We start from the raw sequence: 144,179 nt of genomic DNA on the forward strand, positions 1-144,179 counted from the left end.
CCCTACACAGAGGTTACGTTCGTGAACAGGATTCCTGAACAGGGTCTGTGATGGTACACTTCTCTTTCTAAAGTAGTTCAAGCAAGAAGTTGCCTGGAGGAAGAGCAAGAATCTTCAGGTCACTTTGTAGATGCCTTGAGACATAAAAAGACTTTTGATGCTGTCAGTTTTTTGATGTTGGTGTTTGGACAAAAGTAGAGAATAGTTATTTGTGGAGTGAATGAATAAATGGACGAATGAAAGCAACGGGTGTGACAACAAGGGGTCACGCTTGGGCACACAGTAGTCACTCAAGCATTGTGTGGGGACCAAAGACGTTAAGAGGAGGGATTGTGGACCAAGTACGAGCGTGTATGTGTGCGCGGAGTAGGGGGCTGGGCTGGGAGTGGGGGCGGTGCTGCAGCTCTGCCTTCCAAAATAACTAATGATGCACTCGTATGAATGACAGTTTCTGCCCCAGCCAAGTCACCTTAGACTGGCTGCCAAAGTGAATCCATGCCCATGGAGGGAGAAGGACCTCTCCAGCTGTGATGGAAGGTGATAGCAATGCTGAGAGGGCAGAGCACGATGGGAACAGGGCTGAGCCAGCAACAACCACCCTGCCTTACAGAGTCTGACGCTGGTCCACGACTGAGACCCTGTGTTAGAAGAGAGGAGAGTTTGCAAGATTCCCAGGTGTCAAAAAAAAAAAAAAAAAAAAATGACCACACAATAACTCTTTCATGGTTCTAATTTCATGCTGTCTGCAAGTCCATATTTCAGTCCCCTTTCAACTTGTTTGGGATTCCCAGGTGGCTCAGTGGTAAAGAATCCACCTGTCAATGCAGGAGACATGGGTTCGATCCTCGGGTTGGGAAGATCCCCTGGAGAAGGAAATGGCAACTCCGCTCCAGTATTTTTGCCTGAGAAATCCCATGGACAGAGGAGCTTGGCAGGCTCCATGGGGTCGCAAAGAGTTGGACACAACCGAGCAACTGAGAACGCATGCACATGTTTACCAGAAAAGAAAAGCTAAGAATGGTGGTCAGATTTGACACTTGGCCAAACTTTTCTGGGAGGAAATTCAGGGAAAAATATGGGATAATGGGGAAGGAGAAAAGGGTGTCCAGAAGATGAGGTGGCTGGATGGTATCACCAATGCAATGAACATGAACTTGGGCAAACTCTGGGAGATGGTAAGGAACAGGGAGGCCTGGCGTGCTGCAGTCCATGGGGTCACAAAGAGTCAGACACGCTGAGTGACTCAACAACAACAATGGGAAAATGACTACGGGTACATAGAAATCTAGCCTTAAAAATACTTTTTTCCTAAAGTGAATGTGTCACAAAAGTTTAAAAAATAATACGTATTTGTTGTGAAAAATTCTAATGATATGAAAATGAATTAGAAAATTAGAGATCCTCTTACCAGTGTCAATTCTATTTTCTAAAGAGTTGACATTGTGAAGGTTTCAGCGCATACCCTTCCAGAGTTTCCATATTTTCAGATATATACAAATATGAACAAATATGCAAGAATGAGGTCTTACTATACTTGCTATTGTTGTTCTTGTCTCTGCTTTGTGATGTAGGCATCATTTTATTTCTTGATGTATATAGAAATTGCACATATATATCAATGCATATAGAAAATTTTAATTTCTGTGCTGTTTTCCATCGTGTACCTGGTCCACAGTTTGTGTAATAATGCTTGGTGATTATTTATGCTGTTTTCTATTTTGCAAAGTAATGAAAAAAATTTTTTAAACACATTAAAAATTTTTTTCTTTTTCTCTCTCCATATAACATATCACTATGGGAATAACCTATGGGGATGTTTTTATAGAACTTCGTAAAATCAGATTTATTTCACCAAAGATAATATATATTTAAACTTTTAAAAGACATTGCTACATTGTTCACTAGAAATATTATACCAATTTACACTCCTCCCAAGAATGTATGAAGATCCCTTCAATCCCCATACCTTCATTAATGATGATGAGCATCAATGTTTTCAATCTTTGCTAATCAAATATATAAATGATATCTGATTAGAACTAGTTATTAAATGTTCTATCTTCTAAAAATAATAGATGCTTATTTCAGAGGCAGTAAAAATCCTAGATAAGGATAAAAAATATAAAACATCTATAACTTTTACCTGCGTGCATCCTAAGTTGCTTCAATCATGTCCAACTCTTTGTGACCGTATGGACTCTAGCCCTCCAGGCTCCTCTGTCCATGGGATTCTCCAGGCAAGAATATTGGAGTGGGTTGCCAAGCCTACCTCTAGGGGATCTTCCCAACCTAGGGATCAAAACTGCATCTCTTCTGTCTCCAGCATTGGCACGCGGGTTCTTTACCACTAGCGCCACCTGGGGAAGCCTCATAGGTTTCACATATCACCACTATTAGCTTCTTGGCGTATGTTTCCCTGAAAAAGAGAAAAATAACACATTTTTCCTACTCCATTCTTGCTTCTAGTTTGGATAAACTTGTAGCAGCTAAATAGAAAAACAATCTAGTGAGTAAATTTGATTTGGATGTAAATGGCTAATAACAGCTTGGTGGTGGTACTCTTTCTGGGAGTACTTTCACAAATGTATTTCAGCTGATTTTGATAGACTATTTTAGGGTAGTGGGAGTCAAGGTGAGGTGTGGGTAGGGAGGGGAGAGAGTTCTAGGGCTCCTTCTAACATGCCTTGACTTACTGATTGTGAAAGTTCAATATTTAACTTGAATAACTCTAGAGATGGTCATACATTTTTAAAAAGAAGAATTCATAGTATTATCTTGGAATTCCAGAGAACTAGTGTGCTAGAAAAAGACAAGGAAGGGGAAGGCTAAAGAAATGATAAAGACACTTGGGAATGAGTTCAAACCAAGGCGACAGAGGGGGCATGGGAAGGCCCCTGACCCTGACCCAGGACAGAATTTAGGAACATAATTGAACCGTATGCAACTTTGAGGTGTTGGCTGGGTTGCAGCTGAAATACTTCTGAGGTTAATGAGACCTTTGAAATGGTTTGGAACTGTTTGGTTCTCACACAGTCCTGCATATAGAACAGGGTAACAGGATTTCCTTTTCAACCAAGAGTTGGAAGTTGGCTATTAGTTTTTACGAAAAACATGAACCTCTGAAGCATAATGCATGCAAGATGGAGCAGACTTCAGCGGTTTAAAGGGACGGCCTGACAGGAAACTGTCAGCATCCATCAGGACGGCCCTCGTGGCTTCCCCCTGCCTGCCTGCCCCCACCGCCAATCCCACCTCTGGGCAAAGTGTGCTCCTCTTGAGGGTTAGTCTCCATGACCACATGACTAGAAAAATATCATCAATTTGGCTAGTTAGTTAGTTAATTGAGGGGAAAATGTTATTTAATATAATCGCCAAGTCAAGAGCATTAAAGCAGGGACTTCCCTGGCAGTCCAAGTAATTAAGACTTCGCCTTCCAGTGCAGGGAGTGGTGGATCCCTGGTCAGGGAGCTAGGTTCCTGCATGCCTCACAGCAGCCCCCACCAAAAAAAAAAAAGGTCCAAAACATAAAACAGAAGCAATATTGTAGCAAATTCAATCAAGACTTTAAGAAAAGAAAGCATTATTCCAGGCAAATATGGGATATATAGATGACAGTTTGAACATACAGTTGCTGTTTTTTCCAGTTATGTGTACTAAAGAATTTTGAGAATATTGGGCTAATTGGGTCTAGAGATACTCAAATGGCATTTTAAGACTTTTTCTCTACAGCACCATGGTGTCTACACCACAACCCAGATTGCTATGGTTTCCTAAAATGTATAATTGCTAATGTTTTTCAAAGAAGAAAAATATTACTCCCACCTCTTCTTATTACAAACTATAGAGCTAATTAACGATCAGTGCCTGGTAATGACTTTCAGGATGGCCTGTGGAATTTTATCTGAAAATACTTGAATTTTTCATCTTAAAAGTTCTTCGGAATCTTAGTATATGCACACTGTGGTTTGTTTCAGAGAATTCTGTGGGGTTTGTTTCTAATGGAGACACAGCCTTTTAATTTACAGCAGCGTTCACTAATTGAAATTGTAAGCATAATTACTATCCATGATACTTATTATTAGCATGCATTCATAAAGCTCAAAATTCACTTCATCCTTTCAAGTACTGAGTAATTAGTTTCTTTGGATTTGTAGCTTTATCATCCTTTTATGTCCCGTTTGGAAGAAATAAACAATCAACCTCTCAGGAGATATCTTTAAAAAGCTGGAAATATATTGTCCAGCTAGTGCAATGAGTCTGATACAATGCAGAAAATATGACTTTTCTTTGGTTTTAGTAGCCAGTTTTTTCTTGCATTTGTTCAGCAAATAACTATTGAGCATGTAATGTGTGCTAGGAACCTTGGGGAGACAGAGGTTAATCGTTCAGAGATTTTTGTCCTCAAAGACCTTAAGGTTTTAGTGAAAGGGAAATAATATTGTATATATGGTATGTACATCAACTGTACCTCAATAAAATAATAAACTAAAATATAAGATTGTACACATGTATGTAAAATAAACTATGGTGGTGCATGTACTTACATACATGGTTTAAATGACCACCCACACTGTAACAACAGGGAACGACTCTATTCTCTGCTATATGATCAGCACCTAACATAGTATATTAAAATAGGAAATTTAATAATCAACTTTCTGGATGATTTAATAAGTGAATAATTGAATGTACTAATCTGTATTCTTTCCAAGATGCATCAGCGGGATGTTGACATTTTTTCCTCATCTGACTTGTTTTTATTGTTCCCAGGTATCAGCCAGCATGGCTGTCTCTCTGCCACCCACCCTGGGACTCAGTTCTGCCCCAGATGAAATCCAGCATCCACATATTAAATTTTCAGAATGGAAATTTAAACTGTTCAGGGTGAGATCCTTTGAAAAGGCCCCTGAAAATGCTCAAGCAGAAAAGCAAGATTCCTCCGAGGGGACGCCCTCTCTAGAGCAATCTCCAGCAGCCCTGGACAAGGCTGGTGGTCCGAAGCCAGCCCTGACTCAACCGGCATTAAAGCCCCACCCAAAGTTTCTGAAAAAATTCCATGATGATGGAAAAGCAAGAGACAAAGCAATCCACCAAGCCAACCTACGACATCTCTGCCGCATCTGTGGGAATTCGCTCAAAGCTGATCAGCACCACAGGAGATATCCAGTCCACGGGCCTGTGGATGGCAAAACCCAAGTCCTCTTACGAAAGAAGGAAAAGAGGGCCACGTCCTGGCCAGACCTCATTGCCAAGGTCTTCCGGATCGACGTGAAGGCAGATGTGGACTCGATCCACCCCACTGAGTTCTGCCATAACTGCTGGAGCTTCATGCACAGGAAGTTCAGCAGCGCCCCGTGTGAGGTTTACTCCCCGAGGAATGCAGTGATGGAGTGGCACCCCCACACACCATCCTGTGACATCTGCGATGCTGCCCGCCGGGGACTCAAGAGGAAGAGTCAGCCGCCAAACTCGCAGCTCAGCAAAAGACTCAGAACTGTGATGGACCGAGCGAGACAAGCCCGACGGTGCAAGAGAAGAACTCAGGACAGGATCAGCAGCAAGGAACTGATGAAGAAGATCGCCAACTGCAGTAAGATACACCTCAGTACCAGGCTCCTGGCAGTGGACTTCCCGGCGCACTTTGTGAAATCTATCTCCTGCCAGATTTGCGAACACATTCTGGCGGACCCCGTGGAGACCAACTGTAAGCACGTCTTTTGCAGGATCTGCATTCTCAGATGCCTCAAAGTCATGGGCAGCTATTGTCCTTCTTGCCGGTATCCCTGCTTCCCCACTGACCTGGAGAGTCCGGTGAAGTCTTTTCTGAGCATCTTGAATTCCCTGATGGTGAAATGTCCAGCAGAGGAGTGCGATGAGGAGGTCAGCTTGGAAAAATACAATCACCATGTCTCAAGCCACAAGGAATCGAAAGAGACTTTTGTGCACATCAATAAAGGGGGCCGGCCCCGCCAGCATCTCCTGTCCCTGACCCGCCGGGCTCAGAAGCACCGTCTGAGGGAGCTCAAGATGCAGGTCAAGGCTTTCGCCGACAAGGAAGAAGGTGGAGATGTGAAGTCTGTGTGCCTGACCTTGTTCCTGCTGGCGCTGAGAGCCAGAAATGAGCACAGACAAGCTGATGAGCTGGAGGCCATCATGAAGGGACGTGGCTCTGGCCTGCAGCCGGCTGTCTGCTTGGCCATCCGCGTCAACACCTTCCTCAGCTGCAGCCAGTACCACAAGATGTACAGGACTGTGAAGGCCATCACTGGGAGGCAGATTTTCCAGCCTCTGCACGCCCTTCGGAGTGCTGAGAAAGTCCTTCTGCCAGGCTACCACCCTTTTGAGTGGCAGCCACCTCTGAAGAACGTGTCTTCCAGCACTGATGTGGGCATTATTGATGGACTGTCCGGACTGGCCTCCTCTGTGGACGATTACCCGGTGGACACCATTGCCAAGCGCTTCCGCTATGATGCTGCTTTGGTGTCCGCTCTGAAGGACATGGAAGAAGACATCCTGGAGGGCATGAGAACCCAAGAGCTTGATGACTACCTGAATGGGCCCTTCACCGTGGTGGTGAAGGAGTCTTGTGATGGGATGGGAGACGTGAGCGAGAAGCACGGCAGCGGACCAGCAGTTCCGGAAAAGGCCGTTCGGTTTTCCTTCACGGTCATGAAAATCAGCATCGCTCATGGGTCACAGAACGTGAAGGTGTTCGAGGAAGCCAAGCCTAACTCCGAGCTGTGCTGCAAGCCGCTGTGCCTCATGCTAGCCGATGAGTCTGACCACGAGACCCTGACGGCCATCCTGAGCCCTCTGATTGCCGAGAGGGAGGCCATGAAGAGCAGCGAATTAATGCTGGAGATGGGAGGCATCCTCCGGACTTTTAAGTTCATCTTTAGGGGCACCGGCTACGATGAGAAACTGGTCCGGGAAGTGGAAGGCCTCGAGGCTTCCGGCTCAGTCTACATTTGCACCCTTTGTGATGCCACCCGCCTGGAGGCCTCTCAAAATCTGGTCTTCCACTCCATAACCAGAAGCCACGCTGAGAATCTGGAGCGCTACGAGGTCTGGCGTTCTAACCCCTACCACGAGACGGTGGAGGAACTGCGGGACCGGGTGAAGGGGGTCTCGGCCAAACCCTTCATTGAGACGGTCCCTTCCATAGACGCGCTCCACTGCGACATCGGCAATGCGGCTGAGTTCTACAAGATCTTCCAGCTGGAGATCGGAGAGGTGTATAAGAACCCCAACGCCTCCAAAGAGGAAAGGAAAAGATGGCAGGCTACCCTGGACAAGCACCTCCGGAAGAAGATGAACCTGAAGCCCATCATGAGGATGAACGGCAACTTTGCCCGGAAGCTCATGACCAAAGAGACGGTTGAGGCAGTTTGTGAATTAATTCCCTCCCAGGAGAGGCACGAAGCCCTGAAGGAACTGATGGACCTTTATTTGAAGATGAAACCCGTCTGGCGATCCTCATGCCCTGCTAAAGAGTGCCCGGAATCCCTCTGCCAGTATAGCTTCAATTCACAGCGCTTTGCTGAGCTCCTCTCCACCAAGTTCAAGTATAGATATGAGGGCAAGATCACCAATTATTTTCACAAAACCTTGGCTCATGTCCCTGAAATTATTGAGCGGGATGGCTCCATTGGGGCATGGGCAAGCGAGGGAAACGAATCTGGCAACAAACTGTTCAGGCGTTTCCGGAAAATGAATGCCAGGCAGTCCAAGTACTACGAAATGGAAGATGTCTTGAAACATCACTGGCTGTATACCTCCAAATACCTGCAGAAGTTTATGAATGCTCATAATGCCCTGAAAGACTCGGGGTTTACGCTAAACTCGCAGGGAGCCTTAGGGGACTCGTTAGACCTAGAGGACTCTCCAGAACCGCAAGATTCAATGGAATTTTGAGCAGGGCAGCCGCTTATGAGTTGGTTTTGCAAAATATGTTTTCCTCTGGGTGGCATGAGACCTTCTCCTGGTACCCTGCGCTCCATCCAGTGTGTGGGGCCTCACCACCCAGGCAGTGGTAGGTTGGAGAGGCTGCAGATGCTGAACCCATGTCAGGAATGGGTAACTGGTGAGCTGATTGCTTGAGCTGTTGAGGGAGTTCAGAAAAGCAACAGGGGAAATCAGTTATTTGAAAGCTCAATAGCTGAGGGGAGGAGTAACTGCAGGGGAGCAGAGATGAACAAAGATAGGTATGTGTGTGACTGAGTGACGTGAAAATCAAAGTCAAGGTTGCCAAAGTTTGACTTGTGGTCTCCATCCCCCAACCAAGTTACTCGTTTATATTGAGCTGTGTTTTTTATATCATTTTTGTAGAATTCTTTGTTTTATAAATTTCACATATTTTGGCTTATTCTACAAGATTCAAAAAAAGCTTTCCAGATATCTGTAGCAATAGTATCTTCCTTGCGTATGGTACAGTGTCCTTGACAAAGTGCTCCTGGTGCATCCTGTCATTTGGTACACTTATGCAAAAATATCCTACATCCAGAATGTTTTTGGAAAATTAGTCCTCTTCTGAATTTAAATGATGTCTCTTTTGTAACAGTTGGAGTTTAGGAGATCATCTGTACCATGAATTTTTCAATAACAAAGTTAGAAGAATAAAACTGTTAGCTGCAGCTAGTTATTAATCTTGTGGTAGTACATGTTTAGTTTGCTATCAGTAGCCAAGTATGATCTTTATTTTTACTTTTAACTAGTTTAGATTCCCCAAATGATTTTCCATACAATCTCAAAGCCACGGGGGCCTTTTTTGTTTTGTTTTTACTTTAAAAAAAATTATTTCTAATTGGAGGATAATCGCTTTGCAATGTTGTGTTGGCTTCTGCCATATATCAACATGAATCAGCCATAGGTATACACATGTCCCTTTTCTCTTGAACCTCCTTCCCACCTTCCACTCCACAGTGGTCTTTTAAATCTGGGTTTGTTTACTGTGTAAAAACAGATTTAATGTCTTGCTGAAAATTTCTGCCAGGTTTTCTCCATATGAAACCTGGATCAACTAAATGTAGTTTTCATGGAGTTTTTCCCTCTACATTATGTTATTTTTTTTCTATTATGATCAGTTTAATTTTAGTGTATTAAGGTTTTTGTAGCAGGAAATTGTTGTACTTTTCTTACCTGCTAAGTTTAGACGGAGGGCTTCCCAGGTGGTGTCAGTGGTTAAAAAATCTGCCTGCCAATGCAGGAGATGAAAGAGAGGTGGGTTCGATCCCTGGGTTGGAAAGATCCCCTGAAGTAGGAAATGGCAACCCACTCTAGTATTCTTGCCTGGAAAATTCCATGGACAGTGGAGCCTGGTGAGCTATAGTCTATGGGATTGCAAAGAGCAGACATGACTGAGCCACTGAGCATGCATGTGCAGGTTTAGATGGAACCTGCTCATAGTACAGTGGAAGAGTTAACATTTGTAGAGGTTTTTTTTTTTTTGCCACTTTTAGAATATTTCCACTTTCATCCTCACTACAACTCTGTGGGGTAGACATTGCTATGCTTCTCATTTGTGGAGGGTTAAATGACTTGCCCAAATTTGCGGGGTTAGTAAATACCTGATCTGGAATTTGAACTCAAATCTTTTGTCTTCAGATTCCATGTTGTTTCTGCCACAAAAATGAACCATTAATTTTCTTTTTAAAATAAAAGCAGTAACATTATTTGTTTAGAATCTACAACTCATCACTATAGTTCATAATCTTGAGATTGCATTTCTTGGGAGCAGGGACGGGTGGGTTTTAAGTCCTTGGTGTGCTTAGGGCCTTTTGCTAGGAGGAAGAATTGTCAAAGTTCTCAAGAGCCCCCCAAACCTCCGGTGGCTCGTTTTTGGAAACTCTTGTCTGCATCCTTAGGAATTTGGGGATTGCCAATTGCTGGCAGTTTAGAGCAGGCATGGGAGTTTATATGCTAGTGAGTCAACGATATGTTAGTGTTAATTAGTTTTTTTCTTCCTTTGATTTTTATTGGCCTTAATTGCCACTCTTCATACACAGTATATCAAAGAGCTTTGTAATTTAGTTGTCAAATGTGCATCAGTGATATTATCCTAAATGGTATGCACTTGATGCTTTTATAGGGATTGAACCTGGTATTTTCCATTTAAACAATACAGCAGTTTTTTCTTGCTTTTTTTGTATAGAATATATAAATTACAAAGATACTTGTAATTTAGTTGTCAAAAAGATATACATATTTTAATTTTATTTTTTTCTAGAAAACGTTTACGTTTTGCATTAGGTAAACTAATGGACTTTGAAGCCACCCCTTTCCTTCATCCCCTTTAATCCTTATAGCATGTCTCTGCACTAATAAACAACTAAATTCCTGTAATCTTCTTACTCCCTGAGGCATGCTTGCTCTGGTTTGTAGATTTTTTTCTCCCCACTTCCTCTCTGTTACTCGATTGGTGGCAATGTAAACACTTTCCAATGTTAAATTCAACTTTCTAGCATTATAGGAACTACTTTGAATGCATGTGACTAACAGCATGATTTATAGCACAACTCTCCCAATAATCCCTTAATCAGATCACATTTTAATAAACCCCTAGAACATCTGGCTGCAGGAACTTCTATATGCAGAAATGCTGCCTATGGTTGTTTTTGTCCTCCTCACTGTTGAGATTGTAATATCCTAGACCCTGGTTTTACATTCAGTTTTATTTTTGACGGTGTCCATTGTAAATGCAGTCACATTCTCTAGGGAAATTCACCACACTGAACGGAGCTTTCTTTTTTTTTTGAAGTATAGACTGAGACTTGAGAAGTGAAAAGCATCTTTCTCCCATGAAACCTGATTCTATAAGTTCTCTTGCCAACCCGCTGAGGTGCACTGCAGGGACCAGTGATAATGGCTGATGAAAATTGATGAATAGTCGGTATGAGGTCAAAAAGCTCTTTGGTATTAATAAATGTGTACCGAGAAGCAGGAACAGGAGGAAGAGATGTCTTTTCCTTCCAAGTGAATTAAAATTTAGTTTTGCCTCAATTTGTTTTCAAAATATGGATGAAGGTAAAGATTTTTTTTTTTTTTTGGTTGAGCTTGTGGATCTCACATTAGATCAAACAGAATTCAAATTACACACAGCTAGGAGGCAGAGTTTGTAAGCACTGGTGGTGGTTTCGAGAATGAATCACCATTTCGATGCAAATGATTTTTGATTGCAGATATGACTTTGTCTTCAGTTATTGTTTGAGAGGTGGTTTATTCTTTCGATGTTGAGAGATTTTTAAGTAACAGTAGATATTTTGTCACTATTTTATTTTTTCCATTTCGGAGAAGGCAATGGCACCCCACTCCAGTACTCTTGTCTGGAAAATCCCATGGATGGAGGAGCCTAGTAGGCTGCAGTCCATGGGGTCGCGAAGAGTCAGACATGACTGAGTGACTTCACTTTCACTTTTCACTTTTATGCATTGGAGAAGGAAATGGCAACCCACTCCAGTGTTCTTGCCTGGAGAATCCCAGGGATGGGGTCGCACAGAGTCGGACACAACTGAAGTGACTTAGCAGTAATTTTTCCATTTAACTACAGTGACCTACATAAATATACCTCATTCATTTTTGGTGAGATTTTTTCCTTTTGTGAAATTGCACTTCACTTTATTTTCATACACATAATTGTAAAGTTTGTTTAATGGCTTCTAAGACCTTTCTTCTTATTATTTTGTATTTGTTTTAGGAAAAGTTCAGGCACCAGGATGTAGTGATTTTATTTGATGATTTGTTGTGAAGGAATTTCCATGTCAAATGTTTTCAATTAAAATATATTTCAGCACTTAATTTTTATATTTTAATATTTCTATTCCTTATTAATATTATGGCTATAGTTAACAGTTGTATGTTTAAGTATTTGAAATAAAAGTTTAAAATTTGGAAACAGTGGGTATTGTGATTTATATTCAAATAATAATATTGAGTACAACATTAAATAAATGAAATGACATTTTTCCTTGAGTCAAATACAACATGAATTTGGTGCTTTTATAATAAAAAAGCAACAGAATAATGGATATAGTTTATGCTAAAATAAGAAAGACAATTTGGTGCCAGGCACTTAAGGTAAATGTAGGATTTGAAATGAAAATTTAAATTCCTTTGACAATCATAAAAATATGATACTGTGCCCCACAAAATTCACGCATTCATACACTCAGCATTTTGATCAGAGTGGTTGGCTTGCCAGGGTCACACAGAAGTGAGCTAGCCCCCAGGTTCTCTTGACTAGTCCTTTCCCTAGTAACAACAACAGTGGTGATCACAGCAACAGTGATAATAGCTACCACTGACCAAACAGTGTGGCAAACACTTTGCCCATGATTTTCTCATTGGATCCTTTTGGAGTCAGTACCAGTATTTTCTTCACGTTACACACGAGGTCACTGAAGCTTATCTCAGCCCGAAATTGACAGAACTGCACCTTCACAGTTTTCCCTCTAGCTCCGTCCATCTTACCTCATACTAGTCTGTCATCCCCACATCATCCGTGAAATTTCAAGCAACTTAGTGCTGCTTTTGCTGGAGACTTCCCAGCTTGCTCCTACTCAGAACAGAGATTTGGCCTGGCTACCACCATGTAAACATACCAATTTTTTAAATATTGAAATATGTTTGTACTTGTAGGTAAGGAGCATGTCTCCCAAAGACCCTGGTACCCTCCCTACTCCTGCAGCCCCAATCCATCTCCCGGGAACTCAGATCCAGCAAGTAACAGGTTGGCTGTTGGCTCAGCAGGGGGCCTTAAGGGCTGTTCCAGTGCCTTCTTCTTTGATTGACTTTTAAAAAATCCTACTCTCTTTACTTTGTACTATTCTCCCCCACCTTTACTGAGGTATTATTGACACATAAAATTATCTATATTTAAAGTGATGATTTGATATAAGTATACATTGTAAAATATCTACCACAATCAAGTTAATTAGCTCACCCAGTGCCTCACACAGTACCTTTTGTATATGTGTAGTTCAGCTCAGTTCAGTTCAGTCGCTCAGTCGTGTCTGACTCTTTGCCACCCCAAGGACTGCACCCCGCCAGGCCTCCCTGTCCATCACCAGCTCCTGGAGTTTACTCAAACTCATGCCCATTGAGTCAGTGATGCCATCCAACTATCTCATCCTCTGTCGTCCTCTTCTCCTCCCGCTTTCAATCCCTCCCAGCATCAGGGTCTTTTCAAAGGAGTCAGTTCTTCGAATCAGATGGCCAAAGTATTGGAGTTTCAGCTTCAACATCAGTCCTACCAATGAACACCCAGGACTGATCTCCTTCAGGATGGATTGGTTGGATCTCCTTGCAGTCCAAGGGATTCTCAAGAGTCTTCTCCAACACCACAGTTCAAAAGCATCAGTTCTTCAGTGCTCACCTTTCTTTACAGTCCAACTCTCACATCCATACATGACCACTGGAAAAACCATAGCCTTGGCTAGACGGACCTTTGTTGGCAAAGTAATGTCTCTGCTTTTTAATATGCTATCTAGGTTGGTCATAACTTTCCTTCCAAGGAGCAAGTGTCTTAATTTCATGGCTGCAGCCATCATCTGCAGAGATTTTGGAGCCCCCCCAAATAAAGTCTCTCACTCTTTCCACTGTTTCCCCAACTATTTGCCATGAAGAAATGGGACCAGATGCCATGATCTTAGTTTTCTGAATGTTGAGTTTTAAACCAACTTTTTCACTCTGCTCTTTCACTTTTATCAAGAGACTCTTTAGTTCTTCACTTTCTGCCATAAGGGTGGTGTCATCTGCATATCTGAGGTTATTGATATTTCTCCTGGCAATCTTGATTCCAGCTTGTGCTTCATCCAGTCCAGCACTTCTGATGATGTACTCTGCATGTAAGTTAGAACACTTAAGATCAAGTGTTTTAACAATTTTCAAGTGTATGAGACAGTACAATGTCAGTCATATAATCACCCAGCTGTAAATGAGATCCTCAGAACCTACTCATCTTATAACTGAAAGTTGGTACCCTTTGACCAAGGGTATCTGATATTACCCCTGCATTTGAAAATGAAGCAGCTTCTTATCCTTTAAGGCTTAGCTAAGTTCTAGATATTTCTTGATACCCTTTATAAATATTTCAGCCTATTTTATTGAAAATGAAAATTAAGGAGTAGTAGAGGAGTACTAGAGGACTTTAAAAGAAATAAGAGAAAAAGAAAAATAGAAAATAGAAGAGAAAAAGGAAAGAAAAAACAAGAAGAAAAAAGAAAGAAAAAGAAAAAAAAGAAAAAAAAAAGAAAGAGAAAAAAAAATTTTTTTTTCCCCTAATTAAAAAAATCATAAAAATCTATGAAAATGAAAGTTAAGGAGTAATGGGGGAGTAATAGGAAATTTTAAAGGAAAATAAAAGAGAAAAAAAAAAAGTAAAAATATATCTAGGAGTTTCCCTGGAGCTGTTGCGGTCAGTGTGGGTTCGGCTCAGTTTCAGATAGCTCCTCGTTCCAGCTTACGCTTCTCGATATCTACAGGCCCCTTCCGGTGTAGTCGGTGTTTTCTAGAGGGATTTTAATCTGTTGCACCAGTCCCTTCTGAAGCGGTTCCCTTTGTTTATTTGGCTTCTGTTTGCCGGTCTCTTCAGAGCCTCATTTCCGCCTTGACACAGGCGGGCGGAGGTGGACTCTTATTCAGGTAGCTAGTTCTGTCGCTCTGCGGGGAGGGGCTGGCGCTGCGGGGACGGGCTGGCGCTGCGGGGAGGGGCTGGCGTTGCGGGGAGGGGCTGGTGCTGGGCGGGGAGGGGCTGGCGCTGCTGGGGAGGGGCCGGTGCTGGGCGGGGAGGGGCTGGCGCTGTGGGGAGGGGCTGGTGTTGCGGGGAGGGGCTGGCGCTGCGGGGAGGGGCTGGTGCTGGGCGGGGAGGGGCTGGCGCTGTGGGGAGGGGCTGGCGCTGCGGGGAGGGGCTGGCGCTGCGGGGAGGGGCTGACACTGCGGGGAGGGGCTGACGCTGCGGGGAGGGGCTGGCGTTGCGGGGAGGGGCTGGCGTTGCGGGGAGGGGCTGACACTGCGGGGAGGGGCTGGCGCTGCGGGGAGGGGCTGGCGTTGCGGGGAGGGGCTGGCGTTGCGGGGAGGGGCTGGCGCTGCGGGGAGGGGCTGGTGCTGGGCGGGGAGGGGCTGGCGCTGTGGGGAGGGGCTGGCGTTGCGGGGAGGGGCTGGCGTTGCGGGGAGGGGCTGGTGCTGGGCGGGGAGGGGCTGGCGCTGTGGGGAGGGGCTGGCGCTGCGGGGAGGGGCTGACGCCGCGGGGACGGGCTGGTGCTGCCAGGAGGGGCTGACGCTGCCCTCTCCGTCTGCGCTGCTCAGGCTCCCGGCTGTTCTATATGGAGCGCGCCCCGCGCTGCGCGCGGTTCCAGCCCTCGGGTGTTCCACAAAAGCGCTGAAGGAAAAGCTGCGCCTGCTCTCTGTGCCTTCCCCGTCAGAGCGGTCCAGGCAGCCAGGGGCTTGGTGGGCGCACTCTCCCCAGGTGTGGCGCGCCCCCTCCCTTCCGCGGACCCAGTCTCAGTTTCCGCCGGCGCCAGTTGGGTGCGCGTGCCTTCTGCCCTCCGCGTCCCCAGCCCCAGTCCCCGCCCGCGCCGGTCGGGTGCCTGCGCCCTGTGTCTCGCCGCGACCTTCCCCTCCCCCCTGCCTCCTGCCTCCGGCGGGGCTGGGCCGGTCCGCAGCCTGCGAGCTCTTCTCTGGACTTTCTCTGTCTCTTTGTTCTGCGAACGGCCGGCAGTGTGTTCGGGCCGGTTAATTTACTCTCTTTTGGTCTCCCACAGTTCAAGTTGGCAACTCACAGACGCTCCCTCCGATTGTTCTCAGGGCACTCGGGCCCGGACCCTACCCCAAGCAATGCCGCCTAAGACTCCCTTCCTGGGACGGATCTCCGTCCTTAGCTCTTTTGTCTCACTTTTTATCTTTTATATTTTGTCCTACCTCCTTTCGAAGACAATGGGCTGCTTTTCTGGGCGCCTGATGACCTCAGCTAGCGATCAGAAGTTGTTTTGCGAAGTTTGCTCTGCGTTCAGTTATTCTTTTGATGAATTTGTAGGAGAGAAAGTGGTCTCCCCGTCCTACTCCTCCGCCATCTTGGCTCCTCCCCCCATTTCAGCCTATTTTAAAAGCTATTTATAGGATAACTTTTAAGAGCAGGCAATGTGTACTGGGCACTGGAGATAGAGGAGTGAATTCAGACAGTTTCTGCTCACAAAGAACTGGTTGGAGGTAGACACTGAATCAACAGTAATTATAATAAATGCATGACTCCACAGTCTAGTGAGTGTTATGAATGAGAAGTACTAGGTGCAATTCAAGTACAGTAAGACAAGGGAATTTAAATTGGGAAATCACAGAAACATCTAGGAAGAAGGAACCTTTAAGAGAAGACTGGTAGGATGAGTGGGGTGAGGGCAGGTGAGGAATGATAGACCAGGCCCAACATAACCTGTGGGAAGACAGGTGGGAGACCTGCCCACTTTTTGTCCTTTTATGATTGGCTTCAGAACAGTCATGGTGCTTGTGGGTGTGTCGTTTAACTTGCTAATGTATTACAATGGGTGTGTAATGGGGATCAAGGTCTACTGGAAGTGGAATCTTCTGCCATCTTGGAGCTGGTTGGTTCTAACCAGTTTTTGTCATGCCCCATGACCATGCCATTCTTTTAAAGGTTGTTCCCTGCCCCCTTCCCTTTTGCGTCAACTGGAGATGTTTCAGAACCGAAGGAAGGTTTGTGTAGCAGAAGCAGACCAAGGGAGGGGCTGCTGAGTTCAGATAATCAGGCAGAAGCCTCATCATGCAGGACCCTGTGGTTGGGTAAAGACTTTGGGTCCTGCCCCAAATGCAAATGGAAACCGTTGAAGAGTTTGAGGTATGCAACCCATGCCAAGCCAGGGGAGGGACAAGAGTGAAATGCTTTTGGAAGGTGTTAAATGTGAAGTGATTTGTCGAAGACTGAGAAGGACTATGCATATAATTTTTAAATGTTGGAGTAGCCACTTCAAACATCTTAGAGACACAGCCTGCTAATTCTTTTGTCTTATTCCCTGAAGTGACTGTGGCTGTTTCCAGTTTAACAGAACTGTGTTAGTGCCCTTTATTATTACTTCAAGGTATTTGGGACTATTTAATCTGCATGTTTAAATATATACTACAGCAGATATTGGGCTTCCCAGGTGGCTCAGTGGGTAGAGAATCAACCTGCAATGAAGGAGATGCAGGAGACACGGGTTCAATTCCTGGGTTGGGAAGATCTCTTGGAGGAGGGCATGGCAACCCACTTCAGTATTCTTGCCTGGAGAATCCCATGGACAGAGGGCCTGGGGGTTTGCAGTCCATAGTATTGCAAAGACTGAAGCAATTGAGCATGTATGACAGATACTGGCTTCATGCTTACCACATCCATTTCCCTTTTCAGGGCAGACAGTTAAACTGTATTTCCCAGCCCCTTTGCATCTAGGTAGGGCTGTACTACTTGAGTTTTTTTTTTTTTTTTTTAAAACAGTGGAATGTTGGAGGAAATGATCCTCCAATATCATTTGCAGGCAGAAACATTTACAGGAGAGTGTACCTTCTCAGTGTTCTTTGTTTTCTTTGTATCTGAAGTCTTGAGGATATAAGATAAAGATGGCAGAATTGCCAAATGTTTTGAAACAGCCTGATTCTCTGAGACCCATCTTGGAGGAAACCTACTCTGGTGAATAGCTTGATAAGTGAAAATGAAAGTGAAGTGAAGATCACTCAGTTGTGTTCGGCTCTTTGAGACCCCATAGACTATATAGTCCATAGAATTCTCCATGCCAGAATACTGGAGTGGGTAGCCTATCCCTTCTCCAGTGGATCTTCCCAACCCTGGAATCGAGCTGGGGTCTCCTGCATTGCAGGTGAACTCTTTACCAACTGAGCTATCAGGGAAGCCAACTTAATAAGGGAAACCTGCATTGAACTCTGCTTGAGTGGGAGAGAGACTTTGTGACAATTTACTGGTGTTTTGCAGTTTTTGTTACCACAGCCAGTGTCACTTATCCTAACACTCATTTTCTTCTCATCTATGTAGGCATTCACAGGTTTGTTGGTTCCATTTATTCTTACATCTCTTGCTTATTCAGTTGGTGTAACTGATTCTACTTTACTTTCAATATTTATATCAGTATTAAGCTAGACAATGAGTAAGTCATTTTGGCTGCCCATACTGGAATGCAGAGGCAACTCACGGAAGAATTTAATTCAATTCATTTCAATGAAACTGTAAGTGCCTACAGTATGCAAGGCGTTATGCTAAATACTAGATATATAGAGATGACAAAGTCTCCTATATCTCGGATTGAACTGTGGACTTGGGAGAACAACACAAACTCCAGATAAGCTTGGGGAAGTCAAAAACAGAGAGAAGAGGCAACTCACTTTCCTGATAGAACCGGAAGCGAATGACTTCAGAGGTGAAATGGTGGTGAAGTGGTCAGCCCGAGACAGTTGGGGAGAGGTTCTGTGACCCAGTAGAGGTGCAGGGTCAGGAAGAGGTACCCAGGAGTGGTACAGAGCATAGACAAATCCTCAATGGTCTCACTAAGACAACTGTCGCCATGCTGGGAGAGGAAGGGACAGAAAGATCGCCTCTTTATCATACGAGCCCAGATGGACCTGAAAACGGCAGAGAGAGAAAGTGGAACTGTAGATGTCCTAAGGCCTGTGGTTAAAGCTAAGGTGGCACCCATGAGTCATCCTCCCAACTAACCTCAGGCCGGGTGGGAATGTGAATGTTGTAGAAGCAGCTGGTGAGGAGGGATAATGATCCTAAATACCAAATGTTTCACCCTCACTCGCTCCCACTCCTGACACCTCAGCATTATATTTCTTCCTAGAACTTGGAGAAAAAGCTGGGTGAAGACAGAGAACTCTAAATTTATTAAACTAAATTTCCAACGCACAGTGAAAGGGATGCATAGTATAATGTGAGTTGATTTGCAGAAAAATACAGTTTTATTTCTTGGACTTTTGAGTCTATAAGCAGAGATTTGGGGTGATGGGGTCCAGAGGAGTTTTTTGGGAGGAGGAGCAGATATCTGAACTGGGATGTAAAGAGGGGAGAGGAACGAGCCGGATGGTTTTGGGTATTGGCAGGAGTTATCAAGTGCAAGAGGGAAAGTGTACCCTGCGGAAGGAACGGGTTCCCCCAAAGCCCTGAGTACCTGTGAAGTAACTAGGGGGGCTCACCACAAATGTTAGTTCAGCATTTTGGGAGATTGTGCATAAAGTGTGAAAGCATAAGCTCATTAGGTGAGGTGTCCCCACACGGATAGTAGTAACACAGAGAGGAAGCAGGAAGGAACAGGTCACATGATATGAATGAAGTTTTACGTGATGTTCTTGTGCTGATGAAAAGCTGGGGGTCCCTGCCCTGGCCACCTCTCCATGCCCATGGTATTCCACGCTCCTCTTGTTTACTGCATTCACCAGACCGATGCTGTTTCAATTCCACAAACATGAAAGCTTCCTACCCTTTAGACTGACTACTCCTTTTCCACTATTCTTTCTGCTTTCTTGACACATTGAACTTGTTTGTGTATTTTGCTCTTGTTTATATATATACATATATGTGTGTCTATCACTCTATAGGTCCATATGTAGATATCTGCATGGGGGTCTGAGTTGCAGCACGTGGGATCTTTGTTGAGTCATGCAAGATCTTTTCTAGTGGTGCTTGGGCTCCAAGGGCTTAGTTGCCCCACAGCATGTGGGATCTTGGTTCCCTGACCAGGGAATTGAATCCACGTCCCCTGCATTGCAAGGTGAGTTCTTAACCAATGGACCATCTTTGTGCTTGGAGAAGAGTAGAGTCCCTCAAAATAGTCACCCTGGAAAGCCATATACTTATTTGTTGACATTATTCTGTGTAAACCATTTGGGACTTACCTTTAAATCTGTTTGTGAGGCATATCAGAAAACCCACTTTGTTAGCTCAGGCTTCACGTTTGGCCTAAAGTGACAATAATGCTGAAAAATGACACCCTGCTTGGCTTTGGATAACATTTGTCTGTTTCCAAAAACCAAATTCATCTCTAACTGTTGAGTATCTTCAAAAGAATGAAACATAGACTCTGAAAGTGATTGGAAAGTGAGTCCTAGAACTGTGTTAAGCAAAAGCATTATATCCTTGGGATAAGTGAGTACTCTTCTAATGTGGTTCATTTGAAAGTTTGCATATGCTTAGTAGAAAAGAAACCTTATTGTCTTCAAATCACATCTGGTAGACTCATTAGTGAGATGACTTAAAAAGACCTATTTTTACTCAAACTTACAGTAAGTAAAACCAAAGTACTTGCCCTCGACTTACACACACCCCAAAAGCAACTATAATTGAATCTCTCAGATTACCATATGTAATCTGCTTTCACTATGAAACAAATATGTGTAATTACTTTTTAGCCGCTTGGTCACTGTAGACAAATAAAGATAAAAGAAGATTGTGGGAATAACTACAACTAAGGGAATAACATTTTGAACATTGTAGAGGCTATTTCAGCTCCCACTCAAGTCACTTTCTACTGACAGATAAAAAATAAATAAAAGTAGAGTGATCCTGAGAAAATTAAACAGTATAATTTTGCCAATAACTGGGTAACTACAAATGTTAATAATTGGAAGAAATCAATATAAACAAAAGACATTTTCATATTTTATTAGTTTTATATAGGTAATAGAAACAACAAAAAGCAAAACAATGGTACAGCAAATTATGCAAAAGGAATATTCATCAAGCAACATTAGTGAAACAAAGTGAACATGATTTAATTTTTTCAGATTTATTTCAGTATCTGAAGCATGAACTATTAGCAAAACTTTGTTGCAGGATTTTGTCTCCTGTATGGTTCATATTTCCCCTAAATTTGGCAATAATACCTTACACATTGTTTACTCAGTGAAAACAAATGAATGAGAGGCTATGGTTTAAGCTCTTAGGCTAAAATGAAATAGATTTCCAGAAAAATACTCTAGGAGAGAAGACATTTGTATCTAAGATCACCTAATTATCAGTTGATGTGAAGCCTCAAAATTAACAGTTCTTTTAATTTTAATTATAGCAACTATCTAACTGAACCTGAGCAAGCTCACTGATTTTACAACTTTCACTGGCAGCAAACTCCATGTACCAACTAGACTGGTAAACACACATATATTTCTTTTTCCCTCTTAAAAATTATCTACCTGTTAACTTTGTCAAATTCTCTAAACTTTTATTATTTGGGTAAGTAATAAATATTACTCGTGGATAAAACCTCTCATAAGATCTATTTAGAGATTCTTTCTTATTGTACTCTGACTCTTCTCCCTGTTTCAAAGGGCTAAGTATCAGTGGACTGAAGTTTTCATTAAATCTCTTGAAGAACTGGTTCAACTGACTAGCTTTACTTTATCATCTGTTAACCATATGAATGGGTGAGTCTATGAAGAAAGTGCATGTGGATAGCTTGATAAAATGTAACAAACGATGTAGATTCTTTTTGTCTTTCTTCATGTCAGTGGAGATTATCAATTTTTTTTTCTATCTAGCTTCCCTAGTGGCTCAGACAGTAAAGAATCCACCTGCAACACAGGAGACCTGGGTTCGATTTCTGGTTGGGAAGATCCCCTGGAGGAGGGCATGGCTACCCACTGCAGTATTCTTGTCTGGAGTATTCCCATGGACAGACAAGTCTAGTGGGCTACAGTCCACGGGGTCCAAAGAGTTGGGCACGACTGAGAGACTAAACACAACAACAATCTAACTATCTCTACCTATCTCCTTAAAGATTTTTCTGTATATGGGCATAGTCAGGTGGCCATCTTTGAGGTGTACAAAGAACATTCATGTGGGATACAGGTGATCTCAGTTGTAATTTCTGGTCAACCACCAAATTGTTACAGTCTACAAAATAATTCATTTGACTCCTTTGGGTGTTAGTTACTTTACTGGTTAAATTTGTGTTAACTGCTTGGTGGATTATTTGTTACCAAAAGCCCTGTAAAGGATGTACGTATACCTTGATTATTATTACTATTTCTGTGTTTAAGATTCCTTGAATAAAAATTCAGATAATAAATTCCCATTGAATATAACTTTGAGTAAAATATTTTCAAAATACAGGTTATAGGTCCTGTATAGGTCTAAATACAATGACTGTATTCAGTATGGCATTATAAGCACTTTCCCCTAGTACTTTACTCATATAACTAAATGAAAACATTAGATGTTTTCAATAAACAAAAACGGGAAGATAAATTTTATCATTGTTACAATTCTTTAAAATAAGTTTAAAATTTTGATGCCCCTGAATCTGAAAGGCTTTCATGGAACTAATCAAACAACCTTCTAAGAAAAGATTTCTTGGCAGGAGTAATAATTTTCCCAGAACCCTTTTTGTGGAGGGATCTCAGTGGAGGCTTTTTTAATGATTGAACTCTTTTGGGAGTTTGCAGTGCTCTTGCTATCTCCACATGCTCATTGCAGTAATATTTATTGCTTCCTTCTGACAGTTGGATGAGTGTGCGTTCTGCCAGATCCATACACTGGGCATGGACCCAATGTCCATCTCCATGAGAGCAATAGATCATGGCAGGCTTGTTGAGCTCAGTTGAATAAAATGGTACCCAAGTGTTGATATCCACGTCACAAGTAGAACAGCATGTAATCCAGTAGCCTGTCTCAGACTCATCTTCCTCATCATCTTCATTGTAGGTGTCGAATTCATCATCACCATCGAAACTGTTTGCTTCTGCACTGAAGCAAAATTCTTCTGAGTCTTCAAAGGGAGTGGAGTCTCCTGGGTCTTCTGTTGATGTCTGACTACTTGTGAAAGTTTTCTGATCTTCGTTCACATCGTCTTCAGCACATTTCAACGTATAGAAGTAAAATGCTTCTGAAACAGCCTGTTTATTGTCTCCTGGTATGCCGAGGAAAACAGTTCCATTTCCCATGTTGCTTCCAAACCATATCTTGCTATGCTTAATATCTGGGGTCCAATCTGGGGTTTCCATCTCATGAATGTCTATCTTGTTATCCTTGAAAGAGATGATGTTACAGACCATTCTTTTTTGATTTTCAAGCTGATAGCCACCAACAATAACGAATTCATCATTGTTTATTTGAGTCAGGATTGCACTGGAGACAGAGATTCCTCCTGGCAAGACTGTGCACTCCACAGCTGGGCTACCCAAGGGGAGATCAACCCTTATTCTGTACAGATTGGCAGGGCGGATGTTATTGGCAAGTGAATGGCCTCCTAAAATATAAACGGTATCATTTCTGGCAATGGAGACATGAAAAGATAGTCCATCTTGAAGTTCTGGAAGAATGTATGACGTGGAGCACCCAAATTCAAAATCCACCAAGAAGACATGGGGCAGGCAGTCAGCCACGCTGTTCCATTTCTCTGTGGTTCTTTGGGCAGAAGGTATATATGACCGTCCTCCAAAGAGAACACCCATACTTTTCCCTCGACTATACACCACATCAATGGAATGACCATATCTGCCTTCAGGAACGTCTCCTACCAAGTCCTTCTCTGTGCAGCGAAAAGTAACTTTTTTGTTGTTCTTGCAAACAACAGACATCACATAAATCTTATCTGAAAGCTCATTGTTTGGTGTTTTTCCTCCATGGATGATGTACTGATGCTTTTCAGACTCCAAGTTGCTGCTGAATGTGCAAGTGGCTGGGTATCGAAGAGGAGGAAGGTAGCAAGAATCCTTAGAGAAAACTGCAGGCTTCAGTTTGAGATGGCTATGCTTTACCTCAAAATGGAAAACTCCAGTGGGGCAAGACCTCTTGGGCCAGCCTTTTTGGCCAAAGAAGAAAACTTGCCCATCAAAATTCATTAATGAGAAGCCTGGTTGAATTAAGGCTATGCTATTACCGACTGTTACCATCTGTAGTGACATATTTTCTAACGGTGGATAGATCTTTTATCTGAAAGAATTACAAAAGAAAATTTTTTTACTTATTACGTCTATTCATATAAAATCACTATGTGTAAATTCCCTCACATGCATAAAGCATGTTAAAAATAAAAGAGTTGTCCCACAAGTTTGCAGTGAATAGCAAAAATTCAGGCCTCACAAGCAAAGAGACCCGGAACCTTTCTGCTTAAAGCAATCCTGGCAGCTGGGAGCTGTTTTAGACGTGGACTACCGTCCCTTAGATTTCTGGGAAGTGTAGTCCTTTTTCCTTAAAGATTCACCACTTGTCAGCAGAAAGAACTACATTTCCCAGGAATCCGTTCTCTATGGGACGTGTGGCTCCAATAGTTTGTTGCTTGAGGAGACAAGTCTCGCTGAGTAAAGACGCCAAAAATGCGAAGTGACTAGCTGGGAGCCAAGACAGAACACTAGGGAATGGGAGGTGAGAATGGCTGATGCAACCTAACATCCGGGTTATGGGAAAGTTGCGTACCAGGAGGGGCGTCAGGCTACCCCCGCCCGGGTGTTTTTGGAGCCTCTCCGGGGGACTCATTAACAGATGACCGGGTAGGAAGCACAACTGCTTCTGGCCAGAGTGGGGTTGCCTGGAAACCGCCGCCTGAAGAGACTCTTGGCCGAGGTGTCCTCACGGACTCCTGCCGGGGACGCTTTGGAGCTCGGACTCAAAATGGCACACTTGGGCATCCTTAGGTTGCTGGGGCGGGAGTTTGAAGGGGGCACCGAGGGTACAAAGCTGTGACTTTTTTGCAGAACCAAAAGATTAGTCTCTGAATACTTAGCGTGCTGGGGAGAATTTACTTGATAGTGATTTTTACCATTCCCTTGTGTAGCCTTGGAAATATGGTAATTTGACTTTAGCGAATACCTCGCCAAAGGCTGTTTGTTTTCTCAGCTGCTCTTGCTTCGGTTTTAGAGTTCTTTTAGGGAAGCAGAGAAGTTTTCCAACACCTCTTCTCTCCCCTGTCTCTTCCCCTCCTTCCCTTCCTCCCTCTTTTTGGATAAGAAAATAAGAGTTAGTGGCCGTTATTTCAGATCCCTTTCCAGTTCCAGAAGCTGGAAGTAATTCTTTAGTAATTCTGTTGTAAGCAAGCGTTAAGAAAAGAGGTACCAGAATTATACAGAATGTAATATTTTTATGATTTTTTAAAAGATATTTATCAGATGAAGTAAGCTTGATTAATTAAAAAAAATTATTACCTACCTTGAAGAGATATCAGGAGCCTTTGTGTGAAATACACTCCCTGTTTGCAGACTAAATTCCTAAATTAAAGGAAACAAAAAAAGCATAGATTCCTTGACTTCTAAGAATAAACTGTTAATGTTTCAAAAACAGTGGCTAAGAGGATGGACTTTGAAAGTTTACTCCCTGGATTCAAATCCTGGCTCTGTCACTTCCTATGTTACCTTGGGCAAATAATTTAATCTGTGTCTAGTTTCCTCATCTGTAAAACGAAATGATAATTTTACCTACCTCACAAGTTGATGTAAGTTGTGATTAGTAAGTTAATACATGGAAAGCGCTTAGAACAGGGCTTTGTACACTGAAGTCTTAGTTGTGATGATTATATTTGAACTTATAAAAAGTAAGGTTGTTAATGCATAGTTAGCTGATTAGAAGGGTTTTAAGGTCTGGGAATCTGGTTAGTGGGTGTAGCCTAATAATTTTTTAGATTGGTGAGAATTGAATAAACATATGCAACAGTCAGTCCTAAAATAAATCAGTCCTGAATGTTCACTGGAAGGAATGATGCTGAAGCTGAAGCTCCAGTGCTTTGGCCACCTGATGGGAAAAAACTGACTCATTGGAAAAGACTCTGATGCTGGGAAAGATTGTAAGCAGGAGGAGGAGGGGACGACAGAGGATGAGATGGTTGGATGGCATCACTGACTCGATGGACATGAGTTTGAGTAATCTCTGGGAGTTGGTGATGGACAGGGAAGCCTGGCGTGCTACAGTCCATGGGGTCACAAAGAGTTGGACACGACTGAGTGACTGAACTGAACTGATGCAGCAGAAGGGGCTTCCCAGGTGACTCAGTGGTAAAGAATCTGCCTGCAATGCCGGAGATGTGGGTTTGATCCTGGATTGGGTTGATCCCCTGGAGGAGGAAATGGAAACCCACTCCAGTATTCTTGCTTGGGCAGTCCCATAGAGGAGCCTGGTGTGCCTGTAGTCCATGGGGGCACAAAGAGTTGGACACAACTGTGCATGCATAGGACAGAGGTATTGGTGGTGAGCTCAATTTAAGTAACAGAATATTTCATTCTTCTTGTTACCCTTTCACTAACTCCTGATTAAATATGCAGACTCTCAAGTTAGATTGTCTGAGTCCAAATTTGGGCTGAAACACTTATTTGCTGTTTAATTCTCTTGACCAAGTTTATTTCCTCTCTTTTCTTATCTGTGAAGTAGAGATAGTATTAGTACCTATTCACTGAGTTACTTTTGAGAGTAAATGGGATGACACATGTAAATCATATAGCACATATGTGATTATATATGCTGGTACATAATAAGTATTGAATAAACATTAGCCTGCCAATGCAGGAGATGCAGGTTCAATCCCTGGGTCAGGAAGATCCCCTGGAGAAGGAAATGACAACCCGCTCTGGCATTCTTGCCTGGAAAATTCCATGTACTGGTCCAGGAGCTGGGGGGGCTACAGTCTATGGGGTTGCAAAGAGTTGGACAGGACTTAGTGACTGAGCATAGCACACCACACAGCAAACATTATTTGATGCTATAATTTATTTTATTCCCCCTGCCAAGTTTCCTTGGGCCATTCAATCTATGGTCAGTCTAATGCAGTTTTGGTGGGGCCTTGAAGATCAGATCTAATTAATTGCTAATTATTGTCTTTCTTCTAGTTATTTTTAATTTGGGAGAGTCAAAGTGTGATATTTTAATAATCATCTTGTGGGTTATTAAAGCAAATGAGGAACTGGTGAATGAGAAGGATTATGCCTAAGGTTATGAAGCAAGCCTGTTTCTTCCTCAGACATGGTGGTCTGTACATTCAGCAACTTGGCCTTGCTTATGAAATAACCTGGGCAAGTGTTTTATCTACTTGTGGCCTATCCAGGTATACACGAGAGAAGGCATCTCTGCAGCTGAGAAAATGCTCTCCATTGGAACGAGAAGGAAATGTTGTTGGCACTCAGTTTAGTAAAGGAAAACCAGCAGTGATTACACTCAGCAAGATGTGCAGATGATTTCAGAGTTGCCCACTCTGGGGTTGAGGAAGCACCAGCGCCAGTGCCTGCTAATTGTAAACAGTTGTGAAGACTGGGCTTCGCCCGGTAATGACTGGACTAGAAAGCCCACTGTGCAGAGGTAATGGATCCCAGATCCCAAGGCGTGACCGTACACCAAGAGTGCTTGCTTTTAAACAGAAAGCTTCATTGTCGCCTATTGGCTTCATTTTAAAGTTCATGGGGATTTTGCATTTAAATTAATTTTTACATTGTGTTAGTTTCTACCGTACAACAATGAAACAGCCACACATATACATACATCCCTTCCCTTTTGGACTTCCTTCTCAGTCAGGTCACCAGAGCGCCTTAAGTAGAGTTCTCTGTGTATACAGAGAAAAAAAAGGATTACTAATGAAAAATTGATTACAAATAAAGTTCACAGGGATTTTGACTTCTCATAAAGGAAAACATGGTTATTGTATATTAAACAGAAACATTTTCTTAGGCAAGACATGAGGAATGTTACCCCTTTGTGTAGCTTTTTTGGGTCCCCAAAGATTTCTGACCTGTTTTCCCTTTGATGTCCTGCTCTTGGCTCACCCCATAATTACAGGGCCCTAAAAATAGTGGTAAAGTTGATTACCATTAAGATGAATTACCTCTTCTTGCAACACAAAGTGTTTGTGTCTTTAATCTTTAGGTTACACATTTTAAACCATGACTGGATGACTTAGGTATTTAAAGAATGAACAAGAACATTGAAAGTGTTTTCACTTTATTTTGCCATGTAGTTTAGATTTTGCAATTTTGCTTTACTAACTTAAATATGTCTTCACAGGAGTAGACTATGGTATATTTTCCATGGTTTCAATGTGACTCTATTTGTCCCATCTCGGTTTTTAAATGAGTTTTTAAAAGGTGATACTATAACTAAAATAATCTACTGAAGTGGTTCTCTTTGAATAGGCCAGATAAAAACAGGCAGGGTTTGAAAAAGAAGACACTCTTCTTCGATTGAAGGAACTTTCAAAGTCAACACATTAAAGATTCTTTTTAAAAGACAGAAATATGGGACCAATAAATTTATACAAGTTTCCCAACCCCATGCTAACATCCCTCAGCAGGGAGCTTTTCACTTATTCACTGTGAAGCTAGGACATAGTTGAGAATCAAAAGAGGACTAATGGTGTGAGGTCTGGGTTTGTAGTTTCCTGTGTCTGAACTGACTTTTTTTCCCTTCCAAAGAAAGCTACTGTACTCAGAAGCATTAAATCTTACTGATCAGCGTGGCACACGTTTTCCTGATTGCTCCAAAATAGCAGGTAACTTCATGTAACTGCAGTCTTTTCAGGGTGTGAATTAACCCTATCTTGCACAGTTAATCAGGCTTAAGGCACACATTGTTTGATTTTTTTTTTGCTGACAGTAGAGCCAGGATTGGGTCTTCCTTCTGACCCTTGTACCAGAGAAGCATTTATGCACTAAGATGAATATGTCAATTCGGATGCCACAGGAATAAAATCCTTTTTGCAGCCTGAGACCAGAAAGCCACGTTCTCTCCAAATTCTACATCATCCCTTCCCCATCTGGACACCCAATCCAACTGGAACTAACCTACTGTCGAAAGGGGCCTCTTTCCCTGAAAGTTGACAAGTGTAAGCTCCCAGGTTTTAGCTCCAGCAGAAATGAAGTTATTGGACCTACCTGAAGGCCAGGGGTCTGCTTCAGCCCTCTCAATCTTTGCCGCTAAACCAGGTATTAAATGTCAGCACTTGGGGAAGATTCACTGCTGACTCTGACTGTGGCCTGCAGAAGGATGACGGTAAACAGAGCATGTATGTGTGCCTACAGATGTCCCAGTGAACGCAGATCTAACGGGAGTAACTGACTGTGACTTTTTTTTTTTCTTTAGATGGTTGAGGGAGATATCCACCAGGGTGTACCCTCCAGATTTAACTGTTTCCTTACTGGTGAGCAATGAAAACCTAATCTGCTATTCATCTGTAAAGACAGAAAAAAAGCCCTGGTAGAAACCTGATTTATTAGAAACATTTTAGAAAAATGAATATAATTAATATGATTTAAATAAATACTGGGGCTTACCAGGTGGCTCCGTGGTAAAGAACCCACCTGCCAAGCCAAACAGGAGACGTGGGTTTGATCCCCTAATTGGGAAGCTCCCCTGGAGAAGGAAATGGCAACCCACTCCAGGATTCTGGCCTGGGAAGTCCCATGGACGAAAGAGCCTGGCGGGCTAAAGTCCAAGGGTTAGCAAAGAGTGACTTAACAGTAACTTAGCTTAAAGTGACTTAACTTAGTGACTAAACAGCAACAACGGCAACAAATAAATACTATCATGATTCAAATGGGAAGTTATTTTTCCTAAAGCAGAAACTACTAGTACCAATGTCACTGATTTTGAGTGCTCTTGTTTTCTTTAATGCAAGGCTCAAAAGGAGTTCTGTTTTTTGGAGGCCTGCTACCAACTTTGTATCAGGCAACTGCTGTGTAGGATTGTACAATGGCATGATTAAGAAAATGGGCTTTGGAGTCAAGTGGCCCTGGTTTTCTCTGCCAACTTTGCTGTTTTCCAGGTGGAGTCATCTTAATCCTTAAGCCTCTGTTTCCCCATCTCTGAAATGTGGATAGAAATATTTACCTCAAGAGATTGTTGCAGAAAGGTTAAATGAGTGCTCCACCAAGGAAAATATTCCACAGCGGTCTTAAAAACTGTGATAGTAGCCTCCCCCATTCCTACTCCAAAGTTTCACAGTCAAAGGAAGAATAAACCAAAGGGTTCAGAACAGATGTAAAAGCTGGCTTAATTTTTTAAGATAAATTTTATTTTTTAGAGCAGTTTTAGGTTTGCAGCAAAATTGTGTGAAAAATTCAGTTTCCCATATACCTAGTGCCCCTACTCATTCATAGCCTCTCGTTATCAGTACCTCCCCCCAGAGATACATTTGTTAAAACAGATGAACCTGCATTGACACCTTGGGCTGTGCTTGGTCACTCAGTCATGACCGACTATTTGCACCCCCATGGACTGCAGGCCGCCAGGCTCCTCTGTCCATGGGGACTCTCCAGGCAAGAATACTGGAGTGTGTTGCCATGCCCTCCTCCAGAGGATCTTCCCAACCCAGGGATTGAACTCAGGTCTCCTGCATTGCAGGTGGATTCTTTACCCACTGAGCCACCAAGGATGCCCACGTTGACACATTATTATCACTCAAAGTTCAGAGTGTACATTAACATTCACTCTTGGTGTTGTACATTCAGGGGGTTTGGACAAATCTATAATGGCAGGTTATCTATTATTATAGGATCATGCAGAATAATTTCATTGCCCTAAAAATTCTCTGTTCTCCATCTACTCATTGTTCCCTTTCCTCAACCCCTGAAACCACTGATCTTTTTTTTATTGTTTCCCTACTTTTGCATATTTCACAATGTCATATAGTTTTCAGATTGGCTTCTTTCACTTAGTAATATGCACTTAAGTTTCCTCCATGTCTTTTTATGACTTGATAGCTCATTTCTTTTTAGCTCTGAGTAATATTTCATTGCCTGGACATCCACAGTTCATCTGTTTTCCTACCAAAGGATATGTTGGTTGCTCTCAGATTTTGGCAGTTATGAATAAAGCTGCTATAAACACCCATGTGCAGGTTTTTGTGTGGACGTAAGTTTTCCAGTCCTTTGGGTGAATACCAAGGAGCGCTGTTAGTGAGTCACATGGTAAGAGTAGGTTTAGTTTTGTAAGAAACCTCCAAACTGCCTTTATGATTTTGTATCCCCACTGGCAGTGAATGAGAGCTCCTGTTGCTTACCTCACCAGCAGCTGGTGGTGTCAGCATTCTGCATCTTGGCCTTGCTGATCGGTGTGTAGTGTCTCATTGTTTTAACTTGCACTTCCCTAATGACCTGACGTGAACCTCTCTTCATTTGCTTGTAATCTGTATGTCTTCTTTAGTGAGGTGTCTGCTGAGGTGTTGGCCTATTTTTTAATCAGGTTGTTTTCCCGTTGTTGCATCTTAAGAGTTCTTTGTATGTTTTGGATATCAGTTCTTTATCAGATGTGTTTTTTTACGAGGATTTTCTCCCATCATATGGCTTTCCTTTTCATTCTCTTGTCTGTGTTTTTGGGCGAGCATAAGTCTTTAATTTTGGTGAAGTTCAGCTTATCAATTATATTTTTCATGGATCATGCTTTTAGTGTTGTATCTAAAAACCCATTGCCATAGCCAACGTCATCTAGGTTTTCTTCTGATATAGAACTTCTAGGAGTTTGATAATTTTGTGTTTTACTCTTTGTTCAGTGATCCATTTTATTAATGTCTAGATTCCTATGTTTGCTTGTGGACATCCAGTTGTTCCAGAACCCTTTGTTGGAAAGTCTGTTTTTTTCTCTGTTGTGTTGCCCTTGCTCCTCTGTCAAAGGTCAGTTAGCTCTCCTTGGATCTATCCTGGGTTCTCTGTTTGGTTCCATTGATCTATTTGTATATTCTTTCACCAATACCACACTGTCTTGATTACTGTAGCTGACTTAGTTTTAAAACAGTTCATTAAAAACAAGAAAAATATATACCATTTATTAAGCCCATTTCCTAAACATAAAATTTTTTCTTTCTATCCAGGTGTCCATGCATTAATACTTAATTATGATAAGAATGTATTTAAATTGTGTTTTATCTTTTTGATGTAATGTTATTTCATATATATTATGATATGTATAGTTCCACCTTTATAATTTTTAATACTTGCCTAAAATTCTATTAGGTAAATATAATGCAATCTATCAGACCATTTAGTGTTTTTGGTCACTTAATCAGGTTCTGTGTGTCTTAGATGATAGAATGTAGTGGTCAGAGGTAGATAGATTTGGATTTGAGTCTGAGTTCTTCCACTTACTAGCTGAATGGCCTTTTTGAGCTTTAGTCCTTATCTCTAAAACGGGTGATACCTGCCTTTTTGGGAGGATGGATGGATATGAAGTGTCTGTTATAAAGAGTGTACTCAATAAATCCATCTAATGATGATGGTGCCATAAATTTATTTGCATAAGTGAAGATGCTCATGTTTTGAAAATTTTTAGGGTGCATTTTCCGGGTTGACTTTTTAAAAACCGAGCAAGTAGCTCAGTTGTTTCGCTGATTTTCATCATTTGAAATGTTGATCCATTCTTTAAAAGAGTGTCATCATCTCTTCTGGTTACTTCCATAGTGATTTTTTTTTTTCCTATCTGCAAGAGCTTTGGGTTATTTCCCTAACCTGTTTATGGTATTGTGTAATGATTTTGGCACTGGAAATTCCAGCATCAGTGACACCTCTCATCTAACTGACATATCGGATATCTCCACAATAAATATAAAATAATAAATGCAACACCGACACCAGGGCTAGGTTCAGGTAAGTGTTTTAGCCTTTGCATTCTACTAACACCAGAAAGCAGGTAGTTGGTTGCTGAGTGGGTTCGTTGTCCCCAGCCTATCAAAATCCTAGCACAGAAGCTAAATGTGAAGTCATGAACAATATTTATCCAGCATCCACTGTGTACAGAGTCATGTGGAGGATTAGAAAAAAAAAAAATCACAGACACAGGTCTTGCCTTAAGGAGCTTGCATGATAGTAGCAAGTAGTCACCCTTTCTTAAAAGTTCCAGAAATCTCAATTATAGGGGCAGAGTCAAACTCATACTGATATGTGTGTATTTCTTCTACCTTAAATCCAAAGACAGTGGGCAATTAAAGAATACAAGTCAGTGTCATTACAGCGTAAAATAATCTTTATTCCACAGAGGAGATAAAAGACTTAGTAATGGGATATACTGTCATATGTAATTGAATGAAAAGGAAGCATAGTTGGAGAAAAATAGAACGTCAGAGATGGAAGACAGCTTCAAATCCTGTCCCTTTATATCTACATTCAAACCACTTAAGGCCAGAAAAGTTAAATCACTTGAAAGGGTAACACAGCTCCAGGAGTGTGTGTACGTGGTGAGCTGAGGCGGGCAGAGGAGGAGCACAGTTTTGTGAACTCATGACATGTTTGCCAAGAAATGTAGTGACCTGTCGAGCATTTCCATCCCCTTTTATAAATGAGGAAACATCTTAAATGGCATTATTGTCCAACGGGTTAGCAAGTGTTTGAAATAAGGTCAGTGGCAGCTTTTCATAGCATTCAAACAGGCATAGACAATTTTTACTTTTTTAAATAAGTGGCTGATTTTTTTCAGGAAATAATATAAATAGTATGGGAAAGGGAGATGTCTGACTTGTTGAATGAATCCCACGATAGAAGCCACAACTGAAACTAGCAAAGAGGAGAAAAGAGGAAGGAGAAGGAAACATAGACGGAAACAATCTACAGTTAGTATGATGGATTGTCAAGAGAAGAAAATGACAAGTGACTTGTCACTTTTTATTTAAAGTGATGAATTAAAAGCAGCCACCTGACCAGAACATTCTCTGATTTTTAAGGAGGATTCCTAATTGTAGAATAAAATGGAGCAACATTTTAGAGGTGATTTACAGTGTTGTAGCAAAAAGAAATGCACTTAAAATTTTTATCCTTAGAGAAGGAGGGAATTTGTGTTTCTTAATTTCTACCTTTGTGTATAGAAACCATGCTTGCAAAAAGAAATTGGTTTTTACGTAGGTGTATGTGTGTGTTATGTTGTGTACACTGAAGGAAAATTGCAAATAAAATGCTGAGGGAAATTGAAAGTTAGGGAATCACTGAATTACTCCTTAAGGCCCATTTGTTATTCCATGGTCATAGGAATTTAGAATCAAAAATAGCTAGGAAATTCAGCTTTAAAATCTTATTTCTTTTTAAGAGAATGTCAAATGAAAGGGTCGATATTACTTGCACCATCTGGCATTTTGAAACACTTTTTGAAATGAATTCCTAAGAACAGAGTTGATTTAGTCTGGTGGGTCTACACCTGCTCCTAACTAGCTGTGCAGGTGTTGCTTTAAAGTAGGCTTTCTGGTTTTGTGGAGGTGCTGGGTGCCGTGCACGTGGTCCACGGGCTGGGAAGCCAGACAAAGAGATGACTTTAATTGAAAGTGGATGCTTCTGTGCCACAGTTGTTATGCAATACAGATAAAAGGGATTACAATTGAGCTAATCACTCTTTTATGATTGGAACCTTATTGTGTGATTATAGGGCTCTAAAGTTGACTTAGAAACTCTCCTGCCTGTTTGGATCCACAGGTTTATCAGGGGCCTTGAAAAAATGTTCACTGAAATACTCAGTGACAATACTGTTATTGTTCGTAACTCACTGAGGTAGATGATCACATTTCTGAGGTTAGGAGATCAGTTTTGAAGATTGAAATATGCGTATTGTACGTTTTTCTTGATGAAATGTACTAGTCTAGAGGTCAGTTAATATGTTTGTAGTTTTATTAGGAGGTGAAGGTAGGTGATTGACTCAAATTTTTCAAAAAAGCAAATTAAGAAACAAAAATGGTAGTGGAAAAGTAATTTTTTTTGCTTTCAAAAACAATGGATTTTCTCAAATTTGTCTTATGGGTACATCTTTCAGCTTCCATGTCCACAGGTAATTTGCTTTTTTAAAAAAAATAAGGAGTGAGCGAGGAGAGGGAGTTCCGAATGCTTAACTGTCTGCATTTTTGTTTAATGGAATTAATAGCTGTGTAATTGAAAACAGTCTAACAGTTGACCCGCCTCAGTGAGTCAGTGTAGACATTTCTGGATTGACTTGAGCAGCTTGGAGGAAGAGTGTGTTTTGGGGAAATAAAATTGACTTTATACAATCTGTTGATGAACAGGTCTTAATAAATGAGAGCCTCAAGAAATCCCGTTACAGTAACTTGGATGGATGATCAGGAAAGGGAAGCAGATTTTTCAAGAGGAAACTTTCTGCTTAAACATGTAATTTTTCAGATTAGTATTATTCCCACCCTCTAGAGCTTTCTGCAGGAGGAAAGCCATCAACACCCCTGAGATCCAACATTCTTGGTAAACTTTTACAGGGTGTCTTCTCTTCCTCTTTTCCTGAAGATGAGATTTTTATCAAGGAAAAAGTATAACAAAGTAACAAAGATGTGCCAACTTCTGAGACCTCTGCACAGATGACAGTAGGCAGCTTTTCTCTTCAGAAGCTTTGCTGTTGTTTAGTCGCTAAGCCGTGCCTGACTCTTTTGTGACGCCATGGACCGTAGCCTGCCAGGCTTCTCTGTCCATGGAATTTTCCAGGCAAGAATACTGGAGTGCGTTGCCATTTCCTTTTCCAGGGGATCTTTCCAGCCCATGGATGGAACCTGCATCTCCTGCATTGGCAGGCAGGTTCTTTACCACTGAACCACCTGGGAAGCTCCTCTTCTAAAGCTTTGTAGTTAACAGTTATCCCCAAGCCTCTCCTGCCTCCCACCAAAGGCTTCCTTTAATATTCACTGCAGAGGGTTGTACCAAGGGGAATTTATATGGAAATCTAGAGGCTTATACTGTCAGCTTTTTTGGTGATAATGGAGAATTTGATGCTTTTTAAAGTATTAGAAAAGGCTCGTTGGGAGAAGCTTGTAACTTGAAGTGTTGTGTATTCTTTGATGCCAGAATGTATTTATCACCCAGATAAAAAACTGTAAAGGAATTTAGATCCTCTTCTATTTCATACGAAGTTTTGTGTTTATGTCTTCCTCTTTTCCTTTGTTTTCTTGTTTGTATTGGTGAATGTCTAAAACAAATGATACATGTGCATGTGTGTGCTTGTGTGTGCGCGCATTTTGCCTCAAGATGTTTTGTATGTTATTGGGATAAAGAACGTAGTTGTAGTCAGACACGTGAATACACCCAACCTAAGTGAGATTGCTGCTTATTGCTTAATTTCCTGATGACTTCATCTATGCATTAAAAATCATAATCAAGAACATCTCATTACTGTTTATGAGAACCACGTAATACTGCTCACCAGTAGAGTCATTAGTTGACAGAAACCTCACTTAGTTTCTTTTCCAGATTCATTTGTTTGTATTCTGTGATTGGATTAGATGACCTTTAGGTTTCTCTCAACTCTGAGATTCTGGGCCAATTTCTGTCATTGAATTTCATTCTCCTTAATATGATCTAAAGAACATGAAAATATTATAGGATGCAAAATGTTGTTCAGTCAACGCAGAGGCTGTCAGTTCATACCGGGTCTCTTCTATCATATAAATAAATCTGTACCCTTACTGTGTAATTTGGTCTTTTGAGATTTGTTCATTTTCCAAAGTAGAAAAAGAGACCTAGCCTGTGCAGCACCAAGGTTGACATTTTCCTTCCTCAGGCTAGGTGAATTCTTTGTAAAATATCCCATTTTACCTTTCATATATCAGGAGCTGCTTTGAACAGAACTATGAGAATTTGAGACAGTGGGCTTTGATAGTCCCTGCAAAACTCTTTAAAAATGTGTTATTTATTACTTTCAGGTATCGGGAGTAAGCCTCACAGTTAAAAACAACAACAACCACCACAAACACAGTTTTGCAGGCATATACCTTTCTGTGCTGTTAGAAAGAAGATTATATGTTTTGAAAGAATGCTAGCCCAGGGTAACTTGTTTCTTAAGGCTTCTTACTCTCGTCTCTGATTAATGTGTTTTAAGTAAGTCACATGAGGCAGGGATCTGAAGATATGTATCAAAGAAATGCTACATCAGTGGTGATAGTTCCACATACCTTATTTTATAATAATGTCTGTAAAGGAGTGGGACCCTTTACAGGGAACTTCCCAGGACAGATCACCCCCCAGTCCCCACTCTGTGTCCTCTGCTTGCCTCTGGTTTATAAAAAGGCTTTAGTCTCCCAAACCTTCCCTGAGCTCCAAAGAGCAGATTCAAACAGGTACTATCTAGAGAAGTGAGGGAAAGTACAAAGGAAAAAACAGCCCAACATATTTTTTTTTCTGTTCTTAGCTTAAACCAGTGTCTTGATTTATGATTCCAAGCTGTTGAGATAATGTCCTGTGGGTTCAACCAACTGGCTCCAAGTGGACCTGAAATTGATGACACAGGGAGAGTCAATTAAAAGCTGAAACTCCTCAACCATCATGAAGGCTCTAAGGATGTAACAAAATGTCCCAGCCATTGCTTTTGCTTTCTTCTAGAAAGAAAGAAAGAAAGACCTTTGCCCCTATTCCATAGAAATGGAATGAAGGGTTGACAAGTGGGGACTTATAGCCAGGGCATGAGCTGATCCATCTTGAACAGTACAGATTTTCAAGTTCATGGGCATTTTCCTTTCCTACTGGCCCTGGCATGCCTTAGAGCTGCCTAGATAATGACAAGCTGATGAGGAGAAAATGAGAACTAATCTCGCTTGCTTAAGAATTTCAGAACCAACCTCAAGGATATGGGAATGGAATTACCCTGAGTAGAAAATTAATGAGCACCTAATGAGGATGACATTAACTAAACCAGTTTGGAGATGATTATCGGAGCTGACTGCCGTTCTGCATGTCAACCCCTACTTATACATCCCTGAAACTCCCCTTGAAAACCTTGGTCTCCTAGCCAGCAACTTGGAGATGATCTTAGGACATTAGCACACCATCTCCCCAGGTCACTGGCCTCCTGAATAAAGCAGCTTTTCCTTTTTTTTTTTTTTTTTACTAATATTTGTCTCTCAAGTATTGGTCTTTCTGGCAGTGAGCAAACTTGGGTTCAGTACCAGCCTGGATGTATTATGTGTTCTTTCAGAGAGCAGGTGACACTGCCTGGCTTGAGTGGTTGTTAGTTTTGTTATTTGATAGTAAGAAAGCGGGACTCCAGGAAGATGGTGTGGTTCTTTTGCTAGCTCCCAGGGACTCAGTAAGAAGAGAATCCTGTTCCTAAGAAAGATTGTGGTCTTTTGTGGAGTTTAGTAGTCTAAGCAGAGCGATACATCCTCCCAGTGGTTCCTTCTGTAGGCTGTGATTGTGAAAGTGTATGTTGTTACACATTTACTTATCATCACAATATGTTCTGAGTCTTTAATGTGGAGCTTTAAGCTTTAAGACAAAAAAACCAAATCAAAGAATCTTGTTATCCAGGCAAGTATATCTCTCTCTCTCCCTTTTTCTCGTTTAGAAAAATACTTCATGGTAAAAACACAAACTAATGTGAATGGTAACTGAAAAAGCAATGCTTCCTTCTAGAAAACCACTAGGATTTGCATAAACCACTTGACTGTCTGGTAAATCATTATCTGCTCTGTCAGTCTCTGAGGACTTTTAACATGAGGTTATTTGTATTTTCATAGATAAGGAAAGTTCTAAATTTGAAGGTGGGTTAAACTCTTTAAATCCTGACAGCTTGTAAAGCTGGATTTTGCAAAAGTCTTTAAAAAGTCCGTACAGTTACTGTGTTGTGATAACCACAGGAATAAAATTAGAGACATTGAAAGATTTTGAATTTGTGCTGTGCACAGCCTGTTAATTGTCTGCCTTTAGTAAAACTGAGATGTGTTAAAGCTAAATACTCAAAATATACCAATTTGAGAATTACAAAGCATATTTAAAGGAATTCCTATTATAACTCTCAAAGCATCCACGGGAAGGCATTTACAGCAATATAAAATACAACCTGGCTGCTTCTGTTTGATATTTGTTTGCAGAAGTAGATTACCTGAGATGGCTTGAGGAAGAGGTTGCTATAATACAGTGCTGGAATTTTGCTGGGGTCCACTTCTGGAAAAGCAGATTGACATTAACATTTTGGTAATTAAGTATTTGTCCTACTGATAGTTAAATAATAACCACCTTTGAATTTATCATTATTTATTAGCTAGCAATTGTAAGCATAATTTATTAAACTATGAGTTGCTGAAGCCTGTATTATAGGTGAATTTGCATAAACTGTAACTGGTGCTTTTTCCTTTATCTAATTTTCAGTTACAAATTGTTTCTTTCATTTTGGGTTGGTACCTAGCTAGACTTTTTATTTTCACTTGGACTGCTACAATATCATGCTTTATCTAGGGTTGTAATACATCATGAATTCTCTTGATTGATCTTTGGGTAATATTAGTACCTTCAAAGTCAAAGTGGTCACAGTCAACACAGGTCTTCATGTAAACAAAGGACAGAGTACTAAGACTGATCCACTGTTGTCATCCTCATGGCTAACATTTTTTGAGGCCCCCTGTATATTCATTCATCTAATCCTTACAGCAATCTTGAGAGGTACCTGTAGCTTCATCAGTTCAGTTCAGTTCAGTCAATCAGTCATGTCCGACTCTTTGTGACCCCATGAATCGCAGCATGCCAGGCCTCCCTGACCGTCATCAACTCCCAGAGATTACTCAAACTCATGTCTATCGAGTCGGTGATGCCATCCAGCCATCTCATCTGTCGTCCCCTTCTCCTCCTGCCCCCAATCCCTCCCATCATCAGGGTCTTTTCCAATGAGTTGACTCTTTGCATGAGGTGGCCAAAGTATTGGAGTTTCAGCTTCAGCATCAGGCCTTCCAATGAACACCCAGGACTGATCTCCTTTAGGATGGACTGGTTGGATCTCCTTGCAGTCCAAGGGACTCTCAAGAGTCTTCTCCAACACCACAGTTCAAAAGCATCAGTTCTTCGGTGCTCAGCTTTCTTTACAGTCCAACTCTCACATCCATACATGACCACTGGAAAAACCATAGCCTTGACTAGATGGAGCTTTGTTGGCAAAGTAATGTCTCTGCTTTTTAATATGCTATCTAGTTTGGTCATAACTTTCCTTGCAAGGAGTAAGCGTCTTTTAATTTCATGGCTGCAGTCACCATCTACAGTGATTTTGGAGCCCCAAAAAATAAAGTCAGCCACTGTTTCCAGTGTTTCCCCATCTATTTCCCATGAGGTGATGGGACCAGATTGCCATGATCTTAGTTTTCTGAATGTTGAGCTTTAAGCCAACTTTTTCACTCTCCTCTTTCACTTTCAAGAGGCGTTTTAGTTCATCTTCACTTTCTGCCATAAGGGTGGTGTCATCTGCATATCTGAGGTTATTGGTATTTCTCCCGACAATCTTGATTCCAGCTTGTGCTTCTTCCAGCCCAGTGTTTCTCATGATGTACTCATACTTCCTATTTAAAACTCTTGAGGTCAGTTGTCTTTCAGAATTTAAAAGTTTTTTGGAGTTTAGAAAGATAATCAGGGCAAATGCCACATATTATTAATACATAAAATCTCCAGTGGGGTCTGGAAAAGCACCTCAAAAGCAAGCCCATTAGTATTTTTTCAGGGAAACATAAATAGTTGTACTATTTATACAGAATAAATAAAAGCCACAAACACTTTCATGTTAATTCAGGTTGGGTCTTGCCACTAAGTGAGTTTGGGTGTCATCTTGTGAAAATATTTTTGGTTTGTTTTTCCTGAGCTTTTTGGTAAATTCAAATAATAAAGTTAATAACAGACACCAGATGTTCACTTTTATTCAGGAAAAATAGAAGAACCACGGAATTTATATAGTATCAGAGAACCCCCCCCGCCATGAATTGCATTGGCTATTTAGGCTGTCATTATTCTTCTGCTTTCTGTAGATAGTCATTTTTCTCAAAGCTGTGTAAGAATCATATTTCACACAGAATGAACGGAATTTAAGAAGGTGAAATATTGCAACTAAAAACAAAGTTCACTCTGCAAGCATTGAGGTATTGTCTCAGCTGACAAGCATTTGGTTAACGAAGTAGTCAATGACCTGACAATGTGAAGGGGCCACTAGCATTCGAACGTGATATTTGCATGAAGTAGGAGTGAGATATTTAGAATATGAGAGTTAGTCAAATCTCACTGTCTCCAGACTGTACCCGGAGTCTTGTCTTCATTTCTGGATGACATATTTTAAAGGGATGCAGACATTTTTAGTTCCAGGTAGATTGATCAGAAGGGTGAAAGGCCATGTCATATAAGGTACAGATACAGTGACTGGGTAGCTTTTGTAGAGTTTCTGGCCAACTTCTAAGAATATTTGACTGTAGTACCTGCTCAAATGAGTAATTTTAGCTTGAGACCAATGGACCGCCAACTCTGTGCCATGTTCTGAGCTCCGAAAAGATATGGACCCTTTCTCTCATAGGCTCTGGGTCTCATAAAAGACACAGAAATGTATACAACTATTTACAATATAATGGGATAAATGGAACACAGCAAGGAGAAGCAGCACAGAAATTATGATGTGCTCTTGTGGTGATGGGAGACAGAAAGCTAAAGCCTTCAGAGACAAACTGAATTCTGAGCTGAGTTTTGAAAAAGAAATTTGTGTTAAGTGGATGAAATAAGAAGATTGAGAAAGGACAGGATAGGCTTGCTCCAATATTTGAAAGGATATCATGTATAAAAAGAATTGAAATGGTTCAGTCCCATCCAGGGGCCCGGGACCAGTTTGGGGTAGGAAACACGGAGACAGATTTTGGCTGTTTTAGAAGGAGGCTTTAATAGAGCTGTCCAAAGGCTTCTTTGGAACATAAAGGGTTTCCAGTATCTGGATGTGTTAAAGCACAGACAAGGCAACTGTCTGGCATGATAGTACCAGAGTATGGAGGATGTGTGTGTGTGTCATGCAGGGGATAGAGAAACATAGTGAAGTACTTAGGGGCAGAGGTTCTAGGGTCACACTTCTAGAACTGACATTTCTGCTTACTGGCTCTAATCTGAGCTAGAATTGTTATGAAGTTAAAGAACGGGTACCTAATAGGTGCTCAGTTCAGTTCAGTTCAGTTCAGTCGCTCAGTCATGTCCGACTGTTTGTGACCCCATGAATCACAGCACGCCAGGCCTCCCTGTCCATCACCAACTCCTGGAGTCTACTCAAACCCATGCTTATCGAGTCGGTGATGCCATCCAGCCATCTCATCCTCTGTCATCCCCTTCTCCTCCTGCCTCCAATCCCTCCTGGCATCAGGGTTTTTTCCAGTGAGTCAACTCTTCGCATGAGGTGGCCAAAGTACTGGAGTTTCAGCTTCAGCATCAGGCCTTCCAATGAACACCCAGGACTGATCTACTTTAGGATGGACTGGTTGGATCTCCTTGCAGTCCAAGGGACTCTCAAGAGTCTTCTCCAACACCATAGTTCAAAAGCATCAGTTCTTTGGCGCTCAGCTTTCTTCACAGTCCAACTCTCACATCCATACATGACCACTGGAAAAACCATAGCCTTGACTAGACGGACCTTTGTTGGCAAAGTAATGTCTCTGCTTTTTAATATGCTATTTCGGTTGGTCATAACTTTCCTTGCAAGGAGTAAGCGTCTTTTAATTTCATGGCTGCAGTCACCATCTGTAGTGATTTTGGAGCCCCCAAAAATGAAGTCTGACACTGTTTCCAGTGTTTCCCCATCTATTTCCCATGAGGTGATGGGACCAGATGCCATGATCTTAGTTTTCTGAATGTTGAGCTTTAAGCCAACTTTTTCACTCTCCTCTTTCACTTTCATCAAGAGGCTTTTTAGTTCCTCTTCACTTTCTGCCATAAGGGTGGTGTCATCTGCATATCTGAGGTTATTGATATTTCTCCCGGCAATCTTGATTCCAGCTTGTGCTTCTTCCAGCCCAGCGTTTCTCATGATGTACTCTGCATATAAGTTAAATAGGTGCTCGATAATTAACAAATATTAGCAACTGTTGCTGTTGTCTTTGAATGGGTGGTTGGTTCATCTCACCTTGAAAGATTTTGAGTTTCTAGTTATGTAACTGTGTGATAGTCCTGTGAGGTAAGAAGATGGTAACCAGGAAACTGAAGCAAAAATAAAATTGGGATAGTTAACAATTCTGCAGTTGAGATATGAATAAAACTCTGGTCTCTTAAACTAGGGTATATCGTCCTAATAACTATCTTGATTTGTCTTTTTGGGGACTTGGAATTCTTCCACTACCCTTCTAAAGTATTTTCAAGAGAGGCTGGTACTGCACAACTCCCCGTAGCTCATGTTTTTCTTGGTCTCATAGATAAAGTGGCCTCATGAATGGGAATGCCTGCCCAGACACCAGAATTGGAGATGATGGATGAAGATCAGCTAATTGAAGAAGTCTTGGATAAATTTGTTAATTGTCATGAGCAAACATATGAAGAATTTCTGAGAACGTTTACTCATCTTTCAAAAGGTAAGATGGAAAAGTAAACTTTCTGTAATAGTAGTGAAGTGAAATTTGCTCAGTTGTGTCCGATTCTTTGCAACCCCGTGGACTGTAGCCCCCGCCAGGCTCCTTTGTCCCTGGGGATTCTCCAGGCAAGGATACTGGAGTGTATCCTCTCCATGCCCTCCAGGGTATCTTCCTAACCCAGAGATCGAACCCAGGTGGATTCTTTACCAACTGAACCACCAGGGAAGCCGGTAGAGATAACGAATTTTACTATGATTTTATGTCTTTGCTGTCTTTTCAGAAAGACTGTTGAATGAGCATTCATTCATTCCATTGTTTTGATCAGGTTATTCTCATCAAGGCATTTGTTACTGATGCATATAAACGCTAACTTTTTTATCCAGCCAAGAGTTGTATTATGGAGTCTGAGCCATTGAATTTGAGAACTAAAAAGGACCCAAGAAATCCTTTAGTATAATCCCTTTGTTTTAGTTTTGAAAAATTACAAGTGCAAAGAGTCCAGGCCTTTAAGAGCGTACCGAAAATGTTGAAGAAATCTAGCACCGTGTAGGATATGGAGTCACACTGCACACATTTGGATTTTGGCATCACCACTTTCTGGCTTGAGGGGAAGTCACTTGAGTAAAGGGGGGATATTCATAGTACCATAAAGGTTCATGAAGGCTAATTGAGATAACCCATGTAAACCTCTTAGCATAGTGGCTAACTTGTAAATGCTTAATGAAGGCTAAGTGTTGTTATTGTTGTTATTATGGTGATAATGATGCTATGGTTTCTGTGGAATGGAAACCACCCTTTAGACCAGAAGTGATAACCGAAGCCCTAAAGGCCAAACCCGTGCTGTGTTTTGAAATGTGTTTGGTTACCTCATGCAGTATTGTCGTTTTATTGAGCCAGCATTTAAAAGTTGGAAATTTTACATAAAAATCTGGATTTTCTATTTTTTCTTTTTTCTGATTAAGTGAGAAGATGGGTTACCTCTTATTTCCCTGATGGCAGTGTCAGCTTGAGTTCCGGAGCCCGGGCCCTGTGGCCTCACTAGCGTGATACACTCTCTGGCTCCCACACACCCTAAAACTGTGTGCACATCCTGCCTGCTTCCTTCATGTCCCTGGCTCCTGTAGGCATTGAGTTCTGTTTCGACTGCCCTTGGCTTGCTCTCAACCTTGGTCCTTTTTGGGTCATGAACCCACATTTGGGAGACTGTTGACTTAGATGCATGATGGACTCAACTCCAGGGCCCTAATGGGGCCTGGGAATATAGACTTTTTAAAAGTTTCTGTGGTGATTCTAATGTGTACCCAAGATTGAAAATAGGGAGTTCCATAATCTCTTAGGTTATGATAATCTCAGGATCCTCAGCTCCATGATTTGAAGCCATAATTCATGTGTCCTTAACAAATGTAAAAGAAGTGAAGTTATAATGAAGAAAAGGAAAAGAGATTCTAACCTGTTTCTTTTATTGTACAAGGTAGTGGGAATATCTATCAGTTTTGTTTCCTCTTAAGGGAAATAGAGAATTTAAGAAATACTTTGTTAAGTTGGGTCTGAGAATGATCTATTTTGGTATCATATGTAGATCAAATTAATCTAGATAATGGCCAAATCACCATTTGTCTTATGCACGTGGGTTTAGGAAGCTGCTTGCTTTCTCTGAGCCTAATGATTTAATTCCGTGTTTTCCAGACCCTAACACGCATGGTAGTGTGAATGGTTGGGGTAGGCTGTGGAAACAAGGGTAAACTGACAGAATTCATGCATTTTGGTGTGCCAATGGCATTTTGATAACCCAGATTGTTTTGGAACTTACTTGTGAGGCTGACTTTATTTTTGTACTCTGAAAGTGTAAGAACTTCTTGCAAGGACTTGGATATTTTAAGGAGGTTACACTGTTTTTTTTTTTCCGGGTAAGGAGTCTGTTCTGTTTGCAGATTTCTGTGTGCTCATTCCATGCCCAGAGAATCTGTTGCAGATGTGGTGACTTCATTTTGAGTTCAGTTTAGGCCCCAAATTGAGCTGAAATAAATGATGACGCAAGTTACATAAACTGCATCTCCAGGCATACTAGTTTTTTCCCTTTCAAAATATCCTTAGGCGCCAGTTCACATTATAAACTAATGACCTGAAAAAATTCCTCCTACAGCACAAGAGTTGTGAGTGCAAAAATATGTCTCAAATCACTAAGTGTCCTTTCTTCCCCTGAAACATTTAAGTGCCTCTGAAAAACCACATAGGACTTAGGGTCAGGCCTAAGAGTTGAATGATAGCCAACAGAATTGACCACAGCCAATGTAGTTAGTTCTGTTTGAAGGAAAAGATGAAAGCTTTTTCTTCAGAGTTTTCTCCTCCTTTCCAGCCCTTCATTTGTCTTAGTGTATTTGGTTGTCTTGCTAATATGAAGTGGAATCTTGTCTGTGTTAAAGTAGTTATCACCATGTATAAAGTGAAGTGAAGTCGCTCAGTCGTGTCCGACTCTTTGCAACCCCATGGACTGTAGCCTACCAGGCTCCTCAGTCCATGGGATTTTCCAGGCAAGGATACTGGAATGGGTTGCCATTTTCTTCTCCAGGGAATCTTCCTGACCCAGGGATCGAACCCAGGTCTCCTGCATTGTAGGCAGATGCTTTACCGTCTGAGCCACCAGGGAAGCCCTCACCATGTATAGTTACGTACATTTCTTTAGTTAGTTTCTCAAGTATGCTTTCACTGATTGACTCTTCTATTTATTTTTATAGTAGTTATATGCCAGAATGCTTATGAGATTCATTTTCTTTCCAAGAGTGTTAAAAGGGTCAGTAATCCTATTAAAAATATTTCCCTGGAAAAAATTAAACTAGAGCCTTTTTGAAGAAATTCACATTACTGCTTCAGGTGCTTGGAAAACAGTTGAAAACTGTTAATATTGTAGCATAATTCTCACTCCAGTACATTTATGTTGACTATGTTTTGCAGTTTTTTTTTTTTTTTAAAGCAGCTCTGGTTTTTATAATCATGGTGCATATTTGGTGATAAATCCTGTGTTTTACCAAAATGTTTATTATTGTTAATTTTATTTATTAATTTATTTATTAATTTTAAGCAGACATTTATAATTGAATTCTTCAGCTCAAGAAAGTTAAGACCAAGTTTAAGATTTGTATTAGAAAATTAGCATGCAGATTTTGAGTTTGTTTATTATCAGTGAAGACATTATATTTTTGACATTATTATGGATAAAGATAAGAGGCTGACTTTCAATCTTTGGTATTTTAGTTTCTTTGTGAATATAGTTCATTGATACCAGACTATGTGTCTAAAGGAAAAAAATGCTTCTTCTTCATTATTTGTTATGTTTCTATCATTTTTTAGGTTACAAAAACACAGATGTAAATAGTTATATTTGATTTTGTGTTAATACATTTATTGATTTATTCATTCAACAATCCTTTGAGTGTCTTAGTGTCTGAATTTCCTGTTTTAGAGGCTAAGGATTCAAAAACATTTAAGGTATGGTTTGTGCTCTCAAACACTCATCGTTTCCCACACACATACACACACACTCACACCATTATTGTTTTTTGTGTGTGTTCAGCTCTGTTCAGTTCAGTTGCTCAGTTGTGTCGGACTCTTTGCAACCACATGAACCACAGCATGCCAGGCTTCCCTGTCCATCACCAATTCCTTAGTTGACCCAAACTCATATGCATTGAATCAGTGTTGCCATCCAACCATCTCATCCTCTGTCATCCCCTTCTCCTCCTGCCCTCAATCTTTCCCAGCATCAGGGTCTTTTCACATGAGTCAGCTCTTTGCATCAGGTGGCCAAAGTATTGGAGTTTCAGCTTCAACATCAATCCTTCCAATGAACACCCAGGACTGATCTCCTTCAGGATGGACTGGTTGGATCTCCTTGCAGTCCAAGGGACTCTCAAGAGTCTTCTCCAACACCACAGTTCAAAAGCATCAATTTTTCGCGCTCAGCTTTCTTCACAGTCCAACTCTCACATCCATACATGACCTCTGGAAAAACCATAGCCTTGACTAGATGGACCTTTGTTGACAAAGTAATGTCTCTGCTTTTTAATATGCTGTCTATGTTGGTCATAACTTTCCTTCCAAGGAGTGCTTCAGAGTGAATGATTAATTTCCATTAAGGTTGCCAGTTTTACCAATTTCAGCTTAAAGTGTTTTGGAAATTGAAATGAATCTACTGTAATTTTATGATTAACTCTTAAATAAGACTTTGCTTTTCATTCTCTCATTTGATTCTTCAAATAACTAGGATCCAGATTCCCAAGTGATTTTATCAGTTTCTATATTATCATATAATAACAGCTTTCTATTCACTGCCATATTTATATACTTAAACCTGTTGAGATCAAAGATTTTGTTTCTGATTTTGATGTGTAGTTTCCTTTCTTGTTTTCTTTATGCCATTCTCATTTCCCTTCCAGTACTTCATGCTTTTAGCCTTTTATTGTTCTTTCAGCATATATTTGGGAAAAAAAAAAACAAAAACAACCCTGTCAACTCAACCTGCCTTTTTCCCTTCATACTTGTTAATATTTGAATGAAATTTCCCCTTAGGTAGAACATTATGTGTCTGAATGTTCTGGACAAATGGCCATGCCTGTGACTTTATAATCAGGTGGTGGTCTAGTCTTTGATTATCTCAAACTTTTAGTCTCAAAATCTCTAAATATTTTTCAGTTTTTCTTAGGTTCTAATACTCTTAATAAAATCATGAGAGGGTTTGACCTTCCCTTATTGATAAGCAGCTAACATTTATTAAGTACTAGGTATTACACTTAGCACTTTATCTGGATCATCTCAAGCTTTGTAATAACCTAGTAAATTTTTTTTTTTTTTTACATTGTAATTTAAAATATTTGTATTATTCTCCATTTACAGATGAGAAAACCAAGGCTTAAGTTTAAGTAAATTGCTGTTATGGACTAAACTGTGTCCCTTCAAAATTTATCTGTTGCAGCCCTAACTGGCAAGGTGACTGTGTTTGGAGACAGGGCGTTTTAAGAAGTAATGAAGGCTAAACGAGGCCATAAGGTGGGGGTCCTAGTTCAGTATGAATGGTGTCCTCCTGAAAAGAGAGATGTGCCAGGGATGCCATGTACACAGAGGAAAGACCACGGGCGGTCACAGCAAGAAGGCAGCCTTTTGCAAGCTAAGGTGAGGGACCTCAGGAGAAAAGCAAACCTGCGCACACCTTGATCTTGAACTTCTAGATTCTAGAAGTGTGGGAAAATAAATTTGTGTTGTTTCACGCCACCTAGTCTGTGATGTTTTGTTATGACAGCCCTAACAGAGTTGCCTAAGGTCCTGTAACTATTTGGTGATGGCATTGGAGTATGAGCCTAGTCATCGTCGCTCTGAAGCCCATAGCCTGCGTCGTTTTACTTTGCTGCCTTCCACGTAGCAAGTGGGCATTCTCGGGATCTGGGGAGTCCCTGGCATGTGGGTAATGCGAGCCGTAGGAGTGGATGTGCTTCCTCAAAATATAATTACTCTGTCTTCTCCAGGGTGTAAGTTCCATGAGGTCTAGTTGCTTGAGGGTTTTGTTCATTATTATTATTTTTGTGTCAAAAGCAGTGCCTGGTAATATAGAATACATTGAGGCTTACTAAGTATTTGTTGAATAAGTGAAACAAAAAGAAAATAAGAGAACACAGGATGGCAGAAAGATGGACAGGAGGTCCTCAGACCATACCCTCAAGGACATCCACATGTAATGGCTAGGCGCAGAAAGAAGAGCCTGTGAAAGATGCCCTGATGTCATAATGCCCTGAGTTTGGAGTTGATATACTAGCTAATTGGGAGCCATAGTGGAATTTGAGCATGTGTACACGCGCACGTGCACACACACGCGCACACACACACACACACACACACACACACACACACACAGTAAGTGATTTTGAAAAACAGAGGCAAAGAAGGAGAGAGGCAACTAGAGTCAGGGAGACTAGCTTAGCCAGGAGGTTGAGCAAAAACACATACATGGTGGTGCAGACTCCATTAGGGCCGTGGAGGAGGAAATGGAAGGGAAATAGGGCCAGTGAGATTCTGCAAGTGAGGAAGTGTAGCCCTGGGTAACAGGTGACTGACAGAGGATTAGGGAGAAGAAACAGCCCAAGATGAGTCACAAGTGTCCTGCCTGGAGATCTCAAGGCCCACCGAGGCCAACTTGTTCACAGTTCTCATTTCAAGAGCCTTTTTTTTTTTTTCCTTACTGAGTGTATGTTCTGTCAAAGAGCTTAGATCTTGGGCTGGGAATTGGTTTACACTCCTGGACTGATAAACTTCGAGTTGTCACTTCAACTAAAGGGATATGTATCACCACTCACACTTGACAACTTCTAGAAAAGGTAATTAAAAATGAAACTGGTGACAGCACATAAAACAACACGTTTCCAAAGTTGACATATCTTTTCAGTCCCCAAAGCGATCTTGAATTTGATTGTTAGCAATGCATCTTTAAACTTCCACAGGGAGACGAAGCTTCTTTTCCCCATCTGAAGAATGAATTTAAAATCTGCCATCGACAAATACCACAGAGAAAAATAGAGAAAGCAGCTGGCCCTCTTACCAATTTCAGAGCAGGAAAGGAATTTCAGTAGAGCATAAAAACAGCTTTCTCTCATAAAAGAAAACATGACAACAAAACATAATCCTTGCTGCATAGCCTTTTGCAGTTGTTTTCTGTTGAGTATTAAAGACCAGCGGGCTTAGCATTGTTTTGACACCCTCACCACTGGCAGATTGCCCACCAGCGGAAGTTGGAAACAAACTGACCAACTTTATGCTTCCAGGTGGCACTTAAGCCACTTTTTCTGCGCTGTTGTTATCAGTCATTTAATTCCCTACTGAATATTGCGTGGTGTTTTTAGTTCACAGGCCATTTGCAGTGTCTTTCTGTTTCCTTTTTCACATTAGCCACATTAAAAAAAAAAGGCAACTTGGGAAGCACTTTTACAAATGTGAATTTAACAGTAACGTGCACTGTTGAAAATAGCACAGCAAGTAGTAATAAACTTGCTTTAAATTAGGATGTAGACCACTGGGATGTTAACTTCAAGAGAAATTTGTAGAAGGCATCAAATGAGGATTTGCTAATAAAAGGAAGTAGGCAATTAAAAAAAAATCCACCTAATTAATCTGGCATCTAAACGGAGAGAATAAGGATTGATTGATTGATTGATTTTTTTTGAGGGGGGGGTAATTGGCAACCCACTCCAGTATTCTTGCCTGGAGAATCCCATGGACGGAGGAGCCTGGTAGGCTACAGTCCACGCGATCGCAAAGAATCGGACACGACTGAGCGACTTCACTTCACTTATTGGTCTGTCTAGTCAAGGCTATGGTTTTTCCAGTGGTCATGTATGGATGTGAGAGTTGGACTATAAAGAAAGCTGAGCACCAAAGAATTGATGCTTTTGAACTGTGATGTTGGAGAAGACTCTTGAAAGTCCCTTGGACTGCAAGGAGATCCAACCAGTCCATCCTGAAGGCAATCAGTCCTGGGTGTTCATTGGAAGGACTGATGTTGAAGCTGCAACTCCAGTGCTTTGGCCACCTGACGCGAAGCTCTGACTCATTAGAAAAGACCCTGATGCTGGGAAAGATTGAGGGCAGGAAGAGAAGGGGACGACAGAGGATGACATGGTTGGATGGCATCACCTACTGGATGGACATGGGTTTGGGTGGACTCCGGGAGTTGGTGATGGACAGCGAGGCCTGGCGTGCTGCGGTTCATGGGGTTGCAAAGAGTCAGACACTACTGAGCGACTGAACTGAACTGAACTGATTGCTGAAAAGACTAAAAGGAGAAGAAAAAAACTCATGATTTTGTATCTATCATACAGTTAGTGGCTGCCTGTATGTGACATGTTTATCACAGCATAGCACCAAATATCACATTAACACCAGAGGAGAAAAGAAGCATTGGATGAAGTGAGCTACTTTATAGCAGAGTCCAGTGGAAGAAAAAGCATCAGCTGTTTAACCTGTTCTTTCTCTTTGGGGGAACATCTGCAAATGGTAATTAAGCAATTTTCATTTGTTTCTCTATTTCTTTTGTCATCACTAAATCACCACACTTAGGGAAAAATTGACAAATTATGAAACACAGAAAACTGCTGGTTCAGTTGCAGAAGGAAATCTTCCCTCCACCAAACTATGATGGATTTTGAGCTGATCAAGCCATTTTGCTTTAGATATATTAGCATAAATCTTCAGCTGCAGTTGTTACAATTCATATTCATTCTGCACAGGAATATTTGGTCCATAGATAGTCATTTGTTTTCTGTGTCTGCTGTAGTTTAGGTGTAATTGGATAAGGAAAGAAAATGTATTTAAGTATTTACAACATTTTGAATTACAATCATTTAATTATTTTTGGAAGTGTTTTTGACAGGTATTTTCTTACAGTAAATATCTTTTCTAGGGTGTTTTCTCAGTAAAACACACAAAAGATATTATGTGAAGTTTTAAATCTGGTTTATGTCCTAATAAATGAGTCATTTTCTTTCTCTTTTTATAACTTCTCAACACACACATACATGTATATTATTTAGCATATTTTATATGTACGCATACTTAGAGGGGTGTACTTTCTTGGGCAAATGGAATTTTGAACTTTTTCAAAACACAAGCAAAGAATTTCTGGTAGCTGAAGAACTTTTTTTTTTTTCTGCACTGGGTCTGTGCTGCTGCTCATGGGTTTTCTCTAGTTGTGACATTGGGATGCGTGGGCTTCTCATTATGGGGCTTCTCTTGTCAGGTATCATTTACTTAGATGTGTGGGCTCAGAAGTTGTGGCACATGGGCTTAGTCACTTTGCGGTTGGGTTGTGGAATATTCCCAGACCAGGGATCGAACCCATGTCCCCTGCATTGGCAGGCAGATTCTTAACCACTGGACCACAGGGAAGTCCCCAAAGAAACTTTTAAGATGGTTACTATCATCCTTTAAGTAGCCAGTTTAAACAATATTAAGTGCGTGAACATTTGTTTAGAATGCTGAGGAAGACTTGGCAACCCCCTCCAGTATTCTTCCCAGGGAAATCCCATGGACAGAGCAGCCTGGTGGGCTACAGTCCATAGGGTCGCAAAGAGTCAGACACGCTGAAGCAACTTAGCACACATGCACGCATTTTTTTAAAATCGTTGTCAATGTATTGTTATGCTTGATGGAAAAGACTAAATTACTGGACTTGGAACAGGTGGTTGCAAGACTGTCCTTTCATTCAGTGAGTGGGTACATATTCACATCTGGATGGTTTTAGCAAAATGTTCTTTCAGGCATAGAACAATAATATTTTCTTTGAAATGGTCCAGTAAACCCAAAGGGATACAAACAGGAAACCGTATTTTAACCAAACTCTTATCTTTCTTATTTGAAAATCAAACTGCAGTCGGTCTAGTATGACATTTTTGGTCTTTTTTTCCTTCCTATTCGGGTGTGTCCCAGATGGGGTGGGTTGGAGTGACGCTAGTTAGCTCACTCTTTTTGCAGCCCCTTGCTCCCTGAGCACCCTGAGGAACCACTGGACCATTCTCACATGCTTTCTGGACTTAGCTTCCTTTGTTCTAGTTTTTATGGTGTGCAGATCACTGGTTAGAAAAAAAGGATTGTGAACCAAGTACCATTTTTTCCCCACCTTCTCCAAATTATGCTTTGTGTGACTTGTAGCCACTCATCTAATTTCTGAGTACTGATTCTAGTTCCTAATTGTGGAGTCAATCCAGTTTTTCTTGCTAATGTTGAGGCCATTCCTGTATTGACTGTGTTCCTGCTATAATTCAGGCATTGAGTTAGAATCTGGGAGTACAAGATAAATGAGACAGAAATATGTCATTCTTACTAATTTCTGTCTACTGGGTGTTCCAAATGCTCTAGATGTATGAAAAAACAATAGCAATCTGTATATTTGTAGACATTATAGTTATAGATTGATTGGGGAGCTAGTACTCAAAACTCTTTACGTAGTGCTTATTAAACAGTATCCAGAATATTGCCTTTGGTGTTGGAGTCTCAATTTTCGGTTGAATAAACACTTAATATGAGTTAAGAAAAGGGTAGTAAGAATGTTTAGAAACAGTGGATTTTTCAGACTTTTTCTTTTTTTTCCTTCAAGAGTTTTTTTTTTTTTTTTTTTTTTTTTTTACATTCAAGGATGTCTTGGAGTACTCTGAAAAAAAAATTAGAGTGTGAAAGACATGTATAATTTATCTCTGTGTTTGCATTGCTCTCACACACCAATGTATGAGTCCTATGTTATTACAAATTTGTACAGAAGAGGTTATTCTACCTCATAAAGTTTGAAAACTTGTAGGAAGCCTTTATTTATGAAGGAGAGAGAAAAAAAAATTACTCCAGCTTTCTCCACCCTGTGTGAGGAAAAGAGATTGTCTTAAGTAGATGCATCTTTGTGTAGACAGGCAGAAGGGCATGACCTCAGAGTTAAGGGAAGTTTCTTAGGCTGGCAGGATTTAGTTTTATGGGGGACTTAGTATACTTCCTTGTATTTCTTATTTTGTCGTAGGTAGGATGAGTGTAATGGAAAGGATGCTATTCTAGTATAGGATTCAGAAGGCCTGGTCCTGACATTCCTTAATTCTTTGATATTGTAGACCTGCCACTTACTCTCTCTGAATCCGTAAATCAGGGGTAATCCTGTCTGCTTGGTATCTCATATGGTTGTGGAGATAATCAGATGAAATATACATGAAGGAACTCGGTATATTTTAAAGATTTACTCTCAAGTATTATGACTATGCAGACTATAATTTAAACGAGGATCATCAAGATTAAATATTAAAGAAATCTTGACTTTATAAAAAATGTAAAATACTACCTGTAGTATTTTATATTTTTATAAGATGTTATATATTTCAGTATAGTTTTCTACACTTCTTCACTGAAGTAGTTAAAACCAACCATGTGTAGCATGTATTGTGTAGTGTCTATAGTGTGTATTATGGAGTGTAACACTGTACAATGCAGGGAATAATCCTGCACTGGCCTCTGGTGGATGGACTAAATAATATGTCTACATAGACCCTTCAGGCAAAGGTATTTATGTGCTTTGACAAAGACGAGGCATCAGAAACCTCTAGTTATAAATTTTTAAGATACTGCTCCATGGAATCTTTACTAGGGACTCTCACCTGAGGTATATGTAAAGATCACCTGGGAGAGGCTTATTAAAATGCAGATTCCTGAGGACCAATCCCCCAACTCTAATTACCAGTTCTAATGTGCAGCCCAGGAACCTTGACTTTCAGACCAGCTTTGATAGACACCCTAAATGAGATTAAGGAAGGGTGTGGGAAGATGGATGAATTCCTCAAAATTCTGTGCTTTTGTGTATATAGTATTTCTCTAGGCATAGTTGCATAGCTTTCATGAAGTTGTCCACACTTTACCCAAAGGGTAAGGACAATTATTTTACTTTAAATATAACTTTTAATTTAATGCCACCATTTTATATTATTTGAAAGATACATTGACAGTGAAAAAGCAGGGCAGTTTGCAGGAATGATTTAAAAAACTTAAAAAAAATTTTTTTTAATTGAAATATAGTTGATTTATAATGCGTTAATTTCTGCTGTGTAGCAAAGTGACTCAGTTATACACATATACGTGTTCTTTTCAATTATGGCTTATCTCAGGATGTTGGAATATGGCTCCCTGTGCTATACAATAAGACCTTGTTGTTTATCTGTTCTATATATAATCCTTTGCATCTACTGACCCCAAACTCCCAGTCCATCCCTCACCCATCCCACTCTCCTTGGCAACCTCAAGTCTGTTCTCTATGTTTGTGAGTCTGTTTCTGTTTTATAGATGGGTTCATTTGTGCCATATTTTATATTCTACATATGAATGATATCATATGGTATTTGTCTTTCTCTTTCTGACTTGCTTCACTTTGTATGATATTGTCTAGTTGCAAAAATATATGGAACAATTCACGAATTTGTATGACATCTTTGCTCTGGGGCCATGCTGATCTTCTCTTATTTAATAGCTGATCTATTATTTCAATTTTAGTATATGTGCTACCAAAGCGAGCACTGTAGGAATGGTTTTACTTTGACCTTGCCAATCTGATACAGTGGTGAATATACAATCGCTTACAAAATTTTAGCGTGGTTTTTGGTTCAGCATAAATTCTGTCCCCAGTCTGAAGGATTATAGTGTGTCTGTAGGCCAAAATTACCCAATCACAGAGAAATCTCCTGTCTACTTCTGTTGTTACCAGAAGAGTGTTTGAGTATTTTATCGTTAGCAAGTGCACAGGCAGGAGACTTGGGAGACCACCGGGGCTATGAAGGCATCTTGTTATGTGTACTTCTAGGAAATGCCCATCAATAATTTTGTACTTTTGGTAACTTTGCTCTATGTTTCATACATGAAGCTACTTGGTAAGTTTTAAAAATTTGGTCAAACATAAAATTTTATGATTGGGGTAACTATGATTTATAAGAGGGACCACCCATAAAGAACAGACTTGTGGACACAGTGTGGGAAGGAGAGGGTGGGATGAATTGAGAGAGTAGCACTTAAGCATATACATTACATATGTTAAATAGATAGTGGAAATTTCTGTATGATGCAGGGAGCTCAAATCTAGTGCTCTGTGACAACCTAGAGGGGTGGGATGGGGTGGGAGGGAGGTTTAAGAGGGAGGGGACATGTGTATACCTATGGCTGATTCATGTTGATGTATGGCAGAAACCAACACAATATTGTAAAGTAATTATTCTCCAATTAAGAATAAATAAATTTAAAAAAATTAAAGAGGGACCACAAAGTTAAATGCTAAAGGAAACTTTTGTCCAAAATATTAAAGCATGTAAATGTAAAATACCATATATGTATGTTTTTCTTCAGTATTTTGAGGAAAGTCTTCTCAAGAAGGAAGGAGATGCATGTAGGTATTCTCCCTGAATTGAGTGTTTGAAAACAAAATGCTTTTCACCTCTATAAATGAATGTTTAATTTTTTTTGTTCATGGTAGGAAATTAGAAAATACAGAGAGACACCAAAACATATGCACATACACAACAAAACAAAAAACATACTCTTTCTCCAGCAGTAAAAATTTTAGCTACTCTGTGGTCATTCAGAATGAAAGTTATATTTCTCCTTCTCCCTTACAATTGGGTATAGCCATTTGACTAAGTATGTGCCTGTAAGAAGTGAGGGGAACTGATGTGTGTAACTTTGAAGTCACATCCTTAAGAAACATGCCCTGGACTCTTTTTGTTTCATTTCCCCTGGCTGGAACTAGGCAGTCATTGGAGCAATTCCGTAGGCCCAGAGGTGGAAGCCCTATGCTGAGGATGGCAGGGCACCCCACCCGCCTGGATCCCTGCGTCGTCTCATGGAGCAGAGCCTGCCCTCCTGCCCCGTGAGGAATAAAATGAGAGAGAAATAAAAGTCGTGTTTCAGCTGCTCTGCTTCTTCCATGTAGTAGCTTAAGCCAAACCTTGGCGAGTAACAGAGGGGAGCAGACACCCATGCTTTCCTTTCTTTTCTTCCTTCTCTTGCCTGGAGCAAGGGTGCTTCCTCCTGGATCAGGTGGAGAAGGGTGGTTCGTTAAAAACGGCAGAGCAGAAAGATAGAAGGAGCCTGGGTTCTAGGATGACTTTGTGGAACAGAGCAACCACATTAGCCCTGAATTATCTATACCTGTGCTATTGCATGAGTGAGAAATAAACTTCCGTCTAGTTTAATCAGTTGTTATTTTGGGTATCTGTTTCATGTAGGCAAACCTAAATCCAGTTAATAAAACCATAATCCTGTGTCTTAAGAGATAAACCAGGGGCATATTATATATCCTTCTTGAATTTTTCTTTTGGTGAATTTGTATATATGTACACAATTATTGGATTTCCCAGGTGGCGCAGCGGTAAAGAATCTGCATGCTAATACAGGAGCTGCAGGAGGCGTGGGTTGGATCCCTGGGCTGGGAAGATGCCCTGGAGGGAGGACAGGGCACCCTCTCCAGGATTCTTGCCTGAAGAATCCTGTGGACAGAGGAGCCTGGTGGGCTACAGTCCGTGGGGTCGCAAAGAGTTGGACACGACTAAAGCGGCTGAGCACACACGGGAAGGTAAAATCTGAATGAAGATTGGAAGGAAGTGAGGGAGTTCAGCCAGCAGAGACTTGAGGGCAAAGCACTTGAGGCCGGTGGAACAGCAGTGCAGAGGCCTGGTGAGAGCCGTTCCGGCCTGGCGGAGGAACAGTGCGGAGGCCGGAATGACCAGGCTGGTGTGATGGGGGAGAGGAGGGGAAGCTGACGTCAGAGGCTGTGGAGGTGGGGGTGGACGCGGCATGCATAGCTTTGCAGGTCCTTGAATGACTTTGGTCGTATTGTATTATTATTATTATTATTTTGGTAGCTACATTTTTGCGCCCTTCTTATTTATGGTCTTTGAATAAACTTTTACACATGGAAATGCTGGTTCAAAGATATGCAAAAATGTAAGGCCTTGATTAAGTAAAAAAAAATTTCAAGGGAATAGATCAGACATTTTTGGCTTTGTAGTGAAATCTTTGCCCACATAATTCGTTTTTTGGATAAATCCTTAGAAATGCTGGCTGAAAGATATGCAAAGTGTTATGTCTTTGAGTGAGTAAAAGTTTTAAGGAGATAAATTCTGTTTCTCTTAGGCAGAGGTCATGTCTTTTAACTTTCTCAATTCCTAGTTTTCCAGCCTAGCATGGTAGAGAACACACAGAAATCTCGCTGGGTGGAGTGTACTGCGTCAGTCCGCCTTCCAGTTTTAATCGTTACATGTCCTTAGGAATGGGGAAAGGATATTTCCCTTTCAGGAACTGTGAGTAAGTTTCTGACAGAAAGGTCCCTATTCTCCTTAGGCTTACAGTGTAGTAGGAAGAGATAACCATGGAAAATTAAAGAAAGGCAGTTGCAGATGATTTCAGTATGTTTGGAGGAGAGAACAGGATTGTGTTTCTAAGTCTGTGACCATATGAGATGATAAGATGATCAGAGAGTTATGCAGCTTCAATTAATATACACATTTCTTTCTTTGTTGGGGTGTGAAAGGAAGCTGGAACTCTGTGGTTGGCTTTTGTTTTGATTTCAACATGTCTTGGCACCACAAAGGAATTGGATTAATGACGGTAGTCTTTGGATCAAACTCAGTATTTGAATCAAGGGGGTGCCAAATGTGGAAACAGTCCAACTGTCCAATAACTGGTGAATGGAGAAAAAAGTCTATGAAGATAATGAAATAGTTCTTGACTATAAAAAGGAATTAAATATTAATATGTACTACAATGTGAATGACCCTTAAAGATGTCATATTAAGTGAAGAGGCCAATTACAAAAGAGAATAGGTATCATTTATATGGAATATCTAGGAAAGGCAGCTCTGTAGCTTTAAAAAGTAGATTAGTGGTTGCCTGTGTTTGGCAGTAGGAATGGAGAGTGACTACAGATGAGTATCTGAGACTTTTGGGGATGATGGAGATGATATAAAATGTGATTGTGGTGATGGTTGGCAACACCATATGTTTATTAAAAATTATTGAATTGTACACTTAAGTGACTGCTTGCTCCTTGGAAGGAAAGCATGACAAACCTAGACAGCATGTTAAAAAGAACAGACATCTCTTTGCAGCAAAGGTCTGTATAATCAAAGCTATGGTTTTTCCAGTAGTCATGTATGGCTGTGAGAGCTGGACCATAAAGAGGGCTGAGTGCTGAAGAATTGATGCTTTCAAACTGTGGTGTTGGAGAAGACTTGAGAGTCTCTTGGACTGCAAGGAGATCAAACCAGTCAATCCTAAAGGAAATCAACCCTGAATTTTCATTGGAAGGACTTCCGTGGAAGCTGAAGCACCATTACTTTGGCTACCTGATGCAAAGAGCCAACTCATTGGGAAAGACCCTGATGCTGGGAAGATTGAAGGCAAAAGGAGAAAGAGGGTGGCAGAGGATGAAATGGTTAGGTAGCATCACTGACTCAATGGACATGAGTTTGTGCAAACTCCAGGAGATAGTGAAGGACAGGGAAGCCTGGTGTGCTGCAGTCCATGGGATCACAAAGAGTCTGGCATGACTTAGCGACTGAATAACAACAACACACTTAAGGGAAGTCTGCAAATATACCTCAATGAAGCTATGGAGGTAGAGTTACTCTTCACGGACACCTGGATGCTTACCTGAGTTCTTCACTGGACGAGCATATAGCCTTGTGACTCTGGATCTGGCTGAAGAACTCGGAGGGTCCTGCTTGTCATAATTATTTCCTACCAAGAAAATTAACCATATGTGTATAGACTTGACCTGGAGGAGGGCATGGCAGTACTTCTGCCTGGAGAATCCCATGGACAGAGGAGCCTGGCAGGCTGCAGTCCATAGGTTCACACAGACGTGACTGAAGCGACTCAGCAGCAGTAGTAGCATAGACTTGAAAAGACTATGGTTTTTCCAGTGGTCATGTATGGATGTGAAAATTGGACTGTGAAGAAAGCTGAGCACGAAAAATTGATGCTTTTGAACTGTGGTGTTGGAAAAGACTCTTGAGAGTCCCTTGGACTGCAAGGAGATCCAACCAGTCCATCCTGAAGGAGATCAGTCCTGGGTGTTCATTGGAAGGACTGACGCTGAAGCTGAAGCTCCAATACTTTGGCCACCTCATGCAAAGAGTTGACTCATTGGAAAAGACCCTGATGCTGGGAAAGATTGAGGGCAGGAGGAGAAGGGGACGGCAGAGGATGAGATGGTTGGATGGCATCACCAACTCAACGGACATGAGTTTGAGTAAACTCGGGGAGTTGGTGATGGACAAGGAGGCCTGGCATGCTGCGATTCATGGGGTCTCAAAGAGTTGGACACGACTGAGCGACTGAACTGAATTGAAAGACTGTGATACAAGAAAAAAACAAACTTCCCAGATGCCACAGTAGCCTACCTTGTACAGACAGTGTCACTAACGGGTCAGCCTGTTAGGGATTCTGGGAGCTCAGGGAAGCTGTGCTCACATATGCTGCATCTGCACCCACGCTAGGCCAGCGCCCTTCTGCAGCCTCGAATGAAGCTGTTGGTAAGGTGAACTCGTCTTATGGGATGATATATGCAGCCTCTTTGCACCGCCGTGTGATCCATTTGACAGATTGCAAGTGTGCTGTAATACCTACCACCACCACAGAGACTGTTTTTCGTTTTTGTTTTTTGTTTGCCTAGGGCATGCCAAGTGAAATTAAGAGAATAGTACAGATTGCCGTGGAAAGATCAGGTGAACCTTCTGAGATATCTCGAGGGAGGGAACATAACCACTTGGAGACAGTGTCTTCATTTCTGTTCTGGAAACACAAGAAGAACCCACTTTGTGAGCTCTTTTCTCCTTTCTTAACCTCCCGTTACTGAGGCTCCCTTTACTTCTCGCTTGAATTGCTGCAGTAACGTCGTACTTTTCACCTCCAGTATCTAAAGCCCTCTGCCGCATTCCATCCAGTTCATTTCCTTAGAGCATGGTCTAGTTATGACTTCCGAGGGCCTTGGTATAGTGCAGAGTTTTTGTCAGGCCCTGTAAGTAGCAGGCCTTCCATGCATCACTCATGTGCTCCTGTCTTCCTGGAGGTGTGGTGGTTCTTCCTTGGGCCGTTCTCCCTCTGTGGGATAGCTCTGCGCAGGGCTCATCTGCTGAAATCGTGGCCATTTTTCAGAGTCTAGCTCAGACTCCCCATTCCTATGTGAAGTCCTCTGTGACTCTCCTAAACCAACCGTAACTTCACCCTGCTCTAACTCTGCATCCCCTTACAACCTCTCCTTTTGTTGTTGTTCTTTAGTTGCTAAGTCGTGTCGGACTCTTCTTGTGACCCCATGGTTGTAGCCCTCCAGGCTTCTCTGTCCATGGGATTTCCCAGGCAAGAATACTGACATGGGTTGCCATTTCCTTCTCCAGAGGATCTTCTCCACCCAGGCACCCATCCTGTGTCTCCTGCGTGGGCAGGTGGGTTCTTTACCCCTGAGCCACTAGGGAAGTCCATCCTCTGCCTTAGTTGTGTTCTAGCTGAGTGGTTTGCACACCTGGCTTGACTTCTTAGTCTGTAGACTCTGTAAGGGCAGGAACTGGGTCTCCCCATCTTGATCACATTGCACATATTTTATGCTCAGAATATAACCTCTGGGTTGAATGAACTGCATAATTCAACTACCACTCAGCTTTTCTCCCTGAAAATAAACTTACAGCAACTTTACATTCTCTTCACATTTTTTTTTTCCTCCCTGTAAGCACCTAACACTGGACATTGCAAAAATGTCACCTTAACTGCTCTTGTATCTCTCATCTTAGACTTTTGACACACTTTTTTTTTTTTTTTCCCCTGAGCTAGCGTTGTGCATTTGTGTCCTGGCAGCTTGAGAGCTCTGACTGTGAATAATGAGTCAGTTACCATCCAGCCTCGGGGAAAGCACAGTGATCTCTGGCTGGCCAGTCTGAGGCAAGTCCCTCCTCCCGGAGCCCTTTCCAGTGAAGAACTTGAAACAGTTGGAATTCAGAGCGCTGCAAAGGGAATTTAGGCAAAACCGTTGTCTGCTGAATTTAGCTTCTTTGGATTTATTCTGATTTATGATTGATTGGCTTTTAAATTGCTTATTTAATCCTAATGACTTTCGCTCCAGGGGAGGCCAGATACTGAGGAACACGTGATCAAGAAGCAGTGGAGTGAGGTAGTTTGGCTGGGCAAATGAAGAGCAGATATTGTCCAGAGAAACATTGCTCTAGGCTAGGAATGTGATGTGAAAATCACCCCCCTGATTTTCAGAGTACCCAACCTTGTTACAAGCATGAATGCTTATCTCCTGCGCTCTTGGCAGAAGGCTTTATGCAGCTTCCCAGGGTTGCACAGAATTTTGCAACCCCCCATGAATTTTTCTTCCTTATGGCAGCGTATTCAATATCACTTCATGACTGGGAACATGCTCTTGATTTATATCGCTGTTGACCATGGTGCAGAAAAACAGACCCTTAGGGATTGCCAAGAGGATTAGATCATGAATTCTGATGTTGGTTGGGTTGATCTCTGAAAACTTTCCCAGAAGCCTGAACTTTCTTCTCAGCTCACGGACACTAGTCCAGCCTTTGAATGGGGGAATTTGAATTTTTAAAAATTTTTGAAACCGAGTTCTCTGAAATGGATCACTTTCATCTGGAAGATATAGAGTCAATTTATGATAGGTGTTTAATTTATCAAGGTGTCAGTAGTTTCAACCCTTTTCCAGGAGTGTCAACTTTTTCTTTGGCCTGAAAATAGACACAATAGGTATAGTTGGTAGCCTTGTAAGGAAAATCTGTTGGAAGCTTGTCTGTTTGGTATCAAAAGAAAATTGAAATTCCACTGCTTCAGAATAATGAAACTTTTAGGGGGGAAAAAAAACAACCTTTGTTTCATGTATATTGAAGTTTTGACTCAGAAATACCCAAAAGAAACGCTCTTTCAGGTCTCAAAACCTACTTGTTCTCTGAAATATTGCTGTTGTATTTCTAAAGTGTATTATGTCTGACACTTATTTCAAAGCAAGAAACATTAGGGATCAGATGAAAGGGTGGAAAAAGACTCTGATGAAAAACAGAAACAGAAGAATATGAGACACACGTGGATGGGATGTTTGGATCGCCACCAGAAGCACTCTGGGAGGCAGCATCTGGCACTCGAATCAGGCTTTAGGCCACTTTAGATCCTGGGCTGTGCCATCATCTGCCATTTTGTCATTATCATATTGAAAAGGAACTTTTTCCCTATCTCATTCTGCCCAGAGATTACTGTTTCTGCTTTTGTTTTTTAAAATGATGAAAGCCGTTGTAAGAAGCACTTCGGAGTCTTTGGAGTAAAGTAGTAAGTATTCTTGTGAAACTACTTTCAAGGTTTAGGAAGGAGTCTTCAAGTGTAGGTTGAGTCAGACAGAGAACAAGTTTTTCTCCTGCATCTTTCGGTATTTTAAAAATGAAAGCTCTGTGTGTACAATAGGAAGAAGTTTTAAAAGAGTGAATGAGAAGTTTTGTTCGATCTGAGACCTGAACAGTCGTTCCACATCAGCATCAGAAAACAGGACTTCATTATATTTTGCTCTTTATTTAAAAGGAGTTTCATCTGACTATCTGTCAAATAACCTGGTGTTTTATTGGAAACGGCAGAGGAGTACAGTGAGTGATTACGAGAACAAATAGAACTTGTCCTTAGAGAGCATCTGTTCTTCCCAGACATCACTGTGCTTTTCAAATATGTAAGTCAATAGACTATTACAGTAGTGTTGTGCTGAGTACACAGTATTTTCTCTGGAGATACTAGACTTAGGTTGTGCTAGACTTAAAGGATGGGCTTCCCAGGTGCCAAGTGCAAAGAATCTGCTTGCCAATGCAGGAGATGGAAGAGATGCCGATTCCACCCCTGGGTGGGGGAAGATCCTCTGGAGAAGGAAATGGCAACCCATTCTAGTATTCCTGCCTGGAAAATTTCATGCATAGAGGAAGCTGGTGTGCTATATAGTCCATGGGGTCTGAAAAAGTCAGACACGATTGAAGTGACTTAGCATGCACGCGTGCACCTCACCTCTGCTCCCCAGTAGTACTTCTGTGTTAAACGTCCTATAGACAGCCCTACAAGTCTTCATTCTACCAAAGATGAGGTATTTAGAAACAAAGGATCCTGGCTACCTTGCACCAGGCTGAGATCTTTAGAACAAAAGTCCCACTGATTTCAGGGGGCCTCCTCTTGCCCACACCTCCCATCCCATCCCTCTAGGTCACAGAGCCCTGAGCTGAGCTTCCTGTTAGACAGCAGCTTCCCGAGAGCTGTCGTACCCGTGGTGGTGTATCTATGTCAACACTGCTGTCCCAATTAAGTAGCACAGCACAGTAAGTGGTCAGTAAGCACTGGGTTCAAATCCCCACTTGGCTACTTACCAGCTGTGTCACTTTGAACAGGTTACTCAGGCTCTCTGTAGGCCTGAACAGTGGGGATACTAACAGTACCTACCTCTACGGCAGTGGTGAGGTTTAAATGAGATTTATGAGATGCGTATAAAAGACTGTCTGACACTCAAGTAAGCATTAACCCTTATTTATTTTAATATTACTGCTAATATTAAAAATAGTTTTATGACTTACACCATGACCACAGTGTGGTTTGACTCACTAGCTCTTTTACCTGTTGCTGTGATCTCTCTCCCACGTTTTAGCCTACAGTTGCAGCTGCCTCTGGTACATTTCCCTCAGTTTCCTCTGGCACCTCAAATGCAACTTGGGACAAAGGTGAATTTGTCCTCTGTCATCTGAATTTATCCCCCACATTTCTGTTAATGGCATCATGTTATCATAATTTTCTTTTAATTTAGGATGAAATCTTAGACTCTTTCCTTATCTTAAGGACATAATCATGAATGTGCAAAGATTTAGTACAAAGGTACTTACTGTTTATAGTTTTAAATAGTTGAGAATAGGAATTGGTTAAATAAACTATGTTAAGTATATACAGTAGAACTCTCTACAGTCATTAAAATTATGCAGAAGAATATGCAATAATATGGAAAAGATATTCTCAAGTTGACTTATAGTATGGTATGTATAGCACAGTTCCATTTTTGTTTTAGGAGTTTATGGATGCATAGATAAAAGATGAGAAAAATAGTCACTGAAAAAATTGTTTTGCAGTGTTTCTGTCTTATAGGATTATGTGTGATATTCTAATTTTAATTTTTTTATCTTACAAATTTTCTAAAATCATCTATACATTGCTTCCATATTTTTATTTTTTTAATTAATTTGTTTTAATTGGAGGGTAATTACTTTACAATATTGTAGTGGTTTTTGCCATACATTGACATGAATCAGCCATGGGTGTACATGTGTTCCCCATCCTGATCCCCCCTCCCACCTCCCTCCCCATCCCATCCCTCAGGGTCATCCCAGTGTACCAGCCCTGAGCATCCTGTCTCATGCATCAAACCTGGACTGGCGATCTATTTCACATATGATAATATACATGTTTGAATGCTATTCTCCCATATCATCCCACCCTCACCTTCTCCCACAGAGTCCAAAAGACTGTTCTATACATCTGTGTCTCTTTTGCTGTCTTGCGTATAGGGTCATCATTACCATCTTTCTAAATTCCATATATATGCATTAGTATACTGTATTGGTGTTTTTCTTTCTGGAAAAAAAAAAAACACTCAAATTTAGGAAAAAATAGAGATGGGTAATAACTAAGAGTCTTGCACATACTGTATTTTATTGACCTTTTAACACAGGCTGAGAACAATGCTGGATACATAGTAAGCTCTTGTTAATGTTTGTTGAATGGTGAATGAAATAGTGTTGTCTCTTATGCATTTTTAGAAATAACTTTATAGGCTAAGAGTACTTAATGCTTCAAGCATTCAGTTTGTAGATGTCCTTGAAAAGTTTTCTGTTGCTGTTTGGAAGAAAAATTCTCAATAAACACGAAATAAACTAGACTGGTTGTGGTGGGTGTTTTCTAATATTATGTAATTTATCATTTCAGATAATGTGACCAAAAGAGAAGCCTTTGGAACTAATTCTTCAGAAAACAATTTTACTTCAATAAAATTTACTCAGAGAAATGAACCAAATGATCACCATCTTAGCAATAAAGCCGTGTTTCTTCGTACTTCATCACAGTGTTCGGAAGAGGAGCAGGTAATACCACAGCACATTTATAGAAGCAGAGTAAAAGAATTCATCATGAATTTAAAACAAGAGACTGTAAGAACATAAAAAACACTGGACAGTTGTTGGATCAGCAACTCACACTCCTGATTTTAGAAGGAGAGCCCCTGGATTACTTTACTGAAAATCGTCATTACATTCCATGATTTCAACAGCCAGCTTTTATGATAATATCAGGATCTGCCGTCTACAGATTTTTCTTGTAATTATTTCTATATTTTAGCTTATCTTCTGTTTGGGATAAAAGAGTTCCTTTTTATAATTCTCTGTGTAAATGGAGTTTCTTTTACTGTCCTGGATTCAGTCCTTCAGACTTAAAGTAGAATATGTTAACTTGGTTTTTCCAAGAGTTGGTCAATAAATAAATGTTAGATGCTCTCTTCCTGAGCTTCAAGATTTCATAGGCTATATTCACATTCTTTCTAGCTATGTTTTTTAATAATCAAGGAATCCTAGTGGAAACTGTTCCATTTTTTTAAGCCATTTGAGTTTCTACTTTAAATCTCATGTGTCTTCCCTGTGACATGGTGGATAGAATTGTATATGAGATTGTCGTTAGACATGTGTTTATATACAGTGAAGGCCTATAATTCTTTACTTCTATAACTTATTCCAGAGAGACGATTAAGGGGCAAAACTTTTTTTTTTTTCTCTCTAGAAGATTTCCTACTGGCAAACACTGGCAACTGGAGTTACATTTTCTGTTGAATCTTTAACTAGCATGTGAGAGGCAAAGCATTGTTTGACAGTACTTTTTCCTAATAACTTGAAAATGTTGTACTAGCATGCTCTGATTTGTCCTTCGGAGGCTCGTTGGGATGGCGAGGGAGCTGGGGTGATGACTGGGGAGTGTTCCTGTTTTACGCATGAGAAGACTGAGGGGAAGTATGTTACTCTAAGTGGCACCGTAGATGGGTCCAGAGTACAGGAGAAGTCAGACCTCCTGAAACCTACTCCCTGACTACCACTGTGACTTGGTGAATCTGGTCACTAAGGTGTGATGGTCCATCAAGCACAGCTAGTGAACAGAAACTGGAAGGGAAGTTTTGTGCCTGAAGGGCTACAAGATCAGCTCCTTTATTTTTGGTTATTTCAAGTTCCCATCAATATGTCTTCAGTGGTTTTTGTCGTGTTTTTCAGATAATGATAGATGATGGCCAAAAAGCTGGCAGTTTCTTTCAAGGTGATCTGAATCGAGCAGGGGAGGTGAAGGTAAGGCATGATTCAATTTTGTTCCATGGCCAAACCCCCCAAAAAGCACAAAAACCTCACAGGATTCATTTGCTATCTCCCATAAAAATTTGGAAAATTCAGCAGATTTTGTCCATATGATTTTTTTTTAATGGTGTTTGATTTAATAAAAAAGATGTTTGATTATCTTCAACTATCTTGGTTGGCTGGGTTCTGGATCTTTCTTCCTCAAAGCTTTAGAAATGGAAGTGGTGCTTCAATAGAGAAACATGACTCTTATTCCCCTGAACTTATACCATTAAGAGAAATGACAATATAACAGATTCTCAAGTTTTAGCGCTAAACCATCATTTGGAAGATGAGTTTTTTGCTGTCACTTGGATGTGAAAAAATAACTGCAGTTATGTACTTACAAGCAATGGAAGCTACCATTTTTAATTCCTGTGTAAAAGCCATGGTCTGATAAGTAGAGTGAGGAAGAAAGACCTAGGCTGTGTTTTGAATTCCAATCATGAAACCTAAATTTATAATTTTACAGTATTTTGTTATGCACATGTTTTAGATCATAAGCATAAAAGGCGTTTCGACATCCTGCCTTTGCTAGGTCTGCCAGTGGTGAAATCATTGTTTTAATTAACACTCTTTGATATTCACCTGAGATGAATCAGTTCATGTATGAAGTGTTAACATTTTGTTAATCTAAAATGTCTCATTGTCAGCTTGCTGTGGAAAGCAGTATTCCACATGGAATAGTTTTTCATTGAAATGCTGCTATTGTGTCTGTAAAGGTCATTTGCTCTGCTTTTTACCTTTGAAGTAATCTTCAGTTTTATTTGCTTGAAAGAGAACACTTGATTTTTGGCCCTGCTCACCTTTCTTGTGATTACCTGGGGCAGGATGATTTTGTTTCCAATGAACCTTCTCTCCTGCTTTCTTTAGTTTCTTCTGTCTCTTTGGAGTTTAAAGCACACTGTTACGAGAATAGTCAGACCTACCACCATCACTGGTCCGAGAAACAAAAGCAATAAAACAAAAACAAGAGACAGAGACACCGCTTTGGACTGTCTTGATGGTGGTATATATTTTGGGACAGAATCAGGAACAAAAACTTTTCAAAAACTCCCCAGACTGTGTTTTCTCTTTCAGCCTAGAGATCTTATTATGGTGCCTACAAAATCCAGGCCAACATCTAAATTTACTGCTTCTTTTAGATGTTTCCGGGAAAGCACAGTGAACACAAAGAACTCTAGCTGGGCCTCGAAAGTTAATGAGAAAATTGGATTCAGTTGCTCACTTGAGTGTTATAGAAAGGGATTCATTGATTCTTAACTGCATTTTTTTCCCACTAGGTCTGATTTGCATAAAAATGATCTTAATCCTTTTCTAGGTAGACAATTTCCTTGATATAGAAGATTTAGACCTGGATGAAGAGATTAATCCCCAACTGAGCAAGGGTATGTTTCCTGTTTCCTTTCTACACTGCTTGACCTCTTTCTAGAAACTACACGTAAGGCTTTAGACAGCTTTTCTTTTTTTTTTTTCTGGGTGGGTGGGTGCGGGGTGCAATTCTTACCTCTCCTTTCCCTGAGATACAGAAAACCAGAGTCCTGCAGTCTCTTTTTTATTAATAAAGATTTCAGCTGAAAGGTCAAACAAAGCTTGTTGAAGGTTGTAAAGTCTTTGGTCTTAAAAGAAATAAAGATTTTCTTCCTACCATTTCCCGTTTACCATATGATTGATTTTTGGATAACTGTCTCAAGTAGAACCATTTAAGTCAAACTCTTATTTCTTAGAATTTCTGCTTTGTGCTGTAAATTGAGATTAGTTTCAAATGCTCCGTAAAATACCAGTTCATTATAAACATTATGAGAGTTGGTCATTAAAAAAAAAAAGAAAATAAAATCCAGATCTTTGCTTTTATAAATATTTATTAATATGTAAGCCAAACACTTAAAACTAATGCTATGTTGTGAATTTTTTTTCTGGGCTGTTCTCCTACATAGGCTGGGCTGAGAGAGCCTGCTGTCTGCTGACATGTATGTAGTCCATGACGTTTTTGAGGCCTTTTTCCTCTCCTGGTTAACATTTCTGTGTAAGCATAGTTATCCTTTGTTGCTCCAAGGAGCTTTGAAATATGTTCAAAATTTGAGTTGTTTTGAAAACTCTCATTCCTAATTTAATAGGCAAGAATCACTCAAAATTAATGTTGAATGTTTCCATGGGGCAGTTTCCACAGGGGAGTTGGTTGGTGGTGGTTGTTGTTTACAGTCATTAGGTGGTCATAAACAGTCACTGTGGTCATTACTGGTGGGGAGGAGGGCTTCTTTCTAATCACACAGGAGTTAAAGTGAAGGCTGTAGATGGTTTGTGGACTGCTGTCTGTATATATGAGCCTCTGCTTTGGCTTCTCTGGTTCCCCCTGAATTTGAGAGGCTTTGGTAATTGGAAGCAATTAACATTTTTATTCTGCTTCCAAACATAACACTACTCCACTGAAGGGATCGTTTGTCAAGCAGTCTATTAACCAGCAAACTGCAGGTTTTTCTCCCCCTTGCTTACTTGGTTTAAGGGAGATGAGAGATCTAAGGGAATCACAGACACCTGGGAGAGGTTCTCTTAACTTCGGTGCTTTAGGCGGCTCTGAATTTCTTTATAAGAGCAGTTTAGGGGTTCTGATTGGGTTATAAGGTATTGCTAAGGATTTATGAGGAATCCAGATTTGTAGAGCAAGCACACTGTTTCTGGGTTTTGGGTAGTTTGGGGGAAGGGAGCAGATTCCTGGGTCTTGTTCCCCAAAAAGAGTTTAATTCAGAAGGTCTTTTGTGACACCTCGTGATCTGTGTTATTAATCACTCCCCCAGGGGATTCTGATGAACTAAAGTTCTTCTGTGGGTAGTGCTTGGAGTCGGCACTTGGAGTTGGCTTGTGTACATTTGCAACATAAAACTAATTTCACAGGAGGGTACAACAGTTTTTGTGATGGTTACTTTTCTTGCCAGTAGTTAGAAAGTCTGTATACCGACATAATCCTGCATAGCCAGCGAATTTGATTTTGGTTGTATCAGTATTTTAAAATTAGTCTTTACTTTTTCAACTACTTTTACATTGTTTCCTTTAAACATTTTTAAGTTATTTTTTTATTACTATTAGGTCTGTTTCTTTTGTTTAAAAGATTGCATAAAAACGTCTCACTAGTATGATTTTTCCAGAAAGTTGATAACAGGTAGTTTTTCATTTGTGTATAAAAGCTTACTGAGGCTGAACCAAGTCTCCGTGGACTTGGATGAGCTAGTCAAGGCCTTCTGAGGTGTAAAATAATGTGAAAAGTCAAGGCTAAAAAGCAATCAAGGCTTCAGTGATCTATTCCAATTACTGAAAAGACCACCAAGCTTCACCGTTTTTATAATGTACAGTCTGGGTCATCTGAAAGAAAAAAAAACACAAGAAATTTTCCAAGGTGGGTTTTATCGTTGGGTCTAATTTGTATTGCACTTGTAATTTGTATTGCACTTCAGGAATATGAGCAGAAGGTAAATATTTATATCAGATGGGAAATGTGACATTTTAAATAGGCAAGTTACTTGTATAATTTTGGCAGCTTGAGAGGCTTACTGATTAGATTCTGTCATTATTGTTTAAACAACTGATTTGCCTGGGGCAACAAGGAAGTGAGTTGCCTATTGTTTTTCTACCATTGACTTTATTTGTTCACCTTCTTCATTTTCATAAATATTCTCCAAGATTCAGGCCTCTGATGCAGTCCTGGGATTTAGCTTGTTGTTTCAGCAGCCCAGGTGGACACAGTTTTTCCAAGCAGCCAACCCAGTGGCGTGCTATTGACCAGTTGTCCAAGGAAACCTTCGCCACAAAGCTCAGTACCCTGTGTTTATTTGACATCAAATTAACTTTTTTTTCCTCCTTTGAGACAAGATAATTACCCTGGTTAGTTACTGTCATGCATATCCAGAAAGATTATTATTTGGAATAGGAATTAATTATTATGGGGGCCTCCCTGGTGGTTCAGTGGTAAAGAATCTGCCTGCCAATGCAGGAAACTCTGGTTTGGTTTGAGTAGAGAAGATTCCCTGGAGAAGGAAATGGCAACCCACTCCAGTATTCTTGCCTGGGAAATCCCATGGACAGAGGAGCCTGGCAGGCTATATAGTCCCTGGGATCCCAGAAGAGTCAACAATTAGTTACTATCTTTTGCCCTTTAGAGTAGGAAGAATCTTCTGATTGTCCTTATTTCTGTCCCCCTCAGTTGGCCCAACCTGTTCTCTGGATGAGTACAGACGGTCAAAGAGACCGTTTTTAAGTCTGGTGCTCAGAATTATACTGTATTATACAAGTGTCTTGACCAGCATATGTACTTGTGGTTGATTTCACTGAATGAAAATGGGCAAGTCATTCCTGCTTGAAGGTTGGCAGCCTTATTTGATTTTCATTTTCAAGCTTTCCAGTACTTACAGTTTTAATGAAGGTATCTGTTTCTCTCCCTCTCCCTCTTTTTTTTTTTTCTTTTAAATTTTCCTCATCTGCAACTTAAAAGCAACTTTATGTAGCCTGTGAATGACCTGGCTTTTATTCAGTGACTATTTAACAACTGTGACTGGATCTGGGAATAAAATAAAAAGTAAAACATATCTGGTTCCTGTCCTTATGGAAATTCATAGTTTATTGGAAGAATCGGACAGGTAATCACAAATATATATTTGCAAGTTGCTCTAGATCTTATGAGAGCACATTGTAGGGGGATTTGATTTTTCTGTGGATCAGATAAAGAGCAGAGAGCTTGAGATCTAAAGGATGAGTAGTTATTAACTAGGTGAGGGGTGGGCAGGACAGTATAGGAGCAGGATAAGAAGAGCATATGCAAAGGTCCTGAGCTAGGAGAGGATGGCACATTTCAGCCAACTCAGAGTTTAGGCATTTCATTTACTTTACACTTGAAACTATTAAAAATCATCCTTTCACAGCTTAGATCACTAAAAACGTTGAGAAGGAAAAAAATCATAGCTTCAAAATGTTCCTCTGTCTCTATTCCTCCAATTATTTTTTATGTGCAGACTTATCCATCTATTAAATTCCAGATTGGAAGCCATGTCAGCCACAAAGATAAATGCTTCCACTCCGTTCCTGAGAACAGAATTGGGATGATAATTCCGCCCTTTTGACAGTTCCTATGTTTATTTCTCCCGTAGGAAAAAAGAAAGGTTTTATCTAATTGGAGAGATGAGGGGGAAAAACTGGATGTGTGTGGATGAGGCCTTTGTCTCTTCTTTTGGGGTCATGCTCTTTGGAAGGTGTATGTCCTCCCTTCTCTGCTCGTGGCTCCTTTCTTACAGTAGACCCACGTTATGTGGGGCCCAGTAAAGTGGTTTTCAACCTGAGATACATTAGAATCACTTGAGGAGCTTTAAAAAATAAAAGACAGTACTGGATCCTGCCTTTGGGGATCGTTTTCCAGTAGTCTGGTGTGTGTCCTGGGCACTGGCAGGTTTTAAAGCTCCCCAGGTGACTCTGATATGCTACTGAAGCTGAGAACCAGCTCTAGACAGTTCTGGAGGTATCACTCTTGAGCCCCTACTCCAAGAGCTACAGGGATGTGAAGAGATTCTCCTTTTAGCTGGCTGGACTTGTGTCGTCTGTATGGACTTCCTCGCAGGTGGGATAGTCTGAGGTCTAGACTTGGGAGGAAAGCTTGATAAATAAGAGGTCCAATTGTGACTGCAAGACAAGCTCCATTTTCAAAATCAGCTTCGTTATTTAGAAAGCTCATATTTTGATCCCCATTATTTTGACTCCTGAATGTATTTTTCTCTTTGTTTCTATATTTAAAGGTAGAGGCGTATGACATCACTGTCAAATGCCAGCTCCAGCCATAAGTATGTCTTCCCTGATCTTCCCCAGCTTCCTGGATGGCAGTAGTAGGCTTCTGCCTCCTTTTATATTTCCACTTTTACTTTGCAATTTTTTTCTTGAAGTGGGTGTTGGTTAATGTGTCTCTTGACAGTGGCATATGATTTATTCATGTGTGTCTATACACACATACAACTTTGTCTTTTAGAGTGTTTAATCTATTTATGTTTAATATAGTTGCTGATATATTGGACTTTAAATCTCTTATCTTACTATTTTGTTTTCTACTTGTTCTGCCAGTTGTATGTTCTTTTCGCTCATTTTTTTTGGCCTGTTTTGGATTAATCAAATATTACTGTTTTATGGCCTCCTAGTTTTGCTGGGTAGAGAATTCTAGGTTTATAATTATTTTCTTCAACATTTTAAAGGTGCTTTTCTGTTTTGTTATGGTGTTACTTGTTCCTCTATGAAAAACTGTAGAAAAACCAAATGTCAGTCTGATTGTTGTACATTTGAAGGTAATATCTATATGGTTTTTTTTTTTTTTTTTTTTTACCTCATTTGTTTACTTCTATGATTTTTCTCTTTGTTTTTCAGTAATTTCATTGTGCCTTGGCATTGTTTACTTTGTATTTATTCTGCTTGGGGTTTGTAGATTCTTGTAAATGTTGGGAAAGTCTCAGCTGTTACGTCTTCAAATAACACCTGTGCCCAGACCTTTTCACCACGTCCCATGTCTCTCTATGATCTTGCCTGCATTTCCATCATTTTCTATTTCCTTTCTTTCTTCAGCTAGAATATTTTCTACTATCTGTGTTCCAATTCAGCACTCTTGTCTTGTATCAATATGATGTTAAAGCCATCAGTATTTCTGTTATAGTCGTCAAGAGATCTGGAGTATCTATTTTTAAAAATTTCAGTTCCCTGCCAAAATTCTTCATTTTGTAATATGTTTATTGGAATGTATTAATTGGTTATTTTAAAGTTCTTGTCTCATAATTCCAATAACTGAGATGTTCTGTGGGTCCATGTGTATTGTTAATTTTCCCTTTTGATCCAGTGTCTTTGTATACCTGATCATTTTTGTTTGAGTGCTGAACACTGTATATAAAATATTACAGAGGCCCTGGATGATGTTACCTTAATCTGTGTTTAGAGAAACTTCAACATTTTGCTAGCATTTAGAGTAGTTATAGATCATCTTAACCCAATATGGGATTGAGCTGATTTGGTGACTGAGTTTCAGGTTTTATGAAAGAAAGTAAAAGTGAAAAAAAAAAAAAAAAAAGAAAGTAAAAGTGTTAGTCGCTAATTCATGTCTGACTCTTTGCAACCCCATGGACTGTTTTTTGTCTTCACAGCACTGTGAATCTGTTGGTAGTTCTGCCAAGCTTCTCAGCTTCTTAGCCTATTTCTTCTTTACTTCTTGGTTTTTTAGCCTCTGCTTACGAATCAGCAAATGCCATGTGTTGAAAAACAGCTTAGAATCTTAGACTCAAATTCAGCACTTTACTTCTCTCCAGGATCTTAGCCCCTCAAGTTCTGGACTTCCCTGGTAGCTCTCCAGTGCCTTTAACTAGTTGATTTTTATCACTTTTCCGGCTGTTCCAGTGTTCTTGGTGGAAGGTTCAGACTATCTGACAAGGGTCAGATGTTACATGTGGTCTGGGAGCTCCTTGGGAAACCCCAAGGTCTGAAGGTTAAATATGTTGACGTTTGCACTGATGTTGCAAAATCAGTGATGGGTAAAGATACTAGTACTTTACTGTGAATCAAGGTAGAAGCACCAAATTATACAAGTAGTCACTGTTATCGTCACTGTCATGAGTTTGTAGTTAAAACAAATGCCAGTTTCCATTGAAAATGTCTTTGATGAAATGGTGTTTGTGTGGTGTGTGCTCGGTCATGTCCAATTCTTTGTGACCACATGGACTGTAGCCCCCCAGGCTCCTCTGTCCATAGAATTCTCCAGGCAAGAATACTGGAGTGGGTTGCCATTCCCTTCTTCAGGGGATCATCCTGACCCAGGGATCTGACCCGTGTCTTCCACATTGCAGGCAGATTCTTTACCATCTGAGCCACCAGGGAAGTAGTAAAAACTATTAATTTTATTCAGTCTTGATCCCTGAGTATGCCTCTTTTTAATGTTTTGCTGTATAAAGCACTTCTGCTGCATACTGAAGTACGGCAGTTGTGCTTCACATACACATGAAATACATGAGCATTTTTTCATGGAAAAACTGAAAAACACTTTTTCATGGAAAACACTTGTGCCGTTGAGTGGTGTGCTGAATTAATTTTTTTTTTCTTTCATGGATCAACATTTTTACTTGAAAGAATGATTGACAAAGTATAGTTCTCAAAAGTGAATGAAGTGAAGCTGTCTTTTCAAGACAAACAACTGATAGTGTTCATTGCCAGTGATAAAGTTGGCAATGGATCAAGTGAAAATTGAATTTTTGGAAAACTTATATCCAGTACTGTGAGCTTGACAGCTTCTCAATATTTGAAGGCTTTTTTGATAAAATTGGTAATGTTAACTAATGTGACTTTTATATTGCATAATGAAATATGTCAACATTTGAAAGATCTGCCTAACAGAGTGAACCACCATTTTCCAAATAACCGATTTATGGTGTTACAAAATCATGCACAGGAGAACGATTCATTTACCATAAAAGGCAGACCAATGAATTTTAAACATAAGAGCATGAAAACTTCACTGAAAGGGTTTCATGTTGCACATTGAAAATACTTTTAAAACCAATATCATTTGTCAAGATCCAGTGTGTATCAAAGAATATCCCCAACTGTATAAAAGGAGTATTAAAGTACTCCTCCCCTTTCCAACATATATATCGTGTCAGACTAGAATTTCTTCATTCTCATCATGTGAAACAGCATATTCCAAAAATTGAATGCAGAAACAAATATAGAATCCAGCTTTCTTCTACTTAAGACAAGCACTTAAAAGATTCAGAAAATGTAAAACAGTGCTTCTCTTCTATTATCTTTGCTTTTGGAAAATATCTTTTTAAAATAAAAGTATTTATTTTAATAATGATTGTATTTTAATAATTTGAAGTCAAATATTTGAAAATTAAGTTTCTAATACAGTGAATATTGTTAGATATAACTCCCACAAGAAAAATCTCTTTGGGTCTTCAAAAATTTTTAATAACAAGAGTCTCTGACATAAACTAGTATAGCTGGAATCCATGTGCATAAGAGGCCTCAGTCCATTTCTTATGTGTATCCTTTCTGGTCCTGAGGAGTGCCCAAAATTTCAGGAAATTTTGGCTATTTCTACATGACAACAAAGGAATGAATTTGTTGATCTTATAAATATGATAGGCAGATTAAATATTATTGTTGTCTAGATTATCAGATGTCAGGTAGATTACCTTATTTTTTTTTTTTTTTTGATTGCTTACTTTTAAATGTATTACCTTTGACTTGCTGGTCATTGGTTAAATACAGAGAGGCAGATGGCACAAACAGATAATTTATAAACACTGGACATTCTTACTATGTAGTTGAGAAAGAGATTGAAATGCTTTCAACCAGCCTTGCCATCCAACATGAAGATTCCTTTTTGAGAGTTGCCTTAACTCGACAAAGTCCATCAGTCAAGATGGTGGTATTGATCAACAGTTAAGAAAAAACTAATTGTTTTAGAAACAATAAGCCTAGATTGAGCAAGCGCTGGGAAATAGTAAAGGACAAGGAAGCCTGGTCCATAGGTTGCAAAGAGTGGACACGACTTAGTGACTAAGCAGCAACAGCAAAAGTGTCTTAAAGATCAGATTTCAGTCTTGAAAGCTTTACAGAGATCTCCAGAAATTCCATTCCTCATCATCAATGAATGCAAGGATTTTCCCTCTCAGAGAATGAATATATAAATAACCCATCAGTGACTGTAAATGGCTAAAGGACAAGGTAGCTTTCTTTATAACTTATTATCAGACTGTTCCTGTCCATAATGTTTTCACCGTTTTATAAATCTATCCTATTTAGAACTAAAACAGTTCAGTTTTTGTGTTGACTATTCTCTGATTTTTATGTGTAAAAGTCATATCCCTGTTAAAAAAACTTAGCTTTTGAGGATAAGGACTTTGCATCATTCACAATGTTCTATGGATAGGTAGACTTATACATGCTGTTCAATTTAAAAGTTGCGATAAAGGAAATCCATTCCCTTTCTGCAAGTATGCGTTGAATTTACTACACATAAGGTGCTGTGTTAGACTCCAACAACTATGCAAGTTTGTGTGCTTTCCTTTTACCCTGCAGAAACAAATGACAGGAATGTGAAATGTGGTGAATACCGAGTCGTCTTGTTTCGAAAGAACTGTTCCCATGGCAGTTGGCTTTTTAGGAAGGAAAGCATTGTTGCTGAAAACCCTACCTTCTTTGCAAATAAATGAGTGACGTGAAGAATTTCAGCAAAGGAATGGCAGAGTTGTCCTTCTTGGTGCACGATATTGTCAGTTGGATCTTAAATAGCTCTGAAAGCAGAATTGATTTTGATTTCACATTTGAAGTGATGTTTGTTCTGGCAGCCAGTGGGTCTGGTGGATATTGGTTTTCATATTAAGAGGCTTGACCCTTTCGCTCCTTGCCTCTGTTGTTGGCTGGCCCCTAACCAGTGAAGCAATTTAGCTTTGGACTCATAAAGGGAAAGCCAGTCTCTCCACCAACGTTATTGAGTATTTAAAAGTATTAATTCTCTGGTTATAAAACACATGAACACACTGACTGCTGACTAATCACGTTAACATGCTTATCATAGTGACATTTCTTGGCCCTGAGTTTGGATATACAAATCTGGTAGGTTTCAATAACATAAGTGATGAAAATGCTTTCTTAAAAATCGGTTTCTGATGTGACGTCTTGGGCTCAGAGCAGGGCGCTGCACCCAGACTGCAGCTGTGGCGACTTGAGTGTAGTGATTCTGGGTGTTAAAGCTCCTTGCCTGTAAAACAGGAAATAATGGAGTTGTTGAGAGGATTAGCTGAGTTAATGCATGTAAAAGGCTGGCTATTATTATTGTTTTTATTTCCCCTAATTAATCAGGTCACATTCTACCATTTCAGTAATTAATCATAGTCATGTGTGCATGCTGTCTCTTAATTTGTGTCTGACTCTGTGCAACCCCATGGACTGTAGCCTGCCAGGTTCCTCTGTCCATGGGATTTTCCCGGCAAGAGTACTGCAGTGGGTTGCCATTTCCTCCTCCAGGGGATCTTCCTCACTCAGGGATCAAAAAAGACATGATTACAAAATTCTTAAGCTTCCAGGTGGTATCTGTGGTGGAGAGAGATGTCTTTCAAATCTGTTTCAGTTTTTGAATAGCAGTACCTGTTCAGTTATCACCTCATATATGCTGCCATTGGCAACAGCCAAGGCATGCCTGTTTGTTAATTAATCACTTCCACTGAGAACTTAATTAGTGTCTTAATTAGGATCATCATTGAGTAGCAGACCGCAACATCCTGTGCCAGCTGCAAGTTACTGGCTGGCTCCAGCAGCCCTTCTGGTCCTGCAGAAACAGGCCAAGGAGCAATCCTTTTGGGCTTCTCTTTGTTTTTCTGTCTTCAGAGAGAGCTGTGGAAGATCTTCATTTGTCTATGATGCATCCATGATTCTGCCACATGTGCAAAAAAAAAAAAGGAACACATCTACTTCTAATGGATTGATCAGAAAACCAGGATTGGCTTTTGAATTCTTGCTGTTGTGCTAAACAAGCTGGAAACACAAAACACATTGTTGTTGTTTGCAAGTGTTGGAAATGAGGCCACGCGTTCTGAGTATGACGGATTATTTCATTTTTCTGCTGCAAGTGAAAGTTCCTTCCTTCTGGCATCATTGTTTTTTAATATGTTGTTTTGAAATATTGCCATATTGTTACAGGATGAAATCAGCACTCCATTTTCTTTCTCTTTCCCCCCTTAGGAAAATATGGCAAAATGAGGCAAAAGTAACATCTTTTGAACTTAGTTTCCTATAGAAGTAGAAGTTGGGTTGAAAGGCATGATCAAGCTGTTCCCCAGACAACATTTCTCCCAGACCTTTTGGATAGCAACAATCGGAGAAAAACTAATGCACCAACAGCTTTTATTTTCTAGAAGGGAGACACCCTTGAGTCAAGTTCCCCAGTGAGAACAGGTGTTGTGAAACTGGCCTACTTTACTTGAGCATATTTGCTCATTCTTTTGACTATGGTAGGCTTTTTGATGATTTAGGTCGATTGTGGACTTGGCGAAGGGATCGAGTGATGTATTTTGTGTTCAACAGACGTGTCGCTGCTTCCAGGACAAGTGGAGCCGGAAGTGAGCTTGAGTGTTCCCTCTTACATTCCTTCTGTGGCCCGCCAGCCTCTCACTCCTGGAACGAAGCCCGGGCCCACCGTGAAAGGAGCAGACAAACAAAGGGAAGAGGTACTTCTCAGGGAATTCAGGCCTCTTGAAATTGCCTTGAGTCTATAACTGGTCCTTTCAGAGAAATGCCACCATACCCGTGTGTGCCTGTATTTTTCTCAGATTCAGGAAAATGTAGAATTCAGGTTGCTTAATTGGGTTCCTCGCTGTCATCTCTCGCTAATGTGTATACTCCCTTTTGAACACACAGAGGACAGTTGGGTTTTTACTTAGAAACTATATTTATGTCATGATGTTATGCTGCAGGATGGTGCTACCTGGGGACTAATCCACAGATGGGATGGACAGATTTCTTATCTCTCTTTTTTTCTGTACCAGCCTCTTTTCTTTTTATTATTGTTCCCAAGGTTCTGTAAACATTTTGCATTAGTTAAGGTAAGGCCAGGCTGCTATACTAGGGAAGCCTAGCAATAATTCAATGGCTGAAAGGAGAGAGAAGTTTATTTCTCTCCTGTAACAGTCTATAGAGAGTCTTTAAAGTGAGCAAGTGGTGGTTCTGTTTTCAGTCATTGGGGCCCACCAGGTTCCTTCTCTCTGGATCTCACTGCACCTCAGGACATCGTGTTCAGGTGCATGTTTCAGGTCAGGTCACTGTCCTACCTGGAGGGGCAGGGATGAGAGGATGGGGACAGAGCGTTTCCCCAAGGCTGAGGACTCAGGCTCTTCATTGCTGCTCACTCTCCATTGCCAACCACTTGGTTCCATGTTCCTATCTGGTCACCAGGGGAGTCGAGAAATGTCATCTAGCCACGTGCTTCTCCAGCATGGGAGAATGGAATCTGTCACATGTTAATTCTCCCTAATACACAACGTGGAGAGTCGTTTTTTACTATCATTTCCAGCTCCTCTTCATTTACTTAATAGACACGCACCAACCGAGGCCGCTGATGATGCTGGGTAGTGACCTTTATCACCTTTTTTACACTAGCATAAAAGGGGATCAGGTACAAGAAGTTGTTAAGGGCTCTTTATTATTGATTCCGAATAAAAATACTAGAGTGTTTCCTGATTATTTAATCGTTCAGGTACTAGTCTTGTCACCTGAAGATATTCTGTTATGGAAGCAGTCATTCAATCAGAAGTAATCCACACATTTCAATTTTTGCCCTTTGCTAATAGAACTTTTGTTCACTGACATCAGAAAAGTCTATCTAGGAGGCTTGCAGACTTATATTGAACCCCCAAATAGGTTACTTGGAGAAGGAAATGGCAACCCACTCCAGTATTCTTGCTTGGAGAATCCCATGGACAAAGGAGCCTGGTGGGCTACAGCCCGTGGGGTTGAGACAGCCACTTTTCAGTGTCTTTTTGAATTATGGAGCTTTCTCTCAGTGTTAATAAGCTAAAATTGCAAGGTGATTGCTAGCAAGACTCAGCTTTTTTAAAGACTTGTTCATGTTCTTGACTTCAGTTGTGACCATACAAATTATTGGGCAAGCCGGTGGTCAGTGGCACCTCATGCCATTATAGAAATTGTTACAAAATGGCTTTAGTTGATGGGTTTAAAAAAATGAATGATTTCTATGATCTCTCATATAGCCAGCAAAATGCTAGTTAAAAGCCTGTATATGATTGTATCTTTAAAACGAGTATAAGTTTCTTCTCAGAAAATGTGAAAATTTTTAAATGTTCAAATCAAAATGATAGAACAATTTTTGTGTTGGCAAACTAATGAGACGTAGATGAATAATTTTTGGTGTTTCTTTAAATATTGAGTAACATTGTGGGTGGGATTTTAATTTCTAGCCACTATTTGTTAGAGAAACATTTCAGGACTGTCTAGAATCACAGTACTGCACCACCTCTGCCTTGGTTTAATAGTATTAATCTTATTCTAAAGTACCCAATGCAAGAAAAAGAACAGAATCACCAAATTCCAGCACATGTATCTGGTGAAGAGCTACCAAGGGGCTGTTTTGGGCTAGAGATGGTGGTTACTTTCTGTGATGTCAGTCTCAAAAGATGAAAATGTATCCTGGATGTCCTGACTTCCTCTTAATTGCCTAATAAGAATCTGTAACTTCTTGATATGAACTGAACCCATTTAATTTTTTCACTAATTTTATCACTGCTTTTGTACATGTGCATTTCCCCCTTACAGTCAAATATTTTTCAAGAACCTTCCACTTTCCCTTTGTGAATAATTTCTTGCTGTAGTCACTCTATTTTGATGAATTTTGGAAGTTCTGGACAGCTTTATAGAACAAAAAGAATTCACATTAGGAAGATGAAAAATTACGAGTTCCTTTCCTACTTCCCAAAGTACAGAAGAGGTCATTGAAGAAACTTTTGTAATATTTTAATGGGAGATGGCCTGTTTTTCCAATTCAAAATAGGACTCTCAACTTTTTCACCTGTAAAGACAGTATAGTTACCATATTACTGTGCAAAAGAGCCTATAGCTAACTGCTATTATTGATTTGAGCATTAGTTTTATTTTCTTTAATTTGCCTATGTGGTACTGTGAATGAAAATGATTCTTCCTGTAACAGTGCCCCTCTTAGAATAAGTCAGAGAAATAATTTTAAGAAAACCAGCAGTTTTCTAATAGTGTACAAATTCTATTCCCTGGGAGGCTACAAAAAGATTTCAATTAGATTTGAAATTAGACACCTGAAATCCGTATATTTCTCTCAGCTCCTTAGGCAAAAATAACAAGTTAATAACTTAATTCACAGTTGTTTTCTGTTTAGTAGCAGGGGATTTGGTGTCCCGTTGCACAAATTCTGCTCTTTGAAATAAATCAGAAGTTCAGTTTGCAATCTAAAAACCTCGGAGCCTTATAGCTTAGAACCTGAAAATGAACCCAACTTGAAAGAAGAGAATTCCCAAAGTGTGCCACAGTAGCCAACAGCTGAAATGCATAAATAGAACTGAAGCTTTACTGTGGCTGAAAAGCTGTCATTTTGAAGATCATAGCGAAGTCTTCTGAACTGCAGGGTACATTAGGGTTCACTTTGAATTATATGTATGCCCCTTGTCTTAGAAGACTCTACATTCACTTGTGTGTGTCTCTATAAGGTTACTTAATTGAAATGCAAAAAAGTCAGAACTTGTGCTGAATTCAGTGCTATGTCTATAGAAGACATAGTAAATACTGAATGAGCAAATAATCAAAAAAACTTTTACTAGCTATCAGGAGTGACTTTCTGGTATAATAAGATGGTTAGGGTCATTCTCTTTTTCCTTTTCTATTGGTTCATTCCCCTCAACATGTAAACACGTCTAAGACTCTCCCATTCTTAACAAAATGAAAGAAAACTAAGGAAAAATAGCCTCCCCTTTCCCTTGGACCCCTCTTTGCTATTGTCCTTTTTTCTCACTTTCCATGTAGACTTCAGAAACCATTAGATCTAGCTCCGCTGTTTGTCTCTGCTTCCTTTCCCCTCATTCCTCATTCAGTTCATTGCAAAATGTCCTTGTGCTGATCATCTGCCTGGACGTATTCAGAATAAAGGGACCGAGCACTTTATTATTGCCAAATGCCAGTGGACACTTTTCTGTCTTTAATGGGTCTTTCTACTACGGTTTTCACCGCTGATCTTGCCTGACGCTCACAGTCCACTGGTTTTCTCTTCCTGGCTCCCCCCGGGTGTATTTCTCTGGGTGTTCTTGCCCTGCTTCCTTTGGGGGCTTCCCGCCATGCTCCCCTTAGGAGCTGGTGTTCCTCAGGGTCCCATGCTAAACCTGCAGCTCTCCCCACTTGCACACATGGATCCGTTTTCATCTCTAGGTGACTCCCCTGCGTGCTTCTGTCTCCTAACCTGTATCTCTAGAGCTTCAGACCTCTTGCTGAGCCCCAGGTTTGTGTGTTCAGCTGCCTGTTGACAATTCTATCTGGATTCCTTAAGGAACATTCGAATCAGCATGTTAAATACTGAGCTTATCTCTACCTGCTTCCATTCCTGCATTCTCGCCCTTCGTCCCTCCCCGTATCCAAATTAGCCAGCAAGCGCTGCCAGTTTTTCTGACATTTTCCAGGGTCTGCTCTCAGTGCCCTGTGCTCATTGTCTCTTGTCTGGACTGCTTCCGCCAACTCCTGACTCCAAGCCTACCCTTTGTTCCATCTTCAGAGTGACTTATCTTGATGTACCCTCGCAGAGGGCAGGGTATCCTGTTCTCTGCACCGAGCCTGTGTCTCCAGCACTTGTCTCAGTTAGCATTGGAATGAAGGAAGGAATTTATTTGAAATGCATAGATGACCAAGTATCTACGTGCTTTAAAAAAAAAAAAAAATCCTTCAGCGACTTTTCATCACCTCTGGGAAAAATAGCATACAAGACCTGTCATGGTCTGCCACCATCCTCATCTTCTGCTGCTCTCTACCTGACATTTTCTGCTTTGACAGCACTGAACTACTTGCAGATCTACATACGTGAAATTCTGTGTCTTTCTTACTTGGCCTCCTCTGCTCATGAGACCTGCTTTTGTCCTAAGCTCATTTTCTCTCAACCTTGTTAAATAATATTACCTTCGAAGATCCTGCTTAGATAGCACCTCTTCCAGGAAGCCTCCCCTGATTCCTTCCCAAGGCCTTCTAATCTAGGCTGTGTTAGGCTTTGCTTCTTTTTCCTGTTCCCTCCTAACTATATCATGTATACTTACTACAGTTTACTATAATTGTTCATTTATGTATCTAAATCATTTCTCTGTGATTTCATACAAGTCTGCAGCTTTGTATCCTCAGCACCCAGCGCAGCACCTGGATTTTAATAAACATTCGTGAAAAGAATGGAATATATCTGAATGATTGCAGGAGACTATTCCTCTGACATTTTGATCCAGAGATGTACTGGCCACCTTGCAATGCAGAGTGACAGTGATACACCCAGTTTTAAAATGTCTTGAGTATCATATTTTGGCGTTGCAAATAAGAAATTATTATCACCCTTGGTTTCTTTCTTTTATTATCTACATCAGCATTTAACTGATTGCCTAAAGGAATTAATCTAACAATAAGAGCTGCTGTTAATAACTGAGTTTCTAAGTGAAGACATTTATATTTTTATGTATATTTTTATGTTTTTAAGTGTATTGTAAATGAATAATTCCTGCATTGGCATCATATATTTATTGGCTAGCTAAAAACTTATTCCTTGGGGCCATTTAAGTTAATACCAAATAACTGATGAAGGAAATTGTGCTCTATAATAGAGAAAAATTTAAGTGTGTGAAGAAGAACTTACGGAAAACAAAAACTTTCCACTTAAAGATTAATGTCTATATCTCCAGTTCCATAATGTTGAATACTGTGGCCAAAAGGTGCCTTGGGATCCTTGGGAAGGGAGAGTGGTAAGAAGGTGATGGGCTGGGCCGTGTCTGGGAGAAAGGACTAACTTGACCGTGGGAGTCAGCCGTTGTCAAGAGAGTCTAGAAGTTCAGCACACCAGCCTTGCTCTGTCTGGGTTGCTGATACAAGGTGGGTCACGAGTAGGGTGTTGAGTGGGGAGTCGAGTAGGATTTTCTGGAGAGTGGCCATGCTCAGTTGGAAGTAAGCTAAGCTTCAGCACTTTGCCCTCCATGCTTGGGTAGCCCTTTCTGCATCCCTCTGTTGGGGAGCATGGAGCACGATCGTGAAATCACTCCCCTACTTCTGTCTTCTCCCTGAAGTTACAAAACCTTGTGGACACAGATTTTTTCTCTTCTTCTTCTTTGTGTGTTCCCAGTATCCAGTTCACATTAAACGCTCAATAGCTGTTTATGGAGTGAACACGTGGAGGGGAGGGAGGTGGGAATGTGAGGGCTGTTCATGTGGTGTGAGTGAGTTCGAGAAGGATGGTACGATCTTGCTGAGATTTTAGCTCAGCAAAGAGATTTGTTGAATTTGAACCTGCTCTCCTGTCTCAGAGGGACGTGGGTGAAGGCAGAGTGACTGCGTCTATTGATAATGGCCAGTGAAGTCTGAGCAAGTCTTAGAGGCCTCAGGACAGTGTTCAAAGTCCTAGTGTGGTGGGCAGCTGGGAGCTTGGTGGGCGTGTGGATGGCAGGCCTCTAACCAGGCTGCAGGGCAGCAGGAATCCCGGTGGCCAGAAGACACAGGCAGAGAGGGGAATCCTCCTCGTCCTCTGCCAGGACCAGGCCTGAGGCCTCAGAGCTCACTGCCGGACAGAGCTGGAGGTGGTGAGGACGCTTCTGTTCAGGAAATGAGCACTTGGTGTCATGGTGTACACGTTTCTTCACTTGAGCTGGTCTTAGCCCTATTACCCCACTGGTGATGAGAAATTTAATTTTCAGAAAGTGACCAGAATGGAGAGATCAGCCACTCTGAAGACTGATTTGATTCCTGTATACACTTGCTCCTTTAAAGACAGTTATGGTATTATGTGGATCCTTGAGTGCATTTTTTTATGGTAGACTGGGAGAATTTTTTTAGCTTATTTAGAAAAGATCTTTTCTCCCAAAGAGATGTGATTTGGCTTAGTGAAACTTCAAGGTTGATTTTTGCTGGTTTTTTCGTTGAGAAGGTGGAAGCTTTATCTACAGATCACCTGGGATTCAAATCTTGCTTCTCTACCTTACTAATTGTACAGCGTTGGTAAGTTACTTAACCTCTTAGAGCTTTGTAAGCTGGGTTGTTTGAAGATTACTGCTAATTCCCACAAAGTTCCTAGTACTGGGGCTGGTGTGTGGTGGGAACTCAGTCAGTCACAGGTGCCATCATTACCTTTGTCAGGAAAGCACAGACACTTTCTAATAAAGAGGAAATGAACAAGTCTGCGAAATTTGTTCTCTTGCTGGTTTTACTAAGAAAGGATGATAGATGGCTTGGTGTTTGCTATTAGCACTGCACACCCAACTACAAAATGCAACTTGCTAAACAGATAGGAGATACCTACTTTTCATGTTTTTTTTCTTTTTTTCACATCTTTGAAAACAGCACACAGCTTCTGAGTGAGATGCTCCATTTTCAAGAACATTGCAAAAGCCACTCGGTGAGATCATTTTCCATGCAAGAATATTTAAAGCTGATGATAGCTTCAGGGCATTTTTTTTTACTCTTGCATAAGCCATAGTTTTCAATTATTTCAGCATCATCATACATAATATAGAGATACAAAGAAGTACTGGGTGATCTCATTGTATCACACACCATTTGATTTTGGAGAGGCTTTCTAAGGGGTAATACAATGAGATTTAAAGCATTCTCTTTTGTTTATTGGAAAATACACTTTTTAAACTACCTTCCTTTAGGGAGCCTTTTAAAATTCACAGATTATGAATAAGCAGGTACAAATTTATTATTTCTCTTTGTAGCTACTCTGAGTTGCAAATAAATTCTGTAATATTTTAAAATTCTTGGTGGGAAGAAAGGATCCTGGACTTTTTAATTTAAGGGGGACACTATGTGTTTTAATTCCTGCTGTTATTGGCCCAAGTACTATCTGAAGAAGTATGTTAACCATAGAGTATTTTTATCTTCAAAAATGAATGCTTTTTTTTGGATACAAGCCTTTTTTAGTAAATACTAAAAATAAGAATGTGTTTAAGATTGAACAAAATCTTAGGGCTTATTTTCTCACATTTGAATATAGCTCTTAAAAAGCAGAGGCATCATTTTGCCAACAAAGGTCTGTATAGAGTCAAAGCTATCGTTTTTCCAGTAGTTATGTATGGATGTGATAGCTGGACCACAAAGAAGGCTGAACATTGAAGAACTGAGGCTTTCAAATTGTGGTGTTGGAGAAAACTCTTGAGAGTCCCTTGGACTGCAAGGAGATCAAACCAGTCTATCCTAAGGAAAATCAACCCTGAATATTCATTGGAAGAACTGATGCTGAAACTGAAGCTCAGATACTTTGGCCCCCTGATGTGAAGAGCCGACTCATTGGAAAAGACCCTGAGTCAGACAGGACTTAGCCTCTGAACAACAGCAAACTTAGTTTTTCCATATGCCTGTAGCCCTTATGCTACAAATGGTAAAAATGTATTGAATGTGTGCAATGTGTGATTCTTGCCGTGGGTGGAATTAGCTAATGATATTCATTCCGATGCAGGATGGTACAAATGGGGCATATTAAAAGGCCTAAATTAGGTCAAATTGAATAATTGAATTTATTCCTTTACTTAAAAACAGCTTAATCAGCTGAGAGTGCTGAAGTCTAAAAAAAGTTTAATTAAATATTAATAGGGAGTTTATGTTTTCAGCTTTATCTTCATTTACAATGATTATGTATGATTTTCCTCCTTCGTTACCTTTTATAGATCGTTGGAGACGAAGTTCAGCCCTTCTCACTTGATGAAGAATTCGATTACGATGCGGTGGTGCTAACCCCCAAGTTCACTCCTGCAGAGATGAATGCCATCAAAGAGCTATCCAAGCAGAAGACAAAGAGCGCAGACTTAGAGGAGCCCCATGACTGATCCACCCAGACCTCTTTACATTTATTTTTATTTTGTTCTTGCTCAAGTAACATGAAATTAAAAGATAAACCTGTTGTAATCCCCATTATGGAAATGTATGTGTATGCATTGATTTATAGGGTTATTTGTCAGTGGACTTCCCTGGTGGCGCAGTGGTAAAGAATTTGCCTACCAACGCAAGTAGACGCTGCAGATGTGGGCTCAATCCCTGGGTCGGGAAGATGCCCTGGACAAGGGAATGTCAACCCACTCTAGTATTCTGGCCTGGGAAGTCCTATGGACAGAGGAGTCTGGGGGGCTACAGTCCATGGGGTCACAAAGAGTCAGACACAACTGAGCATGCCCACACCACCAGTCTTTTCAGTAGATGATGCGTCTGAAAAGTGAAAGTGAAAGTAGCTCAGTTGTGTCCAACTCTTTGTGACCCATGGGCTATACAGTCCACGGAATTCTCCAGGCCAGAATACTGGAGTGGGTAGCAGCCGTTCCCTTCTCCAGGGGATCTTCCCAACCCAGGGATTGAACCCAGGTCTCCCACGTTGCAGGCAGATTCTTTATCGTCTGAGCCACCAGGGAAGCCCAGGAATACTGGAGTGGGTAACCTATCCCTTTTCCAGCGGATCATCCCGATCCAGGAATGGAACTGGGGTTTTCTGCATTGCAGGTGGGTTCTTTACCAGATGAGCTACCAGGGAAGCCCTGGCGATGCGTCTGACAAAGCCAAACTGCTCTCTATGGTTTATGTGGTTTAGTCGCTCAGTCGTGTCCAACTCTTGCGATCCCATGGACTGTAACACGCCAGACTCCTCCGTCCATGGAATTTTCCAGGCAAGAATACTGGAGTGGGTTGTCATTTCCTTCTCCAGGGGATCTTCCAGATCCAGGGATGCAACCTGGTCCCCTGCATTGCAGGCAATCTCCTGCATTGCTGACGGATTCTTTACTGATTGAGCCACCAGGGTGGCCTCTATCCTTACAGAATTCTGTTCTGTCACTTGGCTGCATCCATGGCTGATAGGGGGAGATGGAGGTGGCAAGTGGGAACAGGAAGCAGCACCTACAGAACGGTCTATAGTGAGAGCACTGCAACTAGGTAATGAAGGTATTGTGACATAGACTGGAAATTTCACCCCACCTCCTTGGGGAGGGAGGGCAATTGAGCATGCAAAACCCAGAGAAGAACTGGTTATGTGGTAGGTCCCAGGTCCCAGGTATCCAGAGACAGTGATATGAATGTGAGTGCCGAGAGGCTGGGCTTCTAGGATTGATTGGGAAAGACTTTACTGAGAAGGAAAGCATCTGAAAATTGATTATATGTCATATATTAAATTCTTGTACTTTGTTATTGCTATTCAACCATGGTTGAGGATAGTTACAAAGTAAAAGGAATGATCTCGATCTCCAGAAGTTTGAAATATAATTTGAGAAGGCAAGACATAGAGAAGGCAACTAGTGAATGTAAAAGCTGTTATGAAGTGCTAATTGTGTACAATACCCATGAATGCTTTAAAGGGAGGAGGAAAAGGCATGGAGGGCCCAGAAGGGGGAATGGTATATATGAAGTGATTTTTGTTATTGGAGGAATCAGTAACAAATCAAATGTACTTAGCCTTTTTTCCTTTGTATGCATTCTATTCCTATTTTTTTATTTTCCATTATGAGTTATTGTAGGATATTGAATATAGGTCCCTGTGCTGTATGGTAGGACCTTGTTTATCCATTCCGTGTATAAGGGTTTGCACCTGCTAATCCCAAACTCCTTATCCATTCCTCCTTCCCTCCCCACCCCCATGCCTGGCAACCACAAGTCTCTTCTCCAGACAGACTTTCTATGAGTCTTTCTATTTCATAGATAAGTGCTGTGAGTCTTTCTGTTTCACAGATAAGTTCATTTGTGTCATATTTTAGAGTCCACATGTAAGTGCTACCATATGATATTTATCTTTCTCTTTCTGACTTACTTCAGTTAGTATGATAATCTCTAGGTCTGTCCGTGTTGCTACAAATGGCATTATTTCATTCTCTGTTTGGCTGAGTAGCATTCCATTGTATATATGTACCACAACTTCTTTATCCATTCATCTTTTGATAGACGTTTACACTTTTTCCATATCTTGGCTGTTGTAAATAGTGCTGCAATGAACATTGGGGTGCATGTATCTTTTTGAATTATAGTTCATTTGGATATATGCCGAAGAACTGAATTGCTGGATCATATGGCAACTTTATTTTTAGTTTTTTGAGGAACCTTCATACTGTTCTCCATAGTGGCTGCACCAATTTCAAATGTACTTAGTCTTAATTATTTTTAATACAAGTCTGTGCTTGTATGTGTGTGTATATTCATAAAACCGCCATTCGTATTCCTTACGAAAGAATTTTCTTGATTTACTGTTGCTATAGTCAGGTGATTTCCATGTCTGTTTTTCTTTGTCTAGTCAGCAGACTTTCACAAAACACTATGTATGTGCCAAGCCTGTACTTGAGGAGGATACAGGTAAATTAGATACGGTCTGATTTAGTGGGAAAGACAAATGCATATGCAAATAATTATCATAGAGCTACACTATCCAACCTCATAGCCACTAGCCACTAGTGTGACTGAGGAACTGATTTTTGAATGTTAATTTTAACTTAAAATATAAAATAGATATTTGATACAGTTATTGTAAAACTCTCAAGTTCATTTGGAACAACTTGGGTATGTGAATTTACTTTTTTCAGTTGTAAGTTTTATGACAACTAAATACAGATCAACTATTTTTAATAACAACTTAGTGTCTAAAATATGCTGTAAAGGGAAAACATACATTGGATTTCAAAGAACTAATATGAAAAATTATAGAATATCTTGCTTTTTGTATTGATTACATATTGACATGATAATATTTTGGATGTATCTGGTTAAGTAAAATATATTGTTAAAAATTACCAATTTCTTTTTGCCTTTTTATTTATTTATTTTTTCATTTATTTTTATTAGTTTGAGGCTAATTACTTTACAGTATTGTAGTGGTTTTTGCCATACATTGACATGAATCAGCCATGGATTTACATGTGTTCCCCATCCCGATACCCCCTCCCACCTCCCTCCCCATCCCATCCCTCTGGGTCTTCCCAGTGCACCAGCCCTGAGCACTTGTCTCATGCATCCAACCTGGGCTGGTGATCTGTTTCACCCTTGATAGTATACTTGTTTCAATGCTGTTCTCTCTGAACATCCCATCCTCGCCTTCTCCCACAGAGTCTAAAAGTCTGCTCTGTACATCTGTGTCTCTTTTTCTGTTTTGCATATAGGGTTATCGTTACTATCTTTTAAAATTCCATATATATGCGTTAGTATACTGTACTGGTCTTTATCTTTCTGGCTTACTTCACTCTGTATAATGGGCTCCAGTTTCATCCATCTCATTAGAACTGATTCAAATGAATTCTTTTTAATGGCTGAGTAATATTCCGTGGTGTATCTGTACCACAGCTTCCTTATCCGTTCGTCTGCTGATGGGCATCTAGGTGGCAGTTTCTTTTTGCCTTTTTAATGACCCTACTGGAGCATTTAAAATTATGCCTCTGGCTTGTGTATTTTTATTTGATGGCATTGCAGTAGAGTATAATCAGTATTATAAGACTGGTGTGTACTAAGAGCTACTGGGTGAAGCAAATTGGAGTTACTGAATCTCCCCACTCTGGAGAGCTGGGGAATATTCACAGAGGAGGAGAGGTTTGAGGTTGGTCAGGTAGAATACATAGGACCTTTTGATTTGAGGCTATTAGTGTAGTTGACGTGGGAGGTGGGAGCTGGAACCAAGGCAGTGTAGGTGGAAATGGAGGGCGTGGATCTGATTAGAGATTTGCAGGTAGAACTTTCAAGGATTGTTGGTTGATGCATTGTGGGCATAAGGGAGCAATTGTGAGGTTAAGACAATACATTTTTTGATGATTAAATTTACTTTTAATTAGAGGATAATTGCTTTACAATATTATGTTATTGTGAGGTTAAGACAGTATTTTAGTATGCAGTCTATACACACACTAACTTGAGGAGACAACTACAATGTGTTATAGTTATTCACAAGATCAGAGACTCTCTTTTGACTCAATATATATATATATATATATATATATATATAGCATTTTGGTATTTTAAATAAAAGGCTTCACCATTTTTTTTACTTTTATTTTTTTAATTATTTTAATTGGAGGATAATTACTTTACAATATTGTGATGGTTTTTGCCATACATCAACATGAATTGGCCATTTTATAAATTTAAATAGTTTTATAATAGAAGAAAAAAAACAAGTATTCAAGAAGAAATACATGTTGGCAGAGTATTCCATTAGCTGGGGGCAGGGGTGGGGGCAGTGGTAGATGGCAGATGTTACTGCAGAGTATTCTATCTGTAGAGTTGGTATATCATTAGCTTCATTCCCTTTGGAAATTTTTGATTCCTGCATTATTTGGGGCAGTTGTGCATTACAGCAAAAGTGACACTGGAAAATAAGTCCCTTAAAGCCTTTGAGTGAATTAGTTTTGTCTCAACTGTACCATTACTCTTGCTCTAACTAGTAAATACTCCAGTATGACTTTCAGCTTTATGGATCTCTCCAATTGATGTGAATGGTTCATTTTGTGTTGACTGGCAAACACTAACCGGGGGCCTTTAGAAGAAGCCTGCAAGTATATGTATGGATAATGCTTACTTGGATTAGGTAGTGGGATTTAGGATAAGATTAAGAAAGAGTAGAAGATCAGGAGAACCTCCTGCAGGTATGCACCAAAATGGTAAGGGAGAACATGAAAATTTTGAGTATCTTGAAATAATGTGGCAGTTGCTACACGAACTAGCTGGAATGGAGAAAAGTTCACTCCAGGTCTGCAATACCAGCCCTAGCTTGTTCGGTGTGGTGGCTCAATGGGTAGTCTTACTTCAGGATCCATCTTATGTGGAGTCACATAAGGAGAAAAAATATTTAGACCTGGTATTGAACTTTCTTAGTTCCTTTATAAAAAAATTTCTTTTCCCCATGAATGAGATAGAACTGTATCCTCTTATAAAAAAAAGAAATCTTCCTTGAGTTCAGTTGCTCAGTTGTATGTGACTCTTAGTGACCCCATGGACTGCAGCACGCCAGGCCTCCCTGTCCATCACTAGCTCCCGGAGTTTACTCAGACCCATGCCCATTGATGTCAGTGATGCCATCCAACCATCTCATCCTCTGTCACCCCTTTCTCCTCCTGCCCTCAATCTTTCCCAGCGTTAGGGTCATTTCAAATGAGTCCGTTCTTCACATCAGGTGGCCGAATTATTAGAGTTTTAGTTCAGCATCAGTCCTTCCAATGAATATTCAGGACTGATCTTCTCTAGGATGGACTGGTTGGATCTCCTTGCAGTCCAAGGGACTCTCAAGAGTCTTCTCCAACACCAGAGTTCAAAAGCATCAATTCTTCAGTGCTCAGCTTTCTTTAGAGTCCAGCTCTCACTTCCATACACGATTACTGGAAAAACCATAGCTTTGCCTAGACGGACCTTTGTTGGTTAAGTAATGTCTCTGCTTTTTAATATGCTGTCTAGGTTGCTCATAACTTTTCTTCCAGGAGCAATTCTGTTTTAATTTCATGGCTGCAGTTACCATCTGCAGTAATTTTGCAGCCCCCCAAAATAAAGGCTGTCACTGTTTCCACTGTTTCTTCATCTATTTGCCATGAAGTGATGGGACCAGGTGCCATGATCTTAGTTTCCTGAATGTTGAGTTTTAAGCCAACTGTTTCACTCTCCTCTTTCACTTTCATCAAGAGGCTCTTTAGTTCTTTCATCAAGAAATTTTCCTTATGTGGTAGTAATGGTATTATTGAATTAAGATATGAAAAAGACAAAAAAATTTCATTTCATTGGCTTGTTTCTTGGAGGTCAAAGTTGTATGAATACAAAAGCGTGGGAAATGACGTGAAAGAGACAATCTTGGAATTTCCTAGAAAAATGTGTCTCCATAAGCAAGAGAGTTCCAGAAAAACATCTACTTCTGCTTTATTGACTACGCCAAAGCCTTTGACTGTGTGGATCACAACAAACTGTGGAAAATCCTTAAAAGAGATGGGAATACTAGACCACCTGACCTGCTTCCTGAGAAATCTGTATGCAGGTCAAGAAGCAACAGTTAGAACTGGACATGGAACAACAGACTGATTCCAAATTGGTAAAGGAGTACATCAAGGCTATTGTCACCCTGCTTATTTAACTTATATGCAGAGTACATCATGCAAAATGCTGGGCTGGATGAAGCACAAGCTGGAATCAAGATTGCTGGGAGAAATATCAATAACCTCAGATATGCAGATGACACCGTGACCCTTATAGCAGAAAGTGAAGAAGAACTAAAGAGCCTCTTGATGAAAGTGAAAGAGGAGAGTGAAAAAGTTGGCTTAAAACTCAACATTTGGAAAACTAAGATCATGGCATCTGGTCCCATCAGTTCATGGCAAATAGATGGGGAAACAATGGAAACAATGACAGACTTTACTTTTTTGGGCTCCAAAATCACTGCAGATGGTGACTGCAGCCATGAAATTAAAAGATGCTTACTCCTTGGAAGAAAAGCTATGACTAACCTAGACAGCATATTAAAAGGCAGAGACATTACTTTGCCAACAAAAGTCTCTCTAGTCAAAGCTATGGTTTTTCCCAGTAGTCATGTATGGATGTGAGATTTAGACTATAAAGCTGAGAGCTGGAGAATTGATGCTTTTGAACTGTGGTGTTGGAGAAGACTCTTGAGAGTCTCTTGGACTGCAAGGAAATCAGTGCTGAATATTCATTGGAAGGACTGATGCTGAAGCTGAAACGCCAATACTTTGGCCACCTGATGCGAAGAACGGACTCATTTGAAATGACCCTAATGCTGGGAAAGATTGAGGGCAGGAGGAGAAGGGGACACCAGAGGATGAGATGGTTGGATGGCATCACCAACTCAATGGACATGAGTTTGAGTAAACTCCGGGAGTTGGTGATGGACAGGGATGCCTGGCATGCTGCTGTCCATGGGGTTGCAAAGAGTCAGACACGACTGAGTGACTGAACTGAACTGATAAGCAGATGAGAAATCCATTCCCCTCACCCTGGCCTACCCAGCCCATATATCCTATGGCCCCTCCATAGGGGCCTCTCCAATCTCATTTTGTTCCTCCTTCATCATTTTTTTATTATGTTCTAGCCAGTTTGTATTCTTTTTGTTTTTCAAATACTCCGCCTTGTTTGCACCTTTGTGCTTTTCTCTTCCTCTTCTTTCTGCCTGGTTTCCCTGCTGTTGGTGTGGCTCCTCTTTCTCTCTATTCAGGTCTCAGGTGCAGTGTGTCTCCCAGAGTCTCTTTCTGACCGGCCTTTCGAATCGCGTTCTCGCAGCCTGCACCCTGTCACTGTGCTCCCATTGCCCTTCCGTGTCTCTGTCTTACCTGACTCTCCCTTTGGATCATAAACTGCAAGAGGGTGCAGCGCTCCTGTCTTTTTGCTGCCATGTCCCCAACACCTGAAAAGGGCCTGCAATACAGTATTTGTTCAATAAAGATTTACTGAATGAATCAAACCTCTAAAGTTTGAAGAGGAACCGAGAGGTCCATTTCATCAGTTCAGTTTGGTTAGACATGAACTGAGCACTTTTATATTCAAGGCATAATGTATATGTATATATATTATACATATATAAATATATTGCTTCTTAGACTCATGATGATTACCCAGTGGCCAATGCCAATATGGGCTAGAACTGTTCCATTTAACCTGTTCCTTCTTTGCCCTGCTTAACCCCATGGAGAATTGAGAGAGTCGTGGCTCACATGGGAACTTGACCTACTTCTGAGTTGTTCTTTGAAAACCTTGTTATGACTTTGTTCATTGAAAACCCTATTTGGGAGCCATTCATGAGATATAATACCAGTGTTCCCAACATTCTGCATTAAAAAGTGTGGACTGATGACTGGAAAAGACTGAAAGGGAAAAAAACTGGAAGAGAAAAGAAAGCAGAACTTAAAGACTGAGTTAGGAAGAAGGAAATTTCATTTTGGTAGCTGACTGTAAAGCAGAAACTTTTATCCATTCATTCAAAAGTGTTGATGCTCACCAGAGTCATCACATTTTAGAGGAGGTCTTAAAGCCTAATTCCCTTGTTTTCATTACATTGTTATTTTAGTGTCATGTAAGTCACAAGAGATTTGTAAACAGAGGAAGGACATAATCTGATTTATATTTGAGGGGAGATGGGTGGAGAGGGGCCAGGGCTGTACTATGTTGGGGGAAAGGCTCTGTTGGAGGGGTATGCCAGGCTGTATTGTAAGGGGTTTTGCTATTGTTCTCTCTCTCTGGAAGTTACTGGGATTTCATTATCCCCTGTTTTCTAAAAGTTTATGGTGATCTTTGCTGACACAGGTCTGTTTCCATTTTTGGTGCTGGGCCTTTTAGTCTGAAAGCTGCGTCCTTGGTTCTGGGAAATTGTCTTGAATTATTTTTTGATGACCTTCTTCTTTCCATTTCCTCTTTTTTCCCCTAGAATGTTTGGTTTTTGGATATCAAACTTCTTAGATGCTACTCTAATATTTTTGTACTCTCCTGTTTTCTTTCTTTTTGCTCTATTTTCTGAGACTTTCCTCAACTTTATTTTCCATGTTTTTTATTGCAAGATGCATATAATTTTCCTTTTTGCATTTTACTTTAAAATCCACTAAATAGTAAAGTCATTTCCATGAAAAGGAAAATAAGGACAGATGCTACACAACCACGTCTAGAGTGATCAGGACAGCACGCCAGAGCTGCGTCAGGACTGGACCATTAGAGCTGTGTGAATGAAGGCAACATCTCATCCTTGATGAGGCTGCGCATGGTGCCCCTCGAGGGGAAGCGCTTGTGTTTATGACACTGCGTGAGCAGAGGAGATGGAGATGTCAGGAGGGTCTTGGGGATTCCTAGCATGTTATAGAAAGCCTCAGGGGTGACCAAGTGGAGGCTAAGTAAGTTCTAGGATCCCTGACACTGAGAGAGGGAAGTGATTCATTAGGTGCTGGGTCTCCGGAATGTGTGTCTGTCCTGTGTTAGGCATTCCATCCTCTGAAGCACCTCCCTTTCCTATTCCCGATGTTCCTGTTTCTGTTTATGGCACCAGATTGGTTGCCTGAGTATCATTTTGGGTTCTATACTACCTTTTGGTTCCAATCTCTTCTTTGTATCCCCCTGGCCTTTATTCAAGACTTCATTGTTACTGATCTCCTTCTGGAATCCTTCCTACTTCCCAATTAGTCTCTAAATGCCGCTGTTCTTTTTATTGTAGTTTGTTTTGCACATTGCTTTCATATTCATCTTTGTGTTGCTATCTTTTTCAAAACCACTACTAGCTGCTCATTGTCTACTGATTGTGTAACTGTTCAGTTTAACTTACAAGGCCCTATTCCCTAGTACTGCCATGATACAGAGAAAACAGCACACATGGTTCCCAAATGTTCCCTTCCACCTTTTTGCTTTTCTTCTGATTGTCCTTTCTTTCTGGATGGTCACCCTTCATTTCTGCCCAGTGAATTTCTACTCATCTTTTAAGATGCACCCCAGGGGTCACTTCCTCTGTGAAATTTTCTGATCCTTCCAACCAGGTATAATTTCATCTTCCCTGAAACCTCCATAGCATTTTGTAACACTGTTGCTACTTGTCACATTCTGCCTTGTGAACACTGTTTCCCTGCCCCTCTCCTCCAGTCTAAGGGCAAACACTAAATCTCATTCATTCATGCATGCATATTTAGGAAGCAGGTTTCTTACATACTATGGCTGTCATCACTGGCTTCCTTTAATTATAAGATCTAGGATGAGTGCCACAAAAGTGGGTCACATCAAGATTTTTTCATTCAACTAATGTTTCTTTACAATCTGCTTCCTTTGTTACATTTTGTTATAGAAACAAATAATGTCATGATTTGTCAGCCCACTGAATTTATGATAAACAAGGAACCCAAAATGTCTGTCCAAGCTGCACCAGAATGTTGATTTATTGAGCGAACTATTAGAAAAAGTAATTCAATCCAGTACAAAAGTGGGAGGAAAGAAAGACCCAACAACATGATTTTAATGTAAGTAAGTTTTGTAAGAAGGAATATAGGAAGTCATTTTAGTATCAAAATAATGGCAAGTCAGCAATAAAGGTTATGGTACATCCTATGTAATTATAATACTTTTAAGGTCTATAAAAATGCTCTTTTTACAAGAGTTTTTCTGTTGTTCATTACCCTTCAGATGATAGTAGATTATCTCCATTGTATATGCTTAGAATATTGACATCCCTGTTAAGATTAGAAAAGTAAATCTAATAACTTTTCAAAATGTGTTACTACTGGCTAAATTCTCAGAAGAAATTAGCATGAATTTTAGTTTAGATTAAACAGTATTTTCAAAGGATGGCTTATGTGCAAGTGGCAGTAATGGTGCTTGAAGTAATTAGGGTGTGTAACAACCAGGCAGAAAAAAACCACTGATTATTCTTATCTTCTTTCCCGCCTGCCCCCCCCACCCCACAAAGATGGGAAAATCCGGAAAGTATTTGTATCACAAACATATTGGGGCATTTAAAAAAAACATGGTATATCTTTGCAAAAATGATTTCCTGAGTCTTTTGGGTTTCAAAAGGTTGTTGTAGAGGGTTTAGCTTGGAAAGCAGAGATCCACTTAGGAGACTTTAGTTTTTGGAGAATAGTTTATGGTTTTCGTTAAGTGCTTTGGTTATCATATTATCCTGTTGTTGACATATTGACCATAATGACTTTTGATGACTCAATGTTTTTATATCCATATATATATATATATATATATATATCCTTGGGGCTTCCTTGGTGGCTCAATGGTAAAGAACCCATCTGCCAGTGCAGGAGATGTGGGTTTGATCTCCGGGTCAGGAAGATCCCTTGGAAAAGGAAATGGCAACCCACTCCAGTATTCTTGCCTAGGAAACCCTGTGGACAGAGGAGTCCTGTGGCCTAGAGTTCATGGTTGGCAAAAGAGTCGGACACAACTTAGTGACTAAACAACAGCACGTGCATGATATATATTTCGCATGCAAATAAGTTTATGTTACTTTGCATTGAATCCAACTTATTTTCAAATGTGAAAGAAATCCATAGATTAGTTGGTCTGTGTTGCCTTTTTGTTTTGCTAACATTGAGTTTGTTCACTTTTCTCTGGGGAAAAAATCCTGCAGTGTTTGTCTTTCTTCAGCTCTGCTCCTTTTCATTGTTCCGTCCTGTGAGCTTTGCCTGTGGCGCCGGCTCCTGCGTCCCCTCAAGGCACCAAGCGTCATTGTACTGGAGAGAGGTGCGTGTTGGTGGTGGTTTGGTGTTTGAACGGCGGAACACCTGTCTGCTTGCGTGCGGGTGCGCGGTACTCTGGAGAGTGGGCTCTCGTCCAAGACAAACAGAAAGAAGAATGTGCAGGTTGCAGGTGAGGGCTGGGGTGTTGGACTTGAGAGGCTTTTGTTTTCAAAACAATAGGGAAACAACCAAAAACACAAAAAGCAGCAAGGAAACCTGAGTCCCTTATGCGTCAGGAACCGTGTGAAGGGCGGGCCAGAGTATTTCTGGAAAATTTCTTCACTTACGTAATGGCTTCTGGATTTGTTGGCCTAAGTGAGTGTGTTATATCCTGTCATTAGGGTCCTCAATTTGCCAGAATCCCACATGGTACCCACAACGATCACTTCACATTGTGGTGAAATTAAGCTCTAATATGCTATATATCAAATACATAACCCATCCAATGAGAAATGAAATGTATTTTGCTACAAGTGTGCTCCCATCTTCAATTCCTCCTAATTTGACAGTCATGACATTCTAAGCAATTAATTAATCAAAATAGAAAACATTAAGAAAACACTGTCAATTGAGTGTTTACCACATGTTCGCCTTCAGCTTAGATGAGATGTGGGAGAAGGAGAAAAGAGTGGCTAATTACTCAGTAACATCACAGAGACGCCAATTTTGACACAGGAAAGAGAAATCAATGCAACATCCAGGGAACCCAGTGGTGACTAGTACTACATTAGCTAGACTCATTGTTTCAAATAAACTGACCTTCCATTGCTAAAGTGTTAGTTGCTCAGGCATGTCTGACTCTTGGCAACCCCATGGACTGTAGCTTGTCAGGTTCCTCTGTCCAGGGAATTCTCCCTAATGCTAACCCTCCAGGCAAGAATACTGGAGTGGGTAGCCATTCCCTTCTCCAGGGGATCTTCCCAAACCAGGGATTGAACCCAGGTCTCCTGCATTGCAGGCAGATTTACCGTGTGTGTCATCAGGGAAGCCCTTAGACAAGGGGAGAAGTAAATAGACCTGACTTTCTAGAAGTTGAGCTCAGTGTTCCTTGGGGAAGAGATGGCTCATCGTGATGACATGGCATCCATGGTACATACCTGAATCTGTATGTATTTCCCTGCCTGTCCCCTCCCCCATCAGACACGACCCTGCAGATGGCACATAGTCATCTTGCGGTGCTGGAGGGTTGACATCAGAAGCAAAGAAACCCTTGAAACCCATCCCTCTCAGCCCACAAGAGCAGCTTCTCTCTACCACAGTGATGAAAGCCAGAGATAAGAGGGGCATTCCCACCACTGTACTCTCTTGTGGGCAGCTGACAGTTAACACAGGTGGGCGTCAGTGGCTGCCCGTCTTTTGAAGGTCGTCTGTTGAAGTGGAAGCCCACCTCTCTGGGATCAGTGCCCTGCTTTGGCCCCGGAGCTGCTCTGAGAGTAACCAGGTGTTGAGGACCTGCCTGGATTTTCAGAAAATTAGAGGTGGTTGTCAGGAAACCCTTTATGGTTCAAAGGCAAGTTGGTGAGCCTTTGGGATGAGTGCCCGTTTGAGGGAACACCTTGATTCTTGTTTTTGCAGAGGTCAGATTAGATTGCCTTGCAACTGGTTCATCCACCTCCTCGCATCAGCTGGATGGGAGAGGGGCTGGGTAGGTGTAACCCCAGGGTGCGCACAGCTAAAGTGCAGAAGAGAAGCAAGTGTTAAATGAGTCAGCCGTTCACTGAGCAAACATCATTTTGTTTAAATTACACTGTTATTACACTGTGCTGTTTTATCTTGACCCACAACCCAATGCAACTCATTGTAATACATTATCACATACAAGATAGTTGGCTCATTAATAATACCCCAGGAAGGAGACAGGGGTAAACAATGAAAACGCCCACACATTAGCACCATAATGTACTACAATATTTTTCTTTCTTTTCATCAGAATCCGCAATGTAATTAAATCCCAAGTAAGTCAGCAAACAAATCCCTCAGCTTCTTTTATTGTACTTTTTTTTTTTTTGAAGTGAATTAGTTATTTTTCATACTAAGTAGCAACTAAGCACAAGGTCCTAGATGGAGATGAACATTTTCCTACAGACAATAAATATTCATTGAGTGCTTGTGATAAGCGAGGCATCCGCGCTCTGGAGGTGCAGCAGTAAAGACACATTGCTGATAAATGCTGTGATGAATGCCAACCTGGATGCAGGAATAGAGGGCATTTGGGTGGAAAGGGAAAGCCTCATTAAGGAAGAAACAGGTAAGCTGAGACTGTAATGGCAAGATGGCGCCAGGCTTGCAATGACCTGGAGAAAAGTGTGCTCCTGGTTGAATCAATAGCTAGGTTAAGACCCTAAGGTGAACCAAACTTGGTGACCAGAGAAACGTTAAGGAATGACTGTGTGTCTGGAGTGTAACAAGGGAGAGCCAAGATTCTCGGGGATGAGTGAGGCAGCTAGTGGGATTCCCTATCTGTCTGTCGGAGGTCATGGTGGGGGTTGGATTCTAATCTTGGTGCTATGAGAAGTCATGGAATTTTGAAAACTTTGACGTGCTTTGTATTTTAAGAGATCCACTCTGCTTGATGGGGTTGAAATGGGATCAGGAGAAGAAGCAGGGTGACCACCTATGTGGCTGGTACTGCAGTCATCCATGTGGGGGTGATGGTGGCTTGGGTGGTAAGGGTGGAGGTGGAGAAACGTGGATGGATTTAGGACTCATTCTGGAGAGGGGATTGATGGGGCTTAGTGAGGGTTACATAGAGGGAGGTTGGGTGGATGAGAGAGTTGAGGGTGAATCCCAAGTTTTCGCCTCACAGTTTTCTCTTCCAACCTCTGAGGGGTCAAGCTGGGATAAAGAAAAACAGGTTGACCAGGTTGAGATCTGTCTGGAACTTCCAAACATTAACACTATGATATTTATTATAGGATGTTTTATTCTTTACGAAACATCATCTCTTCTGACTTGTGATACTTCTCAGGCCACATGCTAGTTTCCCTCTTTTCAAGTTAAAACCTATGGATTACTTAATTCCACTATCACTTTGCAATAGCCTGGCCTCATTCTAACTCATCTCAGCATGTGAGAGAGATTTTAAGCCAGTCATCTAAATATCAGTGGTGCCCATGTCCCCTAGTATAGACCTAGAAATTGCCCAATAAATGTCTGGAATTGAATTGAAAAAGGATTTAGGGCAAAGCCTCTCTTGTGTGGTCTGCAGTCCCGCATAGTTCTGTGAACTGTTACAAGTCCATGGTAAGATAAGTCTGCAACTGAAGAGTAAACATTTTGGAACTTTTATGGCAAATTGAAATTGCTGTGACATCCAAGCAGCCTGTCATTTCCCCATTATTTTTCTTTTATTCTATTTTATAATGTAGCCATCCAAGATAGATTGGAAATTATCAGACAAAAAGAACTGATTTTTCACCCCCAACCATTTAAGAAGCACTGGATGAGGACACTAGACAATATCATTGTCTTTCCAAGTAAGAAAAGTGTGGTGACAGCACTCAATAGGTCAGGTACTAGGAGGCCACAGAGCCAGTTCTTGCTCTTTGTTGCTTTGGCTTCTTCCAGTCACAAGTGGGTTCTGGGTTGTCCAGGACATGCGTGATATGTGTCACCTCGGAAAAGCCAAAACAGGAAATGATGGAAGGAATACCAGGAGTGTGCATGGTGGGGAAGCATGAAGCTGAGCTTGCATCAGTTCAGTTCTGTTGCTCAGTCTTGTCTGACTGTTTGCGACCCCATGAGCTGCAGCACGCCAGGCCTCTCTGTCCACCACCAACTTCCAGAGTTTACCCAAACTCATGTCCATTGAGTCGGTGATGCCATCTAACCATCTCATCCCCTGTTGTCCTCCTCTCCTCCTGCCCTCAATCTTTCCCAACATCAGGGTCTTTTTAAATGAGTCAGCTCTTCACATCAGATGGCCAAAATATTGGAGTTTCAGCTTCAACATCAGTCCTTCCAATGAACACCCAGGACTTATTTCTTTTAGGATGGACTGGTTGGATATCCTTGCAGTCCAAGGGACTCTCAAGAGTCTTCTCCAATACCACAGTTCAAAAGCATCAATTCTTCTGCGCTCAGCTTTCTTTATAGTCCAACTCTCACATCCATACCGGAGAAGGCACTGGTGACTCTTGCCTGGAAAATCCCATGGACGTAGGAGCCTGGTGGGCTGCAGTCCATGGGGTTGATAAGAGTTGGACATGACTGAGCGACTTCATTTTCACTTTTCACTTTCCTGCATTGGAGAAGGAAATGGCAACCCACTCCAGTGTTCTTGCCTAGAGAATCCCAGGGACGGGGGAGCCTGGTGGGCTGCTATCTATGGGGTCGCACAGAGTCGGACAAGACTGAAGTGACTTAGCAGCAGCAGCAGCACATCCATACATGACTACTGGAAAAACCATAGCCTTGACTAGACGGACCTTTGTTGACAAAGTAACGTCTCTGCTTTTTAATATGCTGTCTAGGTTGGTCGTAACTTTCCTTCCAAGGAGTAAGCATCTTTTAATTTCATGGCTGCAATCACCATCTGCAGTGATTTTGGAGCTTGCATAGATGATTGAAAATCGTGTGTGGACAAGACCAATTTCATCTATTTCTTCTCTATGAGCTGCTCCTAGGGGGAGATATGAAATTGGTTTTGCAATTCAGAAAGCCGTCAAATGTGGAGTCGAGAGGTACTTTCTGATACTGTTTAGTTACATTCCTTCATTTTCCAGATGAAGTAACTCATATCCTAAGGATATGTTTCAAGAGGAAACAGTCTCATAAGCCCAGGAGCCAAGGGTAAAGGGCACTGACTGATCTTTTCCACCCCAAACCAAGCTGAGTGTATGGGTGGTTTTGCACAAGGCTCATTTTTCAGTGTTGTGATTTGGATCAACTTTCTGCACAAATCCCCATCTCTGTGGAGCCTAGGAATCTATTTTCAGCCTCTTGTTTTGACATAAACCCAAGTTCTCTTTAGTTGTAAATTTGGACTGGAAACATACAGTCACGTGCTCTAGCAGCTTTCCTCAGTTTGCACATCTGTCGTTGGAAATATTTGCCAAGAAAACTTCACGAGGTGTCTTTTACGGGGAAACCAAGGAAACCAAGCAACCTACGTGGTTTGTCTGCCTCCCCTCTGTATCCATTTCTCATAGGATTTTATGAGCCTTTAATTGTCATATTGAGAGTCGTCAGGGCTTGGTGGATAAAAGGGTGAGTTTTTGGGGTCAGGAAGAACAGGTCTGAGTTTAGCACACGTTAGTTGGATAATCATGTGAATACTGTCTGCTATATTGGTTTAATGCCCGTGTCGTCCAATGGGGGTAATATTACTTAGTTCACAGTGTTGTGAGGTTAAAAAGGTAGTGCTGGTGGTTTAGTTGCTAAGTTGTGTCTGACTCTTCATGACCCCATGAGCTGTAGTCTGCCAGGCTCCTCTGTCCATGGAATTTTCCAGGCAAGAATAGTGGAGTGGGTTGTCATTTCCTTCTCCAGGGAATCTTCCTGACCCAGGGATTGAACCCATGTCTCCTGCACCACAAGCAAATTCTTTTCTGCTGAGCCACCAGGGAAGCCCGAGGTTAAAAAGAAGTGAAGCATGTACGCCCTTAGCATGGTATGTGCATGCTCAGTTGCGTCCAGCTCTTTGTGACCCCATGGACTGTAGCCTGCCAGGCTCCCATGTCCATGGGATTTCTCAGGCAAGAATACTAGGATGGGTTGCCATGCCCTCCTCCAGTGGATCTTCCTGACCCAGGGATCAAACCCACGAATCTTGCATCTCCTGCATCGCAGGTGGGTTCTTTACCGCTGAGCGACCAGGGAAGCACTTAGCATGGTGCCTGGCCCCAAGTCACCACTTTGTAGTGGGCTGTTGTTGCAGGCAGATGTCACACCTGATGCAGGGAGGGAGTAACACATGCAGAGGATCAAGAGAGGAGGTGGGCTGTTCAGTCAAGCCCAGTGTGAAGCCCACCTGTTATTCCAAGGTGACAGCAGAGGCCAGGTGTCCAGAGCTTCTTAGATACTGTACGGGAAAGAAGAACCCCAGACAGGAGCTGTTGGCCCATGAACGGCTTCATTTGCTGGGTGGGCTTCCTCCCAAGCAGGGAATTAGAAGTGGTGATGTAATGCTTCCAGGGAGATCTAAGGGATCCTGAGCTCCCTGTTGGGGGTCTCCAACCCAGGGGCTCATCTATGGGAAAGAAGGTGGATGAGTCTGTGAAAGTCGGTCACTGCTGAGGACACTGAGTTGAACAGAAACATTCAAGGCAAGCAAACGAGGATGATGGAGACGTGGGTGAGAGATCAAGACAGAGGCTAAGCCAGTTACTAGCAAAAAGGCAGCCAGGTCTCCAAGGAGAACAGATGTCTGTGGTCAGGATTTGAATCTAACCCCCATGTCAGGGAAGACGATGTTTCATTAAGTGGATCTGGGTGAGCTCACCAGCCTTCACCAGCAGGCGTGGTTTGGGGCAAATTTCTCAGCTTCTCTGTCTCATTTCCTTAAGGTATAAACTGAGTTCCTTCCTACCTTGTGGGTTTGTGAGAATCAGGGAAAATGCATGTCAAGTGTCTAGCACAGTGCTTGGTATGGTAAGATGGTTAAAATGATACCTGTTTTTCTTATTTATTAGTGCCTATTCTGGTTCCTGGGCTTCCCCAGAGGCTTATGCAGTAAAGAAACCACTTGCAATGCAGAAGACCCGGGTTCAATCCCTGGGTCAGGAAAATCCCCCTGGAGAAGGAAATGGCAACCCACTCTAGTATTCTTGCCTGGAAAATTCCATGGTGTGGAATTCCTCAGTCCATGGGGTGGCAAAGTCTAGGACACAACTGAGCATGCAAAAGACAGATAAATCTGATTGGATTTTCTAAAGGAGCCTGGTGGGTTTACAGTCCATGGGGTTGCAGAGTCAGGCACGAGTGAGTGACTAACACACACATACATACACACATTCTGGCTCCTAAGGATATAAAGTAGAGGTTGAGTGGTCTGGAAAGATGTATGCATGACAGTCCTTTTAAAGGTCCGGGAAAGAAAATGGTTTACTTACACCAACATTTCCAAAGCGGAGTTTCTTAGAATATGAAGGCCTTGAGAAGCTCTATAATAAAAAGCTTCTATAGTCATATGTCGAAAATATCTCCCTTTGGAATTTCAAATTGTACATAAGAACATTAAAGGCTCTGATAAGTCCTGCAGTAAAGAAATCATTTTGCTTAAAGTTGTATAGAGCATTATTCAAACCTCACTGTCTCTTTTTCTTTTCTTCCTCCTTCTTTCTTTCCTTTTTTCCTCTCTACATCCTTACATTCTATTTCTTCCTTCCTCCTTCTCTTATTCTTTCCCTCATTTCCTCCTTCCTCCCTTCTTCTTCCTCTTCTCCATTCCCTTCCTCCCTCTCTTTCCCATCCATCCTTCCTCTGCTCTCCCCTGCCCTTCCTGTTTTCCAGAACACCTCTAAGCTATGAGATGTTTTGACTGAGGAACAGTTAGACCTACTTGGAATGTCTGCATTATCCAATAATTATAAAAAGTGTTCTTTATAAATTATTATTTAATATTAATAAAATCTAATAAAGTAATAAAATCCTTGCAGTTTTCTCATCATATTTAAATATTAAAAAATTGCCTAGAAAATAATGTCCAGTCTTACTCTTTGTCAGTCTGAAAAATAGCTTCCTCTTTTGTGCATTAGCACAAACCTGATTTGTGATGCAGGAGACACAGGTTCAATCCCTGGGTCAGAAAGATCCCCTGGAGGAGGAAATGGCCACCTAATCCAGTATTCTTGCCTGGAAAATCCCATGGACAGAGGAGTCTGGCGGACTACAGTCCATGGGGTGGCAAAGTCTAGGACACAACTGAGCATGCAAAAGACAGACAAACCTGATTGGATTTTCTAAAGCAATGTTTTCATTTCATTTCATGCAAAGATGAGCACAATAAAGGACAGAAATGGTATGGACCTAAAAGAAGCAGAAGATATTAAGAAGAGATGGCAAGAATACACAGAAGAGCTACACAAAAAAGATCTTCACGACCCAGATAGCCACGATGGTGTGATCACTCACCTAGAGCCAGACATCATGGAATGTGAAGTGAAGTGGACCTTAGGAAGCATCACTACAAACAAAGCTAGTGGAAGTGATGGAATTCCAGTTGAGCTATTTCAAATCCTAAAAGATGATGCTGTGAAAGTGCTGCACTCAATATACCAGCAAAATTGGAAAACTCAGCAGTGACCACTGGACTGGAAAAGGTTAGTTTTCATTCCAATCCCAAAGAAAGGCAGTGCCAAAGAATGCTCAAACTACTGCGCAATTGCACTCATCTCACACACTAGCAAAATAATGCTCAAAATTCTCTAATTCTGAGGTGCATGTAACTTCCTTAGGGAACTTGTTAAAATACAGAGCATGTTCCAACAGTACTGGGGTGTAGCCTGAAATGATTCTAACAAACTCCCCAGTGATGTTTATTAGAGAAGCAGAGTCTCAGGCCTCACCTTTGATTTACTGATTCAAGACACACACTTTCACAAGATCCCCAGGTGATTCGTAAGCACATAAAAGTCTGGGAAGCACTGGTCCATCAGGGTTTCTCAATATTAGCTCTGTTGACATTTTGGACCTGATAAATCTTCATCCTGGGGGCTGGCTTCTGCATTGTAGGATGTTTAGCAGCATGTCTGCCCTCTCCCCACTGGATACCAGTAGCATTCCCTTACCAATTGTTATAAGCAAAAAAACCTCTGCATGAATTGATGAGCGTGCTCTGGGATGTGAGACAGTAGGAACTCACCCTAGTTGATAACAGCTGGCCTAAATTCAACAGATTGTCTCATATTTCTGTTCCAGGGACTTTTTTTTTCTGATAAGTGCCTCGTTTTTTGTTTGTTTGGGGGCTTTTTTTTTTCCCCCCCACACCACTTGGTTTGTGGGATCCTGCTTCCACCAACCAGGTATCAAACTGAGGCCCCAGCAATGAAAGCATTGAGTCCTAACCATTTGACCACCAGGGAATTCCCTTGGGTATTGGCTTTTTAAATTTTTTCTTAATGAGATATTAATGCCATATAACATTATATTAGTTTCAGGTATATAGCATAGTATTTCAATATTTGTATGTATTGTGAAATCATTACCACAGATTAATATCCCTTACCATACACTGCCAGGATATTTTTTCTTGTAATGAGAACTTTTAACATGATTGCCTTCAGTTCAGTTCTGTTCAGTCCCTCAATCATGTCCGACTCTTTGCGACCCCATGAATTGCAGCACGCCAGGCCTCCCTGTCCATCACCAACTCCTGGAGTTTACTCAAACTCATGTCCATCAAGTCAGTGATGCCATCCAACCATCTCATCCTCTGTTGGCCCCTTCTCCTCCTGCCCTCAATCTTTCCCAGCATCAGGGTCTTTTCCAATGAGTCAACTCTTCGTATGAGGTGGCCAAAGTATTGGAGTTTCGGCTTCAGCATCAGTCCTTCCAATGAACACCCAGGACTGATCTCCTTTAGGATGGACTGGTTGCATCTCTTTGCAGTCCAAGAGACTCTCAAGAGTCTTCTCCAACACCACAGTTCCAAAGCATCAATTTTTTGGCGCTCAGCTTTCTTCACAGTCCAACTCTCACATCCATACATGACCACTGGAAAAACCATAGCCTTGGCAACTGTGAAATATACAATAAAATGTTAGTTTTACAAGTGACTAGTAATATAGTCACTATGCTGTACACTATATTCTCATGAGTTGTTTATTTTACAAGTGAAAGTTTGTATCTTTTGACCCATTTAGAGATATTTTAAATAAGATCACTATCACCAGCCCAGGTTGGATGCATGAGACAAGTGCTCAGGGCTGGTGCACTGGGAAGACCCAGAGGGATAGGATGGAGAGGGAGGCGGGAGAGGGGATCGGGATGGGGAACACATGTAAATCCATGGCTGATTCATGTCAATGTATGGCAAAAACCACTACAATATGGTAAAGTAGTTAGCCTCCAACGAATAAAAATAAATGAAAAAAAAAGATAACTAAGTGATAATCTCACTTAAAATGATAAAGTTGCCCATCCATAGTTCTCAAACCTGTCTCACATCAGAATCACCTAGGGGAAGGTTTGAAGAGTCTGACTCATCAGGACTGGGGAGAAGTTTAGGAGCCAGCTTTTTTAAATAAAAATAATATTTTAGACTTCAGTCAGTGCAGTTCAGTTGCTCAGTCATGTCTGACTCTTTACAACCCCATGAATCGCAGCACGTCAGGCCTCCCTGTCCATCACCAACTCCCGGAGTTTACTCAAACTCATGTCCATTGAGTCAGTGATGCCATCCAGACATCTCATGCTCTGTCGTCCCCTTCTCCTCCTGCCCCCAATCCCTTCCAGCCTCAGGTTCTTTCCCAGTGAGTCAACTCTTCACATGAGGTGGCCAAAGTATTGGAGTTTCAGCTTCAGCATCAGTCCTTCCAATGAACACCCAGGACTGATCTCCTTTAGGATGGACTGGTTGGATCTCCTTGCAGTCCAAGGGACTCTCAAGAGTCTTCTCCAACACCACAGTTCAAAAGCATCAATTCTTCGGCACTCAGCTTTCTTCACAGTCCAACTCTCACATCCATACATGACCACTGGAAAAACCATAGCCTTGACTAGACGGACCTTTGTTGGCAAAGTAATATCTCTGCTTTTTGATATTCTATCTAGGTTGGTCATAACTTTCCTTCCAAGGAGTAAGTGTCTTTTAATTTCATGGCTGCAATCACCATCTGCAGTGATTCTGGAGCCCCCCAAAATAAAGTCTGACACTGTTTCTACTGTTTCCCCATCTATTACCCATGAAGTGATGGGACCAGATGCCATGATCTTAGTTTTCTGAATGTTGAGCTTTAAGCCAATTTTTTCACTCTCCTCTTTCACTTTCATCAAGAGGCTCTTTAGTTCCTCTTCACTTTCTGCCATAAGGGTGGTGTCATCTGCATATCTGAGATTATTGGTATTTCTCCCGGCAATCTTGATTCCAGCTTGTGCTTTATCTAGCCCAGCGTTTCTCATGATGTACTCTGCATATAAGTTAAATAAGCAGGGTGACAATTTTAGACTTAGGTAACACTTAATGTGTGCCAGGCATAGATATAGGAGCTCTCTATGCATTAACTTGTTTAATCTTTATAAAAGTCTATAGAGACTTTCCTGATGGTCCAGTGGTTAAGACTCTGCATTTCCACAGCAGAGGGTGTGGGTTCGATCCCTGGTCGGGGAACTGAGGTCGCACTGGCCCCTTGGCACAGCCAAAAAATAAAGAGAAATGAAAAGCAAGCACTGTAAGGTGGGTCCAGATATTATCTCTATTTTACAAATAAGGAAATCAAGCCACAGGGTAATTTCAAAGATCACGCAGTCAGTATTAGAAGCTGATTGGCGGCGGAGGTGGGGAGGGTGTCTGCCTAGAGGGTTGCGCTTGGGGAAAGTGTCCCAAGGGCTGGTGTTCCTGAGGATGGCAGGATGGTGATTGGACAGTCCGACACTCTCTCTCTGGATAGTTTTCCATTTCAGCACTTGGAAAGATTGGGCCACTGGCATTTTCAGAGCTATTTCCTTATGCCAAGATTTTAGAATCCTTCACTTTATCTGGGCATAGTAATGTAGTTGTCCACTTAGGGCATTTTGACTTATTTCCCTCAGTTGGCTTCTCTTGCCATTCTATTTTCTGTTGCCTCTTCCTCAGCCTTCCCAGGTGGCACAGTGGTAAAGAATCTACCTGCCAGTGAAGGAGATGCAAGAAATGTGGGTTCGATCCCTGGATCAGGAAGATCCCCTGGAAGAGGGCACAGCAACACACTCCAGTATTCTTACCTGGAGAATCCCATGGACAGAGAAGCCTGGCAGGTTACAGTCCATGGGATTGCAGAAGAGTTGGACCTGACTGCATGGCTGAGCACACCTCTTCACTGCCCCTGCGAAGTGCTCGCTTTTATCCAACAATTACTTATATCTTGAGTGAAGGAAATGGAAATAGTATTTATGTCCTAGTGATACTTTATGAAGGATGAAACTGTTTTACTTAAAAATCTAGAGTTTAAATGATTAACATTATGTTACTGACACATTTAGTCTACTACAGATAATTTTTATTTTTATTTTTTTTAAATTTTTATTTCTTTTCACCTCACCTGGTGCAGAATGAGGTTATTAAAGCTACAATTAATTACTATGGTGAGTGCTGAATTGTGGGCCACATAAAAACAAGGTGACATTTTAAAAGGCCTTAATGTAGAGTTCTTCACTTAGATCTTCACTTAGACTTCCCTGTAGCTCAAACGGTAAAGAATCTGCCTGTGAGGCAGGAGATCAGGGTTCGATCCCTGGGTTGGGAAGTACCTCTGGAGAAGGGAATGGCAATCCACTCTAGTATTCTTGCCTGGAGAATTCCATAGACAGAGAAGCCTGGTGGGCTACAGTCCATGGGGTCGCAAAGAGTTGGACACGACTGAGCGACTAACACACAGTCTCACTTAGATCGAGACATCCAGGGACATAAGTTTCTAGAAGTATTTCCTGGAGTTATTTCTAGAAATAAAACTGTTTAAAAAAATTAAAGCTACTTTAAATTAGCATTGACTGTATTTCAGGCACTGTTTTAAGTTCTTTAAGTATATGAACTCATTTTAGTTTCTCCAACAGCCCTATGCACAGGTACAGTTATTACTAGCAGCATGTAGACGGGTCATTGAGACACAGAGAGGTGGTGTAACTTGCCCAAAGTTGCACAGCTGACCCGTGGCAGAGCTGGAGTTCTAACCTAGGTGGTCTGGCTCTAGAGTTTGGTCCGTGGACCACCTTTACTAGATTTTGGCTGGTATTATATCAGCTCACTGCAGTAATGTGGGTAGCCCTGTGCTGATCATTTTCTGTGTCCTTCATTAATTTAAAAAAATGGGTAACAAAGGATTATTAATAAATGCTATTAGCTTATTATTGGTTATTAGCATAGTGAAATCCCATGGACAGAAGAGCCTGGTGGGCTACATACAGGTCCATGGGGTCGCAAAGAGTCTGAACGACTCTTCGACTAGACAACAACAAAAACAAAACATGATGTTTCAATACATGGAAATTTGGGGAAGAGTGTGACAACAAGGGTCCTTAATTGTGAAGATCCTGGACAAACATGGGTGATGACTGCTCATGGGACTATAATGTTGCCCTCCGGCAATATTTCTGTGTCAGAGGGGGGTTCACTGGAGGGACTCAGGGGTAAATTTAAGGGACCGTGGAAATGTGAATGGAGGGAATCAGGGACTGGGGAAACCTTGAGAATCCCTATTTGCAATGGAGGTAGCTGTGTCTACTGTCTCAATAAGGCTCTTATTTGGCTTTCAGTAGAGGGGACCAGTCTTCTTTTTGGAAGTGAATATTGCAGGTGAGCAGTTTCTTTGCTTGAGTTTTTGTTTGTTTGTTTGTTTTCTCCCCAAAGAATTGAAGGCAATCAAACAAGGTCAGCAGTTTTTTCTCCATAACCCGATCTGGCCTGTTAAAATACATAGCTCTCAGCTTTACTGAAAGAATGTATTTTCATCACTCTTTTTGCCCTTGTCTGACTATTCAAAGGAATTCTGGTCGAGAGTTCCCAGAACTCTGAACATAGCTACTGCAGGCCTATAACAAATTCATTAAGTGCCCTACTACCCCCATAGCCTGGGAGCTGTTTTTTGTGGAAAGTGTGATCTCTTTTGAAGAGTTTATTCCAAAACTCTTCTGAGTTGAGATATTTCAGGAAACTTAGTCTTTTAGAATCTTTATTTGAAACATTAAAAAAAAGATATGAAAATCAATTAACTTCACACATGAAAAAATTCTTCATATGGTTTATCTTCCTTTACATAATTTCTTGATTATGTTTGGAAGTAAATTGCCGTGATTATACCTTGGATGGAAAAGAATGTCTTTTAATTAATTTGAAGCATGATGTCGTGATGCTGATTTGAACCATAGAATGAGAAATTGGGTTGAAAGCTATAAGTCTCTCTGATAGGAGTGAGCAGCAGTTGGAATTTTATTTTATTTTTGGCTGAGTGGTGGACTTGGAGTTCTGCTTTCTTAAAGGGACAAACTGAAAAATTCATCCCTTATTTGGAAGTCAGGCTGAGTTTTATTGGCCTTTTGTTGCATGAGAATTTGTGAGGGCATTTTACAAACTCTCCTGTTTTCTTTCTTTTTTAAAAAAAAGTAAAGACTCTGATGCTGGGAAAGATCGAAGGCAGGAGAACGGGATGACAGAGGATGAGATGGTTGGATGGCATCACCAACTCAATGGACATGAGTTGGAGCAAGCTCTGGGAGACCGTGAAGGACAGGGAAGCCCGGCGTGCTGCAGTCCATGGGGCCGCAAAGAGTCAGACATGACTGAGCAACTGAACAACAACAAATTACCCGGTTATCAGCAGAGACACTGGCTACAAAGATACGGATTTTGAATGACAGAGCTGAACAGAGTGATTATATAACAATTTCTAATAGTTACGCTTTACTAAGGGCATTATCTCATTTAATTTTAACTCATTTTCAGCTGAGGAAACTTCGAAGAGAGGTTAAATAACTTGATCAAGGTCACACCATTAGTTTATGGTTCAGCAGATCTGTTTTGATTTCAAATTTATGCTCTTAATTGTTTAAATCTTGGCGTCTTAGGAAATTGGGAGCTTCTCATATGACTAGTGTTCAAGGCTAAATTGTTAAAATTAAACTTAATTTAAATGATGCAAATAGAAAAATAAACCTTGTAAGATACATATGATGACTAAGCTATAGGTCTACCTGTGAGTTTTAATGTAGGAATTTATAGAGCTGGCCAAAAAGTTTGTTTGGGTTTCCATAACATCTTATGGAAAACTTGAATGCACTTTTTGGCCAATCCTATAGAAACCAGATAGCCTTTTGTCTGTTTCCTCTTATGGTGACAGTGTTCAAACTTCGGGTTAATTGAAGATTTGTTGCAATAGAAACTATAATTGATCTTTGTTATGAGGCCATTATTCATTGCTGTGGAATTCTTTAAATGTCAGAAAAGTATAGGAGGTATTTGTATCCAGGATTTAAAATACATGTGTAATTTAAAAAGAAACTGAATATGCCCAATGACAAAATCCCTGAACACTTTGCTGATAGAACAGATAATGTGGATAAGGTACAGAGGTGACTTTACACTAATGTCAAAGACACCTATATTTTAAAAAAACATTTTGTATCCTTACTTTGAAAATCACTGGAAAAATCCTGAAATGTTTTTGTTTTTTCCTCAGTAGAAGAGCCAGAGTTTTAAAAGAAGACTTACTCCTTCCAAGGAAACTTATAGACGAGCAGAGGGCTTGGAGTTATAGGTATGTGATCAAAGCAGATGTATACTAAACTTGGGGCCATAGTAAGAAGATATTTAAACATCTTCCAAAACCTATAATTGATTAATACATGTTACATAATCCTCATTTTTCAAATGGAGAAACCAAATTTTATAATAATCAATCATGTTGAAGATTATCCAGAATATTCCAGAATTATCCCTCCTTTATGGTATTTAATTCCTAGTTTTTTTGCAAAACAACTAAATAGCATTCAATTCAGTTCAGTTGCTCAGTCATGTCTGACTCTCTCTCTCTGTGACCCCATGGACTGCAGCACGCCAGGCTTCCCTGTGCATCACCAACTCCTGGAGCTTGCTTGAATTCATGTCCATAGAGTCGGTGATGCCATCCAACCATCTCATCCTCTGTCGGCCCCTTCTCCTACCTTCAATCTTTCTCAGCATCAGGATCTTTTCCAATGAGTCAGTTCTTTGAATCAGTGGGCCAAAGAATTGGAGTTTCAGCTTCAGCATCAGTCCTTCCAATGAATATTCAGCACTGATTTCCTTTAGGATGGACTGGTTTGGTCTTGCAGTCCAAGGGACTCTCAAGAGTCTTCTCCCACACCACCATTCAAAAGCATCAATTCTTCGGTGCTCAGCTTTCTTTATGGTTCAACTCTCACATCCATACATGACTACTGGAAAAACCATAGGTTTGACTAGACAGACCTTTGTTGGCAAAGTAATGTCTCTGCTTTTTAATATGCTGTCTAGGTTGGTCATAGCTTTTCTTCCAAGGAGCAAGTGTTTTTTAATTTCTTGGCTGCAGTTGCCATCTGCAGTGATTTTGGAGCCCAAGAAAATAAAGTCTCTCACTGTTTCCATTTTTTCCCCCCATCTATTTGCCATGGAAATAACATTCAGTTGGGTTTAATTCTTAATTAATTCCATGGTGTAATATCAAGATATTTTAAAAAAATCTCAAATGTACAAATTTATTCAATACAGAAAAATTGGAGTGTTAAAAAATGTATCAGGAAAACAAAACCTCCTGCCAACTCAGAAAACCGTTCCACAAGGATAGGAGAGAAACAATTTTATTGCTGAACCAGCATTGAACAAGGACATGATGAGTATCACAGGCAATCCATTAAGAGATTACAAAGGCAGAAAGAAATCTTACCCTTTCCTATGGTTTCTATAGCCAAGCAGATACACCCATTCCATACACATTCTCAAGATAAAGGACAACTAGTCCTCAAGAGGACTTGACAGCACTATTTGCAGATGTGCTTTTGCTAAGTCACTTCAGTTGTGTCCGACCCTGTGCGACCCCATAGATGGCAGCCCACCAGGCTCCCCCGTCCCTGGGATTCTCCAGGCAAGAACACTGGAGTGGGTTGCCATTTCCTTCTCCAATGTGTGAAAGTGAAAAGTGAAAGTGAAGTTGCTCAGTCGTGTCTGACTCGTAGAGACCCGATGGACTGCAGCCTACCAGGCTCCTCTGTCCATGGGTTTTTCCAGGCAAGAGTACTGGAGTGGGGTGTCATTGCCTTCTCCGAGCAGTAATTCTTCCTAAATTCACCGTGTAGTGGGGATAATGATCTGTATTTGCTAGTTGCCTTTATCCAAAGAAAAAGTAAGTTTCTCATATCTCCCGACAAGAGGTAAGTTTGCAATATGAATTCAGGAAGGGAGGCTCCTGTCCTCCCATGAAAATGAGAGATAGGTCCTATCTTTCTTGATTACTTTTCAAAGAGATGGCTCCCTGCTCCTGGAGGAAACATCCCTGGATTGTAAAATTGGCAAGAGGCTTATTTACCTTCTAAAGAGATTTACATACATTTTGAGGAGGCAGAGAAAGAGCTTACAATGATGAGTTTTTAAAGGTAAAGCTCAAAGAAGAAAGGGGGTTGGAGGATGGCGTCTTTTCATTTTCTTTGCCTCATGGAGAATTGCTTTTTTCCCCTTATTTCTAATTTGTATTTACCCTTATACCACCAGTATCAGCATCACCTAAGATTCTGACTTCTGAATGTTTTACTTTTCCATGCTCTATTTGGCTTATTCAATGTTGGTGCTTCTCTTAAAAGTATAAAGAAACACACACCACACACACACACACACACACACACACACAAGATCCGGAGTAATTACTGGCAATATTTAGTTCTATTCTTTTAAGTCTTCTCTCTATGAAAGTTGACTTTAAAAAAAAATCAACATCTACCATTCTTTTAAGAGGTCTTACTGAACATAGTGCAGACGGGTGAAAATTACTTGATATGAGATTTCTCTTTCAGTGGACTCTGACATGTTTGAAACCGGCACAGGAATGAGACGTTTCACATAGCGTTTAATTAGTGGCTGTTTGTTTGGTCAAGTTTCATGTGACTTGTGCAGTAATCAAAATAATTATGAGCACAAATTGCCTGTGTACAATTGAGACCTGGTAGGTGTCCTCATCCACTTCCCTGTACCCCTGGGGAATTGTTGGTTCCTGACGACAGGGTGGTCTGCAGACACGGGTGTGCAGGGCAGGGCTTGCTTGCCTGCCCACTGCTTCAGGGCTTCTCTTTCAAGAGGCAGAGAGATTAAACATTTAAGAGCCTCACGATAGCAGAGGAGGAGGGGAAATATCAGGGGTCGGCAGAGGGCCTTCTGAATGGCCAGCATTTTTGTGCCCTTACCACCCGTTTGTGCAAGTCAGGTCTTCCCTTTGATTATTCCACAGTCTCTCTCACTATTAGACTGAAAGCTCCCTGAGGTTGTGACCATGTATCGTGTCTCTTCTGTACTTTCTGGAGTGCTTTCTCAAGAACTGAAGATGAAGCAGGTACTCAGGAAGGATCTGGAGAATTTAACTGAAGAGCGAGGGTAGTAGAACAGGGTGATATTTTGAAATGTTTTCTTATATTATACTTCCCTACGTGTAATCTTCTCCCAAGTTTACTTGAGGCATCCTCAAGTAAATTCTTCTAACTCTTAGAATGGTTGCTGCTGCTGCTAAGCCGCTTCAGTCGTGTCCGACTCTGTGTGACCCCATAGACGGCAGCCCACCAGGCTCCCCCGTCCCTGGGATTCTCCAGGCAAGAGCACTGGAATGGGTTGCCATTTCCTTCTCCAATGTGTGAAAGTGAAAAGTGAAAGTGAAGTCGCTCAGTCATGTCCGACTCTTAGCGACCCCATAGACTGCAGCCTACCAGGCTCCTCGGTCCATGGGATTCTCCAGGCAAGAGTACTGGAGTGGGGTGCCATTGCCTTCTCCAGAATGGTTGCTGGAGGGAGGCAAAGAGAAAGAAGGAGTTAATATTCCAGGTTTGGTGTTCAAAATAGTATTTTTGATTCTGCACTAAGATAGGACATTTTCCCCCCAGGGAAAAAGACATCTAGGACTCCTTTTTTAGGGGTCCCACTTCCCTGGTGGCTCAGATGGTAAAGAATTTGCTTGCAAGGCAGGAGACCTGCATTCAATCTTTGGGTTGGGACGATCCCCTGGAGGAGGGCATGGCAACCCACTGCAGTATTCTTGCCTGGAGAATTCTGTGGACAGAGGAGCTTGGTGGGCTACAGTCCATGGGGTCGCAAGGAGTTGGACACGATTGAGTGATTAAGCACACACTCCCAGCATATTGAGAGGAGGCCTCAGTAGATTAAAGGATACAGGTTTTCCAAGTGTAGAGGCTCCTCCTTCTGCCTAGGACAGGTAGGGTACAAGACTTGATGTCTAGAAGGAGGCCAGTTTGTAGAGGAAATGGAAAATCCATGGTCTATCCCTCTTATATAGGGAAATGGGAAGAAGAGGAAGGAGAGAAACGAAGTGAAGGGGGGGTGAAATCTCCTTTCTCCTGGGCCTGAGCTGGGGTGATGGGAAGTGTGTGTGTGTGTGAGTGTGTGTGTGTGACTATCTGTGTTTGAGTGTGTGACTGTGTGTGTGTGTGACTGTGAGTGTGTGTGACTATCTGTATGTGAGTGTGTGACTCTGTGTGTGTGACTGTGTGTGACTGTGTGTGAGTGTGTAACTGTGTGTGTGTGTGTGTGTGACTATCTGTATGTGAGTATGTGACTCTGTGTGTGTGACTGTGTGTGTGACTGTGTGTGAATGTGTGTGAGTGTGTGTGTGACTATCTGTATGTGAGTATGTGATTCTGTGTGTGTGACCGTGTGTGTGTGTGACTGTGTGTGTGACTGTGTGAATGTGTGTGACTGTGTGCGTGTGACTATCTGTATGTGAGTATTTGACTCTGTGTGTGTGACTGTGTGAGTATGTAACTGTGTGTGTGTATGTGTGACTGTGAGTGTGTGTGACTATCTGTATGTAAGTGATTCTGTGTGTGTGACTGTGTGAGTGACTGTGTGAGTGTGTGACTATGTGTGTGACTGTGTGTGAATGTGTGTGACTATCTGTGTGTGAATGTGTGACTGTGTGTGTGTTTGACTGTGTGTGTGACTATCTGTATGTGAGTATGTGATTCTGTGTGTATAAGTGTGTGACTATGTGTGTGAGACTGTGTGTGAATGTGTGAGTGTGTGTGTGAGTGTGTGACTGTGTGTGAATGTGTGTGACTGTGAGTGTGTGACTGTGTATGTGTGAGTGTGTGTGTGAGTGTGACTGTGTGTGTGAGTGTGTATGTGGCTGTGTGTGTGTGGCTCTGTGTGTGTGAGTGTGTGTGTGAGTATGTGTGACTGTGTGAGTGTGTGTGTATGACTATGTGTGTGTGACTGTGTGTGACTATGTGTGAGTACGTGACTGTGTATGTGAATGTGTATGTGTGTGTGGCTGTGTGTGTGTGACTGTGTGTGTGAGTGTGTGACTGTGAGTGTATGTGACTATGTGTGTGTGTATGACTGTGTGTGATTATGTGTGTGAGTATGTGTGGCTGTGTGTGTGTGTGAGTGTGTGACACCAGCAGTAAGCTGGGTTTCTGGGTGTAGACTGGTTTCTCAGGTCGCCCGTGCAGCCACCTGTGGCAGCTTCGTCAGAACACACTGGCAGCTCAGCTGGGTTAGGCCTAGGAGGACCTGGCTTTTCTGAACCAACCTTCCTTCTCACGTGACTGACAGGGACCTGGGATTTCCTCACACCCCCAGGGCTGGCCACTGACGTTTGCAGAGCCTGCCTGGGGAGCCTGGCAGAAAGGGGTTACTTCGGGGGCAAACTGGGCTTCCTTGGTGGCTCAGGTGGTAAAGAATCCGCCTGCAGTGCAGGAGACCCAGGTTCAATCCCTGAGATCAGAAGATGCCCTGGAGGAGGGCACGGCAACCCACTCCAGTATTCTTGCCTGGAGAATCTCCATGGACAGAGGAGCCTGGCGGGCTGCAGTCCACGGGGTTGCAAAGAGTCGGACACTACTGAACGACCAACACTTTCACTTTCAGGGTGCAAAGGAGTCCGTGTTGCTGAGGACAGCAGGGCAGTGATTCCCGGCAGGGCTTAGGGGTGTGTCCACTGTGCCAGCGAGAACTAAGGTGAACTGAGTCCAGCAGACCCTGAGTGATGTTGGCCAAAGACTCAGCGGCACCAGCAGAAAGTCCAGGGCACCTGCTCACACCTCCGTGGGCTCCAGGCAAGGGGTCAACCCAGCCTGTACCCTCCTCAGGGGATGCTGGCTGACATCTCAAGGACCCCAGCCATCTCCCCTTTCTCCTGTGAGGTCAAAAAGCCACACAGTTCCTTTCAGACTCTAAGGTATCAGCTTAGGCGGCGCCTGGGATGGGGAGGTGCAGACTCTGAAACAGTAAGCACGCATCCAAGCCATCCCAGCCGAGATGGGATTCCAACCAAGACGATGTTACTAGGCCGGATAGACATTTCATTGTTTTCTTCTGCCATCAGCTGTCGAAGTCCTGTGAGGGAAGCTGATCAAAACAGGGGAATAAAAAGGCTCTTTGTCTTTGTGCATCTGAATATAGTGTAGGAATATAGAATATAGAATCGATATTGCTAGTGTGGGTGCGTGTTATGTTTTTCTTTTCTTTTTTTATTTAACTTTTAAATACTTTTTTTTTTTTAATTGGAGGTTAATTGCTTTACAGTGTTGTGTTCGTCTCTGCTCTACAACAACGTGAATCAGCTCATAAGAGTACATATGTCCCCTCTCTCTTGAGCTTCCCTCCCAACCCCCTAGCTCATCACAGAGCGGCCCGTGTTATAGAGCAGCTCCCACTAGTTATTTTACACGTGATAGTGGATAGATGTCGATGCTACTCTCCCACTTCGTCTCAGCCTCTCCTTCCCTCCCTGTGTCCGATCTCTATGTCTCCATTTCTATTCCTGCTTTCAAATAGATTCATCAGTACCATTTTTCTAGATTCCATATTATATGCGTTAATATATGGTATTTGTCTTTCTCTTTCTGACTTACTTCACTCTGTGTCCCAGATTCTACTTCATCCATCTTACTACAACTGATTCAGTTTCGTTCCTTTCTGTGGCTGTTGCTGCTAAGTCACTTCAGTCGTGTCTGACTCTGTGCGACCCCATGGACGGCAGCCCACCAGGCTCCGCCATCCCTGGGATTCTCCAGGCAAGAACACGGGAGTGGGTTGCCATTTCCTTCTCCAATGCATGAAAGTGAAAAGTGAAAGTGAAGTCACTCAGCCGTGTCCGACTCTTAGCGACCTCAAAGACTGCAGCCTACCAGGCTCCTCTGTCCATGGGCATTTCCAAGCAAGAGTACTGGAGTGGGGTGCCATTGCCCTCTCCGTCTATGGCTGTTACGTTTCTTTAAATTCTCTCGGAATGAACCTTCCCAGCTTTCTCTGTAAGCTCCCTGCAGACACTCGTGTCTGCAGGAGGCAGCACCTCTTAGGGTGGAAGGAATGTGGGAGAAAACTTCCCAGTTGCTTCAGGTGAGGTGAGGGTAAGCTGGGAGGATTAAACTTGATTTAACCGAAGCTGCCAGCCAGCAGATCTGACAAACAAATGTGCTTATTCTCTTAGAAAACCCCCTACTCTGCCTTCATAGAGGCAGCTAAATGTCTCATTTTACATTAAATGTCAACTCAGCTCCAGCGACAAAGACAAAAGCCATTTTGAATCTAACTTTTTAAAGGAGGAAACACTAAAGCTGTCAGCCATACTATAGGAGCAAAGGAGATTCTTCATCACCGCTGCAAAGAAGGTTTCCAGACAAGAACTCTGTCTGTGTGTATGTGTGTGCTCGTGTTTAGTTTTGAAAGCAGCATTTAGGAAAAAAAGCAAGCTGCTATTTCTAACCTGGGAATTAGAAATGGCATGGACATAGAAGGCCTTACCCAGGGCCTGGGATGCAGTAGGGCCATTAATAACACAGGGAAACTATAAAAATAAAGGGTAACCAGATTTTTCTTCATCAGAAGTGTACTTGACACATAGTGCACCCTCAATTTTTACTAGTTAATTGTAAGAAACCATACGTTCATGGAACCCTGAAGGTGCACTCGTGCAAGCTTTGGAGATTGTTCTTTTCAGGTAAATAAACTTCCTAAGGTATATCTTTAATTCATTTAGAAAAATAATTCTTTTTTTTCCCTGAAAGGTTCAGATGGTTTGTGAGTCTCTGATATTCATACTAGCTAAAAACTCCTATACAATTAATAAAGAGAGAAGAAATGTCCAAGAGCAGGCAAGTCAACTGCTGCACTGATCATTGTGAGTTTTCGGAGTCTCCCATCTTTTTCCGTCTCTTTCTTTTTTCTCTCTTCCAGACCAGGATAAGAACTGGTTGCTAATGGTTGGATGAAGGCTTTGTGAAACCTGGAGAAACATAACGGGGGTGGGATCTATGCTTTGAACTCGGTGGGGGGCACCCTTAAATGGCCAGCAGCTGAGATTCAGGAATGGCATGGAAATTGATTAAGCTGTAGTCAAATAAAAGCTGCTCCCAAGAAAGGAACAGGGTGGGAAGAGAACAGAATGAATGGACGGAGAATTGAAAATGGGCATTCCTGGGGGTACCTGATTACCCAGGCACTGACTCACTTTCTGATTAATGCTTTGTGTCCACCCAAAGAAAGTCCTCATCTGCCCTCTTCCACCTGAGTTCTAAGCTCAAAACGCAAGGGTTAAGCCCCTTGGGAGCCTCTGGAAGCAGCGTCTCCTTTCAGTGGGACGGTTATTATTTTTGCTCAGCCGTTTTCACCTGGGAACCACACGGTGGCAGTGTTGCCCCATTCCTTGTGGAAGCTTAGCCCACGGCAGGATCGCAGGTGAATTCAATTGCTAAGCCGTAGCATGGGAGATGCAGGATGGTGTTGGTTTAAGCAGCGAACATTATACTTGCATTTGGTGCTACTGATTGTGTTTTCCATGATAAAATATAGCAGACTCCAGGAAAAGTAACACATTTTCACTCCTTGTTAGAACGCGTGTGTAATTCAAGCAAATAACCTACCTGGACACATCTGAAATAAGGCTCAGTTTTCCCTAAGAGCAAACTAATTAGTTTTATTCTATCCGGCCAACCACCTGCTTGAGAGGAACATTTAGTGTCCTAAAACGAACCGCCCACCAAGACACAAGTAAACTATGAAAGGCCCACACATCAACATCACATGGCCAAGCTTAGCTCTGAAACAAAGCCTTACAACCTACACTGGTGCGTTCTCTTGGAGGAAATTCTATTTTCTAGTCTTTTTGTTGTTCAGTCACTACGTCATGTCCTACTGTGTGCCCCATGGACTGTAGCATGCTAGGCTTCCCTGTCCTTCACTGTCTTCTGGACTTTGCTCAAATTCATGTAAGCATCACCATTAAAAATTCTGTTCAGAGTAGTGAAAAGTTCCTAAGCAAATGATATTGTTGGGCATCTTTTCTCTCTTCATTAGGAACAATCTCTGAGGACACAATCAGGGTGGAGTTCTTTCAGCAGATTTTTAAAAAATTTTTATTGTAGTTGATTTACAATGTGTTAATTTCTGCTGTTCAGCAAAGTGGTTCCTTTATACATATATATATATATATATATATATATATATATATATATATATATATATATATTCTCTTTTAGAATATTCTTTTCCATTATGGTTTATCAAAGGATGTTGAATATAGTTCCCTGTGCTATACAGGACCTTGTTGTTTATACATTCTATTTATAAAAGCTTACATCTGCTAATCCCAGCCTGCCGCTCCATCCCTCCCCCAAACCCTCCCCACTGACACCTCCAGTCTATTCTCTGTGTCTGTGATTCTCAGCAGATTCTCGAGTCCTCTGATTTCTGATTGTGTTTGGGGAAAAGAGACTACAATGAAATTAGGCAGTAGAATCAAATGTCACAGGGCTGGGAGCCTTGTCGGAGAAGGCAATGGCACCCCACTCCAGTGTTCTTGCCTGGAGAATCCCAGGGACGGGGGAGCCTGGTGGGCTGCCGTCTATGGGGTCGCACAGAGTCGGACACGACTGAAGTGACTTAGCAGGAGCAGCAGCAGTTGGAGCCTTGTAAAGTATGATGGACTTAGATCAAATACTGAATACCTGTTAGTGCTTTTTAAGGTGAGGTTACATGTGTTAAGATCGTTCTATCCAGAAAAAGTTCAGGTGTAAATGAGTTGCCTTGGGGAGGGGTTAAGGGAAAGCATGTCATTAGTGAGTGGTTCTCAAAAAGGCATCGGAGTTACCCAGGGACTTAAAACACAGATTCCTGACCCCCACGCCCAGAGTTTCTGATTTAGTATGTCCTGGGTGGTGTCTGAGATCTTGCATTTCTAACAAGTGTTCTCAGCTGTTGGTCCAAGCACCACACTTTAAGAATTCTCATGCAAGACCTATTTTTCTCAAAAATGGAGCAAACAGGTGATTCCCATTTGGGTGCTTTGCAGAGAACGTTGAGAAACATTGACTCAATGGGAAGAAAGGCTTGCTTTAGGATCTAAAGTTGTGAGTTCAAATACAAGAACCATAACTTAGGAGGTGAATGAAGAAAAGGAATGACATAACCTCTTAGAACCTCAATTTGTCATCTAGAAAATAAGATTGTATCAGATATCAGAATTTGAGTCCTGGCTCTGCTAGTTACTGTGTGACTTTGTGCCAAATACTTAGCCATTCTGAGTCTGATTCCTTACGAGTTAGAAAGTTCTTTATTTCAGAGTTGTTTGGGAAATAAACCATTTAACATTAAAGATTTGCTAATCCTTCTCTCCCTTTAATTTTTCTTTCCTCAGGTGACTTATGTACCTGAAAGCACTTTGGTGGTGGTGCTGGTGGTTTAGTTGCTAAGTCGTGTCCGACTCTTGAGACCCATGGACAGTAGCCCACCAGGCTCCTCTGTCCATGGGATTCTCCAGGCAAAAATACTGGAGTTGGTTGCCATTTCCTTCTCCAGGGGATCTTTCCAACCCAGGAATCGAACCTGGGTCTCCTGCATTGAGGCAGATTCTTTACCAACTGAGCTATGAGGGAAGCCTGAAAGTACTTTATGAAATATAAAACATCATAGAATTTTTAGTTAATAGTTTGCAGAGAAATAGCTTTAGGAGAAGCCTTCCTGGGCCCCTCAGATGGAGTGTTTTCATTGACCAGACTAGTTAATTCAGATAAATTGGCTATTTTCTTTCCATGATTTCACATTTGTTTGATTGAAATCACTGGACAAACCCAGAGTGTGCATATTGCAGGAGGAAACACTAATAACTTCTGGAATCTTCTCCAGAATGGGTTGGTCAGCTCTGTTTCTCTCTTTCAGGTCCCATTTTTCTTTTTTAAACATATTTATTTGGCTGTGTTGGGTCTTAGTTGCATCTTGTGGTGTGTGGGCTCAGTAGTTGTGGCTTAGTTGCCCCATGGCATGTGGATCTTAGTTTACCAACCAGGGGAACCCTTGTTCCCTGCATTGCAAGGAGGATTCTTAACCACTGGACTACTAGCGAAGTCCTCAGCTCCCATTTTAAAAGACAGGAATAAAGACGGAAGAGCTGGATGTCTCAGTGCAGCTTGGCTTAGAGGATGGGGGTCGGTGGGTGAGCAGTCTGGTTGGAGTCTTCTCATGTCCCAGGAGAGGATGGTATCTAAGCAGCTGATTTCCACATTATTGCTGTGTCTGCTTGATGTCAGTATGACTTGTTATATGGTGGGAAAAATTTGGTCAGATAAGTGTTGGTTTGAAGATGTTAAAGACCTAATTCTGTTTCTGCCTGTAAAATAGTTGTGTCGCCTTAGGTTAGTCATTTCCCTTCCACAAAACCTCAGTTTCCCCATCTATAAAATGACAGATTTGCGTGAGATCACGCTTCTTAAGTAGCAGTCTGTATCTAGGATTCATGGACCACCCCAAACTCCAGATCTTGTGATTGTGCGTTTTAATGGAGAGGGGACTCATAGCTTTCCTCAGATTCCTTTAAAGGGGTCTGTGCACTAAAAAATTTATCCTCAGGTGTGACTGTTGACCTCAAGTCTAGCCTTGCACCTCTGCCTCTGCTACTAAATAACCATTTCTACTGGATTTTTCATTGCACAATTCAAAGAGATAAACTAGTTCTTTAAAAAAATTTTTTTTTATATTGGTGTATAGCCAATTAACAATGTGATAGTTTCAGGTGGAGCGCAGAGACTCAACCATACATATACATGTATCCATTCTCTCTCCAAATCCCCTCCCATTCTGGCTTCATATAACAGTGAGCTGAGTTTCCTGTCCTGTACAGTAGGTCCTTGTTGGTTATGCATTTTAAATATAGCAGTGTGTACATGTCTATCCCAAACTCCCAAGCTATCCCTTCCCCCCAACCTTCCCCACTGGTAGCCAAGAGTTCATTCTCTAAGTCTGTGATCAACTAGCATTTTGGGTAGTGTATAGATACTGCTAATGAGCCAAACCATTAAGGGAAATTTACCTTTTAAGCAATGGTGAAAGAATGGCAAAAGATTAATGGCAAACAAAAGGATAAAGCCATAGAAAGTCTTCTTGGTGCTATATAGCAGCAGCTTTGTAAATGTACCACTGTCTATGGGGCTACAGAAACTGGGCTTTATCAGTATACTTAGAGTTGACCAGATTTAAAGTGATGGCTGCTCACTAAGTCAGTTCACATGAGATTGATGGATTAACTAGAATGCCAATGTGATTATTTACAATGAGAGAGACCTCCTGCCTGTGCCTGGATGGCCCCTTTACCAGGCATTGAGCTGCATTATCAATCAGCAGATTGTTGAGTAAAGATTCAAAGCAAAAGAATGTAGATAGCTTTGAGGAATATTTCTTCTGGGTCAAGGTAAGGTCTCCGTGTGCCTGTAGCTTTGTTTATGCTTCAGAAAGAACTCGGTAGACTTTTTGTTTCTCCCACTCCATGTTGAATTGTTTGGTTTGCCTTTCAGTGGGCGCCCTTGTTCCCAAGTTCTTTGGGGGCATACTTCACTTCGCCCCCAAGGTGCTGCCTAAAAAGCCTGTTACATTCCTTATTGAATGAAAGGATCGTCTTGTGCAAACCCAGGTGAGTTGATGAGATACAGAATGTGCTTTTCTATTCACAACATGCTTAAGATTGTTGACCCACGTCGGAAGCAGGTTGAGTGTCTGACCTCATTTACCACAATGAGACACATCATTCTTCTTGAGTTTCTAATAACCTTTTTCATGAAACGAGCCTTTTGTTCAAATATACACACTTTTTTATCAGTCGTTCTCACTATAAGAGCCTGTGGCTAAAAGAAGTCTCTTATCTAGTACTTGGCATCCTCTCTATTTCCCAGGAGAAGAGACTGACTGCTCATTTCTTGACTGACTTGTCAGACAGAAGAACAGATCTTTTAGCACTTTGGGGATGATCCTCTTTATTTTATGCATCCCATAGAACTGTGATGAGATCATCAGGAAACTCCTGCAGATCCTTACCCGTCTGAACAGGCATTTTGTAAATTAAATCAGTCGTCATCACAGAGTTCTAAATAGTCTGCCTTCCAGAGAGAGAGGCAAACACACAGTGTTACTTCTTCACAAGCAAGCCTGATGTAGAAAAGCGAGCATTTGTACAAAACAGTCAAGACGTTTACGCTGTTCCGGGTGATCTCTCTCCTGGAATACCTGCGTTACGATTTGACTTATGAAAAATTATTTACCCAGAGCTTGTCAGAAGCATATGTACTGTATAAAGTGAAACGCCGAGTTGGAATTCATGCTGCTTCATTCTTGGGATGCTAGTGATGCAAAAATCAGAGGCAGAAAATTTCAGTAAATCAATCCTATAGAATAGGATGCCAGCTACAGTCAGACTCCTTGACCTCTTATTTCCACGTGTTTGTCCACAATTCTATCAATGCCAGGCAGGAGGTACAGATATGAAATAGGTGAGGCTTGCTTTCTTAGTCCCTCGTTTCTCTTTTGGGCTTCCCTGGTGGCTCAGTGATAAAGAATCTGCCTGCCAACGCAGGAGACACAGGAGACGTGGGTTTGATCCCTGGGTCGGGAACATTGCTCTGGTGGAAGGAAATGGCAACCCACTCCAGTATTCTTGCCTGGAGAATCCTATGGACAGAGGAGCCTGGCAGGCTATAGTCCCTGGGGTTGCAAGGAGTCAGACACGATTTAGTAACTAAACGACAGCAGTAACAACATTCCTCTTTTGACTTGTTTTCCACCCTTGACGGTAACCTGCCCCAACTATTCAGCTCCAGCTTCTCTCTTTCAATTCTTTGAGGCACTGGAACACTAGTGCTGCAGAAAAATGTCTAAATTTATTTAGATGTATCTGAGGCATAAAATGATTGATCATGGTTTGATATGTAATCTACCATACATGGTATTTGCATTTTAATAGGAAAAACACAAAATAGTTTATTTCTTGGTCTAAAATTTCAGTCTATAGCAACATGGTAGCCCAAGTTTGGGGGAGTGGTAGTCAGAGAAGGCGATGGCCCCTACTCCAGTGCTCCTGCCTGGAGAATCCCAGGGACGGAGGAACCATGGACGGAGGCTACAGCTCTTAGAACAGAGAAGGCGATGGACGGGGAGCCTGGTGGGCTGCAGTCCATGGGGTCGCTAAGAGTTGGAAATGACTGAGCGACTTCACTTTCACTTTTACTTTCATGCATTGGAGAAGGAAATGGCAACCCACTCCCGTGTTCTTGCCTGGAGAATCCCAGGGACGGGGGAGCCTGGTGGGCTGCCGTCTATGGGGTCGCACAAAGTCGGACACGACTGAAGCGGCTTAGCAGCAGCAGCAGCAGTAGGAGCCAAGGGTGTGGACATTCCCTTATCTCAGACCTGTGTCGTATTTCTCGGCCTGAATTCTCTGTACTTGTTTCATACTGTGCAGTTGATATAAATAACACAGTGATTACTGCCACTCCTTTGAGATCAAGCATGCATTAACCTGTGGGATTGTTTTATAGTAATTAAGTGATACAACCTCTTTGAGGTTGGTGTGCGTATTGAAGGCTTTTGTAGTTGATTAGCAGGGGAATGAAACAAGAGTTTAATCAACCACCAAAGTTGTTAGGTTTAAGTTTACACTAGCACCTCATTTGCGAATGTGCTGGGAGAACGAAGGAAGGAAAGAAGGGAAGGAAAGGATGCAGGAAGAAAGGAAGATTTCCATCCACATACATGTAGCACATGTGCTTCAGTTTCATGGTGGGGTGGAGAAGCCTTGTTCTTCCATTTCTCAGTCCCACTGCCAGGCTGGGCTGCAAGCTGACCTCCTTCAGGGCTCTGGGCTCAGCTGGGGAGTGAGTGATGCTGATGAGGGGGCCAAGAATAGAATTTCCTTCCAGAGTAGGGCCGATTGGTTTTGACCCTAGTCAGAGACTGCTGAAACCTCTCACTCAGCCATAATGGAATCGTTAGTTCCAGAGTAACAAGGATGAGAATACATAGATAAATCTATATGGCACATTCCAATGTTGGGGAACGTATCCAAAGATAAAGTCTATTGATAGGGTTATAGTACTACTATTTGTTGTTGTTTTAGTTGCTCAGTTGTGTCCAACTCTTTTGTGACCTCTTGAACTTGTAACCCACCAGGTTTCTCTGTCCAGGGGATTTCCAAGCAAGAATACTGAGGTGGGCTGCCATTTCTTTCTCCAGGGGGTCTTCCCGGCTTAGGGATCGTACCTGTGTCTTATGCATTGGCAGGTGGATTCTTTACCCCTGAACCACCAGGGAGGCCCAGTATAGTACTATTATAGCTGTGTATAAAGAATAACTCTCTCCTCCTCCCTCCCTTATTCCTTCATTTGTCCAGTGTTTATTATAGCACATCCCTTTTCTGGGGTTGGTGCTGGAGAAAATACTAAGACTGATGCGACATAATTCCCGACCTCAAAGAGTTTCCAGTAAAGTAGGGGAGAAACTTCCATGCTGTTTTCCATAACGGCAGTACCAGTTTACATTCCCACCAACAAGGTACCAGGGTCGCCTTTTTCCTAAATCCTTGCCATCATGTGTTACCTCTTTTTAAAAAAATATCCATCCTAATAGGTATGAAGTGATATTTCACTGGGGTTTTTGTTTGCATTTGCCTGATGAGTCCCTTTTTATGGACCATTGGCCAAGTTTATGTCAGCTGTGGAGAAATGTCTATTCAGGTCCTTTGCCCATTTTATTTAATTTTTTTAATTTAATTTTTATTTATATTGAATTATGGTTGGTTACAATGTAGTGTTAGTTTCATGTGTACCTCAAAGGGATTCAGTTATACACATGCCATTCTTTTTCAGATTCTTTTCCCATATAGATTATTACAGAATATTGAGTAGAGTTCCCTGTGCTATACTGTATGTCTTTGTCCTTTGCTCATTTTAAAATGTGGCTGTTGAGTTATATAAGTTTTCTATATTTTTACATGTCAACCATACTTCAATAAAGTGGTTTAAATAGAGTGGGGGACAGTCTAGAAAACTAACAGTTAGAGTGGTTTGTCTTATATGTCGTATGAAGTCAACAGGGAGGAGAGTGTAATGGATTATTTCTGGGGGGAAACCATAGACTGCTTTTAGAGGCGATATCTACTGAGTTGGATCATGAAAAATGGGTAAAGAGTTAGTTAGGTGGATGGGTGGAAGACTGGGATACTCCAGCTGGAAGTAACAACACCACACTTGTAGCTTTCTGTGGCTAAAGTATAACATAGTAAGGTAAGTGGAGTGATCAGAGATTAGACTGATCAGAGATTAGTAGGTAGAGGTCAGCAGGGGGCCTTTCGGCTATGCAGACAAAACTTTGGAATATACCTTTTGGGCATTAGGGAGCTTTCAAAATTTTTTATTTGGAAAAATATTTCAAGTGAAAGTGAAGTCGCTCAGTCATGTCCAACTTTTTGTGACCCTGTGGACTGTAGCCCTCAAGGCTCCTCCATCCATGGGATTTTTCCAGGCAAGAACACTGGAGAAGGTTGCTGTTTCCTTCTCCAGGGGAACTTCCTGACACAGGGATTAAACGTGGGTCTCCTGGACTGCAGGCAGACTCTTTACCATCTGAGCCACCAGGGAAGCCTCTGGAAAAATATTCCATCTGTAGTCAAATCAGTTTTCTAGAACAAACCCTTTTGCTAGCTCTATGGCTATCAGACCAAAATTGGTAGTGTAACCAAGTAGGGAAGTGACGTCATGGTCCAGGTGAGAGATGAGAGGGTCCAAACTCACACAGTTGGAGTGAGTATGGAGGGCAGGGGACGGCTTTAGGTGGTAATTAGTAAGTTGTGTGTGTGTGCATGCTCTGTTGTGTCCAACTCTTTGCGACCCCGTGGACTGTAGCCCGCCAGACTCCTCTGTCCATGGGATTCTCCAGGAAAGAATACTGGAGTGAGCTGCCATTTCCTTCTCCAGAGGATTTTCCTGACCCAGAGATCAAACCGACATATTCTTTGTCTCCTGCATTGGCAAGTAGAGTCTTTACCACTGAGCCACCCGGGAAACCCAGTAAACTGGTATAATCCAGTTAACTAGATGCATGGATGTTATTAGAGAAACAGTAGAAAAAACTCTTAGAAAGGAAACAGAAGACATTGAAGGTATTTTTTTTTTTCAAGGCTGACTCTCAGAGTCAGCAGTTTCAGAGAGTGAGGCGACCTTGGCTTCTGGGGCCTGATGGGGGAAGTTTCCATGAGGCTCCCAGATGGATGCGATAAAGAGGCAGCAGAGCAGGATGCCCTGAATTTAGAACGGAGAGGAATGCCCTTGCATTTTGTCACAGGCTATAACCCTAGGTGGCCTTTCAGGCCAGATTTTTATTACAGTATTAATAATAATAGCCATCAACTACACAGCTCTAAGCACTTAGGTATATTAACTCATTTCATGATCAGGAAACTGAGGCTCAGAGAGATCGATAACTTGAGTAAGGTAGAGTCAGAAAGTAGTAAACTTTGAGTCTGGGCAACCTGGCTCCAGCATGCACATGGTTATCACTCAGTTGTCTCCCAAATGATTGGTGAAAGAGGACACGAGACCATGAAACCCTGGGTTATGTCTGTTTCCTTATCCCAGTGATTCCAAAGTGAGTCACTCCAATTTGATGTGTGCTTTAAAATAGAGAGAGGGAAGGCTGTTGTCCTTATGTCTGTAAATTCAGTGAATTCAGGTGAGCGTGGGTGAGTGAGAAGGGAGATCATTAGGAATAGAAAGGTTCTGGGATGCCTGCGCTACTGGTTGAACCTTTGGGGGATGAGCTGATCACACTTGAATGCTGTATTTTAAAATTTATTAAAAAAATTTTCTTTTGGCTATGCTGTGTGGCATGTGGGATCTTAGTTCCCCGGCCAGGGATCAGGACCCATGCACCCTGGAATGGAAGCCTGGAGTCTTAACCACTGGACAGCCATGGGAGTCCCTAGGGAATGCTGTCTTATCAGAGCTAAAGGTGATATTATTGAGCCTGTGTCTTTCCTCATCAACCCGCTCCTGGAAATGGTGGGTAGCTGAAACCAAGATGACAGAGGAGGAGATTAGCGGCAACGGAGACCTAGCTAAGCCATGGACCTGGAAGATGAAAGGTTGAGCCTATTTAAAATTGCATCTCCTGGACCCACTTCAGAGCCTGAGCTTTCAGAGAGAACTGTGGCACACACACACTTTACTTTTAAAAGGTAAAACATTGATTGTTCTGGAGACAAGAAACTCACTTTAGCTGTGGACTAATGCTCCAGTTGAACGTAGGGAATCACTGTCTCCATGGCTTTTTAACCCCCCGGGTAATGTTTTAGAGCAATTACCTGTACAACCAGTTGCTATAGTTACCTATTGTCTATGCTTCCAGAGGAGAAATCTCTAGCTCAGCTGGTTATTAGGAGAGAAACAGGTGCATATCTAACAAAAAGAGTGGGGCACACAGAAAAACATTTTTATCCATCCAGTGGCAACTTCTGGAACATCTACCCTGTTCATGAAGCAGTGATCATGTATCTCTATCTCCTTTTCCTATGGGAATCACCCCAGTTCACAGGGGCAAGTCCCTAAGAGTCATGTGTGAAATAGGTGATGTGATCACCGTGGTTATAACTAATTGGACCGTTGTGAACACCTGACCTCAACTGGGACCATCAGGATTCTCTCCCCTGGAAACTGGGACTGAAGTTTTTCTAGCTACTCTGTGTGGATAAATGGCAGGACCTGTCCAAGAGAGGTTTTCAGTTTGGAGACTATTCTCTATCTTGTGGAAAGAGGGGAAAGAGAGAATATGCCTGTTTGCAGAGGAGGCAGGGAGGGGAGGGAGGGTGTCTTGAAGGCTTTTCTGTTTCAGGTTCTTTCCTTCTTAAGGCATGATTGTTCTCCTGCCTTGGATGTTTTCTGTTGGTTTTTTTCTCTTGGTGATTATGGTGATTATTTACTCACACTGCCGTAAGTTCGCTTCTGTTACTTGTCACCAACGTCTTCCCCAGGGGCTCAGCGGTTAAGAATCTGCCTGCAATGCAGGAGATGTGGCAGAGGTAGTTCAATTCCTGGGTCAGGAAGAGCCTCTGGAGGAGGAAATGGCAACCCACTCCAGTATTCCTGCCTGGAGAATCCCTGGACAGAGGAGCCTGGTGGGCCCCAGTTCATGGAGTCGCAAGGAGTCGGACACGACTGAAGTGACTGAGCACACTCGCAGAGGCACACTTGTCGTCACTAAACACTTAAACTCTGCTCAAGTATAGACTGTCCTCAAGACCACCATTATAGGCTGAATTGTGTCCTCCCCCGACTCAAATTTATATGTTGAAGTCCTAACACTCAGGACCTCAGAATGTGACTGTGTTAGGAGATAGGGTCCTTAAAGAGGTTAAGTTAGGTTAATGTGAGACCACTTGGGTGGGCCTTAATCCAGTATGATTGGCGTCCCTACAAAAGATTAGGACATAGTCTCCAAGGAAATAGCATGTGAAGACACAGAGAGAAGGCCACCATTCACAAGCCAAAGACAGAGGCCTTTGGGAGGAACTGAACCTGATACTGAAAGAATAGCAAGGAGAGATAAGAAAGCCTTCCTCAGCGATCAATGCAAAGAAATAGAAGAAAACAACAGAATGGGAAAGATTAGAGATCCCTTCAAGAAAATTAGAGATGCCAAGGGAACATTTCATGCAAAGGTGGGCTCGATAAAGGACAGAAATGGTAGGGACCTAACAGAAGCAGAAGATATTAAGAAGAGGTGGCAAGAATACACAGAAGAACTGTACAAAAAAGATCTTCATGAGCCAGATTATCACGATGGTGTGATCACTCACCTAGAGTCAGACATCCTGGAATGTGAAGTCAAGTGGGCCTTAGAAAGCATCATTACGAACAAAGCTAGTGGAGGTGATGGAATTCCAGTTAAGCTATTTCAAATCCTGAAAGATGATGCTGGGAAAGTGCTGCACTTAATATGCCAGCAAATTTGGAGAACTCAGCAGTGGCCACAGGACTGGAAAAGGTCCATTTTCATTCCAATTCCTAAGAAAGGCAATCCCAAAGAATGCTCAAACTACCGCACAATTGCACTCATCTCACATGCTAATAAAGTAATGCTCAAAATTCTCCAAGCCAGGCTTCAGCAATACGTGAACTGTAAACATCCAGATGTTTAATCTGGTTTTAGAAAAGGCAGAGGAACCAGAGATTAAATTGCCAACATCTGCTGGATCACCGAAAAAGCATGAGAGTTCCAGAAAAACATCTATTTCTGCTTTATTGACTATGCCAAAGCGTTTGACTGTGTGGATCACAATAAACTGTAGAAAATTCTGGAAGAGATGGGAATACCAGATCACCTGACCTGCCTCTTGAGAAATCTGTATGCAGGTCAGGAAACAAAGAGTTAGAACTGAACATGGAACAACAGACTGGTTCCAAATAAGAAAAGGAGTACATCAAGGCTGTATATTGTCAGCCTACTTATTTAACTTATATGCAGAGTACATCATGAGAAATGCTGGACTGGAAGAAGCACAAGCTAGAATCAAGATTGCCGAGAGAAATATCAATAATCTCAGATATACAGATGACACCACCCTTATGGCAGAAAGTGAAGAGGAATTAAAGAGCTTCTTGATGAAAGTGAAAGAGGAGAGTGAAAAAGTTGGCTTAAAGCTCAACATTCAGAAAACTAAGATCATGGCGTCTGATCCCATCACTTCATGGCAAATAGATGGGGAAACAGTGGAAACAGTATCAGACTTTACTTTTGGGGGGCTCCAAAATCACTGCAGATGGTGATTGCAGCCATGAAATTAAAAGACGCTTACTCCTTGGAAGGAAAGTTATGACCAACCTAGATAGAATATCAAAAAGCAGAGACATTACTTTGTCAACAAAGGTCCGTCTAGTCAAGGCTATGGTTTTTCCATAGTGGTCATGTATGGATGTGAGAGTTGGACTGTGAAGAAAGCTGAGCACCAAAGAATTGATGCTTTTGAATTGTAGTGTTGGAGAAAACTCTTGAGAGTCCCTTGGACTGCAAGGAGATCCAACCAGTCCATCCTAAAGGAGATCAGTCCTGGGTGTTCATTGGAAGGACTGATGCTGAAGCTGAAACTCCAGTACTTTGGCCACCTGATGTGACGAGTTGACTCATTGGACAAGACCCTGATGCTGGAAGGGATTGGGGGCAGGAAGAGAAGGGGACGACAGAGGATGAGATGGCTGGATGGCATCACCAACTCGATGGGCATGAGTTTGAGTAAACTTGGGGAGTTGGTGATGGACAGGGAGGCCTGGTGTGCTGTGATTCAAGGGGTCGCAAGGAGTCGGACACGACTGAGTGACTGAACTGAACTGAAACCTGATACTTTGATCTTGAACTTCCAGTCTCCAAAACTGTGAGATTTGTATCATTTCTTTTTACATTCTGCACATAAGGGATGTCATATGATATTTCTCCTTTTCTTAGAGACTGTCATACTGAGTGAAGTAAGTCAGAGAGAGGAGAAATAGTGAGTGATATCTCTTATGTGCAGAATCTAAGGAGAAGTGACACCAACAATGTTATTTAGAAACAGAAACAGACTCACAGACTTAGGGAACAAACTGATGGCTGCTGAGGGGAGAAGGGGGGAAGGGGCAGTTAGGGGGTTTGGGATCGATGTGTGCACACTGCTATGTTTAAAATGGACAACCACCAAGGACCTACTATATAGCACAGGGACCTCTGCTCAAGGTTCTGAGGCAGCCTGGATGGGAGGGGAGTCTGGGGGAGGATGGATACATGTGTATGTATGGCTGAGTCCCTTTGCCGTGCACCTGAAACTATTACAACATTGTTAATCGACTGTACTCCAAAGTGAAATAAAAAGTTAAAATCCCCCAAAATCTTGAGAAAAAAAAAGATTGTTGTTTACACCACCCAGTCTGTGGTCCTTTGCTATGGCAGCCGTAGCAAACTAATGCAACCGCTGTCTAAGTTATGAGACTATCACTTCTCCTTCCTTTGCCCCCAACAAAGGAAACTCAATAATGGAAAAACTGCTGCTTCTTTTTTAATGGAGATCCTTAAAGAAAGAAGCAAAAAGATCTTTTACTTTGGCTAAAAAGTAAACCAACAACTCGCATTTGAGGATCTGAAGGAGTACATCTCTGGAGGAATGTATCTTCTTAATGCTCTTGTTTGGCTTCAGTGAAAAGTGTTCAGCTTCATGTCTTCCCAAGGAAAGGTGCCTGCTAAGGTTTAATTTTACATGGGAAAATGATTGTTGTTTCACTCATTGAAAGAATGGGAACTCTTTTTTCAATTCATTTACACTCGGGTGAAAACATAACGAGTCCTTTAGCAGGAAGTACAGGGCTTCCAGACTCATCCCGGTGCCCTTCAGTTCTGAGGTCAGGGTATGAAAAGGCTTCTCCATCAGTTATCATCACATTAGAGAATTATGTAGAGAAAAGTGTCTGGGTCTTGTTTTTAATCAGGATGAGGCATTTAGGGAAATGCTGTTGAGATTAAAAAAAAAAAAAAAGTTGAGAGGAGAGGTGAAGGCCAAGAGTGAATAGAAAAAGATGTTGATTCAACTGAACTACAGTGGCATTTAAAAGGTCACTCAGCAGAGATAAGGTGGCAAGAAAATGGGAATGGTTTCTAGACTCAGATAACACAATCTATGCTAGTAAAAATGGGCACCGAAAGAATTCTGGCATTTGCGTTTGTGCTTCAGGGCAGTTTATCTTGAGGTGAGGAGAGGGACTTTGGGGCATTTTGTGGTGTCCTCCTGTTTTTGAGGAATAGACTTTATTCTGTGGTCACCACAAGAATATATATGGCAGATAAGTTCCAACTCATATATGCAGTTCTGAATATTTAAAACATTATCTCCCTGGAGGATTTTATGTTGAGATAGATTCTGAAGATGTATTCAGATTCAGTGGGAAAAGGTATCGATTAGGGGTGAGTCCTGAATGAATACATGAATGCTGTCCATGTGCCAGCCATGAGACCAAAAGTCACAAATTGATGATCCATGGAACAAACGGGGACTGTAAGAGGTTTTTCTTGACCCAGGTGGCCTTTTAAAATTAAAAAAAAAAAAAAAATGAGTTAGACATTTTAAAAGTAGAATGATTTCATAGGAAAAAAAAAAAAAACCCTCACAGCTTCTGCTTCTCTTAAAAATCATTAACTCCAGCAATATTGGTTATTCCCAGATGACAACACAATGGAGCTAGGTATTGGCTTAGTTCAAGCATGGCCCCTAGAGACTCTAGGATGTGTGACTTACAGGTTAATGAAGTCTTCTGTGAGTTCAAGGATCATGAGGCTGCAGATTGAGGAACTAGCCAGTAGATGATGCTGCAAGTCAGAAAGGATTAAAGCATTAACCTCATCCTAGCCAGAGGGGCAGACAAGAAAGCAGATGTGTGGCCAAAGCAGATGGACATTTAGCAGGGTCTGTAAGAACAAGAGATTTAGCAGGGTTTATAAGAATAAGAGATGTCCCATGGTGTTGTCAAAAGAAATGGGGATTGCAGTCTTTTCTGGAGAAGTTGGCAGCCTGAAATTCTGCAAGGATGGAGCTATGCCTGGTAAAAGCTGAATTCTGGAGAAATCCTCCTTGTGCTACTTTTGGGACTCACCTATTGTGGGTTGAAAAGTGAGATATTGTATCAAACAGTTTCTTTTTTAAAAAGTTTTTTATGGGATCAACACTATAGACTAAACCACTCCTCTAAACCCTAGATCTGCATGTCCAACTTGTCTACTTGCCATCTTCACAGTGTTAAGAATACTTCAAATGTAAGTGTCCAAAATGAGACTTATTTTCTCCCCAGATCTGGTCCTTTCTGTCTATCTCAGTGGATAACACCTCCCTCCATTCAGTTATGAAAAACAGGAACCTCTTGCTCATACCTGCCTCCTCCCCACCGCTTCTCTGCCCATGGGATTCTCCAGGCAAGAGTACCAGAGTGGGTTGCCATTTCCTTCTCCAGGGATCTTCCCGACCCAGGGATTGAACCCTGGTCTCCTGCATGGAAGGCTAATGCTTTTACCCTCTGAGCCACCAGGGAAGCCCAAATCATTACAAAGCCCTGATAATTTTGCCCCTAGATTTCTGTTTACTCCCCCTCTTCCCTTTGGCTCTACTGCGCTCAGACTCCTCACTTCCATCACGTTTTACAAAAACAAAGGTCTCCTCACTGATCTCTCACACACCTTTCACCCTACTTTTACACGGCAATAATAGTCACCCTTACAAAATCCCAAATTGACAATGTCCCCTCCATGCTTCATATAGTCCAGAGGCCTCCTATGGTTCTCAGAACACAAGCCACACTTCTCTGCACGTTCTCGCATCCTCACAAAGTCTTGGTGTTTGCTTCTTACATGCCTCACAAAGCTTGTCACCCTCCTCTCTGCCTTAGTAAATCTATCTTCATTGGAAAGCAGATCAGCCCAGTTCCAAGTCCAAAGCATGACTGCGGATGTGTTCCTGTAAGGAATATAGAACAGAGACAAATTATTCTGCTTTTCTTTGGGTGATACTTGATGTTTAACGTCTTCTTTCAGTGTTTTTTGGAGATTGCAGTGGTCAATTCCAGACATTTCCTGCGGTTTAAAGGTCAGCAGCCCATCTTTACTTATAACCTATAAAAGAGTCTCTGTTTCACGTGCTTGAACTGAATAGTGATCAAGTGGTCCAGGGCCAATTTGAGAGACAGCCTTCTAGTTCCTCTAGAAGCAAATTTTAGAAATAACTGGTGTTTATCCTCTCGGTAAGCCATCTTAATTTCAGAGGACTGCTCCGAGTTTGCTGTTTTGCTCTTGGGAGGTGACATCCTAAACCCTGCGTAGTCATCCCTCACTGTTTAGTAGAAGTGGATGATAGTTTATGGAAATGCTCTGACAAATATCCTAGAGAAAGGAATGGCAGCCCACTCCAATATTCTTGCCTGGAGAATCCCATGGACAGAGGAGCCGGGTGGGCTTCAGTCCATGGAGTCACGAAGAGTCAGACACGACTGTGTGACTAACACTTTCTGACCAATACGGTAGTCACTTGTTATATGTGGTTATTTAAATTTATTAAAATTAAATGAAATACAAATGTAGTTCTTCAGTTGCAGGGGGAACTATATTTTAATGCACCATCCACCATTTTGGATAGTGAAGATACAGAATATCATCATAGCAAGGTGCATTGGACAGCACTGCTATGGAGCTTCCCACAGAGGGATCTTGGCTTGACATGTATGATGTGCCTAGAATAATAGGTTTTAATTAAAAATAACCAATCGCCTCTTAATTGACAGTTGCTGTTATTTTGCTTTCCATAAAGCCTTAAGGAAGGAAAGTGAATCTATGAGGTCTGGAGGTAAGGAGATGGGTCAAAAGATAAAACATGAAAGGCAGCTAAATTTGAAGAGGGAACTCCGTGTAAGGGTGCTGGGGGAATGGTGGGGGGAAGAGGCTGGATTTGGGTGTTTTTTTTCCCTCTATTATACTGGCTCCCATGTGGATACAGACAGGATTATCACATGATTTGTGTCCACAGGAAAATCCAGTCTCGAGCCCTTTTCACTTTTGTATAGGATTAGGCTCACTGTCAAGGAGAAAAATGAACAGTCCTCCTTCTGGAAATAGGACAACTAAATACAAATGATGTATACCCTTCCAGAAATTCCTGCCCCTGTCACAACACCGCCATTCATTTTATGAAGTACCTTTGACATGCATGTTGCCTTCACATCTCTCCTTTCATTTTGTTGCCTCTGTTTCTCCCCGCTTTTTTTTTTTCTGTGTGTGTTTTTAAAACTTTTTTGATGTTTTCAAGTCGCTATTGAACTTGTTACAACACTGCTTCTGTTTGACATTTCGGTTCCTTGGCCGGGAGGCGGGTAGGGTCTTAGATCTCTGACCAGGAATTGAGCTCACCCTCCCTGCACTGGAAGGCAAAGTGGTAACCACTGGAGAGCCAGGGAAGGCCCCCTTCCTTCCTTTTTTTTTTTTTTCTTTTCTTTTGCTTTTGTTTTCCTTCTGAGGCTGTAGCAAAGTGGACAAGTCTGTTTTGGTGCTTGGTAAAGGTAGTAATTAGATTACATTAGAGTTCAGCTGAATGATTACTATTGTCCTTCTAGCTAATAAGGATAGGAACAGCTGATGTTCATCAAGGATTTAGTGTGTTTCAGGCTTTGTGCTAAGGGCTGCATATGCTTGATCTCATTTACAGTTAAGGAAATCTCTGAGATGGTTTCCATAGTGGGCCAGAGTACAGGTCCCTATCCTGGTCCTACCACTTACTAGCTGTGCCTCAGTTTCCTAACTGAAGACAGTTCATGGTAGTTACTTCACTTTTTATAGGATTAAATGAATTATATTGAAACCACTTAGAATAGTATTCATATATAAGAAGCATTCAACAATTGTTACTACTGTTATTACTCCTATCTTTACTGGTGAAGAAACATGGGCCTAAGGAGGCTTGAAGTAAAAGTGTTAGTTGCTTAGTCATGTCCGACTCTCTGTGACCCCATGGACTATAGCCCACCAGGCTCCTCTGTCACTGGAATTGTCTAGGCAAGAATACTGGAGTGGGTAGCCATTCGCTTCTCCAGGAGATCTTCCCAACCCAGGGATTGAACCTGGGTCTCCTGAATTGCAGGTGGATTCTGTACTGTCTGAGCCTCCAGGGAAGCCTTAAGGAGGTTAAATAATGTTTCCACAGCCAAGTATTTAGCATATGGGGGGCTGGGGCTGGACCCTTTGCCGTGCTGATACCAGACTCCAAATGACTCCTTGCCAATGCATTTGATAATGTCCAGCTGTGACCATAGGTCACCAAGTAAATTAACGTATGTGGAAGTGGTTTAAAAATTATTCAAAGTGAGATTATCACAATCATCATCAGCAAAAAGACTATGTGTTAACTTCATCTCTGATTTACAAAACCTGCAGTTTTTTATTTTGTTTTTTTGTTTCTGCAAAGAAGTAAATTTACTTTCCTTGATGCTTAAAAAGGAATGTTACCATGTCTGTGACTTTGAGCAGAGGTACTGGAGGGTTTCCATTTGTACTGTAATAACACTTTTGGGGGAGTTGTCCTGGGGAGCAGGAATCCGGCCTTTGTAGAAGTGAAGATACCAATTAGGATTTCAGAATACTGAAAAATCCTAGGTGCTGGTTGGCAATTATTCTTAGTAAAGATTTGCTGATGCTGATGGTATCAGAAACCAAATCTAGCATGAGGCATACAATAATAATTTTGACATAGTCCCTTTTCTTAAGTGGCACAAAATTGAGTGGAAGAGGAGGATCCATAAGCAAATGTTTGGGGAATTAGTCTTCAGAGAAGTGACACTTAACCTAAGTATTGATTGATGAGGAGGAGTTTTCTGAGGAGAGTGAGAAGGGCATTTTAAATGGAAGAAGGAGAAGGAACAAACCAGAGGCCTCAAGGAGCATTCCTTGATTAAACAATCAGCTGTTAGGAATGACTAGAGCTTAGGACACACAGGGGCAAGTTTCTAGAGATGAACTTGGGCAGGTAGACTGTGCTGAGATTCATGCTAAGAAATTTGGACCCTATGCTAGATGTGAGGGGATATTGAAGGTGTTAGACAAAGGGGCAGCTTGCTTAGACTTCTATTTTGGAAAGATAACTTGGCAGCAGTATAACAGGCAGGTAAGAGGCAGGGTTAGCCAGGAGTCAGAGGGAACAGTTGGTAGAAGATTCTGGATAAGTCAAGTGAGAGAGTGATAAGAGTCTGAACTTTGAGGAAGAGGATGGATTCAAGAGACATTTCAGGGAAAAAATGGGCAGGACTCAGTGACCAAAAAGAAAGAACTTGGGAAGTGGGAGAGTTCAAATCCATTTATTTGGTGATTACTCTGTGCCAACTCCAGACTAAGCACAAGAGATACAAAATCAATTAAGGGATGGTTCTTGAGTTAAAGTATCTGGAAAGAGAGGCTAGTATGATAATAAATGCATACAATGCAATGTCATGCATGCAATGATAGACATGTACAGAAATAGTACACAAGATGCTGCTAAAATAGATTCTAAGCTTTCTAGCTCTGGTGACTTGGTGGATGGTGATGTATCCTTGAATAGGAGAGGAAAATGGAAGAGACATAAGTGTCTGAAGGTCTTCCGTGCATTGATTTTGCTGTTCATGAGGCAACTGGAACTTAAGATAGTCTTGCAAGAGTCAGGCATAGTTTAGCTTTCCTTGGATTTGCAAGCGTTACAGAAAAAAGAAAAAAAAAAAATAGGAGTTGTCTTTAAAAAACATTGCTGGCATGTTTCTCCTTTTAAATGTTTTTGTTATGAATATGAGAGAGAGAGAGACTATTAATTGTCTCTTTACTCCCACAGTCCTGATTTGGGTTTAGAAAATTCTTCCTACACTAATTACAAGGGCTCTATCTATTCACCCTGAAAGCTTCTTGTTCAGTTATTTTATTTTTTTAAATAGAAATAGCACCAAAGATTACTTGTTTTTATTCTGTAGGCAAGAGGATGCTATCCTAAGGGGGTCTCCTAATCAGAGGTGCCTTCTAAAGGTCAGGTGACCTATACTTTTACAGTGATCTGTTCCTGATATGGATTCAACAGTAATTTATGGGTAAGTAGAGATTCATGCAAGACATTTCATAGTTGGCAAAGATTCATGAAAGAGCCAAGTGTGATTATATTAACTTATCCAACTATCTGGAAAGTAAGTTTAACAAGGCTTCCCAGGTGGCCCAGTGGTAGAATCTGCCTGCAATGCAGGAGATGCAAGAGACGTAGGTTTGATCCCTAGGTCAGGAAGATCCCCTGGAGAAGGAAATGGCAACCCACTCCAGTATTCTTGCCTGGGAAATCCCACAGAGAGAGGAACCTGGCGGGTTAGTCCATGGGGGTCGCAGAAGTCAGACACAACTAGAGCATGGACACAGTAGCCAGCACAGCAGAAAAGAGGATAATACCAAAACTAACTTAGAGACTATTCTAAACTTTGTCCTTCTTCTTTCTTTTTATTTCCTCTTTTTAAAAATAGAAAATGTCTTCTAGAGAGCTCAAAACATCTGGCCAGTGCTGTTCCAGTTTTAACACTCATCTGGAGCCTGTAATATGCTAATTCACTGGGCAACAATTATACCTCTGATGTTAGGAATCAGGAAGACATATATGTTTTCCATCCAATAGAGTGAGAGATGCTTTGTGCACTGCTGTGTTCAGGGTGTTCAGGAGGAAAGAGTGTAACTTGGAAATGAGCTGGAACAGATTCAGGATATCACTTGATAGAAGCATGAAGAAGTCATCTGGGGCCACCTGTGTTAGCAAAAAACCGTGGTTCTCAGCCCTTTGAATTTCACTGACCTACTGAGCTCTAGGGCTTGGGGGGCAAGTAACCTTTTTGCTTGTGCGTGCTTAGTCATGTCTGAGTCTTTGCAACCCTATGGACTTTGCCCAGCAGGCTCCTCTGTCCATGGGACTCTCCAGGCAAGAATACTGGAGTGGGTTGTCACTTCCTCCTCCAGAGGATCTTCCTGACTCAGGGTTTGAACCTGAATCTCTTGTGTCTCCTGCATTGGCAGGTGGACGCCAATGAGCCACCTGGAAATCCAAGTAACCTTTAATTTTGCCAAGCCTGTCATCTACTCTTACTTTAAGTTATGAAAGGACGTTTTTTTTTTAAACATTCAGCTGTTGTGAGGACATTGCGGCAGTGACTGCCCTACATTCAGCCACAAGCCACAGCCAGGCTACATCTCCCAGTGTCCTTAGCAGCTTAGACCGGCTCCGGGGATGGAGCCAAAGTGAAGCTTGCCGCGGGTTGTCCCGGCCCGTAAAGACTCCCACAGTCCCCCCGGCTCTTGTACCCCACGTGTGGCACAGGTGCTGGGCGTCCCGCAGAAGACCCGATGCCCTGAAGATGGCTGA

General features: G+C 41.4%; 3 protein-coding genes and 1 pseudogene across 5 annotated transcripts in view; 2 read left to right on the top strand and 2 right to left on the bottom strand.

Annotated features, from left to right (window-relative positions):
- Positions 1 to 8,399, top strand: part of RAG1 (recombination activating 1) — a 9,329-nt gene extending 930 nt beyond the window's left edge. The window contains exon 2 of the mRNA XM_061140312.1: positions 4,771 to 8,399. Coding sequence (XP_060996295.1) covers positions 4,783 to 7,914 — 3,132 coding nt within the window. The 5' untranslated portion in view covers positions 4,771 to 4,782 and the 3' untranslated portion in view covers positions 7,915 to 8,399. The remainder of the gene's footprint in view (positions 1 to 4,770) is intronic.
- A 13,881-nt stretch (positions 8,400 to 22,280) lies between these two features.
- On the bottom strand, positions 22,281 to 25,434 carry RAG2 (recombination activating 2). The gene is made up of 2 exons (XM_061152157.1): positions 25,130 to 25,434; positions 22,281 to 23,917 (listed from the first exon to the last, which is right to left on the bottom strand). Exon 2 carries the CDS (start codon positions 23,887 to 23,889, stop codon positions 22,306 to 22,308), a length of 1,584 nt encoding a protein of 527 aa, XP_061008140.1. The 5' UTR covers positions 23,890 to 23,917; positions 25,130 to 25,434; the 3' UTR covers positions 22,281 to 22,305.
- IFTAP (intraflagellar transport associated protein) lies at positions 24,223 to 87,854 on the top strand. Of its 3 annotated transcripts, XM_061152173.1 has the most exons (9): positions 24,232 to 24,349; positions 29,036 to 29,093; positions 43,038 to 43,193; positions 65,736 to 65,890; positions 67,061 to 67,132; positions 68,499 to 68,565; positions 79,268 to 79,410; positions 86,288 to 86,342; positions 87,613 to 87,750. In XM_061152173.1, the coding sequence occupies exons 3-8, from the start codon at positions 43,055 to 43,057 to the stop codon at positions 86,303 to 86,305; spliced, it is 594 nt and encodes a 197-aa protein (XP_061008156.1). In that variant the 5' UTR covers positions 24,232 to 24,349; positions 29,036 to 29,093; positions 43,038 to 43,054; the 3' UTR covers positions 86,306 to 86,342; positions 87,613 to 87,750. The 3 variants fall into 3 exon arrangements, with proteins under 3 accessions (XP_061008151.1, XP_061008156.1, XP_061008145.1); XM_061152162.1 differs by lacking the exon at positions 86,288 to 86,342 and having other exon boundaries at positions 87,613 to 87,854; XM_061152168.1 differs by lacking the exons at positions 29,036 to 29,093; positions 86,288 to 86,342 and having other exon boundaries at positions 24,223 to 24,349; positions 87,613 to 87,854.
- Positions 55,147 to 55,268, bottom strand: LOC133064814 (U6 spliceosomal RNA; annotated as a pseudogene).
- Positions 87,855 to 144,179: the final 56,325 nt, after the last annotated feature.

The sequence above is a fragment of the Dama dama genome, chromosome 1, assembly GCF_033118175.1.
Source record: "Dama dama isolate Ldn47 chromosome 1, ASM3311817v1, whole genome shotgun sequence".
Lineage (NCBI taxonomy): Eukaryota > Metazoa > Chordata > Mammalia > Artiodactyla > Cervidae > Dama > Dama dama.

Bases quoted from the DNA above. Each gene is read 5' to 3' on its own strand.
- RAG2 (XM_061152157.1), bottom strand. From the start codon at position 23,889: ATGTCACTACAGATGGTAACAGTCGGTAATAGCATAGCCTTAATTCAA.
- IFTAP (XM_061152168.1), top strand. From the start codon at position 43,055: ATGGGAATGCCTGCCCAGACACCAGAATTGGAGATGATGGATGAAGAT. The intron at 43,194-65,735 runs GTAAGATGGAAA...TTATCATTTCAG, and splicing joins GTTTACTCATCTTTCAAAAG to ATAATGTGACCAAAAGAGAA. The intron at 65,891-67,060 runs GTAATACCACAG...CGTGTTTTTCAG, and splicing joins AGTGTTCGGAAGAGGAGCAG to ATAATGATAGATGATGGCCA.